This window comes from Chaetodon trifascialis, chromosome 20 (assembly GCF_039877785.1).
Source record: "Chaetodon trifascialis isolate fChaTrf1 chromosome 20, fChaTrf1.hap1, whole genome shotgun sequence".
Classification (NCBI taxonomy): domain Eukaryota; kingdom Metazoa; phylum Chordata; class Actinopteri; order Chaetodontiformes; family Chaetodontidae; genus Chaetodon; species Chaetodon trifascialis.
The window spans coordinates 22,182,233-22,300,671 of NC_092075.1; the positions used below are offsets into that span (position 1 = coordinate 22,182,233).

The 118,439-nt window shown below is 41.7% G+C and overlaps 5 protein-coding genes across 6 annotated transcripts; 1 reads left to right on the forward strand and 4 right to left on the reverse strand.

The window, feature by feature from the left end:
* Nucleotides 1-3,814: 3,814 nt before the first annotated feature.
* On the reverse strand, nucleotides 3,815-8,690 carry thap1 (THAP domain containing, apoptosis associated protein 1). Its single transcript, XM_070988237.1, has 3 exons — nucleotides 8,500-8,690; nucleotides 7,231-7,423; nucleotides 3,815-6,064 (listed from the first exon to the last, which is right to left on the reverse strand). Exons 1-3 carry the CDS (start codon nucleotides 8,568-8,570, stop codon nucleotides 5,666-5,668), a joined length of 663 nt encoding a protein of 220 aa, XP_070844338.1. The 5' UTR covers nucleotides 8,571-8,690; the 3' UTR covers nucleotides 3,815-5,665.
* A 1,323-nt stretch (nucleotides 8,691-10,013) lies between these two features.
* Nucleotides 10,014-14,585, reverse strand: ccdc82 (coiled-coil domain containing 82). The gene is made up of 2 exons (XM_070989271.1): nucleotides 13,735-14,585; nucleotides 10,014-13,472 (listed from the first exon to the last, which is right to left on the reverse strand). The coding sequence occupies exons 1-2, from the start codon at nucleotides 14,266-14,268 to the stop codon at nucleotides 13,290-13,292; spliced, it is 717 nt and encodes a 238-aa protein (XP_070845372.1). The 5' UTR covers nucleotides 14,269-14,585; the 3' UTR covers nucleotides 10,014-13,289.
* A 23,527-nt stretch (nucleotides 14,586-38,112) lies between these two features.
* Nucleotides 38,113-55,321, reverse strand: wdr91 (WD repeat domain 91). Its single transcript, XM_070989139.1, has 18 exons — nucleotides 55,125-55,321; nucleotides 53,639-53,767; nucleotides 53,324-53,503; nucleotides 52,802-53,009; nucleotides 52,613-52,695; nucleotides 50,747-50,856; nucleotides 46,247-46,418; nucleotides 45,708-45,893; nucleotides 44,524-44,720; nucleotides 44,322-44,376; nucleotides 44,116-44,211; nucleotides 43,719-43,813; nucleotides 42,866-43,019; nucleotides 42,114-42,222; nucleotides 40,737-40,849; nucleotides 40,387-40,494; nucleotides 39,998-40,087; nucleotides 38,113-39,580 (listed from the first exon to the last, which is right to left on the reverse strand). Exons 1-18 carry the CDS (start codon nucleotides 55,191-55,193, stop codon nucleotides 39,416-39,418), a joined length of 2,319 nt encoding a protein of 772 aa, XP_070845240.1. The 5' UTR covers nucleotides 55,194-55,321; the 3' UTR covers nucleotides 38,113-39,415.
* A 1,980-nt stretch (nucleotides 55,322-57,301) lies between these two features.
* On the forward strand, nucleotides 57,302-60,213 carry LOC139348964 (sperm-associated antigen 16 protein). Its single transcript, XM_070989405.1, has 3 exons — nucleotides 57,302-58,279; nucleotides 59,352-59,456; nucleotides 59,566-60,213. Exons 1-3 carry the CDS (start codon nucleotides 57,302-57,304, stop codon nucleotides 60,211-60,213), a joined length of 1,731 nt encoding a protein of 576 aa, XP_070845506.1.
* A 2,344-nt stretch (nucleotides 60,214-62,557) lies between these two features.
* On the reverse strand, nucleotides 62,558-72,713 carry c20h18orf54 (chromosome 20 C18orf54 homolog). Of its 2 annotated transcripts, none has more exons than XM_070988961.1 (14): nucleotides 72,537-72,713; nucleotides 71,422-71,557; nucleotides 70,885-71,041; nucleotides 70,511-70,678; nucleotides 70,123-70,282; nucleotides 69,948-70,011; nucleotides 68,514-68,715; nucleotides 68,105-68,193; nucleotides 67,753-67,861; nucleotides 67,551-67,658; nucleotides 65,467-65,560; nucleotides 65,324-65,375; nucleotides 64,777-64,954; nucleotides 62,558-62,989 (listed from the first exon to the last, which is right to left on the reverse strand). In XM_070988961.1, exons 2-14 carry the CDS (start codon nucleotides 71,554-71,556, stop codon nucleotides 62,973-62,975), a joined length of 1,533 nt encoding a protein of 510 aa, XP_070845062.1. In that variant the 5' UTR covers nucleotide 71,557; nucleotides 72,537-72,713; the 3' UTR covers nucleotides 62,558-62,972. The 2 variants fall into 2 exon arrangements, with proteins under 2 accessions (XP_070845062.1, XP_070845061.1); XM_070988960.1 differs by having other exon boundaries at nucleotides 64,777-64,996.
* Nucleotides 72,714-118,439: the final 45,726 nt, after the last annotated feature.

Consider the following 118,439-nt stretch of genomic DNA (forward strand, 5'->3'; position numbering starts at 1 on the left):
ATCATGGGTTTTGTGTCTGTCTTTTTTTTGTCACAGATACTGATTGCCAATCACCTATGAACAATATCAGTTGATATATAGCCAAAACCGATCATTTTTGTTTCGCTGTAGTAGCTGGTATAGCAGCACAGGTCAGTTCAACTGCTTTTCTGTTCATTGGGATCTCCACCAGGTGGAAGTATAACTAAAGGCTATACTCATCCAATATGTCATGAAAATGCGCTTTAGTCATGATTGGATCTTCAAACGCTTTAAAATTTCTCAATGAAGTTGAAATGCATAATGTGAACAACAAAGATTCTATTTCCTCACGACCTCACCTGGAGACTGGTAAAGCATCACTGCACTGCATTCCGGCAGAACCACTCCTAAGATCTTTTTACTCTGTCAACAACATGCTTTTACTTAGTCTGTTCAATGGCAACCTTAAAAATGAATGATCAAAAATGAAGCTAACATGGAAACGTGGAAACTGCAGTTCCTCAAATGACCACTTGAGGCTGGCTCCAAGAGTGAGTCAATCCTCATAGACCCCCCACATTAAAATGGCTGTCTTAACAGTAGAAATAAACATCTTTACAGCCTTCCACACACACACAAAAAAGGGTTTGGTCTCTATAACCTATTTCACCGGTCATTACAAGTGTACGTGGGCTGAATTTTTATATAACCCACTTGCTTAAATTATAGTAAGGCTTCAGGTTTTGCATGATTATGGTCATGGCTACTTTGAGTGACAGGTAGCTGCTCGGCCAAGCTTAATTCAGCCCACCTCAGCTCCACCTGCGCTCCAGCTCTTCTGTCATTTTTGGATTAGCTGGGAGTTTGGTGGAGTCAGGCACAGTGAAGGTGGCAACGGCCAACCTATGCGTGACAGAGACTACATCCATGCTTTCTACAGTCTATGGTTCAATCCACAGAGCAGTACAAAGAATGGCCAAGGAGCAATACAGCAAGTAGTCTACACTACATCTAGAAATATGCTACATAATCTCTCTCAGTCAGTGTGAGGATGTGCACTGTGTGGAGGACAGGACACCAGGAAGTCAGTTGTAGTGAGGTATTAACAGACCAGGTATTAAACAGATTACCTATGAGGTAAAACACATGTGTGAAAGCTGAGTAATTCTAGACCACAAATTATGGTAAAATACTATACTAGTGCAAAAATGATGTAATTCTAGAGGATAATTTACATTAAAAAAAGCACAAATTACATTATTCTACATCAGAAATTACATAATTCTACAGCATAAATTATTCAATTCTAGAGCATAAATTATACAATCACTTACAATTTATGGAACTGTAGAGCATGAATTAAATGACTGTAGAGTTAACAATTAGGACGTTCTAGAGCCAGAATTTTAGTGGAATTGTAAATACATACTGAAATTCAGAGCCATACAGAGTTTGAATTAATAACATTTCTAGTATTTCATTCTTTAAAAAAATATATTTTGTAGAATTTTAGATGTAATTCATATTATTTATCACCTATCATCATATTGTGTAGCATGACATCTGGTTTTGGTATCCTGAGGCTTTGCTTCACAGCACCTCAGCAGCATCATTGTTTCATTCAGCCTCTCACTCCTCTGATCTCTTTCTTCTCTCTGGGAATTGAACCGACAGCTCTCTGCTCACAGTTAAAGCCTGTTTCCACCCTCTTCCCCCTTGTGTTCCTCCCCCGCTGTTTCCTCCCCTGAGGCGTGCGTGTGTGTGTGTGTGTGTGTGTGTGTGTGTGTGTGAGTGTGTGTGTGTGTGTGTGTGTGTGTGTGTGTGAGTGTGAGTGTGTGTGTGTGTGTGTGTGTGTGTGTGTGTGTTTTTGTGGAATGAGCAGATCATTGGCAGAGAGATCAGAGAGTATTATAGATCTGATAGATGCTTCCAGGCAGAGTTTAGCTTTATGACGGTGTTTATATTTATATACATTATCATCATTATCATCATGTTCATCCCGCTTACCTCCAGTCCTTGGCTTGGTGCTCCAGGCTGAATACTGTGACTCCAGACTGAAGAGAATAAAAAGTGAAATTGTGTACTTTCTATCTGGGTCAGAGGATGAACAGATTCATCAGCAGCAGATTCACATCTGCAGAATCTGGAGAGGAAAATGATCTGATAGAAGAAACTCTGATGTGCACTCGCTGTTCACCTTTGACCTCTTGGGCTGTCATTTCTCCCATACATTTAACCTACCCCATGCATGCAGATATATGTATATATTACATTAAGTAATATCAATACTGTGTAGTAGTGTGAAATATGAAGCAGCTTTGTAAACATGTATAATGTTTATAAACAAAGTAGGAAAACAACTCAATCTAAGCTGTTCCAGATGACCTGCATGTAAAAACTCGGTAATTAATTAAACATTACTCCCCCAAACAGGACATATAAAAAGTATTGTATAGAAAACCCAACATTACCTTAGGGTTTTTTTGTTTTTTTGTTTGTTTTTTTGCTGGTGGCATGAGAGGAGCATGCTGAGAACCAGGTCATCCAGGTGTTGTTTAATTAGAGCAGTCAGACTGCAGCCTGTGGAACATTACAGTTTGGACAGGATGACCTTGATGCTGCGCCGGGGGGCAGAGCTTCAGCCCAAACACATCAACCTGGATCAGATTCAGCCCTGCAGAGATCTGTTCACCTGATGAGGATCAAGGTCATTCAAGAGGTGAAGTCTGCTGTTCAAACAGAAACAACTGAGAAACATCAACAACTAAAGCCGTGCTGGCGCCCCCTAAAGGCTGCAGTGTTCATTACAGCCACAAAATGAAAAACTGTCAGAACATCCTGATGTTTGAGCTTTTCATGCAGTCTCACCAGCAGAGCTAAAAATAATGGTGTTAGAGGAAAGGTCATGGAGTCATTAAAATCTAAAGGGTTCATCATTTGGGGAGCAGGAATGGGGATGAGAAAAAGTGTTGTATATTTGGAATGCCACTAGTTGTTACTTTGTCAAAAACTATTCTTTGGGTTAATGTAAAAACTCCAAATAATTGCCAAATGAGTTGGGACCCTCCAAAGATTCCCAAGATAAATCTGAGAGGTCACATGAATTTCTATTAAACAGTGATGAAGCATATGTTCTACTCACCTGGTGGTGCCTGTGTGATCAGTAAGCACACTGCTGTCTAACATACAGGTCTGTACCACCACCTGCAGGCCAAGGGTATGATTGCTGTTGTTGTTTTCCCCTTAAATGAAAAAGTTTAGGTGTATCAAAATGGCATCAACTAATAAATACATCAGTAGTTTAACAACTAGGGGAAAAGAAAGTAGATGCAGTCACACAATGGAAAAATAGAACATTATTTTTGTGTTCTCCTATTCCTTTCAACTGTATTCTTTACCTTTACTTGTGAAAGTATCTGCTGTCTCTGCTCTCAAAGCTTCCACCACTGTGGTTTTAGCTGGCCTTCACTTAAAAATCCCTGCATGTGTCTAAAAGCAGCATCAGTGCTCAAAGTGTGATCAGCTGATTTTAAATGGTAACACTAATGCGAATAAGTTGTGATGTTGGTGCTTTCTCTCTCATTGGCCATGTCACAGTGGAGCAACAATTTGGAATGTGAAAGGAAATTTTAAAAAAAGAAAAAGAAGATGAGTGTCTGTTAATAATTTCCTTTGAAAATTCAAATTCAAACTCAAAATCCAAATCTGAACATTCCCTTGGTTGATGTGCCAAATATACAAATAAGCATACAAAATGTCATCGTGTCCCCAGATCTCAGCAATTAACTGAGTGAACACAATGTTATGATTACTGACAGACATGATGGACGAAGAAATAAGACCCAAGCTGGAATTAACTGCAATTTTCCTTTAACACACACTTAAGTTAAATTAACCTTCACTCTACCAAACCACACACACACTTTCAAATAACATCACAGGTACAGTTATCTCTGCATAATCAATTCCAACCCCTCAGTCAAGGAACAGTTCAACATTTTGGAAAAAGGCTTCTCTCATCTCTAACACTACAGAATATGATTTGGATGTGATTTGGAGCTGTTTCAACAATTCTGCTGTCTCTGGTTTGTTATTATGAACAAACGCACAAGCTACTTGTTTTGTAGGTTTGATGCTTAACTAGTGCAGCACAAGAAAGGAAGGAATGGTCAGATAATCATAAGCCATGAGGGATACCCGGTATGATGTGTCATGTTACTTGGGAATGTACTAGAATGAATAAGTATAGTGACTGAGTTTTGAGTTATTAGAATTAATCAGGAAAAACTCATGAGGCAAGTAGCTGTTATTCTGATTAACAGATATCAGTGTACCTAATGAATCATTACTATAGCATTTCCCAGTCTGTTCTCTAGTAACTTGTCATTGTCTGCCATTGTCATCAATAAGGAACTACTCATTTATGATTCATTTTCAGGTATATTCATGTCACTAATTTAAAGGCATTTGACAGAGATTTCAAAGTCCAGATGTTGGGTTGCCAGGTTAACCGTGCCACTTGGATGGAAAGTGGAAAATACCAATTTGTAGACACCCACCCGGCTTGTTGCTTTTCCAGCTGGGGTAATAGTCGTCACAGAGCACTATGCCACCCTTGCCGATGCAGAACTCAGCTATGTTTGAAGTAATGTGTGGAAGTGTTTCAAATTCAACATCAGAGATGGAAACATCATGGATAAAGATGAGACAATGTATGTGTGCATGCACACCCACACATTTGTGTTTCTGTATTTGTGAGGACCCTCATTGACATAATGCTTTCCCCAGCCCCTTACCCGACCCATCACAACTAAATGGTTAACCCCAACACTTTCACTAACCGAAAACTAATTCTGACACAACCCTTAAAACCAAGTCTGAATCCTCAAACAGTCCTCTGAGGGTCTGTCCGAAAGTGAGGGCAGCCAAAATGTCCTCACCTACCAACAATGTCCTCAAGGCCAAGGTCTAAAACTCAAATTGGTTCTCGAAAAAATGGATGCAAGTACATACATGCACACATGCGTTCTTTGCATTATGTTTATGTGAAGAAAAATACAGAAATAAATGGAGAATTACAAATTAACCATTTGTTACACAAAAGATATTTGAAACCCTTGTTTATACATTTGTGAGCTTTTTCCTTTTAGGAAAAAAATGTTCAAAAACAAAGACTGAAGCTCACTCATGAGCAGGCTGCAGCTTGTTTGTTATATTCTTACACAAACATAAATAGAAAACTTTAGTTTGTGATTTTTGGGGTGTTCAGCATTGGGACTATTTCTTGAAGAACAACAGTTTATCCATCCACCCAGCGTTCTGTGCAGCATCTCTGCTGGTTACAATCAGACCTCAGGAAGTCACAGCACCAGCCTGTTGTTTGCCAAGAAACTGTTTCAGCGCAGAACTCCCTTTAAAACCAAACCTAAAATGTTGAACATTTCATTTAAAGTGACAGTTGACAAATCATTTCACTGCAGCCCACACAGAAAAAAGAAAAAAAACCCTGATATGTAAGGAGGTGTTGTGTCCACCCAATCAGACTGCAGTTTTCAGTATCCAGCATCTGCATTCCTGAACAAATGAGTCCTTCAGCTCTCAGCTCAGGACTTTGCTCTGCTGACAGATGTGAGACTGAACCTGCAGCAGATTTTAATCTGCCGCTCACTTTGACCACACTGGTCTTTCCTTTCTCCGCTCCTCATTACTCAATGCCTTTGAGCGTGTGGTAGATGTGTTTCGGTAAAATCACAAACCCCTCTCCAAATGCTGCGGGTGGCTCACGGCCGGTCCTGGGTGTCTCACATGCCGCCTTCAGCCTCTTTAGCTGTCTCTCCTGCCGCCGACACTTCTGCTGTGTGGTCTTCAGCTTCTTCCTCAGGCTCCCTAACTGCTCCTCCAGCTGCTCAATGCGCTTCCTCTGCCGAGCAGAGTCCTCTGCAGTGTAGTTGTGGTCACAGGAGACTGCCACTGTATCACCCAGGGTGTCTGGTGGGCTCCTCCCAGGCTCCTCCTGTTCCTCCGCCACTGCCAGGTCAGAGGTAAGAGGCAGAGTGAGAGGGAAGTCAATCTCTGAGGGGAAGGGATCCTCCAGGGACTCTGTCTGTCAGACAGAAAACACAAGAGTCCTGATGCTACTTTCTGAATTAGGCCAAGACAGTGTGAAGCTAAACATACAGTTATCTAGTTAACACTCATCCAGAGGTGAAGCGTGGTTTGTTCATTTTAGTTACAGTTGATAGTTAGAGCATTTGATAACAGTTATTTTGAAATAAAGACAACAGGACTGGAGCCTGATGAGGACTGAAGCTTTCTAATGCTTTGATTAATCTTACATTTGTTTTGTTATAATTCTCCTCCAATCGACTGTGATCTATCTCTGTTGATGTTCTAAAACTCAACACATTTCATCTCATGTCATCGCAGTTTCCAAACATCAGCTGGGAGAAACTTTGCAGGTTTGGTAGAATTATCACAAAATCTTTAGAGTTTATTCATGCTGAATTCAAAGCTGTTTCCCTCAGTTGGAGAAACAATCAACCAATCAGAGCTTCGGAGGTGGGACTAAGAAAGGAGACATTTGAACATCCATCCATCCATTATCTATACCGCCTATCTATACCGCCTATCCCTTTTGGGGTTGCGGGGGGCTGGAGCCTATCCCAGCTACAATGGGCGAGAGGCGGGGTACACCCTGGACCGGTTGCCAGCCGATTGCAGGGCCACATGTAAGGACAAACAAACATTCACACTCACACTCACACTCACACCTACGGACAATTTAGAGTCACCAATCAACCTAATGAGCATGTTTTTGGTCTGTGGGAGGAAGCCGGAGTACCCGGAGAGAACCCACGCATGCACGGGAAGAACATGAAAACTTCACACAGAAAGGCCCCGCCTGACCCAGGGATCGGACCGGCAACCTTCTTGCTGTGAGGCACGCGCACTACCTGCTGCGCCACCATGCAGCCACATTTGAACATGCGAGCAAGAATTAGTTTTGTCACTAAGTTAGCAATAGTTACACCTAGCTGTTAATAGGTGTAAATATTTCTACATAAGAACCAGTTTATGTGGTGCAATGTGTTTTAATGTAGTGATGTGAAAATCTCCCCTTTGTAAACATAATAACAAGTTGAAGTTTGAACTTATAAAGAGCATGCAACCGGCTCCTGAACTAAAAGTCAGCAGTGTTCAGTATAATCTTTTCCTCGGTCTAAATCAAGAGGAATCTGTAATGGACTGAAATGCTCTGAGCTGCTTCACCTTGATGTTGAGGTTGAAGGTGAAGAGTGATGGCACAGCGTTCTCCTTCAGCACACGGTTGTTGCACTCTCTCTTGAAGCAGTCTTTGGTGAAGTGCTGTGAGCAGATGTTGCTGTACTTTGTTGGCTTGAAGTTGTTCCTCCTCATTGCCGCCACCCATTTACCACAAACATCTGGACGTGCCAGAGGAAACCTAGGGAAACCAATCAATCAACAAACAAACAAAATGAGAAATAAAATCTAAATGAACTTTGATCACCTGGAAATGGGTTCTTTCTGTAGCATTTATTTCACCATCATCAGTGGGACATTGATCAATTCCTTGTCTGATTATCAACAATTTATTTAGGTGATTTTGGAAGTAAAACTTATGTCAAAATTGTGAACTACAACCTGGTCCTGTCAGAAAGCCTTTATTGGTAACACTTCAGAGAACATCTAGTCCTATACACAGAACTCCTTTCAATAAAACTTTACTTTAACAGTGGATTCATCTATTAACTCTCACCTGGATGTCAGTGCCTTGCTAAACCTGATGGGATTAACAGGAATTAAACCTGTCAACTAAACAGTGTAAAAAAAGGAACATCAGATGAATATAGATTGCACTGTAACTTGTGTTGTAAGTAGGGTTAATTCAACTCGTCTCACATGGCCAAACCAGACGGGTCTCCACATGTTTACCCGGCTCCACCAGAGGAGACTTCCGGCTAACAGCGTCGATACATTAAAAACTGTTACCGAACTCCAATCAGAATAAATGGAATTTAATTCTTCCCGTATTCCTGGATAAAGCAAACATGGAGTTAATAACCTCCTACTTGACTTTATGAACATGTATTATGTCATTATGAATTCGGCATAGGCAACTCTTGAAAACACTAATTAATTTAAGTTTTAATCACATAACTGAAATAAACTGGAATGTTCGGGTAACGCGACTGTGAACATGATGTAGGTTAATTTGTTACTTTGGAAGAGGGGGCCGTACGACTGGCAGGCAAACTTGATACAAGACTTTCAATTCACCAGAGTAAAACTGTGCTCGATTAGTTGTCTGTGACCTGATTTTATCAGTAAAGCTTATTGACAAATGTATCAATTTCTAACACTGTTGTACTGTTGATGATGAGCAATGATGCTTTAACGAGCAGATTAGTAAACGCAAGCTGGTAAACTCTCTCGGTACTCTTTACCAGTTCAGCGCAGTGCCTATCCATTATTTCTGGTAAGCTAATGCTAGCTTGCACACAGTTTAAATGAGCTTACTTGTGGAATGAAATGTCTTTGTCTTTGTGGTAGCGGTTCTTACAGCCATACGCAGAGCACGTCTGAACCATGGCTTCTGCACCGACGACGCACACTGAGAGCGGGACTGATACTCCACGCAGCTCCGCTGGTTCTTGTCCTCACCTCCACACAGGCTTCACTGCCACCAACAATGATGGCGAACACCGAATAACGTGACTTACGTTGTTAGATCTGATTGGGAGAGCTCTCTTCCCATACCTTCCCGGATTATGTTACAGTGTCCAGCGAGGGAAAACAAAGATTTCATGTTGTTAAGGTTGTCATGTTGCTTTGATTTAATAAACTGAGAAGTTCTTTCAACAAGAATCTGAAATTTAATGGATTTTTTTTTTAAATACTGCAAAATGACCTTAACACTAATTATTTCCTATAATGCAAAGAAACCCATATCTGAAATATATCCTTTCAATGACACTCAGTTTTTGCCCACAAATCTAAAATAAATAAATAAATAAATAAATAAATAAAAAATATTGAAACATCTTATTTTATAGCTGCATAATTATCAAGAAAACCATTTTCAGGATTTACAACTGGGTTTGTCAACCCATAGATGTGTAACATTTTTAAAACGTTATCAATACATTTCAACATATGAATAATCTCATGCTGAAAATTTGTTATTGTGATGGCCAAGGAGGTTGAATGTATTGCTAAAATAGGATTTAATTGGAAAAGATCTTGATATATCAAGAATATCAATTATTTATCATCTCCCCTTCCAACCTATGCCCTCACCTTTGATGAGTATCTTGTAATCTTGTAAAAATGTGACATTATTTTCTTTTTATTATTTCTATCTTATTTTCACGTCTTAAAATGAATGAGACTTGCCTCTAAATGATGAAACGTTGTAGTGGTTTGTTTCCACTGGTGCCACAGGCAAGTGTGCAAATAAAGGTTAGATATGATGTGTGTATATTCAGTATACTGTATAAAGCAACACTGGTATCAGTTGCACCTGTGCTGATAATAATTGTAGACATTTATACATTGTTTATGAGACAATACAGTGGTGTGTTGCTCTTTGAGCTAACTGACACTGTAGATGACAGCAGTATGTATGTGTAAGTATGAATGACCAAACTTGAAGAAATATACATGGAAGTACCAAAATAGTTTTAATTTAAACTATTTTTTGAAAGAAAAAATGTTGTACTATTTTATATAAAATGCCAAGATGCAAATATTTTTGGCTGTGACTGTATGAAGGCTGTCAAAGCATCATGGGTATCCTGCATGTAGAGCCAAACTGAGGGGCCTGAAACAATGTGTTTTAATGCAACTGTCCTGAGGCTCTCAGATAAACAGCACTCAGTTTATCAAACAGTTTTAACATGTAAAAATAAATTAGAAACATTACACAGCTGGGGCAGGCTGATTCATGCAAAATGTAGTTATAAACTACCAAAGTGGATTTTCAACACAAAATCTGTTGAACAACAAAAATAAAGGAGGTGTCTTCAATAGGGTCGGTTGGTCTAAAGAGCTTTATACTGCAACAAAGATATACACTAGAAAACAAGTAAATACACAGCACATTTCATTAGTCGTTTAAGTCACTGTTGACTCCCCCTCCACACTGGCCCTGGGGGGAATCCCTGCCACCATGACAAGTGTCATTCCTTTTCTCTGTTAAACTCAACTGAACTTTGTGAGATCAACCCTTGGAGGGAGAGAACCATGGTGACTCAGTACTGCAGATGAACCACAGTGAATTGCATTTTCTCGTCAGTTCCACTATAACATCAACAAGGTGCTGATTTGCAGTATTTAAAACAGATGTTTGTGATTGGAACCAACAGAAATAAAATGTCGGAGAAAACAATCAATAAGTATAAGTGGCAATATCCAGATAATCTGTCATGTCCAAAGTCAAATTTTATACATTTACTTCAGTTGCATGTCACAATTACCCATTATTTGCATTTAGAACGACCCAATGACTAAATTATGTTTTTTTGCACACAATTTCACATCATAGTAATGTTAGTAGGCCACACAAGTGATTGTTTATGTTGTTACGGTCAGGAGGTGGGGCTTCTCATTGAAAGGCATAAGCAGTTATTGTGTAGTACCTGCAAGGCACAATAAAGAACTGCACACATAACAGGCCGGCAATCCATCATGACAACTGATGACAAGGGATGGTACCTAACATTTAAATCCCCCACTCCCCCCATGCCCACTTTGCCTTGGCTTTCCAAGTGGCTTCTGTTGCCTGTTACAGAATACCAAGGGTCAGTATCTACTAATGAAACGCAGCTTAATTTCAGCTGGAAATTCCCACTGAAAACTGGAACAGAAGAAGGAAAGAGGAAACATGAGCTGAAGTGAATGTTTAAAAGAAGCAAACTTCTGATATAGGGTAATTTTTTTCCAATGTATACGTTAGCACATGAACGCTAGCCTGATGGTCCAGATGGTTTGTTAGACTGACTGATCTGGGAAGTCATCAATGGACACTGGACAAGGGCAGGCACTTTCAAAAAATACTTAGCAGGTGATTAGACTAACCATCTGTTTATCACCATGTACCATGGGCTAGCTTCAGCCAACGAGATCAACAAACTATGTGACATAGTAGGTCTGTTGATGCCAATCAGGAGAGGAGAGAAAACATCTTCTCCATAGAGGAAAGCCTTTGGTGATGTTGTTTGCTCTTCTTTCAATGAAGATATACTCCCCAGTTCTGATATGACTGATCCCATAGCAGCATTTACATTAACCTCTTTAACAGCCACCACTGTTGTTTTCAAATGAACAGTAGCTTCTTTCGCTGTCAACACACCTAAACCACGTCTGCCTATAGCTGCTAGTACTTAAAACGTCATAGGAAGCTGATTGGCCTGGACCACTGTGGTTCAAACACAAGTGCATAACTTGAAGCCTTGCAAGAAGCCTGGATTTGAATGATCTTGTGAATACAGCTGTTTTGCAAGGTAACGTGCATGCAGCACTGCGACAGACAGCAGAGAGAACGAAATACGTAGCTCAAAGAAAGTTTTTGGGTGGGCTGTCCAAATGAATTCTATACACACTACAAGAAACACTGTTATAGGTTACCATTTACAAAAATGACTAACCAAATAAAATTAAATGCTTTCAGCGAGTGCAAAAAGTGAACACTGTTTTCTGAATTCAAAAGAAATGTCCAGAATCTCAGACAACATTTACAAACTTCAGCAAAAATATGTTTCTTTAGAGTCCGAGTCTTATTTTGATAGTTGTTTCCATCTTTCCTGTTCCCTGTGACGACACTTTCCTGGAAATCTTTCAATTCAGTGACACTGATAAACAGTTCTTGTGAATGTGAAGTTAAGTGCTAAAGGTCATTTACTGTTGCTAAAGAATGAACATCCACGCTTGCTGTCTGTTTATCACAACTCAAGGCAAACACATACTTTGGGCTCAGTCCCGTCAGTTAATTCTGGAGAGAAACTCAAAAGTGAACACATTTACAATAAAATAAAAAAAAAACTACAAGGTAGAATTTACTTTGCAGGAACAGTATTCCATATAGTGTTATGTGAAAAGTCCAACAAAAAGAGTGCTGTCAGTTGGGAATGCTGAATGTTGACTGCAGTACCCAGAAGCCTCAGCAGCTATTGTCCATCCACACTTGTGAAATCAGAGTTTCATTGTATTCAGGAACAAAACAACAACTTGAAGCAATCTGAAAGGATGTTTCTTAAAGTAATGCTCTCTGGGACTCGTAGTTGACTTCTCTCCTAGAGTCTGTTACCTCTGACGTTTTATCACTAAAGGAGGATTTCTTTCTTCTTCATAATTATGACTAGCAATTTTTTGGAGGGCTTTGGTGTATCACATCTGTCGCTGAAAAGCCTCAAAATCAAACAAAAACTACATTTTCTTGTGGGAAACATCATTTAGGGTGATTAGAAAAAAAATATTGATATAGTGTAATATTATTAATGCACAGTTTTTTTAACCCTCACTTCACCAACACTGTAATCACAAAACCATCTTGAGTTGTCTGATGATGTGAACACTTGTAAGGTGTTAACATGGAATTTTTCTTTACCATCCATCCCATATGAAGTGAACATGGCATTAGCAACCACAAAAGTAGAAGCTTCCATCACTGACAGCTTCCTTCAAGGACTGGTTATCTTCCACTGTAACATTATAAGCTGGCAGTTTTACACAATTCTTGCCTGTGCACCTGTCAGTGGAACATGAGTGACATGAGATCTATCAGCAGTGGTAGATCACAAAGAATATCATATGACACTAAACCAGGAGTGACGTATCCACGAGCCACTTGTCCACCTTCCGACACAAAGATTCCATCGAGGCGTGGCTGCATCGTGTTCCAGCTCCAGAAGCACTGCACGGCCTTTCAGAAGTGTCCCAGAAGCAGCTGTCTGCTTTGCTCTAAAGAGGATATGCGCCTTGTCTATTTTTGACAGACGCCACATTAAGCTGCACAGAGCAGATCCAGCCAGGCAGGAAGACAGGAACACATGAAGAATTCGATACATTTTCAAAATAAAACACCCTGTGCAGACTCCCGATTGTACATCGGCAATAAACACAATTAAAACAGACAAAAAAGAAACCATTTAACTACATAGCCTACTTACCCATGACAGAAGCACGAACATCAAGAAAAAATGACCAAAAAAGGAGGAACTGTACAAACAGTTATGAGTCATTTTCAGATGGTATAAGTTTTTAGTTCTCCATCTTCAAACTCCTTCTCTGTCCTCCATCATGGTGTGGATCTACTTCTTCCCCACCACCTTCTCTTCCTGCTCCTCTGTTGCTTCGTCCTTGTCTTTCTCCTCCACTCTGTCTCCATTTCCATCTGAAGCCTCTCTCTTGCTGCCATTTTCTCCTCTGACTCCATCTTCCTCACCACCAGCCGCATCTTCAACTTCTTTAGACTCCTCCACATCACTCGCACCCTGAAAATATGAACACATTAAAGATTCTGAGTAGACTTCGATAGTTGACTGCTGAACTGCAATGATAATTTATTTTCTTTTAGAAAATCAAACAAAAATAATTGACTCAGTTTAAACTGACAGCTGAGGTAATTAGAGGAAATTTTGACAGAGAACATACACCTCAACCTTTAATTCGGGCAGTTCAACTAACTAAACGTTGATGAACACTTAACTTATGACAAAGTTCAGGGTCTGTGTGTGACAGGGGTCAAAGGTGTACCTGCTTCAGGCGGAACCTCCTACGGCTCGGTACCCGGGCTTTCATCCTCCGAGACAGTGCCAGCAGCTTGTTGTGTCTCTGCCTCCTCTTCGCCTTCTCCGCCTCCTCTCTCTGCTTCTCCTCCGCATGGTCCGAGTCCGACTCATCTTGTCGCTGAAGCCTGCTCCGCTTTCTGGGTTGCACCATCCTCTTCGGCTGGCTCCTGTCCTCCTCCTCATCGTCTTCTTCCTCCCTGGCACTGGAGGATGAGGAGCTGTCGTCGCCCCCCAGGAACGAGCGCTTTCTGCGTGACACTGAGCGGCTGTCGTCGCTGGAAGTCGCCCCAGAACCGCTCCGGTCCCGCTCCTCCTGCTCGCTGTCCTCCTCCGGGGAGCTCTGGAAGTCGGATTGGGATACGGAGGAGGAGGAAGAGAACGAGCCTTCGTCACTGTCGTCCAGGATGGAAGCGGGTAGGCCGATCTGGCGCTTCTTCGATGCGTCCACCTTGGTTTTCCGCATGGACGCGAACATTTTCCGCTTGTACAAGCTCTCCATGTCTGCGCGACTTACCGGAGACCAGTGACATGAAACAGAAAACCGAAAAAGAACAACCACACAGAGTGCAAGCAAGCTAACCGTAACGTTACAGATTATTAGCCTCTGTAGTCTGCGTGACACATTTCTGTTAAATACACAGCATGGCGTCTGAATTCAGATCTGTCCAGAATTGTTTTGTAATCTGTTCGTGGAAACGTTCTGCCTGTGTGTGTTAAATCAGGATTCACGAGCTAAAAAATGGACATTTCGTGTCATTTCTTTTCTCAGCGTAAGTTGGTCTGTGTTGTTGTTATTGCCCCCGCTTCTTCTTCGCTGGATCAAATTAGAGCATGGAGTGTTGGGTCGCCCCCTGTGGCGAAGGGCAGCCACTGCTGATACCGACTGATCGATGATCAAAACTCAGGGCAATCATCATGAATGAACACCGATTAGACAAGGGAAAATCTGAAATAATTAATAATGATGTTCAAAAAATATAGAATTCAGGAGTAGAATTCCATCATGTTTTTATTTTATTTATTTGTTTATTGTTAAATGATTAACTCCTTCCACATTTTTGAACACAAAAGCCATTCAAACATCAAAATATTCATCGTATTTAGGACATTACTTCTCTCACTCATACCGTTCAGCATTTTCTGGGAAATGTCCCTTATTAAAATAATTGATGAAATGTTCAAAATTCACACATTTTCACAATTTTTCATGCATTTTCAGTCTTACCTTCTCATTCATACTTTAAGATAGAAACTCAATTAAAACTTTCAAATGTTTCACTTCTTTTCTACATTTTGGGTATGATTCAACTTTAAAACCCCATTAAAACAGTTCAAAATATTAGATTTTCTTTGAAACTCAGTTACAATGGTAGTGATGTGTCTGATTTAATACATTAAGATGTTAGAATTGAAACATAAAGTGTGATCACTTGAAGAACGTGTTTTGAACTCAGTCTACTCTGAGCATTGGAGGGTAAAGGTCAACACTGCTTTCAGAAAGTAAATTTACTTAGTGATCGTAATATCACAAACTTGCTGTGTTGTCATGGCAACCTAAGGACGCTTAAACAGCGTCAATTCAATATTCCTTTATTCGTCTCTCGAGGGGAAATTCCAAATTTCACAGCAACATCAATAAGTGAATAGAATATTCAAAAAGACAACAAGTGCGTGCAATTAACACAGTATATACAAAGGGGCATAATAGAAAGAGAAAGAGAAACAACATCATCCTAAGAAAATGTACCGAAAATATTGCACAGGTTATTGCCCAGGTGCTCAGATTGTCTCACATGTTCATGTTCAGTTCAGTTATAAGATACACACAGCTACACTCCCACCAAATTGCCTTTGATTATTGAATAACCAAACACATAGTAACCGTACATAACATGTTATGCTCTCCATGACTTAAATCAAAGGTAATTTCTAAGTAACTCGCTAAAGCCCTCAGAAAACTTTAAAAACAAGACAATATGATTGATAAAAGTGTATAACTTTCCTGTTGAAACGAACTTGTATAATTGTATTTACCAATAGGTAAACTTTAGACTGTTCCTTGCAAAAGATTGGAAGGGAAATAAGAACAATCCCAGGTTTCTCTTCAGCACTGCAGCCAGGCTGACAGAGAGCCATAATTCCGTTGAACCATGTATTCCTTTAGCTCTGAACAGCAATGACTTCATGAGCTTCTTTAATGATAAAATTCTAACTATTAGAGACAGAATTCATCAGCTCCTGCTGTCAACAGGTACTGTTTTGTCTTCAAACACAGAAACCGTAGAAACTGTTACTCAGTCTGTGGTAGTTTGAGACTGTTTTGCTCCTGTTGACCTTCACCAGTAATTTCAATAATTTCATCATCAAAATCATCAACCTGTATTTTAGATCCTATCCTGACTAAGCTGTTTAAAGAAGTATTACTTTTAATTGACTCTTCAGTATTAGACATGATCAATCTGTCTTTATCAACAGGCTACGTACCACAGTCCTTTAAAGTAGCTGTGATAAAACCGCTACTTAAAAAGCCTACTCTTGATCCAGGGGTTTTAGCCAACTATAGACCGATATCCAACCTTCCCTTTCTCTCAAAAACTCTTGAGAAAGCAGTTGCCAATCAGCTGTGCGACTTTCTAAACAATAATAGTTTATTTGAGGATTTCCAGTCAGGATTTAGAGTGCATCATAGTACAGAGACAGCACTGGTTAAAGTTACAAATGACCTTCTAATTGCATCTGATAAAGGATTTGTCTCTGTACTAGTCTTATTGGATCTTGGTGCTGCATTTGACACCATTGACCATGGTATCCTATTGCAGAGACTGGAACACTTCATTGGCATTAAGGGAACTGCGCTAAGCTGGTTTAAATCCTACTTGTCAGATCGCTCTCAGTTTGTACACGTTATTGACGACTCCTCTGTGCTCGCTAAAGTCAGCTATGGAGTTCCGCAGGGTTCTGTGCTTGGACCAATTCTATTCACCTTATATATGCTTCCTTTAGGTAAGATTATCAGGAAGCACTCAATAAATTTTCATTGCTATGCAGATGATACCCAGCTATATTTATCAATGAAGCCGGAAGAAACCACTTAACTAGACTACAAGCATGTCTTCAGGACATAAAGACCTGGATGACCTGCAATTTTCTGATGCTAAACTCAGACAAAACTGAAGTTATAGTAGTAGGCCCTAAACATCTTAGAAAGTCACTTTCTGATGACATAGCAGCTATGGATGGCATTGCGCTGGCCTCCAGCACCACTGTAAAGAATCTGGGAGTTATCTTTGACCAAGACATGTCCTTTCACTCCCATGTAAAACAAATTTCAAGGACTGCCTTTTTTCACCTACGTAATATTACAAAAATCGCTGCAGCACGTGTTCTGACAAAGGAAGGAAGAGAGATCATTTTTCTCCAATACTAGCCACTCTGCACTGGCTCCCTGTAAAGTTTAGAATAGAATTTAAAATTCTCCTCCTTACTTATGAAGCCATAAATAGCCAGGCACCTTCTTATCTTAAAGAGCTCATAGTACCTTATTGCCCCACTCGAACACTGCGTTCCCAGAATGCAGGCCTACTTATGGTTCCTAAAGTCTCAAAAAGCAGAGCAAGAGTCAGAGCATTTAGCTATCAAGCTCCTCTCCTTTGGATCCATCTTCCAGTCTTTGTCCGGGAGGCAGACACTGTCTCTACATTTAAGAGTAGGCTTAAATAGGGCTGGGCCGATAAAACGATAGCGATATGTCTCGTGATAGACACGTCATCAATATCCATAAAAAATGCGTTCGATAAAACATTCGGTAATTTTTTTTCTTTGTCGGAAGAAACCTGAAGTTGCGAAGTTCGGTTTGCGCCATGTCGTTGTCACGTGTTTGTTGCTCCGTGAGGAGTGAGATGAGAAATAGAAAGTGAGCGCTGCAGCGAGCAAAGAAATCGTCGATAGAACAGGGAAAGTCAGCTCGCCAGTATGGAGTTTTTTGGATTTTATAAGTCGGACTGTAGTCAGACCAATGTGGTCTGTAACTTATGCAAGACTGTCGTCCCCACCAAGACCGGTAATACCACAAACTTATTTAACCACCTTAGCCGCGCGCACTCTTTGGAGCACAGCCGTATTCGCCAAAGTCCACCAACCGCAGCACCACCACACAAGCAGCTGACCACCATGCAGAGGTATCTGCTTCAGTGCCTGATGACAAATCATCTAAAAGGCATGAAGACATAACGGAGGCAGCGGCATATCATATAACTAAAGACATGCTGCCGCTGAGCAATGTGGAGAAGCCAGGTTATAAACATCTCTTACAAGTGTTTTTTTTTTTTTTTAAACACACTTGCAATAAAAATATAATTGAATAGTTCATGTATGTTTAGACTAAGAAGAGTGACTAAAGTTGTTCATATGTCTAGGCTGGTTTTATAGTTCAGTCAATCTTACTGTACTGTCTATCATGTTTGTTTGTTTGTTTGTATGTTACAGATGTCAAGTCTACCTCAGTTTCTGCTATGTTTACAAAACACTGCACATATCTGAAAACATTTTATTCAGCTGAAGGTGAATCAGCTTGTGAATTTCCTGCACTAAATCTGCAGGAAAAAAGTTCCCAGGTTTCTCTCTGTTTACATTTTTACACTTTTTTTTTCATTTATTATTTGAGTGTTTTCCATGGTTGTATTGACATTTCCTTTCCTTTCTGCCTTGATAGCTGAGGGGATTATAATCAGAGGAAGGTTCAATTTAAAATAAAAATGTTTAAATTGAATGTTTTTTTTCCTGGTCCTTATTTTAAATAGGTCATAAAAAATATAAATAATTATCGATATCGACCAATATAAAACACTTATATCGCAATAGAGTTTTCCGCCATATCACCCAGCCCTAGGCTTAAAGCTTTCCTTTTTGATAAAGCTTATAGTTAGGGCTGGCTCAGGCTGGTCCTGGACCAGCCCCTAGTTATGCCGCTATAGGATTAGACTGTCGGGGGACCTCCAAAGATACACTGAGCTCCTCTGTCCTTCTCTCCCTCTCCATCTGCACGCTTTCATGTCCTACCACGGCATGTTACTAACTTAGCTCCTTCCCCGGAGTCTCTGTGCTTTGTCGTCTCGCAGGTTCCACAGTGGCTGAATCTGGATTGTGGATTACAGCTGCGTCTCCTGCCATGACCCTGCCTGATATCCACTGCAACTGCTACTACTGTTATTACATCCACTGTAACTGTTACTGTGACTTCATGTCTGTCTCTCTGTCTCTCTGTTTCTCTCTCTCTCTCTCTCTCTGACTATGACTTGCGCTTGGGGCATTCATGTGGAAGTCACACTGCCTGTCTGCCAGAAATACGATTCTGTCTTTGTCCATTTCATTCAGAGCTCTGTCCATTTAATTTCTTGCTCCGACAACGTTGGTTCCCTGATCTGATCTTATATGCCTTACAGCTCCATGGATTGCTATAAAACAACGTAAAGCGTTCATGAGTGAATCCGTTGTCATGTCTTCCAACATCTCCACATGAATTGCTCTGGAGCATAGGCATGTGAAAAGGAGACCATACCATTTGTGCACCTTGCGACCTTGTTTTGTATAAAATGGGCCAAAACAATCCATACCACAGTAGGTGAACGGAGGTGAGTGGTCAACTCGGTCACTGGGTAGATCTGCCATTTGCTGTTCCTCTGATGGCCTGCGAGCTCTTCTGCAGGGAACACACTGTCTTATGTACTGGGTTACTGCCTTACTGCCACGATAATCCAGTAACCATTGGCCCTAAGTTTGTTTAGGGTTTTTCCTCTGCCTTGATGTTGTGTCTTCTCATGGTGGTGTGCAAGAATGAGGCGTGTAATGACACTGTCTTGTGGAAGGATTATTGGTTGTCTGAAATCAAGAGGTGCAGATGCTCTTTTCAGTCTTCCACCCACCCTCATTATGTCATCTTCGAGGTGTGGTTCAAGCTGGTAGAGTTTATGGTTAGGAGGCAATTTTCCAGATTTCTGGCCAAGTATGTGTAACTCTTCTTTAAATGCATATTGCTAAGCAAGCCTGACAAGAGCAAGTGAAGCTCTTCTTCTTTCCTCAAAACTTAGAGGTTCTGTTTGCTTTACCCTCTTTGCTAGCCACTTGATTCGAGCGATCACCTTGACAGCAATAGTCTGTTTTGAGAACCGGGACAGTTGCTCTTGAAAACTGACATGCCTTGTAGCCTCAGTTCTCAGCACTTGAGTTGCTTTTACCTCAGGATCTCGCACCAACAGCTCTCCAGTTCGTTGGGTTACAACAACTTCTGCTTCCCATAGGAACTTTGGGCCAGTAAGCCAGCTTGAGCTGATTAATTCTGCCACCTTGAGGCCCCTTGAGGCATGATCAGCTGGGTTTTCTTTAGTGTCAACATAGAACCACTGTCCTGGATCAGTGGTTTCTCGAATCCTCTGGATGTGGTTTGCAACAAAGACATGAAACAGTTTGGCTTCATTATTGATATAACCTAGGACAACTCGTGAGTCCGTCCAGAAAAACTCTCTATCAATTCTAAGCTCAAGTTCCTCCTTTAGCACATTGCTCACGGCTGCCGAAACCGCTGCTGCAGTCAACTCTAACCTTGGTATAGTGACTATTTTTGTGGGCGCAATTCTTGACTTGCCCATGATCAAGGAACAGTGCACCTTATCTTCACCTACCAGTCTGATATATGAGCACTGACCATAGCCCTGACTGCTCACGTCTGAAAAGTGATGCAGTTCTACTCTCAAGACCCTTCCAAAGTTCTTTGGAATGAAGCATCTTGGGATCTGAATCTCATCAAGATTTTTTATGTCCTTCACCCAGCTCTCCCATCCTGGCTCCACCTCATGTGGCAGCGGTTCATCCCAGGCAACACCCTTTTGACACATCTCTTGAAGGATTTGCTTTCCTGCTAAGATGAATGGGGCTAAGAATCCTAGCAGATCATACACAGATGCCACCATTGAGAGGATTCCATGTCATGTAGCTGGTTTCTCATTAAGCAAGAGTTTGAAACCGAAGGTGTCATTTTCCGCATTCCACCTTACTCCTGGCGCTCTCTGCATCGGAAGATCATCGTGGGTGAGATTCATGCTCTTCACCTCGGCAGCATGCTCAGTGGCACAGACTGACTCCAGAACCTCTCGGTTGTTGGAGACAAGTTTATGAAGATGTAGTTTTCCTTTAGCACACACCATTTGGGCTTCTTTCACCAGCTTAACTGCCACATCTGCAGATTCTACACTTATGAGCCCATCATCTACGTAGAAGTGCTTCCTGATGAAGCTAGCTGTTGATGGATACTCATTCTCATTCTGGTTGACAAGATGCTTCAAACCATAGTTGGCACAGCCTGGTGATGACGACGCTCCAAAGAGGTGGACCTTCATATGGTACTCTCTAGGTTCTGAATTTGTCACCATTGTCCCACCACAGGAAGTGGAGGAAATCTCTGTCCCTTTTGCTAACATGGATCCTGTGGAACATTTTCTCCACATCACATATGATTGCGATGGGATGTTTACGGAACTGGCAGAGCACTCCACTGAGCCCATTTGTAAGATCAGGCCCTGTTAGCAGATGGTCGTTTAAGGACGTACCCTCATACTTTGCTGAGCAGTCAAAAACCACCCTGATCTTATCTGGCTTTCTGGGGTGGTAAACTCCTTGGTGCGGGATGTACCATGCATGGCCAGGTTCTGGAGGCTTGTCTGCTCTGTCAGCATCGCCATCTTTAAAGATGCCTTCCATAAACTTCTCATAATCACTTTTGAATTTAGGATCTCTGTCAAGCCTTCTTTTAAGGTGCTTTAGCCTGGTCAAGGCAAGCTTTTTGTTGTCAGGGAGATGAGGACGAGCTTTGAAGGGAAGGGGCATCTCAACGTGATTACACTCATTCTGCTGAATGCTTCCCTTTAAGATGTGCAGGAACTGAATATCTTCCTGAGAGATGCTCTTTTCACCTGGCCTGGTGTCTGCAAAGTCTAGCTCAAGCATCTTTATAACAGCAGCTGGTGAGACAGGTGGAAGCTCCTTGACAGATACATGGTGACACAGACCAGTTACATCTTTGTGTGGTGCACTTCCCATGATGCTCCAACCTAAGTCTGTTTTGACTGCATAGGGCTCGTAGTCACCACCAGTGATGACCTTTCGAGGTGCAAGTGCTTTGGAGCAGTCATAACCAATCAGAAGCCCTACCTCACAATCCATCAGCGAAGGCATTTCAGGAGCTATGACCTTAAGGTGTTTCCATTTACTGGCTGTCTCACGAGTAGGGATGTGTGCACGTTCAAAGGGAATGAAATCTCTTGTGTAGGCAGGAGACAAGTTGATAAAGTTATCTGAATTAAAGCCTTTTACTTTAAGTCCACTCACTCTCTGACTTCTCACAATTGAGTCCTTTGCCATCATGGTGGAGAGCTTTAGTTTAACTGGCTCCATTACAGTCCTTAGTTTCTCACATACCTCTGTGTCGACAAATGTATGACTGCTTTGGGTGTCCAGTACGGCATACACCAGGATTTCAGAGTCTGGGATGTTAGGTGATGAGATCCATACTGGCACGATCAGTGATGTGCTTCCACCTTCATCTCCAGTGACACAGCATGATAATGAGGAGGTATTTTCTCCACCTTGGGGGACACTTTGTATAGAAGACTTGTCTGCAGGCGGACGGTCTTCATGCAGCAGAGTTGGATGGAGCCTTTTGGATATGCCACACATGGCTTTGTTTCTGCAGTCTTTCGAGATGTGTCCTCTTCTTACGCATGCAAAGCACAGTTTACTGTCCTGAACAAACTTTCTCCTTTCTTCCAAAGATTTTTTCCATAAGTCTTTGACATTTATGTATTGAGTGGTTTTCTCCACAACATATACACTTAAATGGGTTTGGACTGTGTGCTGATGTGCTCAGTTTCTTTGGTTTGGTTTGTTGGCTTTGGTTGTGTGACTTGCATCTGAGGCCTTTACATTAGTGGCAAAGGTGTTTGCCTTTGGTCTCTTTATTTCTCTAAAGGACTTTTCTTCAGAAGGCTTTAGTGCGTGCAGTGATGACACTGGATTGCATGCTATCCGAGCTTCCTTGGAGATGAATGAAGCAAACTCTTTAAAGCATGGATAGTCTTGATCTAATTGCTCTGTGACGTAGTGATTCCATCTAGATGTAACCCAATCAGGGAGTTTGACAAGCAGCTTCTGATTCTCTTCGCAGTCATTCAGAATCTGCAGACCCTTGACATGAGGCATAGCGTCACTACATGTTTGGAGAAAATCGCTAAACTCTCTTAGTTTAACATACTCTTTTGCACTTAATCCTTGGCCATTTGTTAAGCTTGTCTCTGTAGGCACATTGCACTACAAAGGAGTGACCATACCTGGCATTCAGTTTGTCCCAAGCTTTTTGATAGGCTTCTTCATCCTTTCTGTAGAAGCTGCCCTCCAGAGCCGACCTTGCCTCTCCACCGACACACTTTTGTAAATAGAACAACCTGTCTGCAGGATTTGAGCATCATCTCTCTATGAGGGCTTTAAAGCTTGTGCTCCATTCTGTAAACTTAATTGGGTCACCGTGGAAGACAGGAGGTTCTGGGACGGGAAGTCGAGTTAACGCCATTGACTCCTGTAGTGTCTACACTAAGGTTGCTTCATGTTCTGAGACTTGTCCTTCTTGACATCCTGTGTAAGGATTAAGCAGTCTAGCACATTTTGCCTCGCTACGTGGGGGGCTACTGCTCTCACTTTTGACTCTTAACTCCTCTTCATTGTACGCCCTGAGCTTTGCCTCAATGACTCCAATGTCTCTTTGGTTTTCCAGTCTTTTGAGCTGTTGATGCTGAGCTTCAATTGCAGCTTCCATTTCGATTTCAGCTTTCTTTGCTGCTAACTGTGCAGGTGTTTCTGTTCTTTTAGCCGAAATACTGGGACTCTCTGAGGAGCAGCCGGAGGTGTGGCTAATCGAAGCAACTTTGGAAACTGAGGATCCATATATGGACTTAGCACATTCATTGTCTAGCAGCAAGCATAACCTTGCTTTCTCTGCCTCTGCATCAAAGTTCTCTCCCTCTTCGGTTAGCCTTACCTTCATTAGCCCCATTAGATCTGCTGTTACAGCTGTGCATGCATCTATTTTTCGTCTGATCTCTTGGCTAGGTGTCATTTGGAGTCTAATGTTGTTGTATAACTCTTTTAGTTCAGACTCTAGTATTTCAACTGTATCCATCATATCATATAAGTCAGTCTTGGAGCACTCATGCCTTAATTTTGTATGAACCTCTCTGGCTAGAGTTTTCCATTTTTTCTCTCTAAGCTGATTCTTGTTCTTTAAGCTCCAGCATTTTTGGGGTTAAATGTCACTCACAGGACGATTTTCTTAATTTATCTGCATTTGCTTCAGCTAAACTAAGCTCTGTTGGCACTGTTTCAGTTTTCTCAGTTTTAGAATGCTCATCTTTTGTGACACCCTCTGCCTGCTCTTTCTCTGTAGCATCTTTCTCAGAGTTTAGTAACCTTTGCCTTTCTGAGTGGGAATCAGCCTGCTCAGCTAACTCACCACACTGTGACAAAAATTCACTCTGAACTGACATTTTTGTGTGTGTGTGCAAAGTCTAAGCAAGCTGCCTTTTAAAGTAGAAAATAAAAAATCCTATTAGCAATAGAAAATGAAACACTTTTCTCAAGTTAACTTCAAATACCCTCAAACTTAATGTCCAAATCCTTACAACAGAAATGACAAATTTAAGCATGAATTCAACTAAAACTTGTGTCTAAACAAGTGTCTAAATATTACAGCCTTATAGCAAATGGATGAGAAACTTGACCACTGTCAACAGGAACATAAATTATTCATCCCTCTTAAATCAGTCTCTTATATATAGTCCCGGGCTCCTTTAACTTCTTACTTTGCAATATTCAGTTTCTTTTTACCTTGTTGTGGGACTGTCCATCAGTTACTTGAGGTAGAATTTTAATTGGCACAGTCTGACCTGAAGACGCACACCAACGCAGGAGATGCAGCATGCCACATGATGCAGAGCTGCCCGTTGAAACCTAAAGTCTGCTGCCGAGGATGGAGTAAATCTGCACACTGAGACCAACAGTTCACCACAGGATGAAGCAGAGCTGCCCACTGAAACAGTAATCCACTGCTGTAGAAGATGCAGAACTGCATGCTGAAACCTGGAGTTCACCGAAGGAGATGAAGCAGAGCCGCCCGCTAGCATCGAAGTTCACTACAGAAGACAATACACCTCCGGAGGATGGATTAGGCCACGTTTTAACTGTTACTGCTGGTCATTGAAAGAGTCCACGCTTCATACTGATGTCCACAAGAAGGTTTAATCTTCACAGAAGCAATAGCACTTGGTGGTACACCTTGAAAACTACACACAACACACAACACAGACATGGCAATATCACATTTAAATCCTGAAATGGCAATAAAACAAATACCTTTGTCTCTCACTTCTTTCTAAACAAAGTATACAGTTCTCTGAAAACTTATTAATTGAACTGGTTTGGTCTCAGGAGAGAGCAAGTCTCGTGGGCGGGGGCACAGGTGCACAGCCACAGCATGCCATACATTGAAACCATGCCTATTTAATGTTGACATTTCAACATTGAAAACCCAGCATCTATACAATGCTGATTCAACAACATTTTTTCAAATGTTGAAATGGTAGCTCTAATTCAATATTGAATAAACATAGATTTTTCAACTTCAACCAAAAATAACCAATTTCACCAAAATTCAACGTTGAATCACCGTATTTTGCTATCTGGGACATGATATTCAATATAACTTAATCATACAGGACGAACAATAAAACAAAACTAGATTAAAAATAATTATTTTATCAGGAGAAGATGACCAAAAGTACACTGAACAAATATTACAACACTGCTTTCAGAAAGTAAATTTACTTGATCGTAAAATCACAAACTTGCTGTGTTGTCATGGCAACCTAAGGACGCTTAAACAGCGTCAGCTACAATGCCCATTCGCATTAAGATAAGATTTACTTTTTAAGATATTGGTTGATGAGAATGGAAGATGTTAGTTAATGATGATGATGTCAGGTGCCTAGTGGCACAGGAGTGTGCTGATAGTCACTGTATATTCAATTAATGAAAAGGCCAAAAAACGGCAAAGGCCAGTGATCCTCAGTGGAAAGCACTGATGATTAAAACAAAAAGTCTTGGCCAGCCAAAAAAGCAAATATTGATGGGAATGAATATGGACTGAAGCTCCACATTAGGAGGAGTTAGAAATAAGTATAAATGAGAGTGATTTCAGTCTTTTTGATTCAGCTTATTGTGGCGATTATCTCACTAAATCTCTGGTTGCTGATGGCTGATGGGCAGTTGCCGGACGCGCTTCATTCAAAGAGTAGCCTGATCCAAGTTTCAAGCGAGGGTTTCTTTATTCCATATCAAAATTAATCTTCAAGTTTCAGACATTAAAACAGGTGGTCCACAAGCAGTATCACAATATTAAAAGGGTATGACGAACACGAATGCCTGCACAGCGCAGGTAGTGCGCGTGCCTCACAGCAAGAAGGTTGCTAGTTCGATTCCTGGGTCAGGCCTTTCTGTGTGAAGTTTGCATGTTCTTCCTGTGCATGCGTGGGCTCTCTCCGGGTACTCCGGCTTCCTCCCACAGACCAAAAACATGCTCATTAGTTTGATTGGTAACTCTAAATTGCCCCTAGGTGTGAGTGTGAGTGTGAATGGTTGTGTGTATGTGCCCTCTCCTGAAATTTATTTCTATGCAATCGGCTGGCGACTGGTCCAGGGTGTGACCTGCCTCCCGCCCGTTGACAGCCGAGATAGGCTCCGGCCCCCCCGCGACCCCGAAAGGGATAAGCGGCATAGAAAATGGATGGATGGATGGAACACGAATGCAAGGCAAAGGCGTATGCGGTCAGCAAAAGTAGGCTTTCCCCCATCACCCACTCACTACCAACTCACCTAAGACCGTGAACAGCTGATATTACAAATCCTTACCACCACTAACACCACGTGACCCAATCACCGAGCGTCACCACGCAGGCGCACCACAGCTCAACCCACGTCCTCCTCCCACACAGCTGCCTCCAAGATCTGCTCGGCTTATTGTGTACTTTTTGGAACACGCAATGAACCCATCACATCAGCCTCTTATGACGAGTATTATTAAAGTGATGTCGATCCTCCTTGAACCGACACCTTATCGTGGTTGAGGAGTTTGAGCACCCAAATGATCCTAGAGGCTATGTTGGCTTAATGCCCCTGGTAGGGTCTCCCAAGGCAAACAGGTTCTAGGTGACGGGTCAGACTAAGAGCAGTTCAAAAGCCCCTTATGAAAGAGAAAAAATCAAGGAAGCGTACGTCGCACAGATTGGCGTCACCGGGGCCCCACCCTGGAACCAGGCCTGGGGTTGGGGCTCGCAGGCGAGCACCTGGTGGCCGGGTCTTTGCCCATGGGACCCGGCCGGGTACAGCCCGAAGGAGGCCCGCCTTCCCGTAGGCCCACCACCCGCAGGAAGGATCAGAAGGGGCCAGTGCTATGTGATATGGATGGCAGTCGTGGGCGGGTGCCCCGACGACCCAAACCCTGGACAACGACTCTGGCTATGGGGACATGGAATGTCACCTCACTGTGGGGGAAAGAGCCTGAGCTAGTGCGGGAGGTTGAGCGGTACCGGCTAGAGATAGTCGGGCTCACCTCCACGCACAGTCTGGGCTCTGGAACCCAACTCCTTGTGAGAGGCTGGACTCTCTTCTACTCTGGAGTTGCCCGCGGTGAGAGGCGGCGAGCTGGTGTGGGCTTGCTTATAGCCCCCCAGCTCAGCCGTCATGTGTTGGAGTTCTCAGCGCTGAGCGAGAGGGTTGCTTCCCTGCGCCTTCAGGTTGGGGATAGGTCTCTCACTGTTGTTTGGGCCTATGGGCCGAACCATAGTTTGGTACCCGGCCTTCTTGGAGTCCCTGGGAGGGGTACTGGAAAGTGCTCCAACCGGGGACTCCATTGTTCTGCTGGGGGACTTCAATGCTCACGTGGGTAGCGACAGTGATACCTGGAGGGGTGTGACTGGGAGGAACGGCCTCCCCGATCTGAACCCGAGTGGTGTTCTGTTATTGGATTTCTGTGCTAGTCACAGTTTGTTCATAACGAACACCATGTTCAAGCATAAGTGTGTCCATCAGTGCATGTGGCACCAGGACACCCTAGGCCGAGGTCAATGATCGACTTTGTAGTCGTATCATCTGACCTTCGGCGGTATGTCTTGGACACTCGGGTAAAGAGAGGGGCTGAGCTGTCAACTGATCACCACCTGGTGGTGAGTTGGATTCGCTGGCAGGGGAGGAAGCGGGACAGACTTGGCAGACCCAAATGTACCGTGAGGGTCTGTTGGGAACGTCGGGCGGAACCCGCTGTCAGGGAGGTTTTCAACTCCCACCTCCAGGAGAGCTTCGACCAGATTCCAAGGAAGGTTGGAGACATTGAGTCCGAATGGACCATGTTCTCCACTTCCATTGTTGATGCAGCCGTCCGTAGCTGTGGCCGTAAAGTCAGCGGTGCCTGTCATGGCGGCAACCCCCGAACCCGGTGGTGGACACCAGAAGTAAGGGATGCTGTCAAGCTGAAGAAGGAGTCCTGCCGGGCCTGGCTGGCTCATAGGACTCCTGAGGCAGCTGACGGCCAAGTGCACGGCAGCTCGGGCGGTTGTAGAAGCAAAAACTCGGGTCTGGGAGGAGTTTGGGGAGGCCGTGGAGGAGGACTACCGGTCAGCCTCGAGGAAATTCTGGAGGTGTTGGAGCTGGAAGCAGCTTTCTGTCAACACTGTTTACAGTGGAGATGGGGAGCTGTTGACCTCGACTGGGGATATTGTCCGGCAGTGGAAGGAATACTTTGAGGATCTCCTCAATCCCACTGTCATGTCTTCCATAGAGGAAGCAGAGACTGGGGACTTGGAGGTCGATTCATCCATCACTGGGGCTGAAGTCACTGAGGTAGTTCGCAAGCTCCGCGGTGGCAAAGCACCGGGGGTGGATGAGATCCGCCCTGAGTACCTCAAGTCTCTGGATGTTGTAGGTTTGTCTTGGTTGACACGCCTGTGCAACATCGCATGGCAGACGGGGACATTGCCTCTGGACTGGCAGACTGGGGTGGTGATCCCTCTTTTTAAAAAGGGGGACTGGAGGGTGTGTTCCAACTATCGGGGGATCACACTCCTCAGCCTCCTTGGGAAAATCTATTCCATCTAATCTAATCCAGCCGATAGTCGAACCTCGGATTCAGGAGGAACAATGTGGTTTTCGTCCTGGCCGTGGAACACTGGACCAGCTCTATACCCTCCACAGGGTGCTTGAGGGTTCATGGGAATTTGCCCAACCAGTCCACATGTGCTTTGTGGACTTGGAGAAGGCATTCGACCATGTCCCTCGCGTCATTCTGTGGGAGGTGCTCCAGGAGTATGGGGTTGGAGGCCCTCTATTGAGGGCTGTACAGTCCCTGTACAACCGGAGCAGGAGCTTGGTCCGCATTGCCGACAGTAAGTCGGACCTATTCCCGGTGCATGTTGGACTCTGGCAGGGCTCACCGGTTCTGTTCATCATTTTTATGGACAGAATTTCTAGGCGCAGCCAGGGGCTGGAGGGGATTCGGTTAGGGAGCCGGCAGATTTCGTCTCTGCTTTTTGTGGATGATGATGTCTTGTTGGCTCCCTCGAGCCAGGACCTTCAGCATGCACTGGGGCGAAAGGCGAAGCTCTCGATTTACCAGTCAATCTACGTTCCTACCCTCACCTATGGTCATGAACTTTGGGTCATGACCGAAAGAACGAGGTCCCGTATACAAGCGGCTGAAATGAGTTTCCTCCGCAGGGTGGCGGGGCGCTCCTTTAGAGATAGGGTGAGGAGCCCTGTCACCCAGGAGGAGCTCAGAGTAGAGTCGCTGCTCCTCCACATCAAGAGGAGTCAGCTGAGGTGGCTTGGGCATCTCTATCGGATGCCCCCTGGGTGCCTCCCTAGGGAGGTGTTCCAGGCATGTCCCACTGGGAAGAGGCCCTGGGGAAGACCCAGGACACGCTGAGGTGACTATGTCACTCGGCTGGCCTGTGAACGCCTCGGGATCCCCCTGGAAGAGCGGGGGGAAGTGTCCAGGGAGAGGAAAGTCTGGGCGTCCCTGCTCAGGCTGCTCCCCCTGGCCCCGGATAAGCGGGAGAAAATGGATGGATGGATGGATGGATGGATGGATGGATGGATGGATGGATGGATGGATGGATGGATGGATGGATGGATGGATGTTGTCGAGAGCATAAATTTCAGGAGAGAGGCAGATACAACTTTTATTAACTGTTTCCAATTTCACATTTTTGACAGTATACATAATAATTTCACACAGTGTGCTTTGCAGTGTTTCCTCTTTCTTATGATATTGTTAATTAGGTGACAGGAAATGCTGTCTTTGAGGGAGAAACAGCCCTATGAAGTGAACTCTTGGAGCCAGGACTCAGACAGCAGTTACCACGGCAACCTTTAACTGCAGTTAATAACATAGATTGTTTGAGATAAGCAAATTATTGCAGTTTGATACACCATCTCATACTTTTTCAAGCACTTCTTCAACTAGTATTTATTTCTCAAAGTATATTTAAATATTGCAAAGAATGTTTCCAGTACATTTAAACGTGTCCTTTTAATGAATATACTACAGTAAAATAGATTTTTAGTAAAATTTAGTTCAATTTTTAAAGCACTAAGATAATTGCTGTCAAATACTTTCCTGTATATTTTCATCATGTGTGTTAAAACACTATTAGCATAATAGTGCAAATTAATTCAATAATACAGATTAAACGGACGTTAATTTTATACTGTTGTGACAAACTCAAACGTATATTTTTATTCACTATATCTGTATACATCTGTTTGCCATTCAGTGTAGCAGATACAGATACACAACAGCATGTCCATACAAGGCCTACCTCATACATAAACTTATTTCACACTTCTCTCACAACAGCAAACAATGTTAGTAAGAGACATTTTTAAAACTTGTTTTATTATGACCTTAAGATTAAACATCCAGCATGGTCTATCATGCTCTCAATGACAGAAAAAAATAGGAAGTGACCAATATTTTCCAAGGATCAAGCAACAAGAGGTGCCAAATATTTCAAGGACAGACATTAATGTGTATTGAATGTAATAATATATCTGAGGACATATGTGTACAGTACATCCTGTTCATCCTGAGATTTAAAGTACACTTAACGTATATTGAAAATGCTCAAGAAGTAAATGTATGTAAAAACACACTCGTAGCGTAATTTTAGAATTATTAAGTTACACTTAAAGTGTACTGGAAATTGTCAAGCAATATATAAATATTGTAGGAGGTAGGTGTAGGTTGAGCTGTGGTGCACTTACGTAATGACGCAGTGATTGGGTCACATGGTGTTGGTGGCGGTAAGGAGTCGTAATATCAGCTGTTCACTGTCTTAGGGGAGTTAGTAGTGAGTGGGTGATGGGGAAAGCCTACTTTTGCTGACTGCTTATGTCTTGTGCTTTGCGCTTATGCCTTTGCCTTGCATTTGTGTTTGTCATACTCCTTTTAATATTGTGATGCTGTTTGTAGATCACCTGTTTTAACGTTTGAAACTTGAAGATAAAATTTTGACATGGAATAAAGAAACCCTCGCTTGAACTTGGATCAGGCTACTCTTTGAACGAAGCACGTGCGTCAATTTCCCCTTTTTAGCTGCTCGGCGACCAGAGATCCAGTGAAACAGTCGCCACAATAAATATAATAATTGTTCGTACATTTAATGTACATTATAAGTACAATATATTTAAGCAACTTGGGAGCACACTTTAAATCCTTACTTATAATACATTTTTTACATTTACATTTTTTTTAACAAGTACACTTAAAGTGAAGTTGAAAATGCAGAATACACTAGTATCCCAATGTAGATGTATTCGTAATCTATTAATGTTAGATGTTTTATATACTCAAAGTACAGTGGCCGACAAGGGCAAACGCGCCGCAAATGGCAAAATGCTGCAAACACAGGAATGATGCAAAGCCAAAAACACACAAACACATAAAACAAATGCAACAGAAAAACGCTGCAAGAGAAAAATGCTGCAATCACAGAAACGAAGCAGAAGCAAAAACTTACAAACACACAAAACAAATGCGAAAGATGCACTGACATCGCACTGAAATGCGCTGACACTTCTTTGTGCCTGCCAAACAGCACTAAGTGGAGCGGGTGACCAGTCCAAGGTGGCGGCCCCACGGCTCGTCAGCGCCAATAGGCAGTTGCGGTTGATGCAGCGTCTACTCTTTATATCTGCTATACTAAAGGGAAACTTTAGAGGGAAAATCATCAAATATCTTGTCGACGATAACGGTCAATGGATTATGTTGATTGTTGAAAATTATAATGCTGTGGTCATTTTGGTAAATACCTATGCAACAAATGATAAAAAAACAAATACAATGTTATTTCAAACCATTGAAAACAAAGTGAATACCTGGTTGTCTAAATTTCCCGCAGCCAAAATCATATGGGGCGGGGACTTTAATACTGTAATGAATGACAGGGATGATAGATGGCTTCCAAAAGATGAAAGGCTAAATGAATTAAATAACATATGTAACAGGATGGACTTAACTGACATCTGGAGACAAAAACACCCAGATACAAAAATGTATACATGGAGCAATAAGGACATGTCTTTACAGTCCCGGCTAGATGCCTGGCTTATCTCAACTAATATGAGTGATAATGTAGAAAAAAACAGAAATTATGCTGACTGTACTTACTGACCATAAAGCTATTACTATTGAGATCAACCTTTTATCCAAGAGAGCTAAAACAAATACTGACTATTGGAAATGTAATAAAAGCTTACTGAACGATAATGACTTTAAAAGGCAAACTCAAAATCCTATTGGAAAACACTGGAGAATGGCCACGTTAACTAATCAGTATGGAAAATCCTGGGAATTAATGAAATTTGAAATTAGAAAATTGCCAATTGCATCGAGCAAACGAATGTCTAAAGCAAAGAACAAAAAAGAACTGCAAACTATCTCACAAATCATGAAATTAACTGAAAAGGGAAGCTTATCCGAGGATGAACAAACAGACCTTGAATTATTACAAGTTTCCCTTAATCAAATCTATGAAGAAAAGGCAAAAGGTGCTTTTATTAGATCAAGAAGGAAATGGCTTGAACAAGGTGAAAAATGCTCCAAACATTTTTTTAATTTGGAAAAAAGGAATTATGAAATGTCCTCGATAAATAAATTAAACATAAATGATACTGTTTGTGAAGATGGTAAAATGATTGCAGAATATGTTGCCGATTTTTACAGAAAGTTATACTCCAAGGATATTCTGGATGAAAATAAAATGGATTTATATTGTCAAAATATAGAACATAATATAAAAACAATTAATGAAGAACTTAAAAATGATTGTGACCGAAAAATCAACATTTGTGATGTACAAAAATCTATTGACTCTCTCAAGGATAACAAGTCTCCAGGTAATGATGGCCTGACAGGTGAATTTTATAAATACGTCAAAGAATCTCTTGCTCCATTTTTACTTTAAGTCTTTGAGGAAGCCATAGCAAAAGGCCATCTACCACCAACATTACAAAAAGGTCTTATTAAATTAATACCCAAACCAAAAAAAGATAAACTGAATATTGACAATTGGAAGCCGATTAAATTGTTAAATAATGATGCCAAAATATTTGCTTCAATCTTTGCAAAGAGACTCAAGACGGGACTGGCAGAAATTATTGATCAAGAGCAGTCAGGATTTATGTCAGGCCGCTGTATTATTAATAACGTAAGGTTGATTTTGGATCTGTTGGACTATGAATACATTGCTGAAGATAGTCTTGTTTTATTTGTAGATTTGTATAAAGCATTTGATACAGTCAATCATGAATTCATGCTAAAAACACTAAAAACCTTTAGATTTGGTGATCGATTTATTAGAGTAATTCAAACACTGTATAATGGTTGCAATAGATCTGTTAAATTGGCACATGGAACATCTCCAAGATTCTATATAGAAAGAGGAATAAAACAAGGATGCCCGATCAGCCCATAAATCTTCCTGCTTGTAGCACAAATGATGGCCACTCATATCAAAATGACCAACTTCCAAGGTATCAATGCCTTTGACAGAGAATTCAAATTATCACAGCTGGCTGATGATACAGCAGTATTCATTAATAATCAGACAGACGTAAGTATAGTAATTGATTGTATTAAAGAATTCTCAGAGGTGTCAGGGTTAAGAATGAATTTAGGTAAGTCAGCCCTGTTACCACTCAAAAACTGTGATGATCTTGGAATACATGGCATTCCGGTAAAGAAAACGATTACTTACCTTGGAATAATTGTGAATGGTGATCAAATAGAACGGTGTAACTCAAATTTCAACCCCATTATTAAACAAATAACTACAAAATTCAACATGTGGATGATGCGTGACCTCTCAATCTATGGGAGAGTTTTGTTAGCTAAAGATGAAGGTATTTCAAGATCAGTGTATATCTCTTTGTCAATGAATATGCCCAACAAAATATGAAAAAAACTGGATAAAATGCTTTTGAAGTTCATCTGGAAGAACAAAGCCCATTACTTAAAAAAAGACATTCTCTGTAATCAGAAGGGAAATGGTGGATTGGAAGTCTTGAGCTTTGAAATTGTTAATAATGTGTTTAAAATTAAATGGATAGCCCGGCTTGTAAAAGAAAAGGTAAACATATGGAATACGATCCCCAAATATATATTCAACCAAATTGGAGGACTTGAATTCTTATTAAAATGTAACTACAAACCTGAAAAACTCCCCATCAAATTATCTAACTTTCACAAACAGGCGTTGCTCTCCTGGAGGCTGATCTACAAACACAGCTTCTCGCCAACTAGCTGCTCCCTTTGGAACAATCAAAATGTCAAACATCGCAACAAATCACTATTCCTCAGAACCTGGTTTGACGGTGGAATAGTGTGGGTCAACCAACTCATCAGTTCACAAGGGCAAATATTTCCATATCATGAATTCACTGCAATATATGAACTTCCAATCTCGCAAACTGAATATAACAAAGTCTGTAAAGCAATCCCAAATGGAATCGTACAACTCTTAAAAAACTCTCAATTCAATAATCAATTACAGAAAATCCAGAACAAATTATACTTAGGAGAAATCAATATTATGGAAAAAACATTCACCAATAAATACATCAGAAACCTCATCCAACCGGTTAGAAAACCAATAGCTACTTCACACTGGAACTCATCATATGTAGAAATAAACTGGAGCAGGGCGTGGCTGGTTGGTGAGAGGCTCTGCATCTACAATAAAGTCAAAGAAGTTTCCTTTAAAATCTTACATAATATATACCCTGCCAAAAAAATACTAGAAAGATTGAAATTAGATATAGATTACAAATGTGAATTCTGCCAAACAGAAACAGAAACCATTATCCACCTGTTCAATCACTGCACCTACAGTAAAAACCTTTGGTCTCATATACAGAAACTTATTCATAACAAAACAGGTCATGTGGTCGGCCTCCGGGAGAGTGACATCATCTTTGATTTTGAAAAAAACTATAATTCCAAAGGACCTTTCCCTCCTGATTCAGACTTTAATAATGCTGGCAAAATACCATATACAAAAAACAAAATGGGCACAGACAAAACCAAATGGTCATCATTTTGAAAATGAGGTACATCAATTTCTCAACACTCTAAAATATGTTAAAAACAAAAAAGCTGTTAAATTGTATCATTCATTCTGTAAAAACTTGAAACTTGAAAACCACTAAATGTTTCCCTGCTGTTTTTTTTGTGTGTGTCATTTGTTTTCTCTTTTTTCAGGTCTCTGGTTTTCTTAACTCTTTCCGTGTATTCTTAGTTAATGTGTGTTATCTTATTTCCCTGATCTGAACATCTGTTATTTGTATAGAAGTGCAACTTTGTACCAATAAAAGGAAGGGAAAAAAAAAAAATCTTTATATCTCTATGGTCGGCTGCACGGTGGCGCAGCAGGTAGTGCGCGTGCCTCACAGCAAGAAGGTCGCAGGTTCGATTCCTGGGTCGGGCCTTTCTGTGTGAAGTTTGCATGTTCTTCCCGTGCATGCGTGGGTTCTCTCCGGGCACTCCGGCTTCCTCCCACAGACCAAAAACATGCTCATTAGGTTAATTGGTGACTCTAAATTGCCCCTAGGTGTGAGAGTGTGTGTGAATGGTGTGTGTATGTGCCCTGCGATTGGCTGGCGACTGGTCCAGGGTGTACCCCGCCTCTCGCCCGATGACAGCCGAGATAGGCTCCGGCCCCCCCGTGACCCCGAAAGGGATAAGCGGCATAGAAAATGGATGGATGGATGGATGGATCTCTATGGTCTGGTCCTACAGGATCGGTCCATTTCTCAGGTCGAGTCCCCCTAGTGGCCTGGTGCACTTTCGTTTTGTGGAGTGAATTTGCAGCGTTTGTTTCTTGCAGTTGTTTTGGAGTTGTGTGTGTTTTGATATTTGCAGCATTTTTCTTTCGCATTTGTTTTGTGTGTTTGTAAGTTTTTGCTTCTGCTTCGTTTCTGTGATTGCAGCATTTTTCTCTTGCAGCTTTTTTCTGTTGCATTTGTTTTATGTGTTTTTTGTGTTTTTGGCTTTGCATTATTCCTGTGTTTGCAGCGTTTTGCCGTTTGCGGCGCGTTTGCCCTTGTCGGCCACCGTATCAAAGTACAACTTACATCACATTATAAATATATTTCAGTTGTACTTTAAATTGAACAATATCATGACCAAATATAAAACAATTATTATATTTGTTTTATATACAGTGTACTTCAAATTGTCCCATTTTAGCACAGTCAAGTAGACTTAATACAACTTAATTTTGAATTTTGTACAATGTAAACACTATTTAAATGGAATAAATACAAAATGAGTTGTTGGATGCAAGTACACTTTATTATGCTTGAATATTTGGTATATTTTAGTGTACATTTGTCTCAATGCCAGAATTTTTCTAAGCAGATACTGTGGGGGGCCGGACCAACAACAACAACAACAACAACAACAACAACAACAACAACAACAACAACAAAAAGGCTACAAGTTCCTTTCACGGTTTAATAAAATAGATGTTACTTTTATCAGCCTATATCAGTGTGAACAGAAAATCCATAATTCTAACTAGACAGTAGAAAATGCTCTCTGACCTCTGCCAAGGAGGCAGTCAGTGCTCAATACAAAACCCATAGTTCAACTACCAATGAATGAGTCTTAACAACAACAACAAAAAACCTTCTGTGAAGCAAACAAAACTATTCAGTCTGAGATTCAATACAAGTTAGCCCACAAAAAAAAAAAAAAAAATCAGGTGATGTCTCTTATGTGCAGTTGACAAGTTTAGTGATTGTAAGACAGACTCTGGGGTTACTTCCTGTAGTCTGGCTAGTGTGCTGCTGTTGGCTCAAGGGAATGGCCAACCTGGGACCGGAGTGGTTTGTTGGTGGGTCCATGAAGTAGAGGATGCAGTGTGAGAAAAATTCCATTCTGGAGAGCAGATGACCTTTGATTTACAGATTTTTGTCTTCTTGCCAGGGATTGGCAAACTGGATTGGGACTCTAGATGCGTGCATTTTCTGAATTCTATAGGACGGATGTGGCAACTAGTTAATGATCACTAAGTTAATGGCTGGGTCTGGATTGACTTCTGCACGTGGACCAAAGTCTGGAATTTGAGAAGCACTGTCATGTAAGTTACAATACTGAGTATGGACGCTTGACCCATTCCAAACCACGAGGCAGCATGACAGACTTCATCCAGTTTTTTCAAAAGAGTTAAAGATGCATGCATATAAATTGTATCACCATTGTCCAATACTGATAAAAAAAAAAAGTACTAAATCTAATCTAAAGCTAATCTTTTTCTAGCATTTTTTAAACAAACATAAAAATCCATCTTTGGTCTGTATTTGCAAGAGCTGTAGATGAGCCGTACAATCAGTGGGTGATGTCAGGGAACGCATTAAGATAATATATTTTGTCTTTTTAGAGTTTAAAACCAATTTTAATAAACAAATGACATCTGCAATAAGTCAAAAGTAGTCAGAAGAAATCCATTGCCACCTTTAAAGATGGTGCTATAGTATAAATGACAGTGCCATCTGCATAGGAGTGTACCTTTGCTGATTTAATCCTACCAAATGCTTTGGATAAATCAAGTGCAACACATGTTTTTTTTTCTTTCTTTCTTTCTTTCTTTCTTTCTTTCTTTCTTTCTTTCTTTCTTTCTTTCTTTCTTTCTTTCATTCAGAGCAGTAACAATATCATTTATGACTGATGAGGCAGCAGTTATAGTACAATGCCCTTGTCTAAAACCTGCCAGAGACATGAACTGTTTTAGATGTTTTAGGGATTAAAACACTTTAGCGATGGGACAGTCTGGAAATAGGGTGATAATTATCCCTCAGGAAGGGAAGACGAACAATCACTTCCTGTAGCTGGGGATCAAACCACTGCTTAGACTATGAGGCAATGGATGTCACAATCATATCTGCAGCTGTTAAAAACAAGGCACTATTTGGTCAATGACCACAGTCTTGACTGGGGGAAAAAAAGGTAATTTTGAGAATTTCAATTCTGATCAAAATGATGAAAATGTACAAAAGCAACCAAGGAAAAGCTAACACAGCTGAAATTCAATACCAAAAGCAATATGAAACCCATGAAAACAGGACCGCAATCAATCAATCAATCAATCAATCAATCAATCAATCAATCAATCAATCAATCAATCAATCAATCAATCAATCAATCAATCAATATACTATGGCAAGAGCTCAGTCCTCTTTTTGCTTATAGTTTTATAGTAATGACAAATTCACTGTTTGGTTCAGTCCCAACACTCTTATCAACCTTAAACAAGCTCTAAAAACCCTATGTACATTACTTGCCCAGCACAAAGCAGGAGACAAACAAAGTTAGCAACTAGCTGGTGATAAAAGTTTAGCTCACAGCTACAGAACCAGGTATTTTTCTAAGAAGTTGGTGGAGGCCAAACCAGAGCTAAAAGGAAACTGAATCCATCCATCCATTTTCTATACCGCGTATCCCTTTCAGGGTTGCGGGGGGTGCTGGAGCCTATCCCAGCCGTCAACGGGCAAGAGGCGGGGTACACCCTGGACCGGTCGCCAGTCGATCGCAGAGGAAACTGAATATTGGACTTAAATTGATCAGGTGGCCAGAAAAATGACTCCAGTAGGATAATGACATTGGTCTGCTGGATGTGGAATTAGGCTGTGGCCTGCTAACATGTTAGCCACAACACCTTTATAAAGTGATAATTTGTCAGGGCGGTGACTCAGACTGTTTTGGAGTTCCTCTGGTCCCTCAAGGCCTACAAAAATTAATGAATGCAACTTTAAGAAAGAAACATGCTTTTAGATTGAACTTTCAGTGCAATTTTAATATAAATTTATAACAGGTTTTGCTGTTTTCATTTCATGAAACAAATAAAATCAATCTGCATCACTGACTGAGCAAACTCTTTAACAAACACTTTATTATGAAGTTGGACACTCTGACTCCAAATGTGTTCTCTGTCAGGTCCTTAGCACTTCTGTGCCAGGAGCGTGCTCAATTTGATCTTTCCATCCATAGAGGCAGTCAGGCATGTGCCGCAGTCCACTGCCGAGCACCAATCAACTGTCACTACTGGTGCTTTGTGCCCACCCAGTGACAGCATGCTCTCCAGAGCTGGCTCCCCATTGGTCAGCTGGAAGAGGAGGAGGTGAAAGGGGGACATATTAGCAAATCAAATATGATACATACATAATGGAAATGAAAATATTTATTTTGATCCGGCTGCACTTAAAAGTGCACACTTCTTAAGTTTATACAAACTCAAAAGATTTAAAATGAAAACATTCCAAGTTGTTTTTTTAAAAACAAAATAAACAGTATTCTCAAATAATGTCAGATAATTACTGATAATTAATTTGAAAGACTAAAAATAAAACAAAAATCATAAATTACAAAAAATGTAACAATTAAAAAAAAACAAAAAAAACACTAAAAACCCACTTTGGAAACAGCATTTCAAGCAGTGAAGAAAAAGATAAAAAGATTCAAGTGAACCAGAAAAGCTGAGTGTGGATGTGAGGTGGATATATGAAGATGAAGGTGTATTTACTTTGTATATGAGTCCTCCGGTGCTGGAACAGGTCAGGACATGTTGTCCCTCAGAGTCAAAGGCAAAGAGCCGACCTCGAGGAACCTGAACCTGAAAAAGAGTTCATTCACTTCATTATGGATTACAGATTATTTTCTTCATTTATTGATTATTTGTTTAGAGAAATGATAAAAATAGGGAGAATGCTGTCGCAGTTACCTAGAGTCCAAAATGACTACTTCACACTGTTTTGTCTAAATCTCAAAATTATTAAGAAAAAAATCTAAATTATTAAAGTAATTAAAAGGAAAATCAACCAATCAATTTACCAACCATTGGCAGATTGACCAAAAAGTTAATTTTGAACCTTGATGTCATCATGGTTTTCTAAATGGTAAAAACAAACTTACCTGTTTGTATCCACTGTACCCTGACAGGACGAAGGGCCCGGTGGCATCCTGAGGTAAAATCTGCTCCGACTGCTTCACCCCACACCGATGGATGTTCCATTGGATGAACTGAATTCACACGCACAAACACGCACTCACACGCACGCATGCACACACATGCACACACACACACGCATGCACGTGCACACGCGCGCGCACACACACACACACACACACACACACACACACACACACACACACACACACACACACACACACACACACACACTTATTCACATTAAACTGCTACGGGTGTTTTCTTTACAAGGAAGTTAACATGGCTGGCAACATTAAAGCAGATACACACACACCTTGCCATCCTCTCCAATGCTGTGGACTGTGTTTTCATCATAGCTGAACTCCACACTGTAAACTTCTCCGTCGTGAGCTCTCCAGCTCATCGCACTCTCATACCGCTGCATATCTACAAAAGAGAATTAAGATTACTCAACACACTATTCACTCAACACAGTCTGTAAATTTTACACAAGGTGCTCCATAATCATTTACATGAGTAGAACCATGTTTACCCACATAGCAAATATAAGTGACTACACATCAATATGCTGATATGCATCTTCAAAACTCAGCTGCACACAAGAGAGCACACATTACACCACTTTTAAAGTCTCTGCACTGGTTACCTGTCTGCTTCAGAATCGATTTTAAGATCCTCTTAATGGTTTTTAAAGCTCTTAATGGTCTTGGTCCTAATTATTTATCTGTTTTGCTTTTGACATATGTGCCCTCTAGAACTCTCAGGTCTTCAGGCAGCGCCCTTTTAATTACTCCAAAAGTTTTAACCGAAACATATGGTGAGGCCTCCTTTTACCATTACGGCCTGTGCAGTTTGCCTGAGGACCTGAGGAAAACAGAGAATGTGGACATTTTTAAAAGCAAACTCAAGACCCACCTTTTTAGTCTGGCTTTTAACTAAATTTTATTTACTTATTATTTTTAACCTTTTAGTCCGGTTCTTTGAATTTTATTTATTTATCTATTTACTTATTTATTTTATCTTTTTAGACTGGTTGTTGTTCATAATTTTATTTATTTGATTATTTTTACCTTTTAGTCTGTTTTTTAACTGATTTTTTTGAATTTCATTTTTATTTATTTTTATGTGATTATATTTTATTAGTTCTATTTTTTTTATTTTATTTTATTTTTTTATATCTATTGAATTTTAATCTATGCAGTCATCTTATAGTATCGAGTGTGGGATAGCGTTTCCTCAGTTTTCAGTTTTTCTTAATTCCTCAGTGTTTTTAAATTTGTGTGTGTGCGTGCGTGTGTGCGTGCGTACGTATGTGTGGGAGAAGGGGGGTATCTCTTGTGTCTATTATTTGTTGTATTGCTTTTATGTAAAGCACTTTGGGCTGCCCCTTTGTATGAAAAGTGCTCTATAAATAAAGTTTGATTGATTGATTGATTGATTGATTGATTGATTGATTGATTGATTGATTGATTGATTGATTTGCTGTTGTGCAAAATGCACTGAGCTGGTTCAGGGAATATTAAAATTTTTAATTTTTGTTAGTCAGAAAAATACATATTTTGAAAGATGTCACTTTGAGTTATAGTAACAGTTAAAGTCATCTGTCATTTTGTCTGAGATTCTGCAGTTACTTTTTGTTACTGACTGTTAATAGTTAACAGAGTAATCTACAATGAACATAAACACCGACCAAACAGTCTGATGACTCCGTCAGCAGCTCCGGTCACCAGCAGGTTTCCATTGTGGTTGAAGGCTGTGCAGTTAATGGCAACTGGTTCAGGTTCTAAAGAGAACTGGAGCTGGGAGACAGACAGAACCCTGATTATTCCACAGCTACAGGCAATCACTCAGGCTTTATTCATAACTACTACATCTGACATTCTCCTGACAAGCTCTCAGCCCATGATGGACACAGGTTGACCTTCATTAGAAAAATGTTGCTCTGCATCTAGTGACCCATGGCGACATAAGGTTTAACAGCAATGCATAATTGCTACAGTCACTACCCTGTGCAGCAGGGCAGACAAGGCTGCTAAAAATATTGTGATTTGGAGTTAAAGGGGAACTCCACTCCACTCCACCTCTGCAGCTCTCTCCTCATTTCTGCTTGAGGCTAGAGGCTCCAGGCTACGTTAGTTGCTACTAACATAAGACACACACACATTTTTGACAGAGCTCTCAGAGGTTGAGCTGCAGTGTGGGTAATGCAGGCACCAGATTTTTAGCATGAAGAAGAATTCATGGAATAAAGCTGATGATTTCTCTGGTTCTGCTGCATCTATTTTGATCCTTTTTGAAAACAGTTTTTGATGCCTTCTGAACCCATCCATTGTGAGTCTGCTACTGTTATAAGAGTGCAATACCAAATCGCTGCAGTATTCTTTACTGCTGGCTTGCAACTTCTTTTCAAAATAACTATTAGTGAACTGGCTGGTAAATTACCTGTTGTTTGACAGTCTTGGTGTCCCAGAGCAGCAGCTGTCCAGACACTGGGATTGGAAGTCGAGGAACAGAATCACAGCTCCCAGATCGACTGACAGCAGCAGCTGAACAGACAAACGATGAACCACTGGGACTGCAGGCTAAAGACAGGATACTGAGAGGCAGAAGAAGGACATACTTTTATCACAATTTGTACTTTAACAACAAATACTATTCATTGCTACGTGCCAAAATGCAAATTTTGTGTAATGTGTGCATTGTTTACCCAAGTCTCCAGTTTATTCTAGTCTATTTTGTCAAGTAACTGTTGTAGCATAACACCGAACGGATGACATTTGCTGGCCTTTTTCCTATTTTGTGGATGTTTTTACCTGGATGGACTGACATGAAATTTGGTAAAGACATTCATGTTTCCCACAGGATGAATTGTAATCTCTTTGGTAATGCCTGACTTTTCATTTGTGCTACATTTGTACAACCTGGTGATGGGTGTAAATAGCCGAATAGCTGCAGTGTGACTATTCCCACCTGGGTCCAAATAGATATTCAGAACATTAACTCTGCTCAATATAGCATGTTTGTAGCATGCTAGACACTCAACATTGATAGAAAGTTAGTATGCTGCTGTTAACATTTGGCACAAATCATCCCTGTGTCTAAATACAGCACACAGAGCTGCTAGCATAGCTTTATTTCTGTTTGTGTATGTTTACATAAATGGGATACAGTGTTGTTGGTAGGTGTGTTTTCTACTTATATCATCAGCTGATGGCCTACAACATTACATCACTTTACATTTCTATTTATAGTACAGTTACTTAATACTGTACTTCAGGCAGACACATAGATTTACCGTGGATGAGTTTCTTCGATGTTCATCTCATAAAGATTCTTCTTGGCATCCGTATCATACAGACGCACTGTACCAACACCACTGCCTAGCAACAACTGACCACACACACACACACACACACACACACACACACACACACACACACACACACACACACACACACACACACACACACACACACACACACACACACACACACACAAATGGGTTTTCATCACTTTTTGGGACATTACATAGACTTACATTCATTTCCTGGAGACTTACCCTTACCATAACCATAAACACTACTTGTCTAATCCTAACCATGAACTTGAACTCTTTCCTTTATCAGGTTAAGTCTTAGCAGAACCTGATTAATGCTGTGAACACCTGTTAATACTCAGTCTCTTGTTCATACCAGTCTGTCAGGTTTGGTGGCCCACTCCAGAGACAGCAGAGGAGACTTAGACATGATGGTGGCTTTGGTCTGCATGATGGGGTTGAAAGACCACACCTGTGGAAGAGGAGATGGAATGAAGCTGTTCAGTTGGTTATGCATGGTAATAACAATTTTTTTGTTCTCAATGTTCATACAACCACAAAAGAAATATGATGCTGATTCACCTTGATAACCCCATCTACATCCAAACTGGCAACCCGGCGACCAGAACAGTCAACCCTAGAACACAGAAGTGGGGTGGATGGATGAGAAGAGAAGATGGTGTTCATTCTGTTACAGAAACCAAGCAGGCTCATAGATGTCCATCTTTAGTCCCCACCCCAGTCTGACCAGTTAAACTAAACTGGCATGGTGTTGTAATCAGACCTGCAGTGCATGATGGAGGAATGGTGTTCTCCATACTCCTCTTGGCTGAGTTTGATGAAAGGCTGTTCTGCTGACAGACCTCCTTCCTCGACTCCTCCTCCGCAGCTCCTGCTATTTGAGGGGGAGGAGTCGGGAAGTTCGCTGGCTGTCTCGGCAAGAGGCTCCACCTCCCCTGCCTCCCCCTTCTTGTCTGGTGTCTGAAGACAACACATGCAGGGATCTTATCAGTGCAAAAGGAATCAACATCAAGTCCCAGGAAACTTTTGCAACAGCCAAAGTTGATACATAATTCAGTTAATCTGAATGAAATGGTATTACATTATTTTAAGTATTTTAAATTACATTAATAAATATTACAATGTATACATTGTGGAGATGTCTGAAGATGGACTGGTCGAACTAAAGACATTTTTTCCATGACACCACTCCAATGAAAACAGTTATTCGTGCATCCTCATAAAATAGGTGGTGCTGGAAGCTTGGCATTGTAGTGACTTCTTGTGGGTTAGCTAAAGAGCTACAGTGGCTGGCAAGCTAACCAGAAGCACACTCGCTAGCAGATAGCAAGCTGGTAGCACTGGCTAGCCAAAATTGCTTGCTTGACTTGCTAACATTTAGCTAATTGGAATTTCTCCTCGCAGGATGAATAAAGGCATATTGAATTGAATTGTCAGTTAACAAGAGAGCTAGCTCAGTCACAGTCAGATAAGTTTTAAACTATTTATTCAAAGTAATATATTGATAACATGGACTCCAGGCATGAAGTTCACTATGCCCAGCTGTTGTTCCCCCACAGATAGTTCCAGCATGCAAATCCCTGTTCTATTTGTGTAGAAGTTAAGCAACAAGGTAAAACGATAATTGTTGAGGTTTACAGGCAGGTGTAGTTTGGATTTTAGAGAGAACTAGGCTCGCTGTTTCCTCTTGCTTCCAGTGTCAATGATAAACTAGGCTAATTACCTCCAGGCTCTCCTTACACACTTAGCATACAGACATGAAAGTGGTATTATCTTCTCGTCTTACATTCAGCAAGAAAGTGAATATGGTTATTCCCTAAAATGTTTAAATATTCCTTTAATAAAATTGACTGAACAAGAAAATGCACCATGTTTTGTAAAAATACACCCAGCAGGTGTGACTTCAACTGTGATGACAAACTTGCTCCCGTTCCATCGTTCAGGTACCTGTGATTGTGGTTTGGAGAAAAGCTCCTTCCTCTCTTTCTCATGATCCTGGATTCTCTTGTGTCTGGGATGTGTTGGTTGGTTTGTTGACTGCTGAGACAGGGAGCTTGCAGTTTCACTGGTTGATGCCTGGCAGGAAACTGGTTTCACATCCTTAGGTTGGACTGTCTCTTTTGACTTTGGAGGCTAGAAAAGACAAATTTTAGATAGTTTGTTAGACAGAACATTATCTCTTGAGAACCAAACTTGTGTAAAACTTTCTTGACGTATTAATACAATGTTGGAGGTTTTCATTTCAGTACAGTAAGCATTTTCTTAAAGCAGCAACCAAAACACATAAGAGGAACTGCAGCTGAACTCACTTAAGCTCTGTGACCCCTGATTGGTCATAACATCTGAAAACTGCTTTTTCAAACATCCAACCAAGTGTGTAGTCAAATGTCGTTTGGAAATTTTGGAATCTAGTGGTTGCTGTGAGCTGATTTCACAGAAATTCAATGTCCTCTTTTCAACCCAACTGAACTTTTAAACACTCTCACCATATTGGTTGGTGGGTCCTTCCTGCCCACTGCTAGCTGGCTCGGTGAAGACCCGGTGGCGAACTGAGGCAGTTTCCCTGGTGTGCGTCTGCCCTGTGGTAGGAATGTAGAGAAGAAGTTTCTGGAAGGAGTGGTGGCAGTGCTGACAGTGCGCTGGCTCGACACCAAGTCCCTAAGAGGGCAGAGAGAGAGGGACAGAGAGAGAGAGAGAGAGAGAGAGAGAGAGAGAGAGAGAGAGAGAGAGAGAGAGAGAGAGCAACAAGTGAGAAATTTAACAACAAAGCACTGAATGAGTACAAAATGAATCCAAGCTGTAATGACGTCAAGACTTAGGGGCATGAAGAGACTGATTCGTAAGAGCAGAAGAAAAACGCGTCCCAGTTCTATCCATAAACACTTGCTCTTATTTTGGAGTCACCTTCAGTTTGGAGCAACCCCCCAAAAAACAGAGTGCTATGAGCCACCGCAGTAGAATAACTTAACTATCAAACAAGATATTCATGACTCACAGGAAGCCACCAGGAGGTTGAGTGATCCTCCCTTTGCACTATAAAATAGGAAGACTGCAGGCAGACTCAACCATCAAGAAATATAAAGTTCCATCCATGTGAGCAATGAAGACACTGTATAGTACATTTGCCCATGTTTAACTGTTGCCTAGTTTTAGGTAAAAAAAACAGCTGTTTCCAGAAAATCTGCAAAAGAAAATGAGAGTCCGGTACCACTGTGGAAATATTCAGAGTTGGGCACTTAGAAATAAAGAGCTGGTGGTGTTGATTCTTGGGTTAGGAATATGACATTTTTGCTTGTTTCATGTTTAAATTTTAGGAAGGTTACAGTCTCATGGTTCCACAAAGGTTTTATGTTTTTGATTGCTGCTATTATTTGTTGCTTCAGTGGAGCAGAAGTGTCAGTTGACATTCAAGTCACATGCTGCATGTACGTCATGATTTATTCACTAAGTCTGTTTCCATTGTACTTTGTCTCATTTTGCTTTCATCTATACACAAATTTCTTTAGAGGGTGCCATGGTTTTCACTTCCACCATTGGGGAGTTGTTCAAGTTGTTCAATTCAATTCAATTCAATTCAATTCAATTCAATTCAATTCAATTCAATTCAATTCAATTTTATTTGTATAGCGCCAAATCACAACAGAAGTTGCCTCAGGACACTTTCCATATAGAGCTGGTACAGACCAAGCTCTTTTATCTACAAAGAAACCAACAGTTCATTTGGTTGCAATATGCAACCTCACCGGTAGATGCCACTAAAACCTACACTCTGGACCTTTAAAATGTGTACATGTGCATAGATGGAAACACACTCTCCTTATCACTGCTTGGTGACACTTGAAAGTGTGAATCAACCGAAAGAGATTTGGTAAGACCATTTCCACCGCTCAAATTGACAGAGGACAACATCAAACATCAAAGTACGCCAGAGGAACAAGAAGACAACAGAAAACATGCCAACAACATGAGAGACAAAGATGATGTCAAGCAACAATGAAGACAGACAAATTTCAACAAAGACAACAAGAGTGGTAATCGTGAGTCACCGTGGTAGCTTTTAGGGTTTAAGGCGCCAACCTTGAACCACAACGTCTCTGCTTCAAGTCTGCCAGACACCTTTGTTGCATGTCATTCCTCCTCTTTCCCCTCAATTTCTGTCGTCTCTATTCTGGTGACTCCATAATAAAGACATAAAAATGCTCCAAACATCATGTGATGGTTTTGATGTCTCAAAATATTGGCAGTTGACTCAAGAGGCTAATCACTGTAAAACCAGCAAGGCAAGTGATCTTCCATACAACAGGACCTGCAGGTAACAGGGGTCACTTATCTCAGTGATGTGTTAGGGGCTTGATGTTGGCCCAAACAAGTCATCATCTAATCATCTCATTGGAGTGGGTCATTAAATTTAAAACTGACATGACAACAAAAAACTGCCTATAGATCCATAACTTTATATAAGCTAAAGCTCTGAGTCTTGTTGCAGCCTAAATAGTTGACAGTAAAAAATGCGGAAAAATGAATGAAAAAATGAAAATGAATTAAGCACTGTAACAAATTGAGACACATGTTGTCAGACCATCTTGTTTGGCCTTGTCTTGTTTGACAGAAACTGGTGTAACTGTATTAATACTGCAAAATATCATTCATCTGAACTAAGAGCTGCAAGTTTTATGCTGTTGCATGCTAAGCTGTGGACTGCTTTCATGTATTTCTTTTGTATAATATTTATACATGTTGCAAATACCTATTTTATGGCAATCTGTTAGATTACATTATATTATTACATATGCTGTGTAGTTGGATACTTGTTGACCAAACCCTTTTAGGTCAGAAGAAAAAAACACTTGTGTTTGTGACATTTCCTCTGATACTTCCTCCAAAAAATATTTCTGATCATGACTTCTTTGAACAACAATTGTAAATGTTACCACTATGGGTCATTATTTGCAAGCATGATATTTATTTCAATGCCAACAACACAAAACTCTACATAGGTATACGTCCTAATGACCATTTTTATTCTACCAACAGAACACTCAATGTATTACTGTCAGGTCTCAAAAAAGGGTCAACAGCTGTTACACTATGCTGCACTGGCTGATAGGCAGTTTCAAAACAAACATGTAAAGGCAAATAATTTGCACAGTTGCAGAATAAAGCATGGAAAGCAATGCTGTTGACTACACCAGAACGTAAACAATCGCAACATTCATTTTCTAATCTGGTATCCTCATCCACTCTGATACATTCTACCATGCTTGAGAACTTTAAAGTCCTGCTAGGATCAGACAGTGAGGCAACAAACCTGTGGGAATTCAGAGATTGGAAAAAAAAAACAAAAAAAAAACAACTTCTTCATTCCTCTCTAATGTATAACTGTATCTGTCATTACCTCCACCTCATACCAAAACTTGAATCCCATTGGATACTTGTTGACAATTTTGCTGTGCAACCCAACAAGCTGGGTGGTCCTGTGACTGGACTGAAGACTGAATATGATTTGAGACAAGGGGTCTTTGCTGTCAGGGCTCCCCTGGTCTGGACTGGATCTGAGGAGCAAAGGCTCTCCATGTTCCTTTAAATCAGTTCACTTCAACACAATATTCATTGGCCTACCAACAATTTAATGTTTTTTTATATTTTGACTTGTCATTATATTTTACTGATATTAAAGTTTATTATCAGTAGAATGTATTTTACAGCGACCTGTATTTGTCAGCCCTGTCTACATTGCTCTGTCAGCATGTGAAAATTCAAAAAATAGATCATACTGACAAGAAACAACAATTCATCAGGTGAATTGTTTATTTGGCAACATCAACTGCATCACAGCACACAGTGTAAAAACACCATCAACACGGTATTATTAACAATAAATTAGTCAAAAGCTTTTTAAATATATATTTTATATGAATAAGCACAAAGTAACTCAGCAGTGTTGCCTGCTTCAAAGTGCCACAACACTCTTCTAAAAGTGACTGAGGTGAAGATACACAACCCTGATTCCAAAAAAGGTGGAACGTCCTGGAAAACCTAAATAAAAACAGAATGCAATCATTTGCAAACAAAGTGTGTTTAACTACAACCTTTTTACCACATTTTCCCGAGCCACTGCAGTAATATCCTTCATACAATCACGTTTCACAAAGCGGTGAACCAGCTCAATCTTTGCTTGTGAACGACTGAGTCTGTCAAAGAAGTTGATGAAGTAAAACATTAAATATACTGTCTTTGTACTTTTTTTAGTTGAATATGTCAAAAATTTGTAGCACAGCATTCCAACTTTTTTGGAATCTGGTTGTATGTTTCTGAATGACAGTCTACAACTCGTCTTAAAAAAGTAAAGGCTCCTCCCATTCCTCTCTCCTCATCATATCATTGTCATGATGAAGCTGTTTCCACGGAAGATTAACGCCAGTAAAGCAAATGGCGTCAGTCACTACAGTGAGGTAAAACTGTACAACCATAAACAAGCTAGCATGCTAAAGTGCGAAAATCAGAATTATTACATGTGTCTGTCCTGTGTTTGGCGGTAGGAAATTAAAAAAAAAAAACATCAGGATGATAAACACAAAACTGCAATACAAAGAAATTATGCTCTGGCCTAACCTGTCAAAACACCTGTTAGAGAGAAGCTTTAAGATCACTGTCATTTGTTACAACACATAATACAGTTTTTGTTTTCATGATATGAAAACTAGAGCTTAAGTTTATTCCTGTTAATCTATTATCTGTGTTTTAAACAGTTAATATCCAAAGATCTTAAAACATCGGAAAAATAATACTTCCATTTCATTCAAAGCATGGCAGCCATCTTGGGTGCGCCAAACAAGTGCCTGGTCCAATAAATAACTTTGGTTAAAAGCATTATGTTGTCAACTGTCTTCTAAACCAAGAGTCAACACAATCAACATAAAAAAAAAAACAGATGGCAACCATCTTAGTTATCGTCAGCATTAAAGATATTGATGTTAATGTCTCACAGCTCAGTGTCTCCAAGTCGGTCCATGTTCTGGACATACACCGGAAGCTTGTGGTGGACCATCTCACCTCCGTCTCTCTGGTCCCTGCTCTCGGTCTGCAGGGCAAACAGCTGGACAAGATAAGACAGACAGGTCAGATACAGCAAGAAGAAAGATAACCTGGTACTATGTACCTAAACCTAAGCATGGGACTGTCAAAAACATACTGTCAAAACCAGGCGACCTCAGCACTGTTCACATCAAATGTTGGGATATTTTAGAAACATACTTCTTTTTTTTTTTTTTTTTTAATCACAAACAACATCATGCACAATGCACACGCCATGCTTCGTGAAATTCTTATTTCTCCACATTTGACCCATTCATCGTCTGGCTTCCTCCGCAACAGACTAGGAGCGATGGGCTGCCAGCCGACAGCGGCACCCAGGGACCCAGTTCTCCTTCGTCACCATTGGTCAGGTGGTGATCTTCTTGCATGTTTTTAGTGGGGGTTTTACCACTTGATTGCTTAATCAGCCTTTAAATTAAACCTGGTGAGTAGTTCTATGTGGTTCTTTTTTAATCTGGGACCAAAAGACAATGATGGACGACCCCAACTTTTTAAACCAAATGATGAAACATTTTTGAATAAATGATGGACTGTTTTAAACTAAGTGATGAGACCAAATGAAGGGATTTCTTCAAAATATGGGTTTTTTTCAACTAATTGAAGGGATGAATGGGGAGACTTTTTTCAATTAAAAGTCACCTTTTTAAATGATTCCTAAAAGTGGAATTTTCACAGGCTTCAAAGAAATTGTGAGAATTTTTTGACCAAATGATGAGCCGTTTTCTGGTGGGACTCACTTAGTCTTCTCTAACTGGAGGACTGGGAACCTCAGAAGTGCTCTTTGCAGATGATATGTTCTGTTGGCTTCATCAGACTCATCTCCAGCACACACTGTGGTGGTTCACAGCCAAGTGTGAAGCGATTGGGATGAGGATTGGATCTCTAACTCTGAGGCCAGGCTCCTCTCCTGGAAAACAATGAATTGCACACTCCAGGTTGGGAATGAGTTGCTGCCCTAAGTGAATGAGCTCAAGTATCCCAGGGTCTTGCTCATGAGTGAGGGTAAAACACAGTATGAGATTGATGGGCAGATTGATACAGTGTCACCAATAATGTGGCCATTGACCCAGCAGTTGTGGTGAAGAGGGAGCTCAGCCGGAAGGCAAAGCTTTCAATCTGCTTGTTGATCTATGATGAGTAAATCTAAAGTTTTTGCCAGTCATCACCTATGGCCACTAGCTGATCGCTGACACCAAGTAGTGAAATGATTTTCCTCCATAGGGTGGCTGGGTGCACCCGTAGAGACAGGACAAGGAGCTTAGACATCCAAAGGGAGTACAGCCACTGCTCCTTCGTGTTGAAAGGAGCCAGTTGAAGTGGTTCAGCCTCTGATCCTTTGGCGTTTTTTTGGGCACGTCCAGCTACTGGTAGACCCAGAAAATGCTGGAATATCTAAGGATACACCAGGAGGAGCTGGAAAACATTGCTTGCTTGCTTAGCATGCTGCCACTGTGACCCAACCCCGGATAACAGCACAAAATAGGTGGACAAACATATGGAAAATGGATGTCTTTAAAATGACTATCAAAGTCAATCGAGAATAATTCACCATGACCATGAATAGAAAAAATGTAAATAATACTGGACTTTTTGAAATAAGTTAAATGAAGTTTGTTGAACCATTACAGGGAACTATTTAAACCATGCAAGACTTAAAATTTGCATTTATCTTTTTGACTTATTTTTCATATTAAAAAAACATTGCATGTTCAAACATAGTTGTAAATGTTTTAACACGTAAATGATTTTCTTCTCACCAGCTGGCGGAGCTGTTCATTCTCTTCTGTCAGACCAGCTGTCTTCTGGATTTCAGCATCAAAACTCAGCAGGACTGGCTGAGGTGAAAACTAGTTAAGGACTGGGAACCCGCAAATCCAGTTACAATGAGTTTAAATGACACAGACACAACTTGTAACATCAAAGCTGTGAATTCAGCTGAAGGATATGCATACACTGGAAGAGGACAGACAGGAAGTTGTGCAGTGAAACCAGGAAGGTGTCGGCCCACTGGCGGGAGAAGTACGGAGAGAATGCTGGGTTCTGTTCTGGGGCAGAGATAAATGGCAGAATGAACCAATCACGCCACTCGGCCTGACCCTGCAGCTCCAAAGCCAGCTTCTGGAAAAACTCCTGAGTCTTCTCCATGTTTCCTTTCTAGAAGGACAAAAGGAGGGACTTAACTGTTGCTCTCTTTCAGAAACATACAATCTGGTACATGTGCTTTCTCTACAGCATGTTACCTGGATGGTTTCAGGGCATTCAATCGATCGCAACTGGACTTTGTCAGGACTAGATAGGACAGCTCTAGTCCTGTCCTATCTAGTCCGGTGCGCATGAACTGATGAAGCCTGCTCGGATGAGAGGCGAAACGTGTTCCAAGACAAACTGACAAAGTCCAGTTGCGATCGATTGAATGCCCTGAAGCTTACAATGACCTGGATGAATGAGAATATTCACAGGCATGTTACCTGGATGGTGTTAATGATGTAGTATCTGTACAAACTGGTTCTCAGTTTGTTGACCGTGGATCTGTAAACATCCTCCAGCCTGCAGAACAGACGTCTGTCGAGGTAGAGCCAGTACTCCTTCAGACCAAAAAGATCGAAGCTCTGAACAAACTGCTGCAGCTGATCAATTATCTTATCCACCTGCAGATGGAAGATGTTTTAGATCAAAAACCTAAAAATAATCTCTTTTGAAGAGAATCTGTGTTCAAAACATCCCTTTCTTAGTTTAGTAGAAAGTCCTTTAGAATAAAATACATCCATGCATATTTTCACTACCCTGAAGCCTTTCTCCTTGTCGGCTTTGATGTCGCTGTCCAGGTGTTTCAGAGTGCTGGTGAAGCCGCGGTAGATCAGATACTCTCTCACGTGTTCGTCTGTCCTCTCCACCGCTGACCCCATGGTGCCCTCTGACCCTGCAAGGTACAATATAATACAGAGACATCATCACCTTAACACAGTAAATAGTTTTATCTTCATCCAATGATAGAAAAAGTACTTGAAGATGCTTCAATTAATTTTTTTTATCTTCATACCAATTCAGATACATCAAAATATGACATCTACTGATACTGAGTACCTGTCTGATAACACAGTTCTCTTCCACCAAATCCCTGTAAAACTCATTGCATGGAACTTATTTACGCAAAGGTAGCACTCAACGAGGGACCGTCCACTCAGTAAGGTCAGTAATGGTTTTATTCCAATTCTGTTTATCAGGTAATTGCATACCTAGATGCAGATATAAGTGTCATGTATCTCAGTTAAATTTGACTTGTCTCCTGCAAAAAGGCGAGGAGACTCAATCCATGGATGAGCACAGGAAGGAAAGTATCTGGACAAACTGACTTTTTGAGTAGCCCACTTGGTTCACCTGTGTTGCTAATGTTGTCTTTTCTTTTGTGAACTGTCTTAAGGTTGCTCTAAATAAATGGAAAAACATCTAAAATACTATCATTATTGTTACGGTAAAAACTAGGATGATTCTAATGGAACCTATATGTTCATTTATCATATTCACATAGTCGAAATTACGTTGAAAATATCATAAACAATGAATAATAAACACCCAAACCACATGCCATTATTTAAGTTGGGCTGTTAATATCATAATGCCACCCCAGCCTTATTTACCCCAACTTCTTTAAAAAGCTTCATCTATAGAGCCCACCGCCCAGTCACAGGATCCCTATGATCCCAACACACAAGTATAAATTCTGCAGTTAAACGCGTCTTGTCTGGCTAGTTAACATTAGCCAAACCTTCCATTCACCAGAAACTTACATATCAAGTTTTAGTCAAGTATCCTGCCCTAACTTCGTAAAAACCGTAAAGCCTAAAACAAAATTAATCCAACGGATTCTGTAGTGAGCGGTTTTGATTCCTTCCGCTTAATCGTTGCTTTCCTCAACAATATGTCCCACCTTGACGAAGGACTTGGTCATGTTTTACATTCTGATTTGAACAATACTAGGAGGGTTATATATATACAGAGTTAACGTGTAGATGGTCGATATATAAAGGGTCTTAAATCGTGGCTAAATATTTACGTACCTCGGTTGGTAATCACAATAATCGCCAATATACAGAACTTTTAGTAAAGGTCTGTTTCTTTGCGCAGTTCGACAGCACGAAGCGCCGACGAACAAGACCTTCAATCCTTGAAATGGAGCGAACGTAATTTCAGAGCTGGAACGGACAGTTACTCCTCTGACATGTTGTGAATGTCATAGAATTAATAAGGCTTCAATTAGAACGTCGAGACAACTCTTCCTGTTACCCTTATTCTTCTTCTTTGGAGTATTACGTCGGTTGGCGTCCCTATCTGTTGCATTACCGCCACCTACTGGAGTGTAGCTGGTTCACCGTGAAAACGGTTGACAGTGTCCGTCTAAAATGATGCCGTTTCCGACTTTGTCACTCCTACACCCCTGGCACATTGACCGGTGGTCTGAAATGGTGTAAATCATAGACATATTATACATGTATATGTCTATGGTGTAAATCCTCTCGTGTCTTAGTTTTCAAATTTAATGCTCCGACGCCATTTCCGTTCTCCATCCCTCTCTTCCTGTTGTGTTTGTCCACTGAGAGTCATGTGACCCATAGACATATACACGTGTATGTCTATGATGTGACCACTTCACGTGACCCCGGAGCATCGTCTGATGCCCAAAATGCCTCACGGTATTTCGAACGTAAGCGTCCGAAGGATCAAATCAGACTAAGGAGTATCAACACAATGAAATGTTAAAGTTGATCTTTAAAACCATTTAAATTCTACCTGACTTTGTTTTATTAATTTTGCACTTTTCTTATTTACCATTCCTGTTTTTTTTATGTGATGTAATTACATTAAAAAAAAAAAAAAAAATTATTATAGTCACGCATAAATAATACTTGATTGTATCTTTCATCAACATTTGATAACACTTCTGATGTGACAAATAACGTTTTTGTTTGTTTGTTTTGTTTATTTTATATGTAGAGAGGAATTTTTGTCTCTGTTGGCAAAATGTTTTGTTACTGGTGTCATACAAATTCATAAATATTACCTCTCCAAAGAGTATTTAGAAAATCAATAAACTTTGCTGATACAAAACCGAACTTTCTGCTCTGACCATATCCTGACTCCGACACGTTTGTTGTGGAGCTGTGATTCTAGGAATGATTTTTGGACAGATTAATGTGGAAATTTGTAAGCAGTTAAAATGCTCTTAAATTTGAAAGCATAGTTTTTGGATTTTAGACGTGACAGTATGTGGACAGCACATTCTTACTTTGCCTCGAATTTATATTTTACAAGCAATGCATTACCAACATGAATCAAACATTTTGAATGCTTATGTGTAACTGCTTTTAAAAGCTATATACGTATCTATACACTGATGCTGTGACAACATTAATTATTATTATAAAGTCTTTGCGTCATACATATAGAGCACTACAACAGAATAAATATAACAACCCCATAATTTGATTCCCATAATCTAGGCCTACAAATGAAAGGACTTCTTCTTCTTCTTCTTCTTCTTCTTCTTATTATTATTATTATTATTATTAGGGTGTTGCCATGGCAGCGTGCTGAATTTCAGTGTTTTGCCACAAAACAGGAAGTTGCTGTACCACAAATATACATTGTCCAATCAATCTGTCCCAAACTTCACATGTTTGGGACAGATATGTTCTGGCCTGAGGACATCTACATGCCAATTAGGAGTCACAGTCATTGCACCATCTACTAGCAACAAGCAAGTCTTTTGTGACAATCATCATTTGAATTTCACAAAAGCTTCATGGTGCTGCTTACACTTGATATAGTGGGACTTAAGGTATAATTAGTGGGTGGTCTCTATTGCCACATAGTGGACAGAGGAAGTAATGCTATATTCCTTCTTGCAGTGTCCAAAGCACACAAAAATTCCAAGCCATGCAACTGGTCTGTGTCCAGTAACGAGACAAACGCAAGTTGTGCACCCCCATGTGCGTGGGGGTGTGAGGGCCCAACTCAAACTATTCGTTTGTCCTTGTTGATCACTGTTTGACAGTGTTGGATTGTAGCATGAATGCTATTATTCAATATAATTAACAATCAAAAACAGTGTAAACAGCTCGACTTACGTTTTACTTATGCCATACGGTGCTTCATGAAACATTTACAAGTATGAAGGGCTTTAAAGCAGATCTGAAAAGATGAAAGATACTTTGCATTTGCAATTAACAGAACACAATACAAAAAATACAATATAATATTTTAAACACCACACATCATAATTATCATCATAAATTAGCAAACAGATTTCAGATCAGAAAATTTAAAACAAAGTGTCATAGAGTTTCTACGGTAGCAGGGTAAACTACATTGTTTGGGTTTCTCAGCTGCTCTAAGTGCAGTTACCACGGCAACAAGTAAACAAGAAGCTCAGAGGTAGAGCAGAGAAAATGTCAGCAAGGAGAAAAGAAAGAACAGTGGGGGAGAACAAGGATATTTTCTCAGAGGAGGAAGAGAAGAGGAGTGTTGAGGAAGAGCACTTTAAGGAGGCGATGAGGGAGGCTGCCTCTTCCACTGCTTCCACAAGAAAACACGGAGCATTCAAACAACAAATTATCCCCAAAATCCCAGAGGCAGTGGATGACTTCCTGAGGAACTTCCTCCGGAGAACTGGCCTGAGTCGGACACTGAACAGCTTTGAGATAGAGTGGTACAGTGGCCCAGTTCAGAAAATTCTGAGAGAAACTCTCACGATGGCAGCGACAGGCGTCTTCTTCACCCCTGATGCTCTCACACACAGGCAGCTCCTCCAAAGTGAGCTAGAGACAATCCACAGAGAGACAGACATGCTCAGACAGGAGGTGCTGTTGGCAGGGGAAAGCCTGGTGAAGATAGCGAGAGAGAGGGATTTCCACCAGCAACAGTTCCGACGAGTCGCTGAAGACAAAAACAGGCTGATTGAGGACTTCAAACAGCTGAAGAAACATCTGGAGTCCTATGAACAGGTGTTATGGCAGCTGGACAACAAATATCAAGCAGCTCTGAGGCAGAAAATGCTCATCAGTCTAAAAAATGACCAAGTTCAAAAGACCACTGATGCAACACTGTTTCAGGAAAAATCCAATATCAAGAAAGAGAGAAGCATCCAAAGCAGCAACAGCACAGAGAAATCTCCAGCAAAAAGCACCATAGCCAGACGTCGAAAGGACACAGAGATTCCTGTCTGCAGGAGGCTGGTGAACTCTCACCTGGCTCAGGTGAATTTTAAAAAATGGAAAAGCCCCAGTTCCTTCAGCTTGTCCTGCTCCATCAGGGCCCACAAGCATCACATTAGCTGCATCGACCTCCATCCACAAAAAGAGATCCTTGCCACTGCCAGCATTGACTGCAGCTGGAGGCTGTGGGCACTGCCAACCGATGGACAAAAGGTTAGAGAAATGTGTTCTTGTATTCAAATCTATGAGATAGATGATATTAAATGACATGAAACAGCATCACATATGAGATGTGATGCAATGAAGAAATAATATAAAACATGGGATGAGATTCTGTCAAAGTGGTTGAGATGAGACAAGAAAAATCAATGGAAAAAAAAAAGATGAGACAGTATTTGTTATGAGACATGACAATAAAATGAGATATGAGATGAATGCTGTTAAAGTAAATGAGAGAAAACAAACAAAGATGAGATGGTGTTAGTTATGATACAATGTAAACTGAGATGAGGCATGTTAACACAGGAGGAGATGAGAGAAAATGAGCAGTGGAATGAGATCATATGAGATGTCTCTTAGCTGTCAAAATTACAGAAGATGAGGAGGGAGAAAATAATTAAAAGATGGAGAATTCTAAAATTACATAAAACAAACTCAGATGAGACAAGAAACTTTAACAAACAAAAAACAATGTTTTATCTCATATCTTAATTCAGAAACTAGAGAGTATTCATTAATAGTCGCGATAAGTCAGGCTGAGATGAGACAAGATTCAATGAGAAGAGAACTGATAAAAATTCAATGAGATGTGATGGCATCAAATCAGCTGGGATACTATGATACTGGTTAGTAAATGACACAAATGGAGCTAAGATGAGATCCCAAAGATGAGATATAAAACAAAGATAAATAACATCCAAGATTTACTATAACATAAAATGAGAAGTGGTGAAATACTACAAATTATAAAATTATGTGATAAGTTACACATGACAGGCAAAATGACATAAGATTGAGACTGAGATAAGAGATAAAGCAGGATGACATGCTACATGAAAAGACAAAGTAATGAAATACTGTGAAGTTAAAGAGAGTTAGAGACCAGACACAATTAAATGTTAGAAAATGAGAGAAAAGAGGCAAGTAAATAAAATAACATAATTTAGTTAATGGGTGAGGGTCACTCTGATTGGCTGATATCATGTTGTGTTTTGCCAGGATGGTCAGATGGTACTGACAGGTGAGGGTCACTCTGATTGGCTGATATCATGTTGTGTTTTGCCAGGATGGTCAGATGGTACTGACAGGTGAGGGTCACTCAGATTGGCTGTCTGGCTGCAGTTTTCACCCTGATGGAACAAAATTGGCAACGACAAGTGGGGACACTATGGTAAGTTCATCTTCATGGATTCAAACCCAAGATAACGTCTCTTATTGAGATTTCTGCTCTTCTCTGTGATCCTGATCTTCTTGTCCTGTGGTTGTCATTTTTCCTGCAGGTGTGGCTCTGGGATTTTTCTCGTGGCTGCTGTGTGTTGACGCTGTCTGGACACAGTCAGCCCACCTGGGGCTGCTCCTTCCACTCATGCGGTCACTTTCTGGCTTCCTGCTCTGCCGACAGAACTGCTAAGATGTGGGATCTGAATAGCCAGCGCTCCTGCTTCACACTGCGTCACCACACCGCTTCTGTCAACAGTGTTTGCTTCCTGCCCTTCTCCAACCTCCTCCTCACCTGCTCAGCAGACAAAACTCTTGCCATGTGGGACGCCAGGCTGGGTGTCTGCACCACAACCTTCCATGGACACCAGCACCCCTGCAACCACACTACCTTCAGTCTGGCAGGGAACGTCATGGCATCATGTGACTCCTGTGGCATCATCAACCTGTGGGATATCAGGAAGCCCGCATTGGCCATGGCCACGGTAGATGCTGGGCCACTGGCAGGCAACCAGCTGGCATTCAGCCCTTCAGGGAAGACGCTGGCTGTCGCCAGCAGTGACAGTCTGGTCAGACTGGTAGAGATGGAATCCTACACGATGAGCAGCCTGTCGGGACACAGTGACGATGTGCAGAGCGTGATATTCAACCACAGGGGGGATACAGTGATGTCAGCAGGGAATGATGGCGTGATTAATGTCTGGTCGTGACATGAAGTGAATCAAAAACTGAAGTGAAACTTGCTGATAATGTTTTAGATGATGATCAGATGATCCCGCTGTCAACATGATAAATATTTTTTTCATAAACCTTTTTGTCACTGAGCAAAAGACAAGATTATTCAATCTAAAATGTCTTCTTGACACTAGAAGCTGCATGAGAACTTTCAGTGTAGTAGGAATAGGAATTAGGAGTAGGAATTAGGAATTATTACTTATTCATTCTGCTAAAAGACTAAAAACAATTATTAATCAGATCAGATTTTCAAAGTTTTCAGTGGGCCCTACAAGTTTTGATATTCAGTGTTCCATATTGCTGAAGGTTTGATACCCAGTTCTGATCTCAACATTACAAGCTTTCAAACTAATTTTCTAATGACCACAGGTAACTCCTGATCCTAGATCCTGATTTCAAAAGAAATTACTGCTGGATATTCCTCTTGCAGAACACACAGAATGTTAACGTGTTGAGACTCACAATACCCAAGGGACTGAAGACCTCTTCCAAACTCAGCGTTCCTCTCCCATGGCTGAGCTCTGGCACCCATCTGTAGGGTACAAGCTGTCTGTGGATTAGACAAAACTTTTTTGAATCTCCTGACTACACTTTCCGTGGAAAAGGCAGTCACAGAACATGCACAGTGGATTCTTTTGTTACCAAATACTGTATGAAGATCTCCTAACTCAATTTCAGCTGCTGAATGAGTCTGACCTCTTTCCCAAAATGTCAAATACCAGTGCTTGGTCACACCCCTCTGCATCTCATAGAAACATACAAGGTACTCTTTAGCATCTGTGTGAGGTGTGCTGGGATTTAAACTGACTCCACTGTAAACCTGTCCACAGCAATATGACAGCATAAGACACTGGACAAATGATTAGAGCATGTAACAATTCTTATTAAGGCCATTTTTCCCTAAACAGAGCCAATCTTCTCTACATTCTTAACAGTTTCTTATTGGGGAAAAAAAACATCTTTTTGATATCATACTGGACTTCTGTGGCTCTGGAGGAGGTTACATGGATGATTTGAAAATGCATTTCCCACAGAAAATGCAGTGCGACGGCTGACAACTTAAGTAAATGTCAAAGCATTGCTGGAAGTGCAGAAATGTGAAATTAATTGCCTGAAATCTTCACACTAAAATGCATTCCACTGCACTGCCGAAAAAGATGGAAGCTGAAATGTAAAACTGGCAGAATTGGAAGCTGAACTAGTTTACCTAAAGCAAGTAAAAGTTGAAATACTTTGCTAGAAAAGCTGAACACTAAACTTGAACACAGTCTGGCTGAAAGAAGAAATGATTTGTTACAACCCCAATTCTAAAAATCTGGGATGTTGAGTAAAATCTTTTGTTCCTGGCAATGGGATGGGACAGGACAATTCCAACTTTGAAGCACTGAAACCTTTCACAAAGGCATCTACAAGCAATTGTACCAAACCCAATATTACATTGCAGATCCTTGCTTGTGAGTGACTGAGCCTTTCCAGGATGCCCCTCTCATACCCAATCATGATACTATCACCTGTTACCAATGAACCTGTTTACCTGTGCAATGTTCCAAACAGTTGTGTTCTGAGCTGGGAATTTGAAAGTTGAGTATTACCCAAAATGTAGAAAAGATGTGGAACATTTTAAAGTTTGAACTAAGTTTCAAGCTGAAAGTATGAATGAGTAGATAAGTCCAAATCCCACTGAGTGAAGTTCATTAAAAACACAAGTAAAAATGTAAAAATAGTTTAAATGTATCCAATAGATTGAAATACTGCATAGTGGCACCAGGACAATACTTCTGTGTTTCTGTACAAACACCAACACTATACTCTTTTCAACAACTCAGTTTGGGGAACATTAGCATGTAACATTATCATTATGCAACCCCAATTCCAGGAAGGGTGGGACACTAAATTGAAACAGTACAACAACAATATATTTAGTGTTTTACTTCATGAACTTGATTGAATTCTGTAAATATATGCTTATTCTGAATTTGATGCAGCCACACATTTCAAACAAATCCAGAAAAGGGAAACAAAAGACTGGAAACACTGTGGAATGCATGGTAACATCCATGTTAACAGTACTGAACATTGACATGCCAGCATACAACATACAAAAAATAATGCTACCAAATTTAAACATGCTTAGGTTTAATATGTAGCATGTCAGCATGCTTGATAGCATATTACATAGCTTGTAATGGTTTCATCCCTGTTTCCAATACAGAGATACTGTAGGTCCTGAACATTTCAGCACAGAGACTAGAGGGCAGGGAAACTGCTCGCCTAGCTCCATGAACAGTGGAAAAAAATGCACCTTCAAATGACTCGGGTCTGGTTTCCATGTTTCTTCTTCTTTATTGAACTTAACATCAGAGCTATAAAAACTGTCCTCCCATCACACTGTTACTTTAATAGACAACATTGCTTATTTTCAGTCCCAACAAGATTTTAACCAGCAGAACAGTCACATTTTCATCTAAAATAAAAATCCAGAGCAGGTTTCATCCAGATGCATATGCACTTTTTGCTGTTTCCTGTTGCCACTGGACATGGCAGGACTCGACAAAAAGAGGAAGGTGACAACACGGACAGACAATAACACTGAAAAGAAGTCCCTCGTTCTGATCGACAGGCCCTTAACTTCAGGAGGATTTCTGTGCAGTGCAGATAAGTCCGTCAGCAGATAAAAAGGAGTAGCATTCTTCCACTCAGTGTTTCTCTCTGGGCTCTTCAATCATCAGGCGACTCAGGTGACACAGAGCTCTGAGGACAGAAGTGTTCAACAAAAACATTGCTGTAACGCACACTGTTAATGCAAACTGCTAGCGGGAGTTAATGCTAACGGTTCAGTCACAAGCTACACCTATATTTGTAGCTTGCATATTTCTATTTGCTAATTACCACTAATAACTGTGCAGCTGAACCACAGCAAAGTAACATTAAGTACAGTTAAGGCTGCACATCTGGCGCCAATTCATTTAGAGTCTGTCACAGGATAAGTGCCAACTTCGACCTGCTGGTGGCAAAAAAACAAAAGATCACCCAGATCATTGGTGCTGTTTCTCTGGTGAAAATGAATATGTGTACCAAATTTATTTGCAATCAATTAAATAGTTCTTGTCATATTTCAGTCAGACCAAAGTGGTAGACTGACTGACTGATAGAGCAGAAATCAGAAATCAGAAAAAGCTTTATTGCCAAGTACGATTTTACACATACGAGGAATTTGCTTTGGTGAGGTTTGTGCATGACACATCTATTAAAAAGAAGCTATTATAAAAGTAAAAATATAACAATAATTAAAAAATATAACAATATTAGAAAATATAAAAATAAGTAAAAGTAAAAAATAAGTAAAACCTTGTCAACCCTCGACCCACGCCACTGGCATGGTTAAAACAATGTCTCAGGACAGGATCCAAGACTGGACTCATCCCATACCGGTCCTAGTACGCAGAGATCATCAAGTTGCTGCAACATCAGTTCACTCTACACAGTCACTCTGACGTTAGCATGGAGTGCAGCACTTAGTGACATGACTCAGCTGCTCCAGAGTGGACCGCAATGAGAGCCCGTGAATGAGAATAGAGACGCCACAACGAGGACAACTGACTAACGCATTGTGTTTTTATTTCTCACCACTGTTCAACTTAACTTGGTTAACATTAAATAACAAAATAAGACTGACTATGTGGAAGCTGATAACATATCAAAATGCCTTTTGTAAACAACAGGCCTCAAATAATATGTTATTGAATTGTGAAATGCGTATGTTTGAAATGAGAGATACCACACAAATGCTCAGTCAGTAACGCAGCTCTGACTGGTCAGCAAGTCAGGAACACAGCCTGGTGACACACTGGTTGATAGACGCAACCCAAAGCATCATGGAATTGCCAGTGGATGGTTAACAACCACGTAAGTATCACCATCAACAGTTTTCAACATTGAAAAATGGATAAATAGTCTCCAAAAAGACACTGCAGTTCAAGGCTCAATTACAGAGCCTCTGACAGGGATATGATTGAACCAGTGGCCTCATGGGAATGGCAAAAGTAGTAGGTCTCCAGAATGCAATGCTTCAGAGATATCTAGTATGTTGTATATGACATTGCAAAATGGAGTAGGTTTAGGTTGGTGTTTTGCTTATTACTAATGTAATACAAGTTGGATATAGCGCCATTGGCACATTTTGCTGATGTAGGCTACTTTTTAATTTGCCAGAATGGTTGACAATGACAAATGCTGGTTCAGTCAGTTTGCATAAAATCAAACTGGTTTGAGCTCATACACCTGACCAGCAAAACCGGATAACAACCCAATTCTACCTATACACAAAATATGTTAAAATACACAACTGAACGTTGACAGCAGAGTCACGAGGTGTATCCAGGAACTCTGTATGAATGATGAACACATGAAACGAAACCAATTTTGCATAATCTCAAACACAAGTTACATTTGTTTCCGTTAAGACTTGCTTTCAAACATTCTTCCTTGTTGAACTCATTTCTATTCAGGCAGGTATCCTGTAATATGACTGTTCATACCTGCTTCACTGGAGTCTTCTGTCTGTAGCCTGTCAATGAGTGCTGGAGCTGCTGATGCCGGGCATTGTCGCTGAAGCTTGGCCTCCACTGCCTGCAGTCTGAACAACATCTGTTTCAAAGCCTCCACTGGGCCAGGCTGCTTAAAGATGCCGTTTGCATGAAGACTGTGGCATGGAGCCTGGGACAGATGGCAGACAGAAGGGGCGTTCGGATCCTGCATCTGTCAAAGGATCATTTAGACTTCATTGTATGTCTGGCAAAGGAACCACTGGGAAACACTGCTGAATTGTACACTCACTGATCAACTATTTGCATATCGTTTATCTGACTATAGAATTCAAGTATGAAATTTGGGCAATCTGCAGGAGGTGGTGTTAAATGAGAATCAATTATTGGGCTGGTTTGGCAGTACAGAGCAGAGACAGTGGGACTGACTGCATCTTCTGGGCATGTTGGCAGCATTAAAGTAGATGAAACTGTTAACAGTGAAGGTTCTGCAGTGGATCAGTGGAAAGTGAGGGGTGAAATAGGACAGACTTACTCCTACCTGAACTCCTTGGTCAGTCAGAGCCTCTGTGACACCTGCTGCTTCTGACTCACTGTAGATTTAACATACCATCACATATCATTCAGTGTGTTTAGTCATGGTGCATCAGAACAAACAATAAAGGGAGTGAAAATTAGTCTTACAGAGTGACTGGATGACAGTGTGAGGAAGAACAGAGCAGAAGCTCCTCAGTGTTCAGTGGACTGACACCTTCATCAGCACAATCAGTAAGACTGACTAAAACAACAAGAACAACAACAATAGTTACTCAATAAAAAGCACCACTACGATAATCCTCTATGCAGCGATGGTGTTATGAGACCACTGTTACTAAAACTGTCACTTAAGAAATTCCCCCTCATTTGGTGTTTTTTTTTTTTAATTTCCCTGTCAGTGGATAGACAGTGAATTTAAAGCAACAATGGACTGCAAAGAGATATATACTCCCGATCAAAATTTCAACACCAGTTGAAAAATTGCAAGAATTTACATTTTGCATTGTTGGATCTTAAGAAGGTTCTAAGTAGAGCTTCAAAATGCAAAAAGAAGAAATGGGAGTGAGACAAAAAAAAATTGAGTAAGCAATTTATTGCAAACAAGTGTTAAACTGAAATAGGCTGTTCATCAGCTGATCAAAAGTTTAAGACCATATCTCAAAAAAACCCAAACCCCCCTAAAATAGAAATACATTTTTCAAAAAAGGACTCAGTAATGAGTAGCTGCGCCATTGTTGTTAATCACCTCAAAAATTCATTTCAGCATGCTTGATGCAAGTTTTTCCAGGAGGCTAATGGGAATGTTGCTCCAAGTGGTGAAGATGGCTTCACGGAGGGCATCCAATGTCTGGAACTGGTGTCCATTTTTGTAAACTTCCCTTTCCACCCAACCCCAAATGTTCTCAATTGGATTTAGATCAGGGGAACACGCAGGATGGTCCAAAAGAGTGATGTTATTTCTCTGGAAGAAGTCCTTTGTCAGGCGGGCACTGTGAACTGCAGCCTTGTCCTGTTGAAAAACCCAGTCATTACCACACAGACGATGGCCTTCAGTCATGAGGGATGCCCCCTGCAACATCTCCACATAGCCAGCTGCCGTTTGACACCTAACCCTGCACAACCTGAAGTTCCATTGTTCCATTGAAGGAAAAAGCCCCCCAGATCATGATGGCGCCCCCTCCAGTGTGCCATGTAGAAAACATCTCAGGTGGGATCTCCTTGTCATGCCAGTAACGTTGGAAGCCATCAGGACCGTCAAGGTTAAATTTTTTCTAATCAGAGAATAAAACTTTCTTCCACCTTTCAATGTCCCATATTTGATGCTCTGGTGCAAACTCCAAAAATGCAATTTTGTGCCATTAAAGGAGGCGAGGCCTTTGAAGACGTTTTTAAAACCCTTCTCTCGCAGATGCTGTCTCATGGTTATGGGACTGCAGTTGGCACCAGCGACAAGCTTAATTTGGGCCGAGGATTGTCCCGTGTCTTGATGGACAGCCAATTGGATTCTCTGGCTCAGGGCCAGTGAAATTCTTTTGGGTCTACCACTTGACTTTTTTGTTCCATAACCCTCAGGATCTTTTAAGAAGTTTAAAATGACTGACTTACTGCGTCCAACCTCAGCAGCAATGGCACGCTGCGAGAGGCCTTGCTTATGCAGCTCAACAATCCGACCGCGTTCAAAGGGAGAAAGCTTTTTTGCCTTTGCCATCAGGAGGTCATGACAGTGTGGATACCTGACAGAAAATGACACTGAATCCACATTTTTGCGAAGATTTGGGCTTTTAAATGCTGTGATCCTAAACTTTTGATCAGCTGATGAACAGCCTATTTCAGATTAATACTTGTTTGCAATAAATTGCTTAATCAAATTTTTTTGTTTTTGCTTTTTGTCTCACTCGCATTTCTCCTTTTTGCATTTTGAAGCTCTACTTAGCACCTTCTTAACACCCAACAGTGCATAATGTAAATTATTGCAATTTTTCAACTGGTCTTAAAATTTTAATTAGGAGTGTATCAAGTTGATAGGGAATTCAGAAAAAACACAGTTGTTTCTATGAGGATTAATGTTGTTTTCCACAGCAACACTATTATCAGGAAAAGAATTACTTTAGTTCTACATAAAACAAAGTCTTCTTTGTCTTTAACGTTATCTGAGCTGTGTTTATAGTGATGTTGAGGTTCACTGTGTCTGTTGGATCAGTTAAGTGACAGTGCAGCTGAATATGAGAAACCTTGTGTCTTGGCTTGAGTCCTGGTCTCATTGTCCACTCCACCCGAACTCTGGGACAAAGAGCTCAACACCTGATCTGCTTTCAGAATCAGAGATTCAATCCTGTTTTCTAAGTGGAGGAAAAAGACAAACACCAAAACTGTAAATAGGACTCTCTAACAAACATATCTTCTAGTTTGACATTAACAATTTATATTTTCCACCTCTGGAGAGAGTTTCCATGACGTCAGAAGTTGTGTTCCCTGCAGTGAGTACAGAAATCTGTTCAGCAAACTGAAGCCTCAGATCTCTGAGAGTCTGCTGGCTTTCAATCTGATAACACACACAAACACATAACAATCTCACACACACACACTGATTAAAATAATTGGGCATTCTTGACATGAGGAATGGTGTGAGTAACAACATAATTTCTACTCAAAGGTCCACTTCCAAGTTTTTTCATAGTATTTAATCACATCTCATTATCTTCTTCAGGGAATGGAGTCAGCGGTTACTGCCTGTTATCATGTGACCACAGTTCCACTTAGGTCACAGTAGATTCAGTTCTCTCACCTGTGAATGTGTCTGGTGAGGATCATCATCCTCCAGCTCTGCTACCCAGGACGGAGCTCCAGGTCTGGGAGCTGCAGGTGGATAAACATCTGGAAGAACATATAACCTCAGCAAAGAACATAATGACTGATGCTGAAGATATTCCACATCAGGCTCTGTATAATTATTATTGTGAAATTACTATGGTTTATTAAGAAAACAAACTACACCCGATGCAAAGCTTCTTGCTGTCTGAAATGACAACTGCTGCTGTCAGATTTAATATGATGAAAAACTTGTATTTTCATCTTGTACTTTTTGACAAACACATGACTCTATTCTGCAGTGCCATGTGGACATGCAATATGTATTATGGAAGGCCTGAACCATGGACCCTGGCAGTGTTGGTGCCATGTGGGGCATGTTGTACCATGGTTATCCCACAGCTCCGACTCTGAGGGTGGTGGTGGCTTGCTGAGGTCAAAGCACTGGATCCAGGCTGGGTACTTCAAGTCCGGCACACTGGTGATTCCAGAACAGTCCATGTCAGTCTTATTGCTTGTGAACCAGTGAGGGAGGTGGAGCGATGAAGACAGATTTTCCCACTCTGACTTTGCTGCTCTGGGTGCAGACTGATGGAGTCAGAAAGAAGGAACAATGAGGTTCACTATACTGCCCTACAAAACGAAGCAACTACAGATACAGTGGAGATGAAGAAAAAGGGCTTTGACGTTTTCAGGCTGGATAGCAAACTGTAAAACAGATAGAAAGCCAATCATGCCCCAAAGCTCTGGAACACAACACTTATATATATCAGGGAAGCCAGCTCATTAAATATTTACTTTTGTAAATAATATTTGGTGGATGTGATTTTTTTGTTGTTGTTATGGCCAAAAATGTGTTTTTTGAGTTTTTGCTTTGTGGTTTTTTTTTTGTTGTTGTTGTTGTTGTTTTTTCTCTGAGACATCATATTCACGATAATGGGCCTAATGGCCAGACAACCCTAAAACACAATGCCTCCAGCCACGCCTATTGTCAACACAGAGGCAGAAGATTTGTTGCCATAGAACCCATACATTCCACAAAAAATACTGGTACTGCAGTCTGCCTTTAGATAATAATGGGATGTTCAGAGAAACCGCAGTATCTACAAACAAAATATTTTCTCTCAGATTTTTGATCCATTTTCACTAGTTTAAGAAAATTAACTACTACAGCTACTGAGATATGCTAAGCCAACTACCTTTAGCCGGAGTTTAGCTGTTTGTTTTCTTCCCCATCATGAACTGATTTAGATGCTGTCTTATTTAATTATCTGCAATAACAACTATATAATGAAAATGCAGACCATCAAAATGGAATCTCTTATTTACAGATAACAGCTGGGGGAAAATCAATAACTAAACTGAAAGCTTTAGTTTTAGCTAAGGCTAGCTAAGGCTATCTCACAAGCTAGCTTTCATCTGATAGAGCCCTCTTACTTTAGCAGCTTAGTTAGCCGTCTTTCTATGGCAGAGAATGTGTTGACAAGCCCTACAGCACAGAGATTACTAAGCCACCAGCAACACAAAGACAGAACGCAGTAAGTACACAGCTTAAGTGCAGACACTGTGTTCTGACTCGGTTTTCGGGCCTGTTTTATAGATACTACAAATGTAATAAGCTGTTTTCACAGAAATTACACATAACACAATATCTTTATATAGTGAAAACAGATGTTAGAAAGTAAGATACAGGTTATAACTCAATTATGACCAAATGTGTCGTAAATGCAGTTTGTAGGACGCATAGTCCTCCTCAAAGTCAGACTGAAAAGCACAGTGTCAGACCTTGAAGAGAGAAATAAAATGTGAATGATAGTCACCCTATGGCAGCTGACTAAGGAAACTTCAACTTCTGGTTTCAACATGGCCGTCCTGGGTCTTCCTCTGCGTGTGGGCATAAGGAGAAAGTAATTATATGTAAAATGTGATGTAGGCCCTCTACAAGACAATAAAGAAATCTTTCAGAAAACACTGCATAGTGAAAACAGCAGGAACCTGGAGCTCTTGGGAGTCCTGGCTGGATGAGAGTGGTGGTGGTGGTGGTGGTGGTTCAGTCGGGGAGCAGCATGGCTGCTGCTGAGTCTGTCCCAGGCTCTGTTTGCTGGTCTGGTGGAGGAGATGCAGCTCTGGGAGGCTCCAGACTGGGATAAAAGCCCTGGATCAGGAGACGAGACAAGTCAGAGGAACTGAGAGGTGCAGAATGATATAAAGACTGCAACTACTCAACACTGTTAATTATGATTCATCTACTGATTATTTATTCTATCAACCCATTTAACATTTAACCTAACAATCTCTGAAATTTAGACAAATGCCGTAATAAAAGTGATGCATTTGAAGACCTGGGATGAAGGTGAAAGTGGCAGTGATGTATTTAAAAGACCTTGTATGAGGGAGGAGGTGTGGGTAACAGGCATTGAGCCATCAAAAGGGGTAGATAGCAGCTCATCTGTTGTCATGGAAAGTCTGTCTTGATTGCCTCTGTGATGAAGGGAGCTGATGGGGAGGGTGAGGAAGTCCAGCTCCCTCTCAGTCAAACACTCCCTGAGAACTATGGGTAGAAGAAAAAAAGATAGGGACAATAACGCTCAGAGAAACTGGTAACTGGTAACTGATTTAACATTGCACTTCAACATTGTCAGACGACATGACAGAAAGCCTGCTTGGATGCACTGGATTATAAAACACACAGACCTGAGACCTGCAGCAATACAACAGCATCCTACCAGACCAGTTATCACAGAAATTTGGACCTACCATCTTTGTTTCTGAGCGTGCCCACTCTGGGGATGCTCGATGTGGAGACCAGACTCTGTGGTATGACGAGCCTTCCTTTCAATGACTTGCTGTTCTGATGACTGTTCTCAAAGTCTGCGATGTAAGCATCCAATGCAGCTGAGGCTGAGTCATAGTTCTGCAATCAATCAATCAATAAGCATAAGTGATTTATTTTTAAAAACACCAGCACCATCAAGATCTTTTCAGTCAGCATCTATGGAATCAACTCTGGAATTATGTCACTGATCTCAGAAAGGGAATAAAAGAAAGCAAGACATGAAGCCAAGAGGCATAACTTCACAGCATCCTTTATTGTGAAGCCGCTGGAGGGCTGGAAACATGGAAATACCCCCTCCTTTAGTGACTTCTTTGTTTGACAGGAGGGATAAATGGCTGCCAAAATTGGTTCAATTAATATACTAGCACAGGAGACAAAGACAGTCAGATTTCCTCCACTGTATCCAGTCAATGCTGAGTAAACAGAACCCCAGTAGAAAGAGGGGAAGCAAAGTGAACCTTGTCTCCATATCTGAAGGTGGTGTTGTGCTCAGGGAACAGTAGGCTGCTCCTCAGGTGACCTGAGCTCGACAGCAGGGAAGTCATTGTTGTCTCTGGAGACAGAAAGTCACCAACCAAGCTGCTGGACTCCATGCTGGCAAAACAAGTACATTCTGAGGTTAGAAATAACTAAATCACAAGGAAAAGGGTGGTGTGGTGTTGGAGTGGAGTCTAAAAATGTTCACTGTGATGGATGGTTGTGCATATTCTTTTTCACATAGCAGCATTTACAAATGAAATACAACAGAAAAATAACTAAAATACAAGCAAAGAGGGGAGGATCTTTTCTTTCTTTCTTTCTTTCTTTCTTTCTTTCTTTCTTTCTTTCTACAACTTACAACTTTTGGATACCAGCCATCAAGATTTGTGATCCTACAGCTGACATTACTTATCAGGTCAGTCTGATGGACCACAATATTCCGTGTAACGTTAGCCAGACAGCTAACATACCAGTCAAAAGCATTTGCCGCATTTTACCATCAGTGATTTAAAAGTTTAGGTTCAGACACAAACGTTGACCTGGATAACCATGAACGGACAACCCCTCATAATACGCATCAGTGTGTTGTCAAGTGATTGTCCCGTATTTAAAGAAAAGGCTGCCAATATCGAGCTCACGTTGTTTTCATGTTAGAAAAACTGACTGACGTTTGTTTGTTTATATGCCTTTAGCCAACAGTTAAATAAACAACAACCAATACACAAAGCAAAAAGGAACGTTACCGTAAAAGCCTAACAACTTCCGTAATTAACCTTAGTTTATTACCAACAGTTGTTTAGTGTAACTTATATACAATGTTCATCGGTGTGTATATAACGTTAGACTGTTTATAGGACCTTTCACAACCGGGCTCACTTCACATATTGACATCTCAAAAGTTAACGATCGGTAAGTTAAATTCAGTAAAGTTATCAACGTAAAATTGGAATTTAGCAGCATAACCAGCTAAATCCAAGATTTCGAATTCAAATGTTCCAAACCAAAGCAGCCAATCTGCAACAAACGAAAATAACACACTCCTACTTTCACTCCAAAATGTCTCCTTTTCTGTATATCGCGTGTCGAGACTTACGTGTACGGTGACAGTTGTTCGAAAAAGAAAATTCAAGGCTCCCGGGTAAAGATGACTGTCAGCTGATCTCAGTCTTCTTCTTCTTCTTCTTCTTCTTCTTCTTCTTCTTCTTCTTCTTCTTCTTCTTCTTCTTCTTCTTCTTCTTCTTCTTCTTCTTCTTCTTCTTCTTCTTCTTCTGTGAGGTTTATTGGCGGTTGGCAAACCAACTCATGGTGCATTACCGCCACCAACTGGACTGGAGTGTGAACAAGAGATAAGGCAGGACACACACAAAAAAACAACAACTAGATTCTGTTATCTAACTTAGTTTCTTTAATGAATTTTAACAATGTCATATTGTATCTTGCCTGCTGATTTCCCCAAAAGCCCTGTTAGTGTAAAGTCATGATGTTTTGCCTTCCTTAATGACTGACTAAGATTTTTCTTCTGGGTGTCATATTTCTTGCAGTGGAGTAGTACATGTTCAACTATTTCTGGCTGGTTACAGTGTGAGCAGTTTCCGGTAGGGTGCCTATTTTGTGCAATGTATGATTGAGACCTGAATGACCTATTCTCAGACGTGTTAATGTTTTCTTCCCTACGTTTGAAGCCCACCTTCCTCCCATCACCCACATGCCTTTGTATTTGATACAGGTGCCTTCCAGTTTCGCTGATGGCCCAATATTCCTGCCATGTAGTTTGTGTATATTTCTTAATGAATGATTTAACCTCAGCTTTGCTTAGTGGAACTTGCATGCCTACCTGTGCAATTCGGAGTGTTTGCTTGGCCAGAATATCTACCTGCTCATTTCCTTCCACACCTACATGAGCAGGGACCCAGATGTATTGTGTGAATATGCCCTTAACATGCATTCTATACATTATTAGGTATATTTCATTGACTATATCCATCCTGAATGCTGATCTGCCTGATCTAATACTTGATAGTGCCGAGAAACTGTCTTTTTTGTATTTCCCTCTCCTCTATCCACTGTAACGCCAATAATATAGCCAGCAGTTCTGTGCTGTATACTGAAAGATGATCTGATACCCTTTTCTTAATATGTGTGCCACTCACCGGACTATATACTGCTGCTCCAGCACATCCTGTATCTGGATCTTTGGATCCATCTGTAAAAATAAACACTGAATCTGAGAAATGCTGGTCTAAATAATTCTGGACTATATGCCATATAGGATGTTTCCCTGACTTTTCCTTCAATTCTTGCTGTATTTTGAGGTCTACATTTGGCAAAGGAAATAACCAAGGAGGAATGGAAGAGATTGGGACTGTGGGGCTGTACTGCATTTATTTGGCGGTTGGCAAACAACGTTTGGTGCATTACCGCCACCTTCTGAAATGGTGTGTGGGTCTGGACACTCCTACCTCACAGCCTCTTGCTTAAACGAGTTCTCCCAAAAAATAAAAAATTTAAAACTATTAATTCACTGGAATTCTTCTGCAGTATGTCTCTAGTCGCTGTATTAATTGTTGCCTTGCCTGATTCCATTTAATACATGACATGCTCTAGAGTCTACGGTCTCTAATGTCTGAGGTCTACACTAACTAGAGTAGCCATTACCTTTTTTTTTTTTTTTTTTTTTTAAGTAAAACCAATGTATTATTTAGACCAGTGTGACCACATCTAATTCTGGATATCATGTCCCCTCCTGTGTCGTTCTGTATGTACTTCTAGCATTGCCCACATACCTTTGGATGTTATAATAGCCTCTCCCTGTGCTTGCTATATCCCATTCTGATTGCCAGTTTTCCTTTAGCTTGGACTTAACTATGCTTTTTATTTCTGATTTACTATAGGTAATATTTAGACTGACCTCAGGCAAAATGGTAGCTTCTTTAGCCTTCTTTTCTGCCAGTTCATTTCCTGATACTCCTACATGAGCTGGCACCCACACAAAGGCAGCATTAACCCCAGAGCATTGCAATCTATGCATCAACTGCAAAATATCCCCAATAATGTCTTGTCTGGACTTTGAAGACCCATTCTGGATACTTAGCAGCGCAGAGGAGGAATCTGACGCAACGACTTTCCTCTTTGGCCAATTATTCTCTACCCAAGAAAGTGCAGTGAGAATTGCTACTAACTCTCCTGTATATACAGCTCGATTGTCATTTAGCCTTTCCCTTCTGCCTATCTTATACCTGGGTGTAACAAATGCTGCACCCACTTCGTTATTTTCTGCTTTTGATGCATCCGTATACACTATTACCCTATTATCATAATTATCTTTGATATACAGCTCTACAACAGAGGTGTTGATTTCCCCCTGTGTTTTTAAGTTCTATAAGGTCTAAATCAACTACAGGACTTCCCATAATCCACAACAGGACTGCTGGGAAGTTGACTGCAGGATTCACTTCAATGTTATGCAGATGCATTTCTTCAACTTTTTGAGATATGATCCATCCAAAACTTCTTGTCTGTTTTTTGTCTCTCTCCTGACATTTAAGAAGGACAGATTGGCATATATGATCTTCCTTGTGCCCCTTACCTTAACATTAGTGTACTTTGCCCAGTACACTAATGTTAACTGATTCCTTCTCATATAAAGAGGCATCTCCCCCATCTCAACCTGTAGTGCATTTACAGGGGTCGTCCTCCTAGCTCCACAACACAATCTCAATGCTTGACTCTGAATGACATCCAATTTCTTTAAAAGAGTATTGGCTGCACATTATATCATAGGCCTTCTCTACATCAAAAAAGATCGCCAGCACTGTCTCTTTATTTATCTGTGCCTTCCTTATCTCATCTTCCAGAGCAACTACTGGGTCCATGGTTCCTCTACTTTTCCTAAAACCACTCTGATAGCTCTGCATTAGACCTTTTGTCTCTAACCAGAAAACCAGCCTATCATTGACCATCCCCTCCATAATCTTCCCCATTTGGGACATTAGTGCAATTGGCCTGTAGTTACTGGGATTCTTACCATCTTTCCCTGGTTTCCTAATTGGGATAATTATCAATACCTTCCATTCATTTGGAATAACACCTTCTATCCAAACTTTATTAAACAAACGTAACACTACATCTTTCCCTTTGACACTTAAATTCTCTAGCATAGCATAACAAATCCTATCTTTCCCTGGCGTAGACTCACCAACTTTCCTCAATTCCCTTTTAAACTCCTGTATAGAAAATTCTGCTTTTAACATCCCCATCATCCTCATATAACTCACCTCTATATTTTGCTATTGTTGATTCTCTCCCATCGCACACTTATTCCCTGAACTGTGCACTTTAACTAACACCTTTGCTACTGCTTTAGCTTTATCTCTGCTATTAGTAATAATTTTCTGATCCTCTATCATTACTAGTTAGTCAAACTCCTTTCTATTCCCCCTCATTTTCTTGACCATGCCCCAGACTCTATGTATTGGGTTGGTTCTCCCAGCAGTGTCACAAAACTTTTTCCAATGTTCTCTCTTGGCCTTCTTTATAGTACACCTTACTTTCCCTTGACACCTCTTATATTTGATCAAAATTTTAAAAAATTATATGTCTTTTTAAAAATTCTAAATGCCTTATTCCAGTCTCTAATAACTTCACTACATTCCTTAGACCACCAAGGAACAACTCTACTCCTTTCTTTTGGCTCAGTCTTAGGAATGGCAGCATCTGCAGCAGTAACTATACCATTAGTAATATCTCTACACAACAACTCAATACTTTGATTATTGTTAACTCTCAGTAGCTTACTCTCACTTATCTCTGAAAATGTCTCCCAGTCAGCCTTCCACAGAATCCACCTACCATCCCTCACATTATGTTGTCTAACCAGTTCCAATTCTATTTGAGTCACTACAGGATAGTGATCACTACCTATAGTACTTTCCCTTAATACTTGCCAACTACACCTATCAGCTACTTCTTTAGTGGCAATGGTAATATCTATTGCAGATTCACTACCTTCTGTCACATCTATTCTTGTGTATGTTCCATCGTTCAAGCACAGTAATTCATGTTCATCCAAAAACTCTTCTATCACACCACTACTGACATCATCCTTATCTCCCCAAAGAGAACTGTGCGCATTAAAATCCCCACACCAAATTACCTTCACACTTAAATTTTCCCAGATCTCATCTGATTGCCCCTGATCTAATGGTTTACAAGGATTGTAAAAATTGATGACACCCACACTTCCCTCTTTTGTCCACACCTCTGTAACTATGCATTCCAGTTCTTTACTTTTCTTTAATTCCCTATACTGCAAACCTCCTATCATAAACGTAAACATATCCTCCACCATTTTCCTCTCCCCTGTCCCTTCTAAGGCTTGAATACCCTTTAATAACAAATTCTAAAGACTACTTTAGCCAAGATTCCTGAACACAAATTACATCTGACTTGCTTTCCAAGTCCTGAACAAACCCTTTAAATTATTGCCCATTAGCAATAAGGCTTCTAGCATTCTAGCATCGTTAAGAATGATTTATCGATGGTGAAGGCGATGGTGATACAGGCTCAGCTGACTCTCCTTGCATAAGATCTGTCTGAATCTTTTCCCAAGACAGATTTCCCATATACAGAAATTTTGCTGCTGCTTTCACAATCATTTTTATTCTCTCCATTTTCATTCTCACTTGGTCTGCACAATTTACCACATAGGCAATAAATAATACAAAATTTTCTGCGCCGACTATGTTCTCCCTAGGTGCATCACTCTGACTTTTATTTAACACTTGTGCTCCCACTCCTTTAGACCTAGGCTTACTCTCCTCATTCACTACTTTGACCACCTCAACATAGGATAAATTCCTATTTGCTCATACTTGTTGTACTATTACTGCCTGCATTCTAACTGGGCAACCGCTGTGCGCCGCTGTATGATCTCCACCACAGTTACAACATTTCCTCCCCTCCTCCTCACACATTCCATACTCATGCTCCCCTCATCATTTCCCACACCTCTGCCTTCCTCTACAAACTTTTGCTATGTGCCCATATCTTTGGCATTTGTAACACCTGACCGGGGATGGAATGTATGTTCGCACATAGAAACTCAAATACCCTATCTTTGCTTTCTCTGGTAGGACCTTCTCTTTAAACTCTAATAGCACTGATGTACTCTCCACCCTTTCCCCTTCTCGTGTTGTCATCAATCTTTTTATGTTCATCACTGTGCCTCCTTTTATATTCTTTTTCATATCCTCCAGATTTTCTTTAATTGGAACTCCAGAAATGACTCCTCTTGCTCTCTGCTCTCCAAACATTCTCACTTCGCTTATATCCTTCTTGCACACAGATTGAGCCTTCATAACCTTACCCCTTTACTCTTCATTTTTGCATTTTACCGAGTCTCCCATCCTGCAGTACCCTAGCCATTTCTACATCACAAACGCTTTCTTTAATCCTGTTGTCAATGCAACCAAACCGACTGTAGCAATGTCTTTACCTTCCTTGAACTTTATGACCACCTTTAAATCTGCCCCTTCCTCTACTCTCCTATGCACCTCTCTGTGTGCTACTGTACACCCGTCTCCTCTTCAAATTTCCTTTTATTATCCTCATTAGTACTTATTCTCCCTCTCCCTCTCCCTCTCCCTCTCCTAACCCTTGCCCACAGAATCTCTGACTACTAGGATTACTGTATTCCATACTACTCCAATCCTCTCCATCCTCATCAAGATCCATTCTAAAATCCAGACCCAGTCACAAATCAGATTATGCCAATATACTGCAAATACTGATTTAATGAAAATTTAGAAATCACTGGATTTCAAACAAACCCCCTCTCTGCAACCAAACTCGAAGTCCTTTCCGCCAAACCTTCTTCTTCTTCTTCTTCTTCTTCTTCTTCTTCTTCTTCTTCTTCTTCTTCTTCTTCTTCCTGGAGGTGTGTTGGAGGTTATTTTCAAACTTTTTTGGGTACTGTCCTTTACTCTGTGTTTATTTGTACATTCACTTTCTATGTATTATACACTATAGTACAGTTTTTAGCAGTGCTGGTTTTCACGGTGTCTTGGGGCGAGGATGGCGTCCTGGACGACGCCGTCTTTGTCTATCAGACACGGTGTTAGGCTGTGGCACAGTCGTCAGGTGCAAAGAATGACATAGAGGTGGAGAAGGGTAAGAGAGAGGTGGGTGCACAGGGAGAAAGTGGAGGTAAGGATGTAGGCAGAGCTGAGGGGTGGAGGATTGTGTGGCAGAACAGGTGGTGGAGGGAAGGGTAGTTGAACAGAGAGGTGTAGCTGGGCAGGTGGAGGGAGGTGTAGTTGAACAGGGAGGTGTAGCTGGGCAGGTGGAGATGGTAGGGCAGGTAGAGGCTGATGCAGCTGGGCAACAGTCCACTCTGGATAACAGCCAGCTCACAGGGATGGAAACAGACGGTGGTGATGAATCTGACTGTGTTTCTATAGCAGACAGTGTCTCACAATGCAGATATATATTCTTTGAAGGAGGTTAACGATTTTCTGGATGACTCTTTTGGCAGGTCAGTGGAAGTAAGTGATTATTTCCCTGATGTTAATAAGTTTATTCACATGGTGAGCACTCTGCAGAAGGTTGTAGGTACAGACCTACTGGATGAGAAGAGACGTTATCGTCTAAGAAAACATGTCATTGCATTGAGGAAAGGTCTGAAAGGCACCAAAAGGACGAAGAAAATCAAATTTAAATAAATCTAACATGTCTCTACAACACTGGGTGTTTCCTTACTACTGTGTGTCTGCTCTGCTCCTCTGCCTCTCTCTTTCGTATAGAATTTGAGAGTTGCTTCTTTAAACATAAATGAGGGTAGAACTCAGCAAAAAAGAGCCCTAGTGTCAGAGGTTATTAGACAAAAAAAAAATAGATGTTATCTTTTTGCAGGAAACTCACACTGATAGCTTGAAAGAGACAGATTGGAGGGTGTGGTGGGGGGGTGTTTTTGCTCTCAGCCACGGTACTAACCTTAGTGCTGGAGTTGCTCTTCTGTTCTCTCCGTCATTAAATGTAAATATAATATCACTTTAGACAGGACAGGACAGGAGCTGCACCCTCAGTCGTCCTGTTTCCTGTCACAGCTAGTGAGGGAGGCTGATTTAGTGGATGTGTGGAGGATGTAACACCCCTCAGTTAAACAGTTCACATGGGTGAAAGTGTTTGATGGTATGGTTAGAGCAGCCAGGTTGGACAGATTGTACGTCTGCCTCCTTCACCACCCGGGCGACTAACTGTCAGATTCATCCAGTAGGTTTTACAGACTATCATTTGGTGGTTTTAGATTTGTTTCTGTCTCCTACTAGAAAGAATAAATCGTATTGGCATTTTAATCGTAAACTTTTACAAGATCATGGGTTTTGTGAAAATTGTAAACTATTCTGGACTAACTGGAGATCTAAGAACGGGTCTTTTCCCGCCCTTAGTCAGTGGTGGGAGGTTGGAAAGGGACAAATTAGAGTTTTCTGTCAACAATATACGTCCTACTCCACTGAAAGCGTTAGGAGAGCTATGGAGCAGTTGGAGGCAGAAATAAAGGAGTTAGAAAGTGCGTCTGCAGAAAATACTGAACAGTTAACTCTGAAAAGGCAGCAGCTGAACACGTTCCCTAATGAGAAGGCGAAAGGGGCTCTGGTCCAAGCCCGTTTCACTGCAATGAGAGACATAGATGCTCCGACCTCCTTCTTTTTCAATCTGGAGAGGTCTGTGGGCCAGAAAAAACAGATGGTGTGTCTCCGTCTGCCTGATGGGAGTTTGACGTCTGACCCTGTAGGGATGAGGAGGCATGCAATGTCCTTCTACACAGACCTGTTCAGGGTGGAAGGTTGTGATATGGATGCTACTGCTGAGCTTCTGCAGGATCTTCCTCAGCTGAGTCCAGCAGATCAAGACATACTGAGCTCGGACGACTCTCTGGAGGAGTTGACCTCTGCGGTGACGCAGATGGCCTCAGGCAAGACGCCAGGCATGGATGGGCTACCAGTCAACTTTTATAAACACTTTTGGAGCTTTCTGGGACATGACCTTCTTTATGTGCTTAAAGAGTCTTTTGAGAGAGGGACTCTTCCAGCTTCCTGTAGGCGCGCTGTGATTTCACTGCTACCTAAGAAGGGAGATTTAGCCTTGTTAAAGAACTGGAGACCAGTTGCTCTTCTATGTACAGACTACAAAATCCTCTCAAAGGTGTTGGCTAATAGACTGAAGGTTTTTACTCACCTACTTATTAGTACAGATCAGTCTTACTGTGTCCCAGATAGATCCATGTTGAGACAATTTGTTTTTAATGATGTGCGTAAACTGCACAACTTGAATGTTGGTGTTCTCTCCATAGATCAGGAGAAAGCATTTGATCGTGTGGATCATGACTTCTTATTTAAAACACTGCAGGCTTTTGGTGTTGGGGAGCAATTTTTGTCCTGGGTGAAGTTGTTGTACAATGATGCATGCTGTGTTGTAAAGGTGGGAGGGGGACTGAGCGGTTTGGTACCAGTTAGAAGAGGGATCAGGCAGGGTTGCCCTCTTTCAGGCCTGCTCTACAGTGTGGCTATTGAGCCTCTTCTTGCTAGACTTAGGACCCGGTTGAGGGGTCTGAGTCTGCCAGAGAGGGTTAACAGTACCCCCATAATTGTATTAGCTCATGCTGATGACCTGAATGTCTTTGTCCAGGGTCAGGATGATATACAGGAGCTGGAGGGCAGTCTGGTAATGTATAGAAAGGCTTCTTCAGCAAAATTAACTGGGAAAAGAGTGAGGCATGTTTGGTAGGCCAGTGGAGTGGGGGGTGCACACCCAGTCTTCCTGGTAATCTTAGGTGGGCGAAGAAAGGCTGAAAAGTCCTGGGAGTTTATTTGGGGAATGAGGAAATGGAGGCCAAAAATTGGAAGGGTGTGCTGGGAAAGGTACAAGCCAGGCTTAATAAGTGGAAGTGGTTGCTGCCCCAGCTGTCCTATAGGGGAAGAGTACTGGTCATCAATAACCTGGTTGGCTCGTCTCTATGGCACAGGCTACAAGTACTAACACCTCCACCAGGCCATCTGAAGCAGCTGCAGCGGCTCCTCTTGGACTTTTTTTGGTCAGGTCACCATTGGGTGCGAACATTGGTCCTGTACCTCCCAGTGACAGAGGGGGGGCAGGGCCTAATAGACATCACCTCCAGGACTGCTGTGTTTAGACTTCAGGCAGCTCAGCGGCTGCTCTACGGCTCTCCCCGCTGGTTGACTGTGGCCCGGCTGTTGCTCTGGAGAGCAGGGTGGCTCGGCTATGATTTACAACTGTTCATGATGAAGTCCAAGGTTACCAACTGGACTGGTCTCACACCATTTTACAGCTCAGTTTTGGATGCCTGGAGGACTCTGACCTTCACCCGACCATCTGACCCCAGGCCTGGGATGTGGCTGTTTGAGGAGCTACTGTTCGACAACGCTTTCTTGCCTGAGACTAGTTTTTCCTCTGTCACTTTGAGAAATGCTTTTATTGAAGCAGGAGTGGTGAAGCTGGGACATCTTACCAGGACGCCAATAGAGAGACTGGCTGAAGTGACGGGTGTTCGCTCCATCAGAGTCCTGCAGAACCTGGTGAATGAAGTGTGGCAGTCCCTGTCAGCACCTCTGCGAGCCTTCGCTAAAGACAGACATCTCGCTGACCAGTGGACTGAGGGGTCTGAGTACGAGTTCCCTGTCCTGACAGTGAGTCCAGCGGTTGGGGAGTGGAGACAGAAGAGCGGCATGCCTTTATCCCTCCGGTGCTGGGAGCTTTTACCTGCTGCAGAGGGAAACAGCTGCACTGCAGCTGTATGAAGGTGCCAAATCTCTGTTCGCTCACAGGAGTCAGTGAGTCGAGGTGGACGGAGGTTTTTGATGCAGACTTGTCCCCTAATGGCAGCTGGTGGGTCCTGTATAAACCTGTTGAGAAACGGATGGCTGACATCCAGTGGAGGTTTATACATGGAGCAATAGCCACAAACAAATTTAGGGCTCAGTTTGACCGGAGTACTGGGAGGGGTGTCCTTTCTGCTCATGCACTGAGTCTTTAGAGCATCTAGTGTTATCTTGTCCCAGATTAAGTGGCCTTTTTAGATTGCTGCAGGAGTGGGTGGAGGGGTTGGGAGAGGGATTTTCTTTTCCTCTCTTTGTTTTTGGACCCCGGTATACTCCTAGAAAGAAAAGGGTAATGGTTTTATGGTTTTTTATTTGCAAGTGCTAAATTAGCAATTTGGAAAAGTAGGAACAATAAAGTATTGGGAGAGGGGTGGACCGACTGCAACTGGGTCCTCCATTAGCCCATTACATTAATTTTGTTTGCATTGGCCTGTACTTTGCACCTTAGCATTCCCTACCTAACCAAAACTGTAAAACCTTGACAGAGTGTTGCTCCCAACACTCCTGTAATATGGCCTTTGTAGGGTGTGGTCCCATGTGTCCTTGCAAATTAACCAAATATGCCAACAAAGGCGTAACTCTCCTCATTTTTAAAGGCATTTCTCCTATTTCAACTTACATTGCAGATACTGCTAATGTTTTAAATGCTCCACTATAAATTTTGAGGGCCTGAACCTGTTCAACATTCAGCTTTTTAAGGTTGATTTCTTCTGCAGGCATATAAGATATGGATCCATAATCTAGGACTGCTCTCATAAGAACCCAGTGAATTCAGTATGTAATAAAGATGTCCTGCTCGCTCCCCAATCTCGCCCTATAGACACCAACAGTATATTATTGATCTTTTTGCACTTGTTTTGCACTTTGTCAATATGTTGGCACCAGGTGAGCTTCTCAACAGAACTCCAAAAAAATCAAACCACCTTAAACCTGTTTGAGGATTTGTCCATATAATTCCATGGTTATTGATTTATGGAATTTAGCAAAACATATGACTTGTCTTTTTGCAGTTGTCAATTTAAATTGCCAGAAGGTTGCCCTTTCAGCCACTTTACCTATTGCAACTTGTATTTTGTTTTTTAAAGGATCCACATTTCAACTCCTGATCCAAAGCGCCCCATCATCAGCGTAAAGTGATTTATCTGCATTTTGCTCAACCTGTTCCATAATGTCATAAGTCATTACATTAAATAGTACACACTACCTGATGGGGTTCCATTTTCTACTAACTACTTACTGGAATATTCTGTGCCCACTTTTACTTCTATTGTCCTCCCAAACAGGTAACACCCAGTTGTACATCTTTTTATTTACACCTAATTTATTCAGTTTGATAAAGACTCCCTCTTTCCAGAACTATGCTTTTTCAACATCAGAAAATACAGCAATCACCATCTCTTTATTGGTTTGAGCTTTGCTGTTGATTGAATTGTTTTCTTGTGCTTTTTTTGTAGTGGACCAATGTGCCCAATGTGTACTGAGCTTTTAGCTGTTTAAATGCTCCATTTCGTATTTTAATTGCTTGCCAAATGCTTTCTCTATAATGGCTGTTACCATCTTTTTATACATTCCCTTGATATCAGCTATATTCTCTCCTACTAGCTCTGCATACCTAGCCTCACTTCACACTTGGTATACATCTCAGTCAGCTTTACATAAACTCAATCTTGGTATTCTCACTCCTCCATCTTGATATATCTCTATTCCCCACACCAAACTATTTTCCTGTGTCAACCTATGTACAGCATTCAATATGTCAGAGCTCAGTCATTACAGGGGCTATAGTAATGGACTATCACTAAACTGTCCTTTCTTGTCCATACGTTGATTACAGTTGATTCCTGTCCTTTACCTATCATAGTTTGTCCCGTTCTTCACAAATGTTGCCACCCCTCCACCTTTCCCAGCTTCCCATCATTCCTGATTGCGATTTAACTAGGGCTGGGCGATATGGCTGAAAACTCTATTGCGATATAAGTGTTTTATATTGGTCGATACCGATAATTATTGATATTCTTTATGACCTATTTAAAATAAGGACCAGGAGAAAAATACATCCAATTTAAACATTTTTATTTTAAATTTAACCTTCCTCTGATTATAATCCCCTCAGTTATCAAGGCAGAAAGGAAATGTCAACACAACCATGGAAAACACTCAAATAATAAATGTCCAAAAAAAGTGTAAAAATGTAAACAGAGAGAAACCTGAGAACTTTTTTTCTGCAGGTTTAGTGCAGAAAGTTCACAAGCTGATTCACCTTCTGCTGAATAAAATGTTTCCAAATATGTGCAGTGTTTTGTAAACATAGCAGAAACTGAGGTAGACTTGACATCTGTAACATATAAACAAACAAACAAACATGATAGACAGTATAGTAACACTGACTGAACAATAAAACCAGCCTAGACATTTGAATAACTTTAGTCACTCTTCTTACTCTAAACATACATGAACTATTCAATTCTATTTTTATTGCAAGTGTGTTCAAGAAAAAAAAAAGTATGTGTAAGAGATGTTTATAACCTGGCTTCTCCACAGTGCTCAGCGGAAGCATGTCTTTAGCTATATGATATGCTGCTGCCTCCGTTAAGTCTTCGTGCCTTTTAGATGATTTGTCATCAGGCAATGAAGCAGAGTACCTCTGCATGATGGTCAGCTGCTTGTGCGGTGGTGCTGCTGTTGGCGGACGTTGGCGAATACGGCTGCGCTCCAATGAGTGAGCGCGGCTATGGTAGTTAGATAAGTTTGTGGTATTACCTGTCTTGGTGGGGACGACAGTCTTGCATAAGTTACAGACCACATTGGTCTGACTACGGTCCGACTTATAAAATCCAAAAAACTCCATACTGGTGAGCTGACTTTCCCTGTTCTATCGACGATTTCTTTGCTCGCTGCAGCGCTCACTTTCTATTTCTCATCTCACTCTTCGCGGAGCAACAAACACGTGACAACGACATGGCGCAACCGAACTTGATAATGTTACATGATTGGCGTGTTAGCGTGTCTCTCTCACTGATTAGCGATTACTCCCTACGTTGCTCAGTTACCTGAGAGCGAGTGCCTTTGCTCATGCAACCAACCTCGCTTTGCAACTTCAGGTTTCTTCCGACGAAGAAAAAAAAAATTATCGAATGCTTTATCAAACGCATTTTATATTGATATTGATGACGTGTCTATCGCGAGACATATTGCTATTGTTTTATCAGCCCAGCCCTAATGGTGGATAATATTTCTTGCAATAAAAACGATTTAGGAAACTATCTGTGGACTTTGATTCTTTGAAACAAAATTTCGCATCATCCTCTGGGCACACACAAGCGGCAAGAGGTCCACTTGCCCTCTGAAATGATACTTTGTATCACATAACATAACCTTAAGCAATCATCTCACTTCCCTCCACTGATTAGGCCTAATATAACAGCTGCGGCTGACTGAGCTGCAGGTTCTTTGGCCAGAGCCGGTTACCTTGGCAATGCGTCACAAGGAGAGATATTAAATAGTCCACTCAGCCGCTTCTTGTGAAAAACTTATGATTTTAACGTTAAAAACAAAACAAAACATTAATGTATTAATAATTTATTTAATATTTCTTTCTTTCATAAGTGACTGTGGTATAAGCGGGATAATGCCCGACAAGGTGTCCATTATCAGGTGGAGGTGGCTTCTTATGTTTGTGCTGTATACAAGCTTGCAGGCTACTGCATCCATTCATTTGTTTGTATGGATTTGTCCTGCATTTATTTCATAGTGCGGACATGTGGGGTGTATTATATACAGACCGTTGAATGTGTATTTATTCTTGTGTTGTATAATATGCTTTGATTCTGTGCTTTCTATCTTGTAGAGTCACTGTGTGACTTCAGTTTGGAAAGGAACTGATGCTTTGATTTCCATCCATCCATCCATTTTCTATGCCGCTTATCCCTTTTGGGGTCGCGGGGATGCTTTGATTTATCCTTATTCAATAAAGGAACATCATGTTACTCTTTGATGTGTATTTATATTTATACTTATATTGGATGTGTATATAGTCTATGGGAAACTGTCTGAGGATTGCAACATCATCTAAAATCATCATTTATCTACAATGATTGAAATTAATGAAATTAATTAAAATTGAAATGAATGATGCTTATGTTTTGTGTTAATGTTTAAATAATGACAGTGGATCTAATTGAATGTGATAACAATGTGTAGTGGTCAGTGAAATAACTATTGGTTTCCATTTGTGATGACTGCTGACTGAGATAAGGGATGAGATTAAATAGATCCTGGAACTTAGCCTGGTCTGGAGCAGGCTAGCTCCACAGAATAAATCTCCATGGTAACTTATCCCATCCCACTTCCCGCTATCCTGCTTTTGTGCAACCGGATCACAGATAAGTTGAGCCAGCATAACCAACATATCCCGGCTTAATCCCTTATCCTGGTTTTGTGCAACAGGCCCCTGAAGGTCCAAACTGGAGGAAACTTAAGCCTGTGAAATAGTCTCACACAACCAATATGACAGGTGCTGTGCAAACAGAGGAGAACCCAAAGAATGCTCTTCAAAATGCAATAACGAGCGCTGGGAACTGAGCAAAGCAAATGAGCACTCAACGTAGCAGGATGGCGCACCGGACAGAGGAGTCTAAACATGGCTTCCTCCTCAGAGTTTTGGGGAAAAAAATCCTCCAAAGATATCACTCTCGATCTAAAGGATCTAGAGATGTTTTTACGCATATAAGCTGGGTTATGGCGCAAAACAGCAGAACTGCCGTCTCCTTGATTCTGAGACATGACAGAGCCATGAGAGCAGCTACGTCACCAACTCCAAGTAAGAGGGACTTGATCCAATGGCTCAAATGCAACAGTGGGGCAAAATGTCTGAGCACCGTGACTATTTCCAGCCCATTTGCGTGGAGAGACAAGTGCGCTGGCCACTGTCCCACCACCACCCCAACAGAGATGCATCTGTTAACACTGAGATGTGTGACGTAGCTCTGTCCAGAATCACTGCTGCCGACAGGATGTGCGAATTCCTCCAGTGTGCCGTATGGGGACTGACAGAGGGAGAAGGTGGATTAAATGTGCTGACACTTCTTTGCATCTGCCAAACAGCACTAAGTGGAGCGGGTGACCGGTCCAAGATGACAGCCCCACGGTTCATCAGCGCCGATAGGCAGTAGCGGTCGATGCAACGTCTACTCTTTATATCTCTATGGTCTGGTCCTACAGGACCCATTGTTTAGACCAAAATAAACTGTCTTCATCACTGGAATGAGTTTCTTGAAGAAAGATGATATGAGCATTTTTCTCCTTACAGAAAAAAAAAAAAATCTTTTCCCTTTTGTCATGTCCTTTAAACCCCTTGTATTAATAGAAATGTCTATAATAGATATGTCTTTTTTTTTTCATTGAAACATGAAATGGAGTTCATGTCTTTTTTGTAGACAAACTTTTAAGGTAGCAAAACTTTGAACATATCTCAAAACTTCTTCAAAGACTCACGTGTTTATAAGAGTGAATAATTGTTACTCATGGTACAACCCTCTGTCCATTAATTAATAAGGGCCTCGGAACACAGCTTTATGACCAGCCTTCCTTGCTTGTTCAACCTTGACCCATATAGCCTTCCTTGCCTCTCTGTCTTCTTTGATGATGTTTCCGCAAATCGGATGTTGAGATTTTTACATACAGGGTGATTCTTGGTTGATCTCCAAAGTTCATCTTCGAGCAGCCTCCCTGTAAACTGCAGGATGATCTGACGAAGATGGTCCATGACGGTGGGCCAATGCGGAGTCGAGAGTGAAATCCATCTTTTCCTTCCATTGTGGGGCAATCCTTCCGATGATTTCTGTACTATTTGACGTGTGTTTTCTTCTTCTCTTCCTTTAAACTGTTCCATCTTGTTTCATAAGGCTCCAGATCCAGTGTTTTCTTTTCCAGGTCGGTGCTTTTTCCTTGATATTGTTACATATCTTTTGGCAGCTTCTTATAATTTTCTTTGCTTTCCTTGATTTCAGCTGAATTAATCTTGACCGCTTTTGCAATGTTGGACATGGTTAACGTGTTTTACTTTAACTCGGTTTTGAAGTCTTCATGTTTGGAAGAGTGCAAATTGCAGCCAGGATTACCGTGGTGTTTCCTTCTTGGGGTCCACTATTAACATCTTCATTGCCTTTCGTTTTTTTACAGGGTTCCCAGTGGTTTAGATGGTGATGATCGACAGTTTTTGGTACCTTTGCAATTTGTCTCCATGTCTTCTTGACTGCAGTAGTCATGTATTTGCAGGGCTTTAATGTTAGCTCTAGAATTTACTTTGGCCATGTTGTAGTATCAATTGATATCGTTGATAGAGAGTTATTTAGTTCATGTTTTAGAGTTGAATAAGTTTCGATATGTTTTGAATCAGTTAAACGTTAAGTTCTCTTGAGTTTTAAGTTCCTATTTTTCTTCTTGTTCTTGGTTTTGCTATGTGGGCTGTTTACGACCTATCTTCTCCCTCTGCCATCCTGCCACAATCTCCTCAGAGCATAAATTTCACACACATCCCCCCAACCAGTCATTTCTTCCTGATCTGCTTCCTCAGGATCTGGGTCAGACTACATGATTTTAGCTGATTTTGTCACAGCCAACGAATTATTGATGTCGCAGCCAATCGGTCATCTGCACTTGTGTAGTGTGACATGCTGAACAACCTCTTGTGTGGCGTCTGGAGTGCCCTATGACGCTGCACAACACCCCAATGCAAAGTCTAGCATGTCAGAATTTTTTGTCTTGACTCTTGGCACTTGTCACTAGTGTGAAACACTGCATGAAAAACCACATTTACGACCAGTAAACTGCCGCAACGTTCATTGATTATTGGCCATTTACCGGGAAGTTCACCCGCTCCGAATATCGTCGGGGGCGTGGTTATTCGTGCCTTTGCGAATCACATGAGTGAATGATCGTGTGACTGGATGGCAACTCTGCTGTTATTGGTCATCTGTGCGCCACAAAAAAAAATAAGAATAAAATTATATATATATATATATATATACACACACACACACACACACACACACACACACACACACATATATATATATATATATATTAGGGCTGTCAGTTTAACGCGTTAATTAGATTAATTAATTACGCTGCAAATTAACGCGCTATAAAAATTAACGCAATTAATCATGAGTGGCAAGTCAATGCGCAAGCATATTAAATTTGGCCCTTTGAGTGACCCGTAGGCTGCAGTGGCAGGTTGCATCCTACCTGCGCCACTGGTCAAAAGCAGGGTGACAACAGACGTGGATGCGACACCGGAGAGCGAGGCAAGCCTACTTGGACCTTTGAATGGCAAGAACAAAGACGGGACTATTAACAAGAACGCAGTGATTTGTACCTTGTGTAAAAAAGAATTTTCCTATCACCGTAGCAGCTCCAGCCTGAATTATCATTTAAACGCTAAGCATGTAGTTGCTGCTAGTGCCGCTAGTGCTACCGTGAGCTCACTCCACCAACCCACACTTGCTGAGTTAGGAAAACGAATGAGCAGAGCCACGACAGAAAAACTGACAAACTCAATCGCAAAGTGGGTTGCTGCTGATTGCAGGCCGATTTCAATCGTGGAAGACGAGGGCCTAAAAGAGGCGTTTCAGATAGCGTCATCTGACTCTAATTTCCAGCTACCGTCGAGAACTACAGTGATGAAAAGAATTCACCAGCTGTAATGTGAATGTCAGTGAACTGTAATGTCCTAGAATTCAAATTCTTTATTTGGGGACCTTTAGCAGATACGAGATTAAAATGCGATTAATTAGATTAATTAATTACAAATCCTGTAATTAATTTGATTAATTTTTTTAATCGCCTGACAGCACTAATATATATATATATAAAATTCAGCCCATTTTTACATTGTTGTGAAAATAAAGCAGCATTCATGTAACTCTTACCCGCTTCCTTCTCTGTCTGCTGCAAGCTGATCTTCACAGCTGCTGCCTGAACTGAAAGAGCTGGCTGGGCATACCTGAAGCTCCTCCGCACAGTCTCGTAATATGTCTTACAGGCTGCTGGAAGAAAATATATATCTGTTTGAAATAATTAAGACAGGTTTCAGGAAAGTAAAAACAACAACAACAACAAGAAACAACAGAATGGGGTTAAATTAAAAAAACTTTCATAAAAGTACTCCTCTGTCCACACCATCCATGTCTGTACTCCCAGTTAAAGTCGCCATCAAATGTGACGTCACCGCTTTGTTGTGGGACGAGTTCAGTCTGTAAAACACAAAAAGTACAAACAGGTCATGCAACGTTTACATTTACTTACATTCTGCAGAATATATCCTGTGTTTTTCTGTGTATTTTATTAACTTACCCCTGCTCAGGTTCATATCGCCTGTCGTTTTCGTCACTATTGTGCAGACTGTGAGATAGTGTAACCAGAGGGTATACAATGAAGTAGGAGGCAGACTCAGAAGGCTCAGCTGAAGGTCCCCATGGCTGGACATTTTATTTACAGGTGCTTCCAGGAAAGTGCAAAAACAGAAAAAAAAAACAAAAACAAAAACCCAACATTAAGCAAAAACTATAAACATAAGGAACTGAGAAGAAATTAACTCATTACTCACAAAATAACAGCACAAGCCCTGGTAGCTGCCGTGCATAACCTTCTCACTCCGGCCTCTACAGCCAACTCCTTTTATCCTTCCTTTTCCCTCCATTAGAGGTAACAGGCCCCTACCATCGTCTCTTCAGGGTGGGCAAACAAACTTTTCTAGACCCAGGACATAACAGACACATCAGACAATGTCTCCCTAACATTTCCCATGAGACTCAAATACACAACCCAATGCACCATTCTCAGCTATACCCACCAGAAATCTTTAATGATCTCAATAATATCAGCAGCTTCCCCCCTCTGACATGGTAGCATCCCTGACCTCATTGATGATGTCACCAATTCTATAAAAGGCTGGGAATTGCTGGGTGGCTCCCTTTCCCACCATGGTTTGCTGCACCTGGTAAAACTTGAACAAAGGACATGTGCTTAACTGAATCATCTAACAATGCTGTTTATGGAAAATAATAACTTTCAGTAACTGAAATACCCATAACTTGTGTCTGTCATTACTATGTTAACTTGGTTGTAAAGATGATGAAAAAATAACGCTAAACACAAAACAGAACCGTGAGAGTACTGTGTACTGGCATTAAGATTAAGATTAGATTAGATTAAGATTACTTTATTAATCACTGCACAGACATGCTACAGGGAGGAGGAGACTGTGCACATGCCATGCTTCATGAAATTATTTTTCTCCGCGTTTGACCTATTCTGGTCCATCATTCCTCCGTGGCAGATCAGGAGCAGTGGGCTGCCAGTGGGGACCCATCCTTCTTCGTCACCATTGGTCAGGTGGTGATCTTCTTGCATGTTTTTAGTAGGGGTTATTTTAAGGAGGAAACCCCGGGTGAACACAGGGAGAACATGCAAACTCCACACGGAAAGACCCCTTTTTTCCTCGAGCAGCAGGCACTGAAGACATGGTGGAGGACACGCCACCAGCGCCCACAGCGGGATGCGGAGGACCTTCTAGCTGTGAGGTGACATTGTTACCACTTGTGCCACCATGCTCTTTAGAGTTAACATAAAGTAATGAAACCAAACAAACACTGTGAACAAAGAAATGGTTATAAAATAAGCATGTAGTTAAGTGGCAAATGGAGTGATTAATCCACTTTGTCACACAGACGCCGCACCTTTTCCTTTAAAATACAAAAATACATTGCAATGTTAAATGTAACGTGAACAGTTACCAAATATTTGGAACGTAGTGCAATAAGAATAATAAAGGTTTGGCGGCCTAAAAACTGCACAATGTAGTTTTAAATGCTAACGTTACTTACTGCAACTTATGCACCTGTCTCTTCCTCTTCTGGGGGGTATTCCAGAAAGTGGGTTATGTGAAAATTCAGAGTAAGTTAAGCCTGAGATGAAGGAAACTCTGAGTTTTCCGTTCCAGAAAGAGAGGTAACTGAAACTCCGAGTCAGTCACCATGGTAACAGACTCTGTGAACATAACCTGCTTGCTGGCAGGTTTACTATAAGAAACCCTGAGTTTCTACCTGTCTCCTCCCACATGAAGAAAGCTGTTAGACATGGATTGCCCGTTCATTCCCAATCCGATTGATATCAAAGCCCAACTGATTCGAAATGCTTTATGTTGCAAGAGAGTCTTCCGACCCAGATTAGATCTCTTGTTATTTCCAGAGGAATATCTGTGGGAATTTATCTCGATAACATTCTCCGGGCATACATCACCAGCCTCACACACTGCGGACATGCGCTCACATCACAGCAAATTCTATGCATAGTGCTACAGTACGTTTTTTTGCGAGTGGTAGTTTTTTGTATGACATTGGGGATGCAGAACACTTCGGAAAGGCAACAGTGTAGAGCTGTGAGGAAAGTGACCCTTGCACTGAAATGCCTGTTACCAATGATGGTAGTTTTTTCCCTGGACACAAAACTCTTAGAAACATCAAAGAGAAATTCCACATGATTGCAGGTGACTGATGTAGAAATCATATATTCTATTATTTTAAATTATGATATACAGTCTGTTGCGACCACAGAGTGGGTTCAGTAGCTTAATTAGCTGTCATTTTGCAGGGCTTCCAAATGTGATAGGATGAATAGATACAACACCTGCAGAAAACGAAGGGGACTATGTGAATAGAAAATCCTTTCACAGCATCAATGTCCAGGTTTATGACCTACCATCTTAAAAAATTATATACATGAAAATGTATACATTACAATACACTGCAACTCATGTCATTCTCTGCACTGTGAAGTTCATATGTGATGCAGCCTACATCATTACAAATGTAGAAGCCAAGTGGCCTGGCCTGAATGATCCTGAGGATGACCATCCCATCCACCCTTCAGACGTCCAGGATGGAAGGGCTGTAAGGGACCTAATCAAACTACTTTTGATTAAAACAATAAAATAAAGACAAATTCACATGTGGTTTGGTCTTCTTTATTCCCTAAAAGTACAAAAGCAGCAGTTAGGATTTGTAGTATAGTTCCAACCATTAACATATTTCACCTGTGCAGTGCACCCACCTCAACTGGCGTTCCAGTAATAGAATTTCAAGGTCTGTTTTTCTAATCTGGCGATCCAGATAGGCCATTTCCTTTTCACTTTTCTCTATACTCTTCATGAGGTGGTAACTGGGAAACATATGGACGACATTTAAATCCTACAGTTCTACATACAGATTTAACATGGTATTGACAGAAAATGTCACTGTGTCATGCTGCGCTGTGGAAGTTAATCAATGGACCCTCCTTCCGGTGATGCCCAGCCATGTTCTGTCGAAGGACAAAGAATGTGCTAGTTGTTTGTCTATTATCTATGCTCATCACTTCAGTGTACATGTCAAACTCCAGATTCCACTCATTAATGTAAAGGAATGTGAATGGGCAGAGCACTGCCAGTAGCTGTACATAATATTAAGACACACTTCAGTAGGCCTCTCTGGATCTCTCCCTGTGGCAGCAGACAGTGTTTCATCATCATCATCATCATCATCATCATCATCATCATCATCATCATCATCATCATCATCATCATCATCCTATGGTGCAGGAAAGATACTGTTTCAGAATACTTTGAACTACCATCTGAGGCAAGATCTGAGTATGGAATAATTACAGCTGCAGGGTGTTCAATTGTTTCAGTAGTAAGAGGCTGAAGGAGGCAGATGACACCATCCACAACTGTTGGGGGGTGGAGATTTTGAATAGTTTTAAATAAAAGAAGTTTTATATATAATATACGTTTTATTTTTCAAAAAGACACAAGTGTATACTTGCATCTGATGTAGGCACTTGTGTCCTGGGGGGTGACAGGCTCAGATGAGCTTCCCCTGGGGATGCCTTCAGCCACCGGTCCATCACGGTTTTGGCTGAGGGCCAGCTCCTCAGCCTCTGTCGGAGGTGGTGGAGGTGGCCCTCCACCGGTTTTTCGGGCCTCTGCCTTCTTTCTGTTGGCTGAGCAGAACTCAAATGTTAATCTTTTTTGAATTAGTATTTTATTGAGTGTTCGTGTACACATCGTCACATTTTAAATCAAACATTGTATCAAGTGTTAATCTACTAAGTGGGATATTAAGTGAGATGCTGTGTTAAAACAACATTTTGTTAGGGGTTTAAATTACTACTTGAAGTAGCCACTGAATTAATATTTACTTTGTTTAATAGCCTAAGTCAATTAAAAATTAAAATTAAATCAAAGTGAGGTACAATCATAGCCTAGCAAAATATGCCTTACCTTCTTGAATGATGTTTTTATATTTCATTTTTAGCTGCTTCTTTCTCCCCTGTTGGATTGCTTCTAAATGAACATCAGATTTCATTCCTACTTATATTCTCAACTGTATGCTATGATCTTAAGTACGGTCAAATGTTGTCAGTGGAATGGTACATTCAAACTTACGCATTGACTCGGGAAGCAATTTTCTCCCATGCCATTTCTCTCTTCTTCACTGCTGCAGCGGTGATACATTTACGCCGAAATATGTGGTCATACTCCGCATAGGCCTGCAATAACACCTCCAACTCCAGCGGGGTAAAATAACTTGATCTTTTTTTGTCAGTTGTCATGGTGACTCGTGGTATCCGGGCTCCATTGATAATGGTTATTATAGTGGTTGTGCAGTGGTTGTGCACAACTCAAGGTTAACATACTCAGAGTTGATTGAACTAACTCAGATCAGCTGTTTTGGAACCGGATACTCAGAGTTTCCCATCTCAGAGTAAGTCAACTCAGAGTTCAGGGATAGACTAGAGTTTGGTGAACCTCCTACCTGGAATACCCCCTGGTTGTCTCCACAGCTGCAGTTCAGTCGGGGCTGCTCCTCCAGAGCAAGCAGTCTGGCTTTTATCTCAGCCATTTCTCCTCGCCAATTGCTTGATCAGCTGCGTTACCTGCTGAGACAATCCACTGAAGGCGCTCAGCAGTTTCTTCTCTAAATTGTTTGGACTTTCTAGATATGGTCGCTCCGCAGCCAGGCCGTCTACTCGTCGCAGAGCAGTGCCTTCTGGGATGGACTGAAGACGATGTCCGGCCATTGTATGAACAGAGTTAAAGTTTAGCAGAACCCTAACCCAACTTTTCTGATCCAAACTCCATTAATAAAATAACGTTTTCTATGCTCATATAATAATGCATCTTAGAGAGTTCCTGGTCACAATGTTCACAGACACGCTGAGGTTGTTTTCGGCAAATGCGAAAAATTGTGATGTGTCCAAGAACTGTAGATGCTTTCATTTTCACAATTTGATTGGAAAAATTTAAGTGGAAAATGAAAGGCTTTTGAGGGTCAGGACACTTATCCTGTATGTAACCTATAAAATTATTTAAACACACTTTTAAATCCTCATGAAAAAACAAAAATCTTTGTCTGTATTCTGTAGGCACAGAACACAGGGGCTGAGAGAGAACTTCCACGGCAATATAGAGTGACGATGATTGACGGAAATGGTACTTTTCATGCAGTGACATCTTCCACAGCATGTTCCTGACCTTCAACCAATCAGGTAATGATGGAAAGGACGTATTTGACATTTTTTGGAGGGAGGAGGACCGAGTCAAAAAAGACAAATGTTGATGAGAAATAGCGGAAACTTCATCAGCCCTGCAAGTAGCTGGCTTTGCTGTCATAACACTATCCCCGGTTCTGCAGCGGAAATATGCTTATCATTGCTCCAGATCTGACATTAAAGTAGCCTGTTTGATGCAGCCAACACAGCCAAGCCTGTTCCTCTAAATAACTGCTCCTGATGCTGCGCCATCGGTGTGTAAATACATGTGTACGTCGCTTAGAATAAAAGTGTCTGCAAATGACTAGTTGTAATTGACTATTGTTTTCCAGATGCTACCCAGTAGATGTATTAATAATGACTGAATGGCTCCGTCCAATAATTGTGTTGATCACGAAGGTCCCACCAACAGGCATGGACAGGCCATTGGGCGTACCAGGCAATGCCCAGTGGGCTGACACACATTTTTGGGCCCACTGGCCCACTGGCCCAAAAATGTGCGACAGTATTTGAGACATGAAATGCGGCCCATTGGTTAATTTTCTTGAAGGGCAATAAAATCTCTCAGGCCTCCCCTCCCTCCTCGGCCCGCCCCTCCGTCGACATCAAGTGCAGAAGCAGTCCCTGGTGCAAAGGCCGTCGGAGAGGCACACAGCTCTAATGTGCAACAGAGTCATAAAACAGAGGATGGAGAAGTAGTTATTCAGGTTGATTCGGAGGAGCAGGAGGAGGAGAAGAGAGACATGACCCAGCAGGGACAGATTGAGGAGGTCAGAATAGCTACTGTCAGCCCAGTAAGAAGTAGCCAAAATGTTAGCAGACTGAAGAGGGATTTTTCATGTAGAGAGGGCGGAGGGCTGTTGTGTGTGTGTGTGTGTGTGTGTGTGTGTGTGTGTGTGTGTGTGTGTGTGTGTGTGTGTGTGTGTGTGTGTGCATGTCACTCTCGATTGGCATGCATTTGAGCATTTGTCTGCAACCTGCGCCAGGAGCAGCTATAAGCCCGCTAGGTCCCATTGACAGATATATAGATAATCCTCTAATAGGAGTGCTGGAAATATAAGACAGAAATCAGTGAACCAGGAGCACTGTTGCTCATTCTCCATTCATCTGGATTATGTTTATTTTCACCTCCATTTTAACCTTTTCACTACAATCATGAATTATTTCTGTTACTTTGTCTGCATTATAGCACTGGTATTAACCACATTTGGATAACATTCACATTAAATGTCTATTTTTTCATATTTTCAAAAAAATAAACAAATCAAAATTTGTATCAAACCAAAGATAAACATTTCCCGCTTTAATCATGTCATCTGTCTATCCATTATGTATGCACTTCTCTCACAAACATCATCTTTATCCTCTCATCAAAAAGTACTTTTTTTATGTAACTGTACATCAAGTACAATATGTACAGTAAGTGCTCACTTAATATAACAGAGTAAATCACCCTTGCAGTTAACTATTTCACGTTTACACTATGTGAACACAAACTGAAATAATAAACATGGCTGACTCATAGTTTGCCGCTTTAACCCATGAACTTAATTCAATTCAATTCAATTCAATTCAATTCAATTCAATTCAATTCAATTCAATTCAATTCAATTCAGTTCAATTCAATTCAATTCAATTCAATTCAATTCAATATACCTTTATTTGTTCCGCAAGGGGAAATTCCAATTTACAGCAGCACCAGTAAAAGATAGAATTAGGTACAAAACAGCAAGTATATACAAAAGAGTGTAATGAAAATAAGCATTATATAAAAATAAGCATTATCAAATTATAAATTGTATTTGCGGACTGTTATGTACAGGATGAATTGCACAGATTATTGCACCAGTTATTGCCCAGATTATTGCACAGGTAATTTACAGATAATTTAAAGATGAATTATCAAAAAATTACTTTCAGCAGTTCTTGTTGTGTAGTCTGACAGCTGCAGGAAGGAATGACCTGTGATACCGCTCCTTCACACACTTTGGATGAAGCATCCTGTCACTGATGGAGCTTGAAGGTCCTTGGGATGTGGGGTCTTTGGCACAGGTACCACGCAAGACGTCTTCCAGAGTCGCGGCACCCTTCCCAGCCTCAGACTCAGGTTGAACAGATGTCCAGTGATCCCGCTCAGCTGATCAGAGCAGGATCTGAGGAGCCTGAGACTGAGGCTGTCCGGTCCTGCAGCCTTCCTGGTCTTTAACCTCCTCGGTTGATTTCTCACCTGGAGAGGTGTGAGAGACAAGTTGGAGCAGGGGAACTGAGTGTCTTGTGATGTGGATGAGGGGCTCAGAGGGGCAGTGGGGGGTGGCGTTGGTGGCGGTGAGCTGAATACTGTGGTGGGGTGGGGTCAGTGGGGTACTTGGGTAGATTGCTGCCAGATCAAAGGAGGGCTGCTGCAGGGTTGATGTCGCTGGTGGAGGGACAGTTGCATCCTCAAACCTGCAGAAGTAGGTGTTCAGCTTATCTGCCCACTTAGAATCCCAAGCTGCCTGAGAGTTTGGCTTCTGGTGGCCTGAAATGGTTTTCAGGCCTCTCCAGACTCCCCTGGTGTCGTTCTCCTGCAGCATTCTCCTCCTGTATCTGTCCTTCACCTCCCTGATTTTCCTTCATAGCTCCCTCTGAAGTTTTCAGCTCTTCTTTGTTTCCTGACTTGAAGGCCCTCTTCTTCTCCTTTAAATAAGTCTTAATGTCAGGATTAATCCAGGGTTTGTTGTTAGAGTGACACTGTACAGTCCTGGTGGGTACAGTGTTCTCCACACAAAAGTTTATGTAGTCCGTGATGCTGTCTGTCAAACTGTCGATGTCCTCCTCATGAGAGTCACTGAATATATCCCACACGGTTGTCTCGAAGCAGTCCTTCAGAGCCTCTTCAGCCTCGTCAGACCACCTCTTCACTCTGCGGGACACAGCTGGTTGCCTGTTAACAAGGGGCTTGTAGACAGGCAGGAGATGAACAAGGTTGTGATCAGCACCAGGTTGTGATCAGCATTATCATTGTGCCCTTCACCAAGGCTACAGGTGTAGCTGATCTTAACCTGCACATTAGCATTAGCTTAAACATTTCAAGCAATGCACTATACACACACACACCTGATTTTCACACATAGAGCAATAGCCCACAAATGCCCAATTTAGATAATGTACCACATACACTGATTTCCACACATATAGTGTTGCAAAGTGAGGTGCAGAGGACAAAAACATCATGCAGGCAGGGAGTGATGCTGAACAAATTTAAGCAGACTTTTATTCTCTGACACACAAAAAAAAACAACAAAGAAAACTTAACAATACCCTTTAGCTCACATTACTCAGCTTAGAACAGAATCTGGTGCTGTTCTTCCTAAACCAGTCCAGTCTCTCTCCCAGTGCTCTCACATATATAGTATAGGAGCCCGCCTTGCCAGTTCAAACTGACCTATCAAGTCAGCACTGCAGGAAAGAGGGTTGACAAGGTTAACCACAAACACATAATGTCTTTCTTAGCTTGCTCACACAACAAAGCCTCATTTCATTCTTCAGTATGTTATCACAAATATCATACATTCAAAATAAGCAAATCATTTAAATATAGCACAGTATTTGTCTTAATCACCCGTCATTTCATCTCTCATCCTTTTGACCAATCAAATCTAAGAATCCACCCACTCCTACAGCACATAAAAGGGCTATTGTTCAGGTGTGCTCCCTCTTTGAACACTAGCACAAGATGGCCTCCACCAGGACTCACCCTCTGACAGGTTAAAACTTTGATTACCCCATGAGTTTACTAGATTCTTAAAAAAAAATGTGCTTCTAATGCTGACTACAATTATACATGATTGGTAGTTCTCACTTAATTTATTGAACTAAAATTAAATAAAGAAAACAAAGCAATTGTGTGAGAGTGTCAGTTCACCTTACTTGAAAAACAGGGGTTTAACAAATAGTGAGGGAGGTGAGGCTTCCTCACATATAGTGTAACCACATGTTGATATTTTATGGCATTTCTCTTCTATGTCCCATCTGTCTTTTATTGCTTAGCAGGCATGGCGATCGCAGCAGGCGTGTGGCATGCCCCTTACCGGCACCAGTAGTGCAGTTGCGTATCATTGGCTGCTAATGTGGACCTGTTAAATACCCGACATCTGGTTATTCGCTCTCTCTGGTTGGGTAAGAGCGGATGCGACGAGACGAGAGCGGTAGGATTGAATATTTGGCGGATTTGCATAAACTGTACTCTGACTGTAACATCATGTCAACTACGTCAGATGGGTGCAGTGAGAATGAAATGGAGTGGATGATATCTCGGTCTTTGAGGCTGAAAAGAGACTTGAGAAAAGGAGAGAGGCAAGATAGAATGGAAAGTTGGTCGGAGGGGAGTGTGTCATGGCCTAGTAATAACAAAAAATCAAGGAAAAGCCCGACTAAGCAAACCCAAGTGGATCAAATACAGGAAAAAGAGTAGAAAGTAATGATTGAATTCAATCAGGATGGTGGGCACTACCATCCTATCAAACTCACAAGAGCAATCCAGAAAGAAATGGGGAAAATCAAGTACAGTACGCCAAGTTTATGAATAACAAGCGGGTACTAATACATGCAGTTAGTCGACAGCAACAGGAAAAGATACTCAGAATGACATCACTGGAAGGGGAAAGGATGAAGGCCTATATCCCTGGAGCACAAGCCAAACTGAGGGGTGTAATCTCAAGAGTACCACTGAGCATGACAATGGAAGATATTAAAAATGAAATCAAAGGTGGTAAAATAAGTGAGGCCACAAGAATTAAAAGCAAAAGGGATGGTGTGCTTAATCACTGCAGATGGGATACATGAACTGTAATGTGAGGGAATACATTCCCAAGCCACTCAGGTGCTATGCATGCCAGAGAATGGGGCACACGGTGCAACAATGCAACGGAAAGCTAAGATGTGCAAGATGTGGAGGGCAACATGAGTATGGGAAATGTGAAAAAGATGCCAAGGTAAAATGTTGCAACTGCGGAGAACACAGTGCAGCATATGGAGGCTGTATAGTACAGAGAGAAGCCAGAGAAGCCCAGAGAGTTAAAATAATGGAAAAAGTGTCATATGCAGAAGCACTAAAGAAAGTAAGAAGTGAAGGAGCAAACAGCAGGAACGATAGTGGTGTGACTCAAAGTAATGCAGGACAAAGGAAAAGGCATGCACAGGAAAATAAGGCTCCAACCCATGTAGCACCAGTTCACACTCAGAGTGCCTGTACACATAAATGCAAAGTGGATGAAAACATAATGGTGGTGAGAAAGATCAACTTCGCAGCCTTTATCTGTCACACCATTAATGTCGCAGCAATGATGAAAAAGAAAAGTGATAAAATCAAAACAATTGTGGAGGCAGCTGTAAAGTTCCTTGACATGAAAGAAATCAACGCAGAGCAGGTACTTGCTATGTTAACAACAACTGAAGTAGCAGAGAAGGTTCAAGATGAGAGTTGAAGCCTTAATCATGGTTCTGCACATATTACAATGGAATGCAAGGAGCCTCATAGCCAATGGCCAAGAACTTAAAAAATATATCCATGTACTAGAAACAGCTCCAGATGTGGTATGCGTGCAGGAAACTTGGTTACAACCTCAGTTAGATTTTGTGATTTCTGGATTTAGTACAATAAGACATGATAGAGCTAACAATCAAAATGGTGGAGGATGCGCCACATTCATTAAAGATGGATTGGCCTTCAGGGAAATTCCCTCTCCGGAAGACTCAGAGTGTGTGATAACTGAGATATATGGCCCAAAGAAAGATGGCAATATAAAGATAATCAACTTTTATAACCCATGTAGAAATCTTACCATAGACATGTTTAGGGAAATAGATGGGACAGTACACAGAGGAGAAATTTGGTGTGGAGACTTTAATGCTCATAACAGCTTGTGGGGCAGCAATCGCACAGACAGCAATGGGGAAACAGTGGCGGAAATGATGGATGAAAGATCACTGGTCTGCCTTAATGATGGACGGGGAACAAGAATAGATTTGAGGAGAGGGATCATGCCTAGACCTAGACTCAGGTATATTGGTGAATGCATGTGAATGGTGTGTCAAGAGTGACTGCACTGTAGGGAGCGACCACTACCCAGTATCAATTTCAGTAAATACAAATATATGTACACAAGAAGGCTATACATTCACCAGATGGTGCTTTAGTAAAGCTGAGTGGCAGAAATTCAGGATATGCTGTGAGGAGTCGGCAAAACTGCTAACACTTGATGAATGCATTGAAAAATGTACATCACAAGTAACTGAACATATTTTAAGTGCAGCAAATATGAGTATTCCAAAAAGAACAACAAAGGGTGGGAAAAAGGTGGTACCTTGGTGGGATGATGAGTGTAGCAGAACTGTTAAAGAGCGAAACAAAGCATTCAGAGCTCTACGGAAAAACATGACGCAGGAGAATCTGGCAGTGGCTCGTAGGACAATTAAAGATACAAAAAAGAAAACTTGGAGAGAATTCTGCTCCACCATAGGCAGAGGAGTTGAATTAGGAGATGTCTGGTCTATGTTTAAGCAAATGAGTGGGAAAAGGAAGTCAGTTAAAATCCCAGCACTGGTTAATGGAGATCAGCTAGCAGTGACAGATCAAGAGAAGACAGAGGTGCTAGGAAAGACATTTGCAGCAGTACATAATGGTGAACATCTTGACAACATTCACAGGCAGCAGATAGAGCGAATACTCAGAGACAATAGAAATGTGAGGAAGAAGAGAGAGGACTTGACTGAAAGGGATCCAGACTGCCCCTCCCCCAGCTCCTCAGCAACCATCCACCTACAAACCTCCAGCCCTGCTGTCCCCCACCGACCCCCGACCCCCACCCCCACTAACACCCTCAACAACACACACAGCGCACAGACCTTCACTACAGAGCAGGTGAGGAAGGAGCTGCGCAGACTCCGCCCAGGCAAGGCAGCAGGTCCCGATGGTGTCAGCCCGAGGGTCCTCAAAACATGTGCAGCCCAGCTGAGTGGAGTCCTGCAGTACATCTTCAACCTGAGCCTGAGTCTACAGAGGGTCCCTGTGCTGTGGAAGACATCCTGCCTGGTTCCAGTACTGAAGAAGGCGTGTCCCAGCACCCCCAACGACTACAGACCGGTGGCGCTGACGTCCCACCTAATGAAGTCCTTGGAGAGGCTCATCCTGTCACTTCTTCGGCCCCTGGTCAGCTCATCACTGGACCCTCTTCACTGGTTTGCCTACCAGCCGAAACTAGGAGTGGAGGACACAATCATCTTCCTGCTCCATCGCGCCGGCGCCCACCTGGACAGACCGGGAAGCACTGTGAGAATCTTGTTCTTTGACTTCTCCAGAGCATTCAACACCATCTGGCCTGCCCTGCTGGGGAGAAAGCCGGAGGCGATGCTGGTGGACCCTCCCCTGGTTTCCTGGATTACAAACTATTTGACAGATCGACCACAGTATGTCAGACTGCAGGACTGCGTGTCTGACACTGTGGTCAGCAGCACTGGGGCTCCCCAGAGAACTGTTCTTTCGCCCTTTCTGTTCACCCTGTACACCTCGGACTTTCAGTTCCTCTCTGAGTCCTGCCACCTGCAGAAGTTTTCGGACGATTCTGCAATTGTTGGCTGTGTCAGTGAGGGGAAGGAGGAGGAGTACAGGGGCGTTGTGGACTCCTTCGTCGAGTGGTGCAAGACTAACCATCTGCATCTCAACACCACCAAGACAAAGGAGCTGGTGGTGGATTTCCACAGGAGGAAATCGGCCCCCACACCCATTTCCATCAACGGTGTGCCTGTGGATGTTGTGCAGGATTACAAATACCTCGGAGTACACCTGGGCAATAAACTGGACTGGGCCAAGAACACTGAGGCTGTCTACAAGAAGGGCCAGAGTCGACTCTATTTCCTGAGGAGGCTCTGGTCATTCAACGTGTGTAACATCATGCTGAGGATGTTCTACCAGTCGGTGGTAGCCAGTGCCATCTTCTATGGTGTTGTGTGCTGGGGCAGCAGGCTGAGGGCAGCAGACACCAACAGGATCAGCAGGATCATAAGGAAGGCTGGCTCTGTCCTGGGGGTACAATTGGACTCCTTGGCAGTGGTGTCTGAGAGGAGGATGCTATGTAAACTGCATAGTATCCTGGATAACAATGCTCACCCTCTCCACAAGGTGCTAACTTCGAGCAGAAGCACCTTCAGCAACAGACTCATTCCCCCCCGATGTAACACTGAACACCAGAGGAAGTCTTTCATTCCTATGGCCATCAGTCTGTTCAACTCATCTACCTCTGGCTGCGAGAGGGACTGTAGAGACTCTGTGTCCTGAGCCAATGTAGAGACTCTGTGTCACCTGTCACCTTACCATTATCTTCACTGTCACTTTATTCAGAGACTGGGTTCATTATTGAGAATAATGACATTCTGTCTTATGGCTGCTGTATTTTATTTTTATTTCTTATTTTTATCTACTACCATATTTATCACTGTCATAACTTTAAACAATCACTCACTCACTTTAATTCTTGCTCATCACATCACTTTATCACTTAATTTTATTCTACTGTGTTTAGACTGTACTTGTTATTTTAGACTGTACTTGTTATATTTCATTTATATTCAATTTTCATATTTCAGTTTATATTTCAATTCATGCAACTACCGTCACAGTGCATATTGTTGTATATTATATATACCTACGTTAACTGTCTTTTGTTGCATTCAGTGTTGCATTTTAGTGTGTTTAGTTACTCCGTTATTCTTCACCTTATTCATGCTATATTATTCTAATTGTGCCTTGCACTTTGTTGTATTTAGTTGTGTGTTTTATCTATCCTCTTACTCATACTACTTCTACACTTTGTATCGCAACTGCTGCACAACAATTTCCCTCGGGATAAATAAAGCTTCTTGAATCTTGACTTCAGGTCAACATTAGATATGGATTTTACAATGGCAGAACTCAAAATAGCATTACAGGGTACTGGGTACACAGCAACAGGACAAGATCAACTTTGTTATGCCATGTTCAGGCAGCTCCCAGAAGAATCACTAAAGCTAGTACTGAGACTCTTCAATAACATCTGGAGAGAGGGGGTGATACCAAGTTGCTGGAAAAGGGCAATAATCTTACCATTTAACAAGCCAGGGAAAGACCCTTCAAATCCTATTAACTATAGGCCAATAGCATTGACATCGCACATTTGTAAATGGTTGGAGAGATTAATAGTGAGTAGACATATGTACTGGAACAGAAAGGGCTGCTAAATAACTATCAGTTTGGATTCCGAAAAGGTCACTCCACTGTGGATGCACTTATCAGAGTAAGCAATGACATGGAAAAAACACTTATAATGAAAGAGATAATGGCAATAGTATACTTTGATATAGAAAAGGCATATGATTCAATGTGGAGGGAAGGGTTACTGATCAAGCTAAGTAAAATAGGTATTGGGGGAAGGATGTACAACTGGGTAATGAACTTTTTGACAGATAGGAAAATTAGAGTCAAGGTAGGAGCAGTTTGTTCAAGGGATTTTGAGATAGAAAATGGCATCCCACAGGGTAGTGCAGTTAGCCCGCTGTTGTTTAATATCATGATAAATGACATATTCGAAAAGGTAGATGGATGTATCAAAGCAGCGTTATATGCAGATGATGGGGCTATATGGATGAGGGGAAGAAATGTCTTACATGTGATAGAGAACATGAAGAAAGCAATAAAAAAGGTAGAGAAATGGTCATATGAGTGGGGTTTTAAGCTGTCAACAAGCAAGTCATGCTACATGATATTCACAAATAAACGCAAAGTTGATACTGAGAAGCTAACACTGTATGGTCAGCCAATGGAGATGGTATCTGAATTTAAGTACTCGGGTCTGTGGTTAGACTATAAATATTCATGGAAAACACATGGAAACAAAACGTAAAAAAGTAATAAATCTGTTGCGAGCAGTGGCTGGATGTGACTGCGGGGCAGACAAGCAATGTTTAATGGACATCTACAGAGCACTTATGAGATCAGCAATAGATTATGGGTGTATAGTGTATGGAGCAGCAACCAAGACAGCGCCACAGAAAGTAGACAGGTTACAGTACAGAGCACTTCGTTTATGCACTGGAGTCATAAGAACATCCCCCAGAAACGCAGTAGAAGCAGGGGAGACGCCCCTGGAGCTAAGAAGAGAAAAGCTGGCATTAGCTTACTGGGTAAAACTAAAAGGAAGTGGGGAAGAAAACCCTGCAACAAAAACAATACAGAGATGCTGGGAATACTCCAGATTCCAGAGACGTGGGTTTGGATGGTTAGAAGAAGAAATGGCAAAAAAGTATGGACTGGAGGCCAAAGAATTCACAAAGTCTACTCCAATTAGCAGTGTACCACGATGGCTTGTCCCTGATGCTAAGGTTGACATGAGTGTTCCGGAAAAGAAAAGAGAATGGCTTTTGAGTGAAGTGGGAGTCAAAATAAGTGTATACCTGAGAAACACCTACTACAGATATCTCAGAATATATACAGATGGTTCTAAGGACAAGCAGGAACGTGTGGGAATTGGTGTGTACATACCGGAATACAAAATATGCATATCAAAACGACTGTCAGACCAGTTATCTGTATATACATGTAGGGTTTTGATGTTAGGGGACCTCTACAAAACAGATGAAAGCCAGAGGGATTGAAGTGTGGAGCATGGTGGAAAAATGAGCAGCCTCAGACAAACAGAGTTTTTTCTCAGAGCTCTGATTCTTTTTCTTTAATGGTGATCAAAACCATGTTACAGAAGAAACAACCATCTCACCCAAAGATCGGCAGAATACTGTGCAGGGAGGGGTCCAACTGAGCAGGTCTTACTGGCAGCCGCCTCGCACCAGCCTACCTCCTCTCCCTTAAAACAAAGACTCTCCCTCACCTGCAAGCTATCCTCATTACCTGATTTGTCCCATGCCATTATTCATGTGAAGGGGCCCCCCTAGACACCAACTTCTTTAAAATCATACAAATACAAATTTAATGTTGTCAAATATTACTTTATAAAAAACATAAAGAACTCTGATCTAATACAGGTTAACCAAAAGTACCTAATAAACTAAACAAACAGCAAACAAAAACCCAGCTTAACAACTCCCCTGCTACTCACTCCCCTCTCTATACTTTCCACCTTGGTATGACCCAACAAGGTAATTAATGAGGTGATTTGGAACTGCTGGAGTCCTGTGGCTGCATTGTCATGTGTGCACTCCATGAAAACCACACCCACCGGAAGTCAACCTCAAAGAGAGAGAAGTTAGTGCAAATAAAAGCATCAAACCAAAATAAACTTCCTGTATTAGTCTGTTCTTTCTTACTCGACAACTGTGTTTCTTTTTTTCTTCACCTTAGTGAGGGGGATGCTTTCCAGACCCCTCACACCTCAACACTGGCCGGTAGTGGATGGCGAACTGGTACGGTTGAAGGGACAGGAACCAACGAGTGATCCGACTGTTGGTATCTTTCATTTGCTCCAGCCACTGCAGTGCCCGATGGTCCGTCTCCAGGGTGAACTCCCTCCCAAGCAGATAGTACTTAAAAGTGTCAATGGCCCATTTAATGGCCAAACACTCCAGCTCCACTGCTGAGTACCTCGTCTCCCTGGGAAACAGCTTCTGGCTGATGTACGCCACTGGCTTCCTTTCCTCTCCATCTCCCTGTAGAAGGACTCCACCAATGCCTCGGTGAGAAACATCCGTCTGGACTGTGAAGGGTAAGTTGAAGTTTGGGCTCTGAAGCACCGGCTCCTGGCATAAGGCTCCTTTTAGGTCCTGGAAAGCCCCCTCCTGCTCCTCACCCCACACAATCTTTGTTTTGGCGGTGCTGGTGAGATCAGTTAAGGGTGCCGCCCTTGCAGAGAAGTCCCGGATGAAACGCCGATACCAGCCCACCAAACCCAGAAATGACTTTTTGGGTGGTTGGTCTCTCCCTGGCTCGGATCGCTTCCACTTTGTCCTGCACTGGCTTGATGACACCTCTGCCAAGAATGTAGCCAAGGTACTGGGTCTCCTGCTTCGCCACTGCACACTTACGGGGATTGATGGTCAAGCCTGCTGCTTTGATTTTCCCCAGCACAGTCGCCAGGTGACTCAGATGTTCCTGCCAAGAGTTACTATAGATCACAATATCATCAAGGTAAGCAGCTGCAAATGTTTCCATACCTGCTAACACCTGATTCATCAGTCTTTGAAAGGTTGCAGGAGCCCCGTGGAGACCAAAAGGCATCCTGGTGAACTGGAAGAGTCCTTGAGGTGTCCTGAAAGCAGTTAGAGGCTTTGCAGCCTCTGACAAGGGCACCTGCCAGTAGCCTTTGCACAGGTCCAGAGTGGTTATAAACCTTGCTTGGCCTTCTCGCTCAATGAGATCCTCCAGTCTTGGCAGAGGATAAGCATCAAACTGAGATTGTGCATTTAGCTTCCTAAAGTCAATACAAAACCTGATGCTTCCATCTTTTTTGATTACCAGGACAATGGGATTGCTCCACTCACCACTTGAAGGCTCAATCACACCCAGTTCCAGCATGACTGCAATTTCCTCCTCCAATACTGGCACCAGCTTCTGTGGGATGCGGTACATTCTCTGCCTGATGGGGGTGCTGTCCTTCAGCCGGATGTCATGTTCTACTAAGCTTGTTGCTCCAGGTTTCTCCTGAAAAAGATCTGGTGGGACAATAGCTTGCAGGTCTCGCTGCTGGGTGAGAGAGAGATGGGACAGGTCAAGGGTTACCAAGTTATGACTGGTAGGAGTAAACTCACCCACAACATCATCCTCCTCTTTCACTGTCCGAACAAACATCTGCTGTTTGAGTGGAGTTTCCCGAGTTTTCCACTCCTTCAGAAGATTGATGTGAAATCTCTGTTTTGGATTTCTCCTTTCTGGCATCTCAATCTCATACACCGTAGGACTCAACTTTCTCAGTACAGAATATGGACCCTGCCATTTTGCTAGCAGCTTGTTCTCAGCTGTAGGAAGAAGTACCTGCTGACCTGGATTGAAGGATCTCTCTCTCGCTGCTTTGTCGTACCAGGTTTGCTGTCCATGCTGTGCCTTCTCCATATTCTCCTTCACCAGCTTTGTGGCATGCTCCATCCTCTCTCTCATCTGCAACACAAATGCTAGAATACTTGTTTTCTTCTCCCGGGATCCCACCCAGGACTCTTGCAGCACATCCAGGGGACCTCTCACCTGCCTGCCACAAAGAAGCTCAAAAGGTGAGAAGCCTGTCGAAGCTTGAGGCACCTCCCTATAGGCAAACAAAAGATAGGGCAGCCACTTCTCCCAGTCTTTGGCATTAGTGGAGATAAACTTCTTCAGCATGCTCTTCAAAGTTCTGTTGTACCTCTCCACTAAGCCATCGGTCTGGGGGTGGTAAGGGGTGGTTCGAATACCCTTGATGCCTAATAGTCTGTACACCTGCCTAAGTGTGTTTGACAGGAAATATGTCCCCTGATCGGTCAAAATTTCTGATGGAATGCCAACTCTGGAAAACAACTGTAGTAATGCATAGGCGATTTGTTTAGCAGTGATGTCTCTCAGGGGAAATGCTTCAGGATATCTGGTACTGTAGTCACAAACCACTAGTATGTAGCGGTATCCTGACTATGTTCGCTGTAATGGTCCAACAATATCCATTGCTATGCGTTGAAATGGAACCTCTAGGATGGGAAGTGGTTGCAGTGGAAATTTTGGAACTCCCTTTTCCCCTGCTAGCTGACACACTGAACAGGATTCACAATAACGCTGTACCTCTGTACTCAGACCTGGCCAGTAAAACCTGCTGGCAATCCTGTCCAAGGTCTTTTTAACTCCTAGATGACCTGCCCAGGGAATACTGTGGCCCAACTCTAACACCTGTTCACAGAGCTCCCTTGGCACCACCAGTCTTTCCCTGTCATCCGAATTAGCCTTATAGTACAGCACCTGGTCTCTAAGGGAATAGCCCTCCCCTGCATCTTGACCCTGCTGCACTACTACTGCATGTTTAAAGCAGCCCTGCAGTGATTCATCCTGTCTTTGACGCTGAAAAAAATCACAGTTGCTGTCAGCATCACCACCTTCTAACTCTGGGGGCCCTAAACTTCCTCTCACTGTCCCTGCCATTTTTTCTCGCCTTCTCTGCCTCCTACTTTTCCTCACTTTGACGGGACTGTCTGTAAGAACCTCACCAAAGAAAGGTAACTCAGAGAGTATATTACAATCTGCTTTTCCTGACTCCTGGCTTGGGCTTTGAACCTGTGGGGTGAATTTAGCTGGGAACTGTGAAGCTTCTAGACCCGGAACCACTTCAGCTGACACTGTTTGGTTCCTGCTTGCTCCCTCCCCCTCCTCCTCCAACCCCTTTTTCTGACTTTGCAGCCTAGTGACAATGTTGACTGCCTTACATGACTGGATCAACTCCTTACAGATGGGAATATCCTGTCCCAATATCACCTGGTGGGCCAAACTGTCCACCACCCCAACTTCAAGAAGGTAGGTCTGCCCCGCTACCCCCAGGTACACCGCTGTTACAGGATATAACTTACTGTCACCATGTACACAGGAAATATCTAGAACTGGCGTACTCAGGGGAAATTCCTTCTGGAGTAGTGAGGGGTGTATTGCTGTCTGGTCACTACCACTATCAAGTAGAGCTTGGGCTGGTTTACCATTGATCTTAACCGTAGTAATTTGCCGTTTTACTTCTGAACAACCAACACCTTCACAGGGGCGAGGAGCAGTGCAAAGATAAGCTGCCTTAGCTTTTCTAACAGGGCATTCTGGCTTAATGTGTCCTTCTTGGCCACAGTAAAAGCAAACAGGCCTAGCACTAGACTTTGTTTTAATAAAAGTTACAGATTTTTCTACAGGCTTAGTTGGCTCTGATTCCCTAGGACCACCCCCAACCCCAGATCCCCATGGCTTACCCCATGCTGTGGTGGACTTCTGGGGGGCTTCGAACCGATAGCTCTTGGACCCTCGTTGGGCTGATAGGAAAGTCTCCACCAGTTGAGCTGCTTCTCTTGCTGACTCTGGATCCCTCTCCTTCACCCACACTCTGAGCTCTGGAGAGAGGGAGCGATAGAATTGCTCCAGAATGAGGATCTCCCCCATCTGCTCCTTAGTCCTCTTAGTTCTCTGGCTGAACCCACTTATCAAAGAGGTCCTTGAGCAGGTTATAGAACTCTCTTGGGTTCTCATTTGGACAAATGTCTGGCTCTCTGAACCTCTGCCGATAGACTTCCTCATTGATTTCATATTTGGCAAGAATAGCCTCTTTCACTCTCCTGTAGTCAAAGGTGTCCTCTGGTGCCATGGCCGCATATGCCGCCCGAGCCTTCCCCGTCAGATATGGAATCAGCCTCACTGCCCAGTCAACCTCTGGCCACTGATATGCTGCTGCCAGGCGCTCAAATGTGGTCAGGTACTGCTCAACATCATCACCTTCCTCCAGTTTGGGAACTGCTGCCTGCCCCCACCCCCTACCCCTTAACTCACTTCGGGCACTGAGTTGGGAGACATGTTCCTCCTCCTGCGGTGGTGGTGTGTGTGGCTGGGGCTGATTCTCCCCCCTCTGCTGCTGCTCCAGATCATCTCTGAGATTGTTCATTTGAATTTGCATTTGGCGCCACCTTTTTTCCTGTCTCACTGTTTCTTTTTCCCACCTTTCACAGAGGTCCTGTTGAAAGTGAAGACACTGCTGCACAATGTTGCCAATTGAGTCTGTTCCTGCAGGCCCCATGTGCTCCTCTCTCAGGTGTAAGACAGTGGACTGCCCTCCTGCAGCGCCTTCTTCTGGACCATCCTCCATGACATCCACCTTTGGAGCTTTGGGGTTGGCTTTCGGGCCCATGCTTCCAGCTCCAAATGCTCCACTCCTTCAATCTGGCAACGTCTATCCCACTTCTGACACCACATGTAGGGTTTTGATGTTAGGGGACCTCTACAAAACGGATGAAAGCCAGAGGGAGAGAAGTGTGGAGCATGGTGGAAAAATGAGCAGCCTCAGACAGAGTTTTTTCTCAGAGCTCTGATTCTTTTTCTTTAATGGTGATCAAAACCATGTTACAGAAGAAACAACCATCTCACCCAAAGATCGGCAGAATACTGTGCAGGGAGGGGTCCAACTGAGCAGGTCTTACTGGCAGCCGCCCCACACCAGCCTACCTCCTCTCCCTTAAAACAAAGACTCTCCCTCACCTGCAAGCTATCCTCATTACCTGATTTGTCCCATGCCATTATTCATGTGAAGGGGCCCCCTAGACACCAACTTCTTTAAAATCATACAAATACAAATTTAATGTTGTCAAATATTACTTTATAAAAAACATAAAGAACTCTGATCTAATACAGGTTAACCAAAAGTACCTAATAAACTAAACAAACAGCAAACAAAAACCCAGCTTAACAACTCCCCTGCTACTCACTCCCCTCTCTCTACTTTCCACCTTGGTATGACCCAACAAGGTAATTAACAAGGTGATTTGGAACTGCTGGAGTCCTGTGGCTGCATTGTCATGTGTGCACTCCATGAAAACCACACCCACTGGAAGTCAACCTCAAAGAGAGAGAAGTTAGTGCGAATAAAAGCATCAAACCAAAATAAACTTCCTGTATTAGTCTGTTCTTTCTTACTCGACAACTGTGTTTCTTTTTTTTCTTCACCTTAGTGAGGGGGATGCTTTCCAGACCCCTCACAATACAGCAGAAATAGTGGCAATAATTATTAGCTTACAGTGGGTGGAGGAGGTCAGACCAGACAGGGTGGTGGTGTGCACTGACTCAAAAGCAGTTATAGAAAGTGTCCAATCAACAAACTCTACAAGAGAAGATTTAGTTATTGAGATTCAGCATAGTTTGTTAAGACTTCATAGAGGTGGTATGGATGTTCATTTCTGTTGGGTCCCAGCACATGAGGGAGTAAAAGGTAATGAGATGGCTGATAAACTTGCAAAAGAGGCCCTGAAAAAGGAAATATCAGTACCAGTTCAACTTGGAAAAGGAGAAGGAAAAGCACTAATCAGACAGAAAGGAATGGAAATATGGCAGACGATGTGGGAGAATGGCCTGAAAGGAAGGGCATATCACAAAATTCAAAAATCGTTCATAACAAGATATTTCAAAGAAAGGAACAGAAGAGATGAAATTATTTTAACAAGACTCAGGGTGGGACACACGGGATTGAATGACACAATGTTTACCCTGGGGAAAAGAAATAATGACAGGTGTGAGAGATGTGGGACAAAGGAAAATGTTGAACATGTAATATTGCACTGTGCCAAGTATGTAACAGAGAGAAAGAGGCTTCAAGAAAAGGTCAGAGAAGCAGAACGAGAATGGAATCTTGAAGGAATACTGGGAACAGAAGGAGAGGGGATAAGAGATGTCAGGAGGGCACTCCTTACTTATTTAGGTAATACAAGGCTGGCAGGCAGAATATAAGTTTTTTTTTTTTTTTTCATGGTTTTATTTAAACATCCATGTTTAGGCAGAATACGTAATTGACACGATGTTACACACTCTTGTGCAGTAGGTGGCGGTATGCACCTTTCAACTGAAGTCGCTCTCTCTCTCCTCCTCTGAAGCGGGTGCTGGCTGGCATGCAGCTCCGCTGAGCTGCAGTGACCTGGCGTGGTATGTGCTGTGTTTGTTCTCTAGGTATGTAGCACAGTCTGAAGTTCGGGAAATGTTATAAGGTGCAGTGTTGACAGTCCTCTGTTTTTAAGTTGGCGTGTTGGGCCTGGATGGTGTGTGTGTGTGTGTGTGTGTGTGTGTGTGTGTGTGTGTGTGTGTGTGTGTGTGTGTGTGTGTGTAGCTAGCTAGCGTATCGATGTGCGCAGGTTACAGCTGACACAGGTATACCGTGGTGCAAACTTAAGGTCGCTAACAGCTGGCTTTGTTTCTTTTAAAGCTTGCCTGGCATTAAGCTGTTTGCCCTGCCTTGCCTCTTTTCCCCTTTGTCTTCTTGTATTTTTTTTTGCCTCTCTGGTCTGTGCCTGGTGTTGCCTCGTGGTTGAGTAGCTCTACTGCTCTGCTTGATTATGTAGATGTCTCTCTTTACCACAGTGTGGTAGTTGAAGTGTGCTCAGCTTATTCAGGTCGTGGCTTCAGGATTTAGGTTTTATCACAGCCATTGTAGGTAGGGGCCTGCCAAACTCCTGCATGGGTGCATGTCTTTTGCTTTTTTTTTCCTTTCGGTTTGATTTGAGTTACTAGTTAATTTGTACATAGATATTCTATTTAGTTTCTTTCATTTCTTTTTGTGTGATTATTTGAGTGTGCAGGGCCCTCTGCCGCAGCTTCCACTCGCAGTTCAACTGCTGTTGTTCATCCCCGCCACAATAGCAATAACCCACAAATGGCCAGGAGCTGAAAGAAACAAACGAAAGTAACTGTTTGACTACGGCGTCGGGCAGCATTTCCTCTACTACAATTGTCACGTACCGTGACACTTTACTGTTTTTACACACAAGCTTTTAGCTTATGGATCACCCATCACCGAGGATTCATATTAGCTTATAAACATCTGGAGTCACATAAAAAGTGAGTAACCAACCTAGAAATATAAGACAGAAATCAGCGAAGCAGGACAACTGTTGCTCATTCCCCATTCATCTGGATTATGAGCCCCTTCCACAATGCATTGCAAAGAGTCCCAGTGATGCTGCTGGTAAATGCTGCCACCCAGTGTCCTTTTCACACAACAGCATGTCATTGTGTTACTCTGATCCCTGCTCTCTTTCTTTCCTTTGTCTGCCTGTCTCTGCATTTCTCTCTCTCTCTCTCTCTCTCTCTCTCTCTCTCTCTCATTCTCTCTCTCTCTCTCATTCTCTCTGTTATTCATAATTAAAGGTGCCACTTTGAGGAGCTCTTTATTTTACATGGATGTATGGTCTTACTGTAGGCCTAATTGTCTTATTTTGTATTTGTAAAATAGTAAAGTTCTTTAAACACTAGTCTAAAAAACATCTCCAGCAGTGTTTCTTTGTATAACCACTTTTCACTTCAAGATGGGAATTTGTCACATCTCTTTAGCATGGTTACTCTCAATTCCATGTAAGCCAATATGCTTTATTTTAATTTTTTTGAAAACAACACAATGTAGTGCACATATATCCTCTGGTATGTTGTGTGCCTCTGCATATTGTATAAATAATCATGGTGGGCGCCATGGCCAAAGATGCCAGGGCCATTTTTCGGTCCCAGTCCAGCCCTGCCCACCAATGATTGTAGGAGTATGAGGGGCGTGACGCAGGATGTGCCCAGCCGACATGCTGCCGGATGCTCTCTGCTTCCTCCACCCCCGATCTTGTGCCATCCACGACAGATTTGAAAATTGAAATTTGAAAATTTGAAATGGAAAAAAGAAAATCCAAAAAATCTTTGCACAATTTTCACAATGACAGCCTTGCTGATCTCTGAAGCCTCCTCCAGGGACATTGTGGCTGACTGGAAAGCTAGCTTGGTCATGGGGAAGGCTAACAAGGAGATGTTATTTGCAGCACTGCACTGATGCTTGAAAGGCACACTCGTGGACTCAGTCCACCAAGCGGCAAGTCAGCTGGTCCTTGGCCAAGGGCGGGGCGGGATGCCTCCGGGTCAGCCTAGTCACACCCCAAAAAAGGCAGTGAAATTCAGCTCCAGAGAAGGAACAGGGGAAAACCAAGGTCCACGTAGCCCTCCCCTTGATGATAGGAACATATGTCGACACCAGAGCCTGGAGAATCCTGGGTTCTGCTGCCGCCACCTCCTGGTTCTTCCTTATAGCCGGGAAACACGGCCACATGGGATCACGCTTGGTCAGCTGAACCAATCTCTGGTAACTTGCAAAGAAGACTGCCAATTGCTGGCTGAGAGGTGGAAGCCAACTCCAGAACTGGCCACACATCCTCTGCACTGGCAGGAAAAAATGTTGGCTCTCCGCTGTTCTGTGCTCTGTGCTCGCTGTTCTGTGCTCTCAGCTTGAGGAAGGAAGGTGAGCACACTAGGGGCATGATGCCTGTGGAGTCAAAGCTGGGCCAGCGTGCTTTGGACCCAGGCAAGACTCGTACTGGCCTTGCACTGGCCATCCACCTCAGCTACATAGCTGAGGTGGAATGCTGGACAAATCCGGACACTGCTCTTCCAAGACATTTCCTTGATGTTGTTGATCTGAATAAAAAAGGGAGCTGATTGTTTGGTGTAATTTCTACTTGGATAGACTGGAAGTGGGGTCCATCCAGCAGTTGGATGTGGTCTAAAATTTTTCAGTGGTGCACAGGTACGCGAGGGATGAAACCACTAGAGATAGCCTAAGAGGGCAAAACCTATACAACACCTTTACGAACTACTTCACTCCCACTCACCGCCTCTTCCCTGTTTCCCCTCCTGCCATCCTGTCAGAGTTTGTAAGGAACTGTGTGAGACATACCTGTCAACATTGGGATTTGCAAATTAGGGAAATTTTCTAGCTGCCTGCCCATGGCTATCCCACTACCCTTACCACTGTTCATATACCCCTTACACTTAGACAAGGCTAAAATGAATCCTAAAATCACCACTTGGCAGCCACTTGCCTTAAAATATCAGAACAACCAGGATTGTGTAGTTCCTACATTAAGGGACTACAATTAGGTGGTCAGAATCAATTGAAAGTAAAATACTGTGAACATACCTGCAATATTCAAATAAAAACACAAAAGAGCATATCAATTCAGCACTAAGTTTATTTATGTATTACTTGGATATATACATACACATTATACTTTAATGATTTTGAGAGAGGCTACTGACAAGAGAGACAATTAGTTGGAGAGGGTGATTATGAAAATGGATGAAGAGATAGATACAGTCATTTGCGGAGCATATTTCTTGGGCCTGATTATGCTTGGCAGATTTGTCAGCCTGGCTTACGTTGTTTTTACCCCCATGTGATACACAAATCTGTGTGGCACATTTGACAAAAAACATGACTTTGGCTTTGTATCAAGCACAAGTAAGTCTCCCCCCATTTGGTGAGATACCTGCACAGAATTTCAGCCTTTTTTGGCAGGTATGGTACTCCATCCCTCTCACGTTCATGCTTTTTTTATTGGCAGGTGCTGTTGCTGTTGAATGACTCCTCATCAAAAGATGTTATGGCTCACGATCTATATACTGTCACCAGCTGTACTGATAAAACAAACACTGACTCTATAGGGCCTTTGGTATTTTTTGCATGCTTCACAGCCACCGCAGGTTCTCCTTTATACTTAGAAGGGAGGGCTGTGGTAGAATTTGGTAATGCAATATCCCCTGACAATTTTTGGAAGGTCATGATGACCTGAGACCTTTGCAATACCAGGATATTTAACAGCCAACAACATGATACCTGAGAGTACATGTCCTACCAAATGTTCTGGTCATGGATAAATAACAGGAAAGCATTGGGTCATGGTAAACTTCCATAACAACACCATGTAAGGAAATACGGTCTGAGGTGAACTAATGTGATCCATTCTGGCTGGGCGTCATCCCAAAATAAGTAGGTGTCGGTCACGTCAACACAGAAGCCCCATGTGGGTGTATGCATGTCAAAAGTATATAAATGACTAAGACAAGATATGAGGGGACTTTGCTGTTAAACATCTATATGTGTGAGCTCACTAAATAAAGCATTGCTAGATGGCACAAAAAACTAAACACTAAAGGTCCGGTGTGGAGAATTTAATGGCATCTAGTGGTGAGGTTGCAGACAGCAACCAACTCAAAACCCTTCCCTGCAGTTGCCACTAAGACAATGTATGGTTTGTCCATTCTGGGCTACTGTAGAAACATGGCGGTGCAACATGGCAGACTCCACGGAAGAGGACCTGCTTCCTCTCTAGATTTTAAAGACTCATTCTCAGACACTACAAACACAATGACTCTTTATTTTAAGTGATTCTACACTAATGAAAGCATGACTGATTATTATATTCCATTTCTGCCAGTGGATCACTCTAAATCCTACAGATTGGACCTTTAAGTTCAAATGTCCAAGAATGCAAGATCAAAATTGTTTAACCAGTCAGAAAATAGGGCTAAGGACTCCAAAACTGCACAGCACCAAACATAAATTCAGACATAAATTCTGCAATGATGACCGCTTCTGCTATCCACTCTCTTGTTTTAGTGCTCATAAGTGCTGCATGCCCCTTTAACTCAGAGCCTGTGACGTCAGTGGTGGCATTTGTGAGGGGAAAAAAAGCAGAGAGTGATCGCTCTGCATCAAAGTCCAGGCACCAGGAACACAACAGACCCTGTTACAAAGAGTCCTCCCATCAGAGCAGCTTTACTATAGAAGGCTGAAATACATGTAAACTAATTTGGTAGCAAATTGTTAAAAAAAATCTTGTTAAAAAAATCAAAACATTAAATTTGGTTGATTTATGTAACTTTTTGAGTTGATTTAATTCATTTCTATTTTTGAATTGTTATATGTAATTTTTACTGGCCAATTTCATATGGGCTGAATATCCTCTCTAATGGGCAGATTTAAATCCCAGTTAAGTCCTAAATG

Coding starts and splice junctions, on each gene's coding strand:
- thap1 (XM_070988237.1), bottom strand. CDS start 8,570: ATGGTTCAGACGTGCTCTGCGTATGGCTGTAAGAACCGCTACCACAAA. Junction 7,424..8,499: donor AAAGACATTTCATTCCACAA/GTAAGCTCATTT, acceptor TGGTTTCCCTAG/GTTTCCTCTGGCACGTCCAG. Junction 6,065..7,230: donor CCTTCAACCTCAACATCAAG/GTGAAGCAGCTC, acceptor TCTGTCTGACAG/ACAGAGTCCCTGGAGGATCC.
- ccdc82 (XM_070989271.1), bottom strand. CDS start 14,268: ATGGAGAGCTTGTACAAGCGGAAAATGTTCGCGTCCATGCGGAAAACC. Junction 13,473..13,734: donor GGAGGTTCCGCCTGAAGCAG/GTACACCTTTGA, acceptor TCATATTTTCAG/GGTGCGAGTGATGTGGAGGA.
- wdr91 (XM_070989139.1), bottom strand. CDS start 55,193: ATGCAACAGATAGGGACGCCAACCGACGTAATACTCCAAAGAAGAAGA. Junction 43,814..44,115: donor CCACCAAACCTGACAGACTG/GTATGAACAAGA, acceptor GTGTGTGGTCAG/TTGTTGCTAGGCAGTGGTGT. Junction 42,223..42,865: donor CCAAGACTGTCAAACAACAG/GTAATTTACCAG, acceptor TCTGTCTCCCAG/CTCCAGTTCTCTTTAGAACC.
- LOC139348964 (XM_070989405.1), top strand. CDS start 57,302: ATGTCAGCAAGGAGAAAAGAAAGAACAGTGGGGGAGAACAAGGATATT. Junction 58,280..59,351: donor TGCCAACCGATGGACAAAAG/GTTAGAGAAATG, acceptor GTGTTTTGCCAG/GATGGTCAGATGGTACTGAC. Junction 59,457..59,565: donor CGACAAGTGGGGACACTATG/GTAAGTTCATCT, acceptor TTTTTCCTGCAG/GTGTGGCTCTGGGATTTTTC.
- c20h18orf54 (XM_070988960.1), bottom strand. CDS start 71,556: ATGGAGTCCAGCAGCTTGGTTGGTGACTTTCTGTCTCCAGAGACAACA. Junction 68,716..69,947: donor CCTTAGTCAGCTGCCATAGG/GTGACTATCATT, acceptor TGACTCCATCAG/TCTGCACCCAGAGCAGCAAA. Junction 67,659..67,752: donor CATGGAAACTCTCTCCAGAG/GTGGAAAATATA, acceptor TCCTCCACTTAG/AAAACAGGATTGAATCTCTG.